Genomic DNA, 144,179 nt, shown 5'->3' on the forward strand with positions numbered 1-144,179 from the left:
TTAGTAAGAGCTGACTCCACTTCTTTAATTGTTAATGAATCACTAAATATTTTTACTGATTCAATATTGGAGCCATCATATTCATCATCTTCTAAGGTAACAGTATGGACTATGTCTTTGGGATTAAATATTTTATTGTAGTGCTCCACCCAGGATTTTTCAGGGATGTGTGTCCTGATTGTGTTGTCTTCCCCTGATTTTAAAAAGGGTCTATTAATTATTTCCCAAAAGAGCCTTTTGATGAGTCACAGAAGGGAGCAAGCCGCAAATCCAGCAATTGGTGGCATTCAAGGTATGATATGCCTTGTGGAGCATCTGCAGGAAGACGTTATCTACATATGTTTTTCTATTCTCACTCTAGCGAGGGGCTAAAGTAACAAACACGTTCAGGGGAAGCAAGCTTTGTACCAATCAAAGAGTGCACAGGATATTTCTCTTCAAGGAACAACATTATTCCAAGTACTCTTATCAAAAAGATCAGGATAATCACTACAAAAACTATTTTTCTCTTCATTGACCAGCTGAACCCTCCAGAGCCAGCCAGTCTAAAACGTGGAGTCGTGAAGGGCAGCTCTCCCTCCTTAATTGGGCGACCAAATGGTTACATTTTTTTACCTCAGAGGAAAAGGCACGTAATGGAGCCAACTATTCAGAAAGCAATTGTTCCCAGCATCCATCAGAGCCCCGCTGGTAGACTCCTATTGTTCATCAAGTACTGGCACTATTGAGCACAAGAGGTGGAGCTTTGGAAAATCCCACGCCACACAGGATGATGAACTCGCTTTCCCAAACGGAGAGCACACTTGAGCAATCCTGTTCAATATCCGAACAGAGCATCAATGTCACCTCTCCCTATTCTACTGTGGCCTAACTTATCGAGTTCCTCCCTGCTAGTCTGACTTTTCCTTTTGTGCACTGTTCCTCCATCGGGGCCGCAAGTTGTACCTAAATTCTCCAGGGACAGAGGGGTCTTCAGAAAGGGGTTCAAACACAGGGGGGCTAGAGAACCGGGGCTCAAGCACAGGCGGGCCAACAGGCCGGGGCGCCTGGATGGCCTTGATTCCTGGTGACACAGCCTCGTTCAACACTGCGTCATTCTCCTCCTCTGGGCGCCCATGTCAACCGGGCATCTGAGAAGGGAACGTATCGAGGCACGTTCTCCGTTTCAGAGTTGCCAACCCCATTGAGTACCCATTGATCGTAGGGTAACTGGAGGGGTACACTCCGGCAGTGGGCGGAGTGGATCCAGTTCTTCCTTCACTTTGAATCTCCTTCACATTGTCTAAAATATCCTCAAACATGGCAGCCTCGGGTACCCACCTGGCAGGACCCACTACAAACATTCTTTTCATTTTCATTTAAGCGGTCTCCTTAGGTGTCTGGTCTGCAATTGCATTTCCTCTTCCAACATCATTACTAATTGCTTTGTGGGCACTGCACTTGATTATCGCCAAATTCTTAGGGAGTGTCAGAGCAGTCAGTAGCCTATGTATTAGAGGGCCGTGTTGTATGCGTGTCCCATGCGATGAAAGAAACCCTCTCTCTCTCTCTCTGCCCAAAGCCGCCCAAAATTATGGGCAACCCTAAAGGTGTACTGGCTGTCAGTATAAATATTGACAGCCAGTCTCTCGCTCAACTCAACAAGCTCTAATAAGGGCCACTAACTGGCTGCCTGTGCGACTCATAAGGAACTCGTAATGTCTCAACTACCATATGCAGTGTAGTGAGGGCATATGCAGCGGTGGTGGTGACATCTGGTAATTTGAAACAGGAGCCATCGACATATAGTTCCCCTTGGGGGTTAGGTAAGGGAACATCAGTCAGGTCTAACCGTCCCTTTGTTTCTTCATCCATCTGAAAAAGACAATCCTATATGTCTATTTCCGTGCTCTCAGAAGGGAGGGGTAGTACCGTGGCAGGGTTCAGAGTGGCACATCTTTTGATTGTGATATGCTGGGCAAAAAGAGTTAGCTCATAACTTGTCAGATGTGCACTGGTAAGGTGCTGCATCTTGGTCCTATTCAAGAGAGTGTCCACAGCATGTGGTACCATGACTGTGAGGTCAGTATCAAGTACAAGCCCAGCTGATTGCCTAATAGAGAAGGCCACAGCCGCGACCACTCCTAGTCAGCTCAGGAGGGCTCTGGGCCTGGGTCAAGGAAAGCAGAAAAATAAGCACACGGCCGTTGCTTACCTCCAAAGGCCTCTGTTAAGACAGAAAGTGCACAACCAGCCATCTTGTGTACATACAACACGAATGGCTTTGCGTACACTGGTGTACCAAGCACAGGAGCAGAGCAAAGCACAACCTTCAATTGCTCAAAAGACTGCTGACATTCATGAGTCCAAGGCAGAGGCTCAAGCACATCATTAGTGGTTAGGGCTACTAGACACTTTATTAGTAATGAATAGTTAGGGATCCAATGTCGACAGTAGGAAGTGATGCCAATGAAGGCGCGTACATCCCTCTGTGTTTCAGGGATGGGCATTTTAACAATAGAGCTAATGCGCTCAGGGGTCATTCTCTTACCCTCCTTCAACAGTAGGTGATCTAAATAGGTGACCTCCTGTCGACAATATTGAAATTTGGAAAGGGACACTTTTTTGTCCATGGTGAGCCAAATGGAGCAACAACTTAACTGTACTGTCCTTGCATCCTTGTTCAGTGTCTGAAGCGATTAGTATGTCATCCACATACTGGAGCAATACATTACCTGAAGAAAGCGTGACGAATCCAATTGAGCTTTCAGAACTTGGCTATATATACTAGGGCTCTCAGTATAGCCCTGAGGAGCGCAACAAAATCTAAAACTTCTGCCAGCCAGCTTAAAACCAAACAAATAACAGCTATCGGGGTGAATTGGTATGCTAAAGAACGCATTTTTCAGATCACTAACAGAGAATAATTTGGCAGAGGAGGGAATCATTGTGAGGAGGGTAGTAATGTAAGAGACCACCAGGAACTGAGGAACCACTATCTTGTTAACTGCACGCAAATCAATCACAATCGTTGCGCTGATATTTCGGGATGATATATGGGATGCACCTCCCTCATCAGAAACTGAGACACTGTCTTCGGACTCTTATCAAGTAGCCAGGCAACCATTGCTGCAACATTACCAAATACCTGGCCAGCGCCATGTCAGTTACATAGACATGATCCTTAATATCATAAATAATCTGTGGCACTGCCTCATTAAAACATTGTCCCCAAAGCCCAATCAAAGTAGCCAACATATGCTTAAGGGCATGCTGTTGGACAAAAGGCTCATAGTCTTTCATTACTTCCCACACATCCTCCACACTGTAAATGGGGTTACAAGCCCACTGAGCTGCCTGATTGACATCCGCCTTTTTCTCCTCTTCCCCCACATCTGATCGTATCAAAATCTGCCCCAGTCGCTCTCTAGCAGCCACCCATTCCTGTCCCACATTCCACGCTGCCGAGGGACTGACCCCCGTCCACACAGTAACACAAAATATGCATTTCCAACACCTCTAAAACCCTGCCCAGATTGGAATTTTCCAGCCTGGGCACTAACGAACAAAGAGAGTACAGAACGGCCAGCTAATATCCTGAGAACAGGTACATGTTATCTTGGTTTCAAGGTTACTTCGCCCGTGCTCGTTTCTCTTGGGTGTGAGAAGGGCTTACTCGAGAGGAAAGGTATGCAAAGACAGAACGATCTATTCATTAAGGCAGTGTAACTCAACCTTGGATAACACTAAAGAGAAACAATCAAAGTAGCTTTTCTGCTGAGGCAAAGATTTATGAGGCAGGACCATATCTTATAGATCATGGCACAAAATGGGGGATGAATACAAAATGGTGCAGCAAATGCTAACTTAACTCACATAATGCTAGAAGGGGTCAGCTAGACGCATTCTCAGTCCAACAGCTGGCAGGATGAGATGGGCAGAGCTATTCCATGCCCCAATATATTTCAAAGGCTGCCTCTAGCTCACTGACAAAGACCTTGACACCAGTGTACTGTACTCCAGACTCTTTGGAGTCTGGACAGAGGGGAAGGAAATTCTAGAACTGTGGGGGGAAAACTCTAGAAATATCTCCACTTCAAAACTGGCACCAGGTATAACAAGCATTTACAATGCAATAGGTCTCGCATTTGTGAGAGTTTAAGATATTGGCATTGTACATGACAATGCCTTTTATTTATGTGTTTTGAAAACCAACTCACATGAAAGGCATTGATTGTCATTTATAATGCCAATAGCTCACACTTTCGGAAATGCAAGACCACTTTAATGGTGGCCGGGCCCCTTTATTTAGACGCTGCTTGTATTCAGGGTACAGCGAGCCACGTCTGAAAAAAGGGGGGCAGCCACCATTAAAGTGGAAGCACGTTATGGGGCACTTTTACAAAAAAAACATTTGTTTGTGAAGTTCACAAACCAAACTTTTTTTTTGTAAAAGTGCCCCATGCGTTTTTTTCATTTTATTGTCGCCCGCGCCCCTTTTTTTAGACGCGGCTCGCTGGGAGCGTCTAAAGAAAGGGGCGTGGCACCATTAACCCCTTCGATGCTCATGACGGAACGGTTCCGTCATGAGCATCAGTTGAGCTATGCTCATGACGGAACCGTTCCGTCATGAGCCCATAGGCTCAATAGAACGTTCAGCACAGCGCAGGAATCTGCGCCGCGCTGAAGCGGTTAAAGAGAAAGCACCGTATGGGCCGCTTTCACCCAAAATAATTTTTCAAAACTAAGGTTCCGTAGCACGGCCGCTAAAGTTAAAGTGGACCGCGTTGACTAACAAAATAAATAAAGAAGCACCACCGCTATAGTTAGAGCAGACTGCCATTACTAACAAAAATATAAAATCGGGCAGCGTGCTTTGTAGGAAAGCACATAGTGGGTGGAACAGGGGAAAATCATTAAAGAAAATAGTGCTCACAGACTAGATTAAGCAGACAGTGGAACAACACAAGTAAAAGGTCAAGTCCTTATGGAAGGCTACAAATGCAGACAAGGCGGTACCATGTAGGGTCTACTAAGCTTATTCATGAATCAAATGCAATGATTTAGAAAGGACAGTAACAGGAGCCAATTGAAAAGATGGGCCAGAAATGGGTGGAGCTTCAAGTCCATACCTGAATACAGCATGCCTCGCAGAACTTCCGCTTCCCAGGCTCGACCTAAACATAAGACCCTCAGACGCACTCTTCACTTAACTTGTAAAAGACTACAGAAAGGCTGCCTTATACTCTACAGGACTATCCTGTTGCTTGGGGCCTGCCTTGTTTCTCAGAGGACTGCCCTGCTGCTTGAACTCGTCCTTGTTCTTGAGAGGACTGCCCTGTTGCTTGATGGCTGCCTTGCTGCTTGAAGGGGAGATGACACTGTATTTCAGGAATGGGACTAACTAGAAAAATAATTATATAGCTAACATTAATAGTTATTAAAAATTCTATTCAGTGGTGAAGTTAAAATATTAAGGAAAAGTAACTTTTAGAAAGTTACCTTTTCCATGACTGCAGTCACTGAAGGGTAATAGGCATTTGTTCTCCAACTTCTCGTAGCCAATTATGGGCCTTTGAATAGGTATGAAATTCAACCCAGGAGCTACACAAAAGGCCACTGAGATTGACAGGTTGACCTGAATGGGTAAGGAGGACTCCTTTGAGCTCAGCAGAAGAGTGGGGGTTGTGAGCATCTTTTTCAACATCACAGTGTCAAATCCTGCTTGAGTGTCAAATCCTGCTTGACAAGACTTCTGGGTTCACACATAACACTTGGGGCACACTTGAAAAGAAGGGAACATGATGCCAAGCTAATTCTTGTGTATCCAGTCTTTGGTTGCTGAAGGGTCATGCTTTGTTCGAACAGAATTCTGTCTCTGCGTTTATTGTGGGTGCAGTGACTGCTTCACCCTGGATTTCAATGTTATATGTGGGAGGACACTAGGATTACCAATTTACCATAGTGTGCTCCTCCAACACCCACGCACAAACCTCAGAGCCAAAGTTTAGTGTGGTTGAAGACTTTTGCCACCCTAAAAATGCCCAATGTGGATAGGATTGGCCCTTGGAACTTATACCGTATTGGTTAGGCATTCCCATGAGTCATTCCCACACACTAGCTGGTGCCAGGCATAAATGGGGCACCTCTGGGAGTGAAAGATCAGAAGATCACTGGACCTGCTGCCTGGGACCTGTGAGATGCCCTGAAGGACTGGACCCGCTCCCTCTTGTTAATCTGAAAACACGTTGATGCCAATATGAAAAACGATACACTAATTTATATGAATCAAATTACATCTTGATTTAACATTTTGCCCGTTCTGAACTCCACATCAACCCTGACTCGCAAATACCTAGTCAGGCAAGCACTGTGGCCTAGGCCCAAGGTTATTGATTGATAGGTCAAGGGTGGGGCAGCACGTAGCCGGCAGACTAATGCATGGACAGGAAACCTTAGATTAATCCCACAGATAGGCGCAGTGACAGTACGACTATCAAGGGAGACTGGCCCCAATAAAGCACACATGGCCGGAAGCGGGACGCGCGCTCCTAAAACACCATAATGTCAGATGCCACATAATTTAGGAATGTATAGCCAATCAGAGCACAGTAATCACGCCCTCCCCATGCTGGCCACCTGCACCAGTAGTCCATCATGAAGTTTAATGCAAGCCCTCGAGTAGAGGTGGAAGGATATAACTAAACAGCCAATATACTTAGGTGAGGATGCATGCTCCATTGAGCTGAGCTAAGACATGAAATAAGTTTCAGGCAAATGGCTGAAAGAGGCTTGTGGAATAAAGTTAGTAGTTGAAATGACCAGACCCAACCCCTACTCTATTTATATTGTTAGCTTTGGTCTGTTTGACAACTGTGAAAACTCCAGATCTAATTAAGATTGGGGTGGGGGTTATAGCACCTTTAAAAGCCTTCTTCTTCTACCCAAAGATAAATCCACCATTGTGGCACCCCATCCAGGAGAAGCTGTCAATTAGTCTCATGTATAGGACATGAAGCAGATGCAGTGCATGGTGGAAAGCAGTAGGCCATCTTCACCCCAGCTAGGGTCGCACTGGGACAGAAAATAGGCCTGGCACAAAAATTAAAGTGGCCTCAAACTATGAAATCAGGTAGCTAAAAGTGTACCACATTTGCAAATCAAGGCAGTTTTGAACTTGTAGAAACACACTGTAGAAAGGTTTGGCAAGTTATTGCGACTGCATGCATTTGTGCTTGCTACAGGCAATGCTTGTGATAATATAAGTAAAATCAGTAGCTAAAAGCGGCCTACCAGACCATACAACAGGCCCACAGACAAAAACCCGACCTACACACTGAGCTGTTAATCCAGCCCTTCTTGCACTGTCAGATTGCCTTTCAGGTCAGCCCGACCCTGTTGCCAGCGGACTCCGTTGTCAGTTCCAGCAGTGCGTAACGAGAGGTAAGCACATGCTTTGCCAGTCGTACCTTGGGATAGGTTCAATTGGTACAGCAGGTGCGAAGGCACGGGGCCTAGAGGGCCACTGAACCATGATTGTTGCTGTATTTCCCGTTCAAACAGCTGCCAGTGGGGGGAGGGGGGACTTCTTTCCTTACACTAAGGGCGGCCCATGGTACACACCTGCGTCACTGCCAAGTACTTATTTTTTTGCACATTAAGCACAGTTTTCATTTAGAAGTTTGAATCATCGCTTTACCCTTGGCTTTAAGTGGGATTAAAAAAAGAAGGGGTCGCACAAAGGAGCGGGTAATTAAGGGCAAGGCTTTAAAACAAGTAAGCTAAAAATCTGTGCTTAGCACAGTGTGCCATCACTCTGGTATTTTGCTGCTTCTGTGTAATACAAGTGACATTACACCAACATAAAGCCAGGCTTATTGGCTTTGTCAATAGTTGTTAGTTGCATAAGATAAGCAACAACTATAGATTTGATCTATATAATATGAAAAATGCTTCCGTTCTTAAATTATGAGACTGTGAAAGAACTATAACGAGTCTCTTTAAAGTTGCCTCACAGGCAGTGAGCAGTAGTACTGCTGGAGAGTTGAGATGTTTTTTTTCTTCCTGAGGGTGAGGGCAAAAATGGGGAGCCGCAATTGGGACCCGTCCCAGGACCTGCTCTTTAGAACTGCCGGTGCTGAGAGTTAGGAAATGCCTCCAATAATCATAAGGGGGACCACACATCAACTCCATTGCCAAGAGCACACGTTATCAGCTGCGCCTTCTATGGGGGATTCGTCAGTTCTTCCCGGAGAAAGACCTAAAAACCTTGGTCCAATCGCTAGTTCTCTCTAGACTGGATTATTGTAATTCTCTTCTGACTGGCCTTCCCAAATCTCACCTCTCCCCACTCAAATCCGCCCTCAATTCAGCAGCTAGCTTCATTTCAGGGTCCCAACGAAGTGACCACATCACTCCAATCCTGTGTTCTCTCCGATAGCTTCCCATCGAGGCTAGAGCTATTTACAAAACGACATGCATCACCCACAAAGCTTTGCACTCTTCCTCCCCTCGCTATCTGGCAAATACACTGAAATTGTCTGGAGGCTCAAGACCTTCTCGGAATGACGAAAAGTTCCTGCTTGAGCCCCCCTCCTTCAAAAGGGAAAAATTGATGGCTCAATCGTTCTCAGGTAATGCGGTGAGAATCTGGAACCCGCTTCCTCCTTTGCTATGTGCCATTACCTCCATCCAGATCTTCAAAGCGGGCCTCAAATCTCTTCTATTCCAAAGACACTTTCAGAACTAATTCCTTCCTTCTCAGACCCCGCCAGGAAGTTCTTTAGTCATTGTAAATTTGTATACAACAACACTTTGGACAGTGGACCTGTCAAGAAAGAGAAAGGCACCGATCCTAAATTCACCACACAAGGAAGCTGAGACGGCGGCTTTTTGAAACTGCAGAACGCCGCATGTTGATGCATCGAGATCAACATCCCAGGTGACTACCGGTTTGATATTCATTGACTTTGGACTATGAGACATAGAAAATATATACATCACATTGTATAGGACGGACCTGTGTTCCAAAGACTTTTGCCATTATATAAAAAATTACTTTGGAAAAAATTACTTTAAAACTAACTGACTACTAGTATTACTATGCACCAGCAAAATGAGTAATATCCGAGTGGGGCAAATACACTACTTCTAATTTGGAGCTCTGTTGGGGAATTCAAAATACAAGGAATACATAAAGAGCATAAGGATACAGAGGATTTCTCCTCCCCCCCCCACCTCCTTACGACTGGAAATTAATGGGCATTGGAACAATCATTTTGCCCTGAAGAATTTCTATTTTTAGAACGAAACGCGTTGGCTGCTTTCTTTCCTAAAACGGATCATTAAATGAGCATTGAAAATGTATATCAAGACTCAGCGTCTGTGTGGGAAGACACTAAGAGAGTTGTCTAGTTTCTTCGATTTGGATGGGATTAACTTACAAAGCGGTGCTTTTCCATATTGTACCAATCATTGTAAATTTGCTCTATTTATTTATATTTTTGTCTGTACATTCTTTGCTTGCTGTGTTTGATATTGTGTTCCTTTTGCCTGCTGCGTTTTGATTCTGTGGCCTGCTATTTTTATACGTTTCATTTTTGTAACATTTCTCTCATGTACCATAACTGGTTCTATTGTACAGTGCTCTGACACCTTCGGGTAAAGTCCGCGCTTTAAAAAAAATGCATTAAATAAATAAATAAATAAAATAAATATCATTGCAAAGTTCAAGCCAGGCCAGCTCTGTGTCAAAGCTAGCTACCTATCCTCTTAGAACTGCTTCGAGCAGAAATCGCCCATGCCTACATTGGAAAGGGTCGGGCTGGCCACATTTCTTTCGGAGGCTGGTTATAACTTGCTTATGGGAATGAAGTGGACAGGGAGAGTCTTTCGGGAACTCATAACAAATGGCCATATTCAGGCGCAGCGCTGCGCGGAGGGGCCAGGTCGGGAAGCAGGTGCGGTCACTGCAGAGGGGCGGCTGAGGGGGAGGCGCCGGGGAGGGAAGGGGAGGCGCTGGGGAGGGAGAGGGCGGGTGGGAGGCGGCTCTTCTCTTCAGAAACACACACGCTGTCTGTGTATAGCGAACAGAGCGAGGTTTGCCGAGTTCCAGCCGAGAGTGGTGCAGGCGCCGTGGACCCGCCGAGAGGGGTGTGCGGATGGTGTACCGAGCTGTGCCCCTGACACACCGCCCGGGGCTCCTCCGGACTCACTGCCGCAGGGGTAGGGTGGCTCCCGGCACTGCTGTGTGCGAGGCACTGGTCCCCAGCAGGGAGGAAGGGTCTGAGAGCATCAGAGCCGCCGCAGCACCGGGAGGAGGCGTGCGGGCTCCTGGGACGGCGGAGCCAGGATCACACACCCAGGTGAGTGAGCGCCGAGCACTGCTTCGCCTCACAGAGCAGCAACACGATAAATGTCGTGGTCCAGGGAACCCCGTGCTTGTCATCCTTACTTACCACCTGCTGCGCATCTGCTCACCCTCAACCTCTTTGTGACGGGTGCTCGTTGTGGTAAGATATGGCACCAGTATATATGTAGTGGGTTACATAGTGCTTAAGACCTTTGACGAGGCGCTGAAGCGCTTTGCAGACGGCTGGTGGTTTCACTCAGGAGTCCCGGTTACCATAACGGGTGAATCATGGGTGCAGCGCATCCTTCGCAAGCGTACCTGGCTATTGGACTGTCAGTAAAAGAGTAACCCAAGTAGGTGCAGTGATTGTCTTGATTATAAGCAAGCGACTGTCGCGTGTGAAACGCGATAAATAGATGCAAATACATTTTATTGTGTTTAAAAGCTGGATGTTTGTTAGATAGTACACAGATCTTGGCCACACAATGTGAAAGGTCGATGTAGAAACAAATTATGGTATTCATTGTCTTATTAATGCAGTTTGCATGCATAATATATTTACACTGTGTAACATATCTTGTTTTAAAAATGTACATTGTATAATTACAAAGTATGCATTAAAAAGACTTTACAGGTAACACGCATGCCTGCCTTAGTAGGTGATGTGCTGCTGAGAGTATCAGCAGTCGCTTGCTGCCTGTTGTGTCGTTCTAGCGCGCTTACAGCTTAGCTGCAAGTTCATTGTGTAGTAGAGTACTGAATAACTCACTGAGCCACACGGCTGGCTATAAGCAGTTGTAAAGCATCCGAGGGAAGGGGTGCTGGAAACGGGCTTCTTGAGCGCAAAGGTCAGTGCTGCAGGCGGTGGTAGAATTGTGTGCTGTTTCCATTGCTAAGCAGAGGGTCGCACAGGTATTACCAGTTGTAGGGTGACGCTGACAGACTGCGAGCAGGATATGTGGGAGAAGGGAATTCCATCAGGTCCGAGACTTTTTACTCCTGTTTTAGTGCCTAATATAGCAGCGTGCACTGTGTGTGTGTTTAGTTTCAAGCCACTACAAAACAACTGTCCGTGGAGCTAATGTCTGCCTCCTAACAAGCGGCAGGAGCATTTCAGTGCACGCGTCCGTGCACATAATGCGCCACACTGACCCACGCCAGAATCTGGCCAACCACTGTCCAGACTCCAGCCCACGCTCTCCTCACCGACCACCACCCACGGTGACTCATCTCTAAACAGCCTGAGACGTAAACAAACACATATCAGCAGACCCCTTCGGCTCAGTCACCCACTAGCCAGGGACGGTAGGGGTCGTGGCGCCTAGATTCCGAAAGCGCCAGGGAACTTCACAAGCTTTAGTAGGCGCTATTCACATAACAAAGGAATGGGGGGTGGGGGGTCTGACAAGGTAAAGCCAGACAGGAAGTGAAAAGTGGAATATGTTGTGAGGTGTAAAGCAATGCGTCAATTTAGTCCATGTCGGGCTGTATATGGAGACATTGGGGCACACCAGTAGGTGAGGGGGGGGGGGGGGGAAGCACGGACACAGACACCAGAAGTGTGTGAAAAAGGCCGCTTTTATTGGAATCAGGTGCACATATAAAAACATCCCCCTTGGCCTGTGCCGCACAAAACTACTGCTCACTAAATAACAACTGCCTAACAGCCCCCCACCCCCACCCCTAAATGCAAACCCGAACATTGCAACAGTAATACAACAACATACGCTCATCAACCTGCCCCTCTACTAGATGCCCCTAATGACCTCCATGACCCCAAACCCCCGCTACCATGCAGTCCCAGGCCTCCAGCCAACCACCCTATTTCCTTAGGACAGCGCCCCACAACGCACCTGTTCCAGCGACAAAAAACACAACCTCAAACCTAAATAGTGCACCCTCAACCAAAAAAGCCCCTCGGGACAAATCCTCGACCACCCCCCCCCCCCCCACCCCGCAAGGGGAAAACAGCGTGGGCCTAACACCAAAAAACCCGAAGAAACCCTGCAAAAAAGGGAGGGAGGGTGGGACAAAATGTTTCTCCGACCTGGCTGCTGTGTCACCGCACCACAAACGTGCGCGGTGACACAAAATGGCCACCTATATACCCCCCCGTCCCCAGGCAGCCCAAAAGGAGCCCAAACCGCCCAACCAGCCCAAAAAGCGCCGCTACGGCGCACCCATAGGGCCAACTTCCCCCTCCCCCCCCCCCCTCCTCTGGTGCCCCAAACTTCCCCGGGGGGGCGAGCCTCCCGTTGGTCGGCCACCCCCCCAAATCCCCATTGGGGCACACCAGTAGGTGAGGGGGGGGGGGGGGGAAGCACGGACACAGACACCAGAAGTGTGTGAAAAAGGCCGCTTTTATTGGAATCAGGTGCACATATAAAAACATCCCCCTTGGCCTGTGCCGCACAAAACTACTGCTCACTAAATAACAACTGCCTAACAGCCCCCCACCCCCACCCCTAAATGCAAACCCGAACATTGCAACAGTAATACAACAACATACGCTCATCAACCTGCCCCTCTACTAGATGCCCCTAATGACCTCCATGACCCCAAACCCCCGCTACCATGCAGTCCCAGGCCTCCAGCCAACCACCCTATTTCCTTAGGACAGCGCCACTCGAAAGTCGCTTACGACTTTCGACCCCCCCACTAGGACTCCTGTCTCCTGGGGTACCGAACCACCCCCAGGGCCCCATCTATAGCCTCCTTTAACTGCACTATGTACAGCTCCATGCCGTACCTGGACAGGTGGACCCCATCCTCCAGGAAGAAATAGTTAGCACCATAGCACAACTCCGGGTGCTCCATCCTCCCCACCCCTTCCTTGGCGCAGAAAACGCGCATCTCCCGATTGATCTTCCTTCGAGCCCTGTCTATGGCCCCTGGGCGCTCAGCTCCCCTCCACACCCGCCTGGGAATAAATTCTGACCATATGACATGGCAGCCCGCCCATCGCCTCCCGATTTCCTGCAGGTCCTGTCTCATCTGCTTGAGCAGCGCCAAACCCTTGCACTGCACCAAGTCGTTCTCGCCCAGGTGAATTACCACCACATCCGGGCACACCCCCCCTTTTACCAACGTGTTTAACAATGGCAATAACTCATGCCAACGCCTACCCCCTTTTCCCCTCCAATGACATCTATACAACCCCGGATCCAATCCCAAATTGAGCGCCTGATGTCTGTCCCACTCCGCTCGTTCAGCCCGCCTGACGAACGAATGTCCCACAATATACAAATTCAGGACAGCCACATCCGGCCCCGCCACAGCACCTGCAAAGACACATAGATTAACATCGGGAATCAGTGCGACAAAGCACCATCCGCCTCCCTCAACCTCACATACGTCCTGTAAGCGTCCGATTTCCACCTACCCAGCCTCTGAATCTCTTCCTTACCCCAACCCCTCCGTGCCGCCTCCGTCGCTGCCCCAATCCTAAAAGAATGCGTCCCGAACGCCAGGGGATCCTCCCCCAGGACCCGCAGCGCCCGCCGCAAGACCCACAACGCTTGCGACGCCGTCACCCTTCCCCCCCCACCCCGCCCAAAAACCTCCCCCTCCGACACGCCACTTTCAGCCATCAACCTCCTGCCCCAAACCGCCGGGCACACCCCCTCCGTGTCGCCCGGCCCCAGCACCACCCAGGTACCAACCCCCCGCTGGTCAGTCTTCGAGCGTCTCAAACACACCGCCACTTCCCGGTCCCGCACCTCCACCTCTCCCCACAGCACCCCCCGCCGCCCCCTTGCACCCAGCAGCTCCGACACTCGAAACGCCCCAAAGAAAAGCCATGACATCAACGTAGAGAAACGCACCGACTCGCCCACATCCCTGCACACCTCCGGCAGCGCGCCAATCACTCCTGCCAGCAAAACCGCCGAAATGGGACGGCGCCGCCGCACTGTCGCCCCACGCTCCCTCGCCCACCCCTCCAGCAGCCTGGTTCCCAACTCCCCCGCCGACGGAGGGTAACCCCACCACATCTTCCCCATGAAGGCCACCGCCGACAACTTTCCCGCAATTGACACCCGCGACAAACCCCTGTCCATAAGCGCCAACATGAATCTTACCACCTGTTCCTCGCGCTGCCACCTGTCCCCACACCGAACCGCACCTGACTGCAGAAATTCCTCCCACGCTAGCTCGTAAGCCTTCCATGTCGACACAGCCACAGACGTCCTCACCAACTGAAAGACCCGGCCTCGCCTACCGACCACAGTTCTTCCGGCACCGGCGTCCTGACTTCCTCCGCCGCCGTGGCTAGCCCATGGAACCTCTCCCACTGTGAACGAGACAAGGCATCCGCAATGTCATTGTCCACACCGGGAACGTGGCGCGCCTGAAACAGTATGTCATTGTCCAAGCACCGCAAGACAAACACCCGCATCAATTTCAGCACCTGAGGATCCCGAGCCGACTGCCTGTTCACCACCTGCACGACGGCCATGTTGTCCACTCGAAAAAGCACCCTCTTGTGCGCCAACGCCCCTGCCCACACCGTGACAGCCACCACCAAGGGGAACAACTCCAGGAACGCAATGCTCCTCCCCCCCGCCTGCCAATGGTCCGGCCACTGCTCCGCACACCATTTTCCCTCCCAGTACAGGCCGAAACCACCGACGCCCGCCGCATCCGAGTACATGGTGACCTCCCACTCCCAGTCCTCCGCCGGCGCCATCGGCACCCCATTGAAACGCTCCAAGAAAGCCCGCCACATGCGCAGGTCCTCTTTCACCCCCGCCGAGAGGCGCACATGGTGATGCGGCAATGGCAAACCCGACAACGCCAGCCCCAAACGCCGGCAAAACGTCCGTCCGGCCCGCACCACGCGGCACGCAAAATTCAAATGACCCAACAACACCTGTACGTCCCGCACCGTCACCTTCCGCCTCGCCAACATGTCATCCACCAGACCCAACATCGCCACCCGTTTGTCTTCTGGCAGGCGTGCTTCCATGGCGACCGAGTCGAGCTCGATACCGAGAAAGGACAACACCGTACTGGGACCGCACGTCTTCTCTGGCGCCAGGGGAACCCCAAATTCCCCCATCAACCCGGCCAAACCATCCAGCAGCCGCTGACAATCCGCCGCACCGGGCCGCCCCACCAGGAAGAAATCATCCAGATAGTGCGTCACTGACTCCGAGCCTGTGCGCCTGGAAAAAACCCACTGAATGAAGGAGCTGAACCGTTCAAATAGTGCGCACGAAATGGAACACCCCATCGGCAGCGCCTTATCCACAAAGTAGTGACCTTGAAACTGGATCCCTAGCAGCTGGTAATCCGCCGGGTGCACCGGAAGGAGTCGGAATGCCGACTTGATGTCGCATTTTGCCAACAGCGCACCCCGCCCCGCCGTCGCAACCAGACGTCGCGCCACGTCCACCGACGAATACGTCACCGACGCCAAATCCGCCGAAATGTACGCATTGACCGACTCCCCCTCCGGCCAAGACAAGTGCTGTATCAGTCGGAACTGCCCTTCCTCCTTCTTAGGCACCACCCCGATGGGGGAAACGATCAAACCTGGCAGCGGCGGCGCCGCGAAGGGGCCCGCCATCCGCCCTTCCCTGACCTCCTTGAACAGTTTCTCTCGCACTATGCCCTTGTGCGCGTTCACCGATTTTAGGTTTTCCGCCCAGCGAGCAATCCGGGGACCTTCGTACCCCAACCGAAAACCCTCCCGAAAACCCCTGCGCAGCACCGCAGCATCCTCCGCCCGCGGATACGCCGCCAACCAGGGCTCCATCCGCTCGATCCTAACCGGCGTACGAGCCCTTTCCCAGAGCCCCTGCTCCCCCCCCTCTACCCCCACCCCTCCCCCCGCCTGAACCCCCTCTGGCAAATCCACCCCCCTGCGGGGGCAGCTGGCCTGGGGGGCCCCCGGAACCCCAACACCGCAGCGCCGGGTGGTTCCGTCCGCACGAAGAGCACTCATGCCGGAAACGGCACGCCGCCCGCCCGCAGGCACCCCTATTGAAATCCCAGCAGGCCCCGATTGTGGCCTGGCTGCCGGAGGCGCCCTGACCCACCCCCCCACGGGTGGGGCGCGCCGAAAAGGGGGGGGACGCCAGCGGCAAACCGCTGGCCGTGTAGATGGTGCGGCCAAACTTGGCCCCTCCCATCGTCTGCTGGTACAAATCAGAATCCAGCTCCCCCCACTGGGCCTCGGGGTCCCCCGCCAAGCGAGCCCGAAACTCCTCGTCGTAGTGCGACCAAGCATACCCGCCGTACGTCACCTGCGCCCGTCGGACCACATCCATGTATTTAAAGAGCGCGACGCACCTGTCCGGGAATTTCTCGCAATACACGCTCGCGTAAATTAGGAACGCCGCCGACCAATTGTCCAGCGTCAGGGGCACCCTTGGGCGCCTAGCCAACTCCTGCTCCTCCTCTTTTGACCCCTCCTTCGATGTCAACTCCCTATGCAGCAGCTTCAAAATATCGATGTATTCCCCCTTCCAAATCTTCTCCTTCGTAGCCGCGGAAAGGTGCGCCCCCAGCGGCTTGGTCAGCCCCATGTACGGAAGCCTCCGCACCGGGATTACACAACTCTCCTTACTTCCCCCCGCCGCCTCCTTTCCGCCCGGCGCCGCGTCGCCCGCCGCCGCAACCCCGCTTCCTCCGCCCGGCGCAGCCCCGCCCGACCCCACGCCTTCGGTACCGACTCCCGCACATACCGACCCCGCACCAGCCGCCACCCATCCTCCCCATCGCCCCCAGACCCCACGGACACCTGCACACAACGCCTCTTAGCGCTCCCCGCGCCGTCACCTGTCTTACCTGGCGTCAAGGTCGGCGTCCTTGCTGGGTCCCGCCGCCTAACCAGTTGAGCCGAGGGGGCCGTCACTCTGGGAGCTTCCTGCCGTGCTGGCACCTGAAATACACTTCCAACACCATTACCAGCCCCCCCATCTTCCCGAATCTCTCCCTCCTCCTCAGACTCACCATCCGCCGGCACCACACCACTTTGGCCCCCCAACTGGAGTTCCACCCGGCTCAAACCCGCCCGCTCACGACACACCCGCATTAAATCCATCAAGTCCACACTCCCCCTCCTAGGCACCACACTCGCAGGCAATCCAGAAATATTCGTGTCCATCCTTACTCCCCCAACCCCGGCGGCCGTAGAGACCCATCGGGGAGGGGCCGGCGGAGACGCGTCTCGCCTCCATTCGCCCAGTCCCTGAGCCAGGTCCCTCGTCGGAGCTCGGCCGTCCGCACCAAACAGAGCCGGCCCATCCACTCGGTGGGTGGGAGCCGCATGCTGCTCCCCCGAGCGCCTTACCAACAGCTCCTGCCAAGGAAAAAAGGTGGAGTCCAGCATGCCAGGGTAAAAACCACCCCCCTCGCCCCCCCACGCGCTGCCCCCACCGCCAAAACCCCACCCCATCGCCGCACCCCTCCCCCATCCCGATGAATGGCCACCGCGCCGCGCCGGGACACTCCCTCCCCCCAACTCCCAAGCCCCTTCCCCCGCCCAACCCCCCGGCCCACCCCACCCCCCGAAACCCCAACTCGGCCCCACCCCCCTTCCACGCCCCACCCCCCCAGCCTCCCCCCAGGCCACGCCACTGCCCCCCGTACCCCACCCAAAACTCGCCACCCGCCCGCCTGTGCCCCCATCCCGGCCCCCAGCCCCCCCCTCAAAACCGCCCCTCCCAAACGCCCCCCCCGACCCACCCCCCTCGCCGGTCAAGCCGCCGCCTCCCCTCCCGCCACCCAGCGCCTCCGACCCACCCCGCCCTCTCACCCCCGCCCGGCCCCTCTCCCCCCCCCGGGCCCCCTGCCCCAGCGCCAACCGCCCCCTCGCCCCCCCTCCCCCCTCCTCCTCCGATGACTCACCCCAGTCCAGCTCCGTGTCCTCCCCCCCCCCCCCACCCCCCACCCCCTCCTCCTCCACATCTGTCTCCTCTATGAGCAGCGGCGAAGCAGCCCCCCCCAGCCCCACCCCCACCAACTCCCCGCGCTCCCCACCGCCACTAGCGCCCTCCCCCCCCGCAGGCCCCTCCGCACTGTCACCCCCCCGCCCCCCCCCACCATCGCTCGCGCCCTCCCCATCCACAACCATCCGATCCCCACCCCCCTCCCCCACACCTCCCATGCCCTCCGGCCGCGCATCCACCGCTGCACTCCCCTCCTCCCGCCCACCCCCCACCCCCCCTTCCCCACCGGTCACGAAAACGAGCGGCCTCTTCCGCCCCGCCTCCCGGGCCTTCCGCGCCCCCCCCTTTGATTTGGCCGCGGCCTTCGCAGGAGCCTTGGCCACCGCCCGGCCTCCCCCTTCCGCCCCCCCGCCCCCCCTCCCCCCCCGCCGAGCAACCCGCGACCTCGGAGGGTCGCACGCCGCCACAGCTGCCGCGGCGCCGATGGCAGCGCGCCGCGGCGGCCTCACCTGCACGTCGGGCCGCATTAAGTCCATGCGGCCCGCCTCTGCCAACAGCCTCAGTGCCTCCACAACACGCGGGTCCGTCGCCGCCATCCCCGTCCTCACGCCCCCTACCGCCGACCCGGATCACCGCACCACAAACCGCCGGAGCGTCGCACACTCCTCAGCCCGCTCCCACGGTTCGGACAAGCCGCGCACCGCCGCCACACAACCGCCGGGCCCGAAATCACTATCGGACAAAATGTTTCTCCGACCTGGCTGCTGTGTCACCGCACCACAAACGTGCGCGGTGACACAAAATGGCCACCTATATACCCCCCCGTCCCCAGGCAGCCCAAAAGGAGCCCAAACCGCCCAACCAGCCCAAAAAGCGCCGCTACGGCGCACCCATAGGGCCAACTTCCCCCTCCCCCCCCCCCCTCCTCTGGTGCCCCAAACTTCCCCGGGGGGGCGAGCCTCCCGTTGGTCGGCCACCCCCCCAAATCCCCAAAATGCTGCTTAAGAGGCCTCATTCTGTATTGCAGGGTGTTGTCGTGTTTGAATCCCAGAAACCTCTGGCGACCAGCGGCAACATGTGATTTTCGACGTTTATTTGTTTAATTCTAAATTTAGCCCCGGGTGACTATAGGGCAGATGCAGCGCTGAGCCCAGCTCCAGAGATGCCTGCGCTGCTGACCACTGGGGACCTGGGAAGAGAGGGGGAGGGGCCGAGGGGGAGGGAGGGCCGTCTGGACCATGCAGCCAGAGTGGGTGAATCACGCCCGCTGCACAGTGTAAAGCAGGGGCTAGGGTGTCTGCTTTTCATGCTGAATCATAACAACAAAACTTCGCGGCGCTAGCGAGCGTGCGTGTGGGCTCACCTACATTCTGATCTGTTTTAAAAATCTGAAATACAGCCTGCTAGCTTGTTTATTATTGGCGGGCGTGTTTTGGATCATTATTGGTCAAGTAGCGGCGTCATGCGTTGCATTTTTTTTGTTAAGGCAGACAGACATATGTGGGTTGGTGGCGTAAATGGAAGAGATGGCAAATCAAGTAAAGTTACCTGTCTCAGTACATAGATGAGGAAATAAGAATAGTAACTCTTTACTTTTCTGTGTATACCTATCTTCATGCTATTGTGGTAGTCAATGTGCTAGTTACATTTTTATATCCCATATTTAAAATATGATCCTTCTGTAGAATACCCTCCTAGGTGACAAATACGAGAAACGCAGGGCAAATGATGACTTTGATGAAAGGGAGGGATGGGATGAGGGCGTCTGGACATATTTTACTCTGCAGAGTAGCATTAGATTTCTTATATAGGGCAGAATGGACACTTTAAAAGATTCTGAAGGCAATGTGCTGCTCCACTGGAAGCCAATGAGGTTCACGCAGGACCGAGTGCTTAATTTTTTTTTTTTTTAAGTGCCATGGCCCTATCCAGGAACCATTGCAGTTTGCTCTACGCATTGCCCAGTCAGTACTGCCAATGACAGTACCTAGACAACTACTAACCATCACACTGCTACAAGTGTGACAATTCGGGCCTCCAAAGCTATAAGAATGGCTTGACCGGCAGATATTAGTTGATTTTAATGTATGTCAAATTAATAAAAAACGTAATTCGGCTCATCTCTAAATCACACAAGCAGTGCCCACGTGGCATCGGTCATAAGTGCTGGTGTTGACAATTTAAGTGCTGGTGCCAAGCACCGGAAACCACCTGCTCAAGTTAAGCACTGAGGTACAAAAGGGGGTGGTGATGGACGGAGCATCTGAACCAATCAAACACTCACACCCAGTCAACAGATCTGGGTTTAATCCATCACCGTTCTTTAGCCCACTCTGCCTCCCCAGATCAGACATGGCCATATGCAAATCAGTCTGCCCCTGTGCCTCATGGGAACAGTCCAGCCCGAACTGCCAAGCCATGCCTTCTCTGGACCGGAAACAAGCTTCCGAGGACCGGTTTCTGGCATTTCAGCCGTCTTCAGCCCGGCTTGCTTGAATCCAGTGGCAAAGTGAGCAAGGGACTCATGTCTGAGCATACCCTGCCAACTTATGGCGAACAAAGTGGTACAAAAGGGGGTGGTGGTTAAGCACTGACACAAGTGAACCTGAGTCGCGTATATTTGATGAGGGAAAAATAATCTCGAGTCCAGTCCTGAAGCACAGGTTAAGAAATGACAAACCTGGAAGGGTAGTATTTCAAATGGAATGGAGCACCAGGAAAATATTTTGCTTTCAAATGATGTTCAAGACAGTGTATCGTAAAGTAGCAAACTTAATCTTTTTTTATTCTTCTTTATCATAGATATGCATATACACAAATCGTCCAGCCAACGCATTTTTTTTCAAAAAATATTTCTTTAACTTCCTCAGGGATCGTTAGTATTAAACTTGAAATCAGTGGCGAGCTTCAGGCTCAAGTAGCATTCCAAAATTGTTTGTAATCCTCATATACTCATATATCTAAGTTCCTTCTAGTTTTACATATCCATTTGTGCCCAATTTCCCATGTACAAAACAATGGGAAATGTGCTCCCATCCAATTGGCTTCAACTAACGTCTCCCACAGCTGCCATCTTGAGGAAGTCACGGAGGAAGGACTGGAAGGGTAGAACTGCCCATCTGAGGTGGCCAGAAGACCAGAGTTTGTTGCTTCTGCCCTCCACCATAATCTCCACCTGTGACTCACATCCACTGAGGAATGGCCAATGGATATGTTTTGGAATAATTTGGTGGCTCACCCACATCATCCAGCACTTTAAAGAGGATTGGGTTATGGGTGCATGTGTCAAAATGAAGGCTGGTTGACAGAATGTGAGCAGCCAAAGGCTGAATGAAGACACTAAGAAAATTAGTGACAGGGAGAAGCCCCGGGAAACACCATTCGAGGTGGACTTTGCATCAGAAGAGCTACAGGAAATGGGTAAGATTTGCAAATTACCAGTGGGATATGATCTAATCCATGGAAGAGCTGTACTCGAAATTCCACTCTCATTCAGTGATCGCATCGAAATGGCCTACAGCGCCTTAGATTGTCCATCTAAGATATATCCAAAGAATAACACATGACTGGCTCCACCCCGGGTGAACGGAAACCGATGTGAACCTTGTTTAGTCAGTTGGAGTACTTTATCAAAAGATGGACTTTCTGCCTCACAATCCTTTGTATTGACCTTGGACAGAGAAGGACAATAGCCAAATGGGGCAAAGTCTCCCCAGATCACTTGGTTTGAGTGTCTGGTTTCTCAAAGGACTTTTTTTATGTGTTCTTGTTATGCACACATATCAAGCCAATTGCACTGTCCTGCAGTGGAACACACCTCTCACGGAGCAAAAAAATTCCTGTACCATACAAATTAATAAAACATTGATGTTCTTAAATGCCAGTACATATTAAGGAACTGGTAAATCCTTTGCCCAATCAAAAGCCCTGAAAAAGTCCTGTGTGGACGAAACACGTTGGCTACTGGATTTTATCTCTCATTTCATTGATGTATTTTTATACAAGAAGAAAATTAATAAAGGACTAATGAAAGAAAATTATGACACCTACAGTGCCTATCTGTTGCATACCTGGGCACTGTGATCATTGTGTTTGTCAATAAAAAAATGTATCTGCAGAATTGCACATGTAATTTACATACTACATTAATAATCTTGAGTGCTTATCTATTTTTTGCCAATTGCATTATGACAGTTATAGAAGAGAGCAGAACTTGCTGCACAAAATGAACCACACAAGCATCATTAGGAAATCCAGACATGATTATTATGAAGAGTATCAGAAACTTGGCGGTGAACAGTTCAAAGTCTGCTCATTAAAGAACCAAAGATGATGCTGATGTTAACGGGCAGAGGAAATTATATTATGTATAATATTCTGAACCTATTAATGGAGGATATTAGGAAGTCAGATGCATAACTGTTGGAGGAGAATAATCACATTTTCATTAGCATTTAAGGAATATAGTTCATCCACAGTCTTATGTACGTTTCCTGCTTGTTCGAGTTTACAATTTTCTAGAGAAACAGGGTTCTTTGCACTTCACCAAAAGTTTCTTATGACCCTTTCAAGCAAGTTTGAATATTGCTCCCATCATAACTCCATAAGCATGGTTCTGCATTCATCGTTTCTTCTGCTGTCTTCAGTTTAGCTTATTCAGCATTAAATGAGGGTGGTAGTTGGCGGTTCAAAGTCATTTTTGTTTTGAGAGAGGAAATGCAGATTATTTATAAAGTTAGGAGTGGTAGAATAAAGCACATACAGGTTGGTGTTCAACAATGGGGTGCGTTCCACATCTAGCTGAAAGGCAAAAGCGGCAGAGACCATTTTGACAAACATCACTTTCAACTGCAAAGGGCACCATGAACCATGAGTGAAACAAATGGGAAAAAATAAGATGCAGAAAAGAATGCGTCTCCTCTGTCATGAAGCATCTGCTCTAGGCCCAGAAGATGTAAATATGAGGCTGTCAAATAAGCTGTCCAGGGTGAACCTGAAAGACTGCCCATGCAGAGGTTAGAATCTTCTGACACAAGGTGAGGGTGGGTTCAAAAGGAATTTTCGCAGCCATTTCTGCAGACTTCCTTGTAAAGGAAGCTTTGCAACCCTGCCAGGGTACACCAAGTGAAATGAAGCTTAATTATTTTAGGAGATTGGTGCTTTGTGTCATTGAGTGTGGGATTTACCTCTAAAACAAATAACGCCAAATTTCTTCACAGTGATGGGAAAATTATTTCCCATTCTATGGCCATCTCAATTTTTCTACAACTGTCTATATCCCGGGTTTGCTCCAGGCCTTGAAGGCTCCTTACATCAACCTTAAGTTGTATCTAATGCTGAGAGATGTCCATCAAGTTTGCACATTTGTCAGCATTTAGGGTAGGTGGGAAACGTTCGCATAGGTTTGGAGATGACATTATTAAATCTGGTTTGAAGACTTCTGGTCACTCCTCATGTAGAGGGAGTTGTTTGGTCATTCCTCGAAGATAGATAATTGGCTAGTGATGTCAGTCTAAAGATCAGTCTGCTCAGACCAGACTCTCCCCACCGGGCCCAACCCCACCCCATCCCCCCCCCATGGAAGAAAATATTCGACCCAAGTCCTCCATACACGTAGCCAGGGCCACTGGGATTACACGGCAGAGGATGGCCAAATTATGTGACGGGGTTGACTAAATTATGCTGCAAGAAAAGGCCAGTTTTGCGGAATAATGCTGCAGCTCCAAATTTTGTGATAGTATTACTTCATTATTTTATTTTGTCATTTTTACCCATTGACTCTGTCTGGGCAAAGGTTTTACCTCGGTATTACCAGTTTCACACACGAATACGACAATAAACAACTGAAAGGTGACCATTTAACCTTTCTGACGGGCCTTCCACTGCGCAGTAACATATGTAGCCTCTATTTAAGTAACTTTTGATCCATTTGAGTTAGAAACAATTTTTTAAGATCTGCAAATTATGTTGAAAATACTGTGGCCACAGACTCGCATAACTCTAGTGTCCCTTGCACATAATGCATTACAACGTTATCTGACAAGATCGGACACCTTGCAGTCTTCACGTTAACCAGTGCTAACAATTATTAAACACGTCCTCGCTAAGCAAACACAGCTGGCTGAGGAAAACCTCGGAAGCCCATGGAAAGGCAGCCCAGACCCTGAAAGGACTTGTGTGGCAAGCACAATTGTACACGTGCGGTTCGCAAATGCTGATAACAATGTCGTCTGAAGCCAGCGACACTGTATTGGGAGACAAGTGGCACGGTGGCCAAGAAAAGGTAACCAGCTGTCTGGCGTTTCAACCCAGTCTTATACTCATAGTTGTGTGATCCTGAGCAAAGAGCTTCCAATCTTTTATCTGCTAAAAGCAAGGCCAATTGGAAATAGTAGTAGACACCATAAAGCATCCTTGTGCTCGTACACACCTAAAAGAGACTTGCCCCCTCCCCCCCCCCCCCCCCTCCTCCCTCAACCTCAGTCTCTACTGAGTCCCTAGACGCGGACAGGCTTTTGAAGTGCGTGCCTGTGTCGTCCCACTGAATTTTGCATTCAGACAGGTGTCATATTTATATGAATAATTTGTTATTAGTTCTATGGTTCAAATGTGTGCCTGTCAATTCCCCTGAGGCAGCCTGGCTATTTCACTCCCTGAAATGCTGTATTTTGAAGTGCTGCGTTTGCACCATCCATTGTCCCTAGGCACACGCATATTAGAATATGCACAATCTAAGTGAATTTGGCGATGGCTGCTCAGTGCTAAATGGAACTTCCAGGTCTCATATTCAGATTGTACCTGCTGTTCTCGTTATCTTCGCAGGGAAGACTAAATAAACATGTGTGGGTTGTGGTAACGAAGCGCCTGCTGTTTACAGCGCCTTAAAACTGCAGGCCGCTATGATAGCTCTTTGGTCTTGGCATCCACCCAGAGTCTGGCCTTTGAATTTATGCCGGGTGGACACAGTCTTACATCCATAGCTCGACAGAATGACTACCCTTGAGTTATGCCGCGATAAGACAATGGTTGAGGGCTAGAACCATTCAACCTGTGCGCTGTGCTGCTATGTAAATAGCCTGTGTTATTCAGACAAGTGTTAGAGTATTTGGATATTGAAAATGGATGTAGTCTGACTGATTTCACCTGTTATTCGCTCTTAGAAATTTCTCCAAGCTCACCACCTGTCGTCTGAGGTACTCCTGCGGGGTCTGTCTATATTTTGATTTCTCTGGCAGGGGTTCGAGTGTGCAGTGCTAGCCTCGGATGAAGTTGTTTATTTCTCAGGCAGTGCTGTGCCGTTGTCGACGTGGAGCTAGGATTGCATTGGCTGATCGAATACTTGGCTGGGAGCGGTAAGCGGTTTAGTATCCTCTAAGGCGGGGAGCATTCTTTCAAAGATTGAGAAGTGTGGATAACCGTACCGTAGGTACTGGCAGCCTGCAGTGGGCACCAGTGCATGCAAGGAAATGTGCCCTCCTCTCTCGTTCATTGATTTGTGAGTAAAACACATCTGCTAACTGGTTTAGCAGGCTCCTCTCTCCTTCTACTCCCTGTGCCGCTGCACTGTAAACAGCTCCGCCGCTAGTTGGCAGTGGAACTAAGGGCCTTATTATGAAGAACGGTGTTAAAATGATCGCCGCTTTGGCGGCAGGAAACTGCAGCTAAAGCGGCGATAATGGGCTTGATAATATGCCCTTGAGAATTCCAATAGAAGGCCGTGTTAACACCCGAACATGGGCTTCTATGGGAATTCTCCAGGGCATATTATCAAGTCCATTATCGCTGCTTTAGGCAGTTTCCTGCCGCTAAAGCGTGATAATTTTAACGCTGTTCTTGATAATGTGCCCCTAAGTGCGCTGGTTGCACGATGCCGCCTTAGACATAGGTAGTGTGCCTGGGCCCTAATGCAAGTGAGGAAATTGCCCCCTTGGTCCCCTGCTAGGCAGTAAAAGATAAGGAGTGTTACAAGCCCCTGCGGGGAGGTGTGTGTGTGTGTGTGTGTGTGTGTGTGTGTGTGGGTGGGGGGGGGCTGCGAGAGAGAGAGAGAGAGAGACAGACACAGAGACACACAGAGAGACACAGAGACAGTGTCAGTCATCATTGCTTTAGTTTACGCCTCTGCTTTGTGTGGGGTGTGACCCTCCCCCGTTGGCTCTCGGCGACGCACCTGCTGCACTATTGACAGCTCTCCCCTGCCACAGATGTTGACTGGTTTAGTTGATACATCTGACCTGCAGGCGATGCCCACCCCCTGCCGTGAAGTAGCAGTTCCGACATCTTTGCCCTTATCGATTTGGAACATATGTTAGGGGAACCGTCTCCCGTAGGGAATTCCATCGGCCTGGGAGTTTGGGAATGCAAAGATGTGTTCTGAATGAAAACATAATGCAGTGATGTCAGAGTGGCTTCATCTGTGGGGTGTGTCTCGGCGGCTTTAATGACGTGTTGGGTGATGCTGGCTTGCTGAAGGCATCAGGGACGCTTTGAGAGTTTCCAGTGGCCTCCCAACAGATGCTTTTGGCTACACTGAGGTCTGAGCGGCTTCCTGTGTTTACTACAGCCTGCCTTCCAGAAACACTTCTACTTTCAGAGTGGTGTTTAAGACCTGATGTCCATCTTCTATGCACACTGAGCTTTTCAATGTCAACCCAAAATGCTTTGTTTTATGTTTACTCATAGCACTATCCCCTTTATAAAGCGTTTGCAGCTTCGAAGCGCTATAATAACTTATTTCCTTGAGTTTATTTTGTCAATCAAGGAGGTTTTGAAAAGCGTAATCGGCTTTTCCTACCTTTATCCCACTGAGCTGTTTGCTGAGAATATGGTGTGCACCCATTTAAGATGGATCATCTTACCCAGAGCGTCTTTTTCACACCCACACTGTTGGAAAATACTTGAGAAGAAAATCCGAGCCCTCGCTTTAATGCATGTGACGTTTAGCCTGGGTGGGAATTTTCTTTGGATTTTGGAACATAAAGTTCTTGGTTTATAATAAGTTTAACAGGATTACGAATGCCAGCAAAGCCTGCATTACACAAGGGAGTTTGGTAACTTGAGAGATCTGAAAACAGCCCACATGCCTTGTTTGTCACCGCTGGAGAAGGAGGGTCCAGAGAAATTAGGTCTGGACATGGAAAGGTTTAAACATATTCCGCTCCCAGCTCCACTGCCTATGTTTTGATTAGCCCCAGATATACTCTCCATGGACAAGAGTCACAGCTTCTTCCGCGTTTGCTTTTGTAGAGCAGTGCATGAACAAAAAAGTTGCCTGTTGTTATTTCCTTGTTGTATTAATGATTGATTTGGGAGCGGGGAAGTGTGCAAACACTAGGCTTGGAAGATAAGCACGGGTAAATGATCAGCCTTCTTTTTCTGTATTTAGCAAAGGAATAAGCCTTAAATGCACTTTTTTTTGTACCATGGTTGAGGCTAGGAACGGGCCCTGTTTCGTATTAAGTAAATCCTGTTTCTTATTTGTAAAGTTTGGAACATTTTCCTTTCTTTCGGTCTTTAGAACGAGAGGTCCACAAGGTTTGCAGTGTGCAGAGCTAACCTGGGAGTTGTGTATTTTTTGTTGAACGTGGCCAGGCCAGTTTAGTGACGCTCCAGTGTACAGTTGTCCACAACTGTGTTACCCTATGTAGCACTGTGTGGGTGGTGTGGCAGCACGATCCCTCCATTTCTGATCATGCTGAAGGCTTACTAATGATGAGTTTAGTGAATATCATGCACAAAAAAACTGTCATGGGAATGCTTGCAACATTGCCATGTGAGGCAAAATGTAAATGTAAATTGATACTTGTATAGCGCACTACTCACCCGTAAGGGTCTCAAGGCGCTTGTACGAATACTGCTGTGGAACCCATCCTGGCTTTCCCTGTGAGGTGTCCACTCCTGGGCACCCCCAAGGTGGAGGCCAGGCATCCTTAGCGTTGTGGGGGCCGTTGTGGAGATTAAGCAAGCTATTGCCCAGAGTTGCAGAGTGGGACTCCATGATTGGAATAGGCACCGAGGTGAGAATTATCAGGTCCGTGGAATTTTGAGACCAAGACCCGCCGAGGTGGGGAATTGAACCCTGGTCCCGGGCTAGACCTCTGCATCAGGGTCTGCCGCTCTAACCATTGAGCCACACTTCTCCACTCTGCCGCTCTAACCATTGAGCCAAACTTCTCCACAGGTACAGGACATGTATCCGGCAAGTGGCGTTGCTTCACTTTTTTTTTCAGCTGTGCTGTTGGTAGAGAGGGTCAACCTTCTGCTGTTCATTCTGACTCTTTACAAAAGAAGTCGTTTTTTCCAATTAGTACACGTCTTATCTGCGATGGGAATGAGTCCAGACATATTTCTACTGGCCAGGCTTATTCACTGACTTACATGTTTCGCCTCATTTGCTTGTAAGTCCTAGGCCTGTGGCTGGATACCCACACCATTTAGTGTTCCTACGCTTATGAGGCCCAAAGAGGCTAAGGCATGCCTGCTGGTATGTTTGTTCCACATTGTGTGGAAAGTGACTGGGCCAGTCAGCCAGAATTACACTTTTTTTTGGGGCGGATCTGATGGATATGCATATGGTTTGTCTTTCTGTAATGGTACAAGGGAGAGCAAAACAGTTTTAGGCATGCAGTATAGAGTTTATTTCTGTAGCAGCATGTAACATAACGTTGCAAGCATTCCCGTCAAATATTTTTAGGTCTAGCTTTAGATGTATCACCAGCCACCTGTTTTCCTTAATCTTTCCTAAAGAACATATATGCATAAATGCATACTTACAGGGACTTTCAGTCAGCCCTCGTTATTTATTAGTCTGTCCAATTGTCATTAACCTTTTGCTTGTGCCCAACACAGCTTACGTCATGGGCACTGGGTCTGCCCACTTTACCCATTGACTGCCCTGCGGGTGACCGCATTTTGTCTCATCACATGTGCACAGCTGCTTGAAAAGGGTAGCCCTTAAGTGCCAATGCTGATATGCCTGGACTGCTGGGCCAATTCCTCTATCTTTATATTTTTTAATTATGTTGCTGAATTTTTTTGCGTATTCCTTATTTTTGCAAAAATACAGGGCTTGCTTGCCAAGGCCATCTCTGTTGCTTTTGCAAAGATAGTTTGTTACACAAGATGCGTGGGGAAGCCGATCTTGACGGATATTGTACAAGGCAAAGTTTTCTGGATTGTGGATAAACATATTTCTGATTAAGAAGCAACAAAGCTACTGTTAAGAGTTTGTAATTTCTGGGATTGAACTTTCAGGCTGGTTTGTGATTGTAAACCAACACCTAAGGCAAAATGATAGCCTTTCAAAAAATGACAATGTCTAAAATTTCACTTAGACTGGCCACCTCACGGAGATAGAAATGCCTTGGGCTGAACGGAGCTACTGACTGGCCCTTGATAAAAGTTTGAAAAGGGAAAATTTATATGTATCCGTTAGGAATATAGGGTTGCCTTGTGTCGTACATTTCACATACAGACTCACTAATGTGCAAAATTGAGATGTCAGCTGACGTTTACTTTTAATTTTTGAGCTGTTTCTAAACAGCCACAGGCTGGGTGGCTCGGCTTCCAAGTAATACTGTGATCCCTTCTTCCTAATTGAAGAATCTGGACACGTTGCACTTCCAGTGGTCGGTTTAGCGGCGACAACGCAGGCTTTCATGACGGCCATGTGCCTCAAATACTTTTACAGTTATTTTTTAAATGAACAAGCCTTGCTTTCATTTTTTAGCATGATCACAAGTGCATTCATAACGCCTCGACATATCAGCTGGGGCTGTTTTCTATTTCTCGATGCATAGTTGAGAAATTCTGAGCTGCTGCCGAGTGTGGAGTTGGTGCTTTGATGAAGGTAGATTTTCTATTCACTTTATAGTACATATATGAAAAAAGCCAGGTTTATGCCTCTATTTGCTTAGTCATTGGCGTGCATGTTTCGTCACTAGGTGCAGTGGGCAGAAGGGCCTGCATCTGGATACCCACATCACCTACTCATCACTACCCAGGCACAAAGAGGCTAAGGACTATGTTATTTGCTTTGCATAGCAAGGGATGTGGCATAGCAGTTCGGCCAGGACTGCTCCTTCTTTGAGTTGCTCTGATGGGTATGCCTGTTGGTGCCCCTTTCCTGTAAAGGAATATGGAAGAACAAAACGGATGTGATGGAATACAGCAGAGGGGAAATAAAAACAGCGACTTTTTAACAGAAAAGTTGACAGCATCACAATTGCAGCATATGGTAAGAGGTCAACGGCCTCTGAGACAGGCACCTCTAACAATTTTTTACAGCTCTTTCCCTTCTGATTCCTCTGCTGGTAATCATGAGGAGCTATAAATGGGCTACACAATCAGTCTTCCTGTGTCTTCAGAGAGTGTTCACGAAAGTGCTGGATACTCTTTGGGTGAATTTTGTCAGTGTGGGTGAGGGAGATGGGAGGAGGGGGTTCAGAGGACTGTGGCATCTTATGTATCAGCTGAACTCTTATGTTCTTCATCTAGTCAAGAGTTGGTCTATCTATTGTGAGGCTGCCGTCCGCGCCTCCTGTTTCCCATTGGTGCCAGCCACCTGTTCTTAGGGTTCTGCATCTCCAGCCTTCTGAACCTCTTGAGGCACTCTTCGTGAGGTTTGTGTTCTTTAAGGTTCTGCGTCAGTTGGCCACTACTTTATTACAGTTGTTGGGGGAGAGAGGTTCCCCGAATGGTGCTCTCCCCTTATCTCTATGGTGATTAACAAGTGGGGCAGTCAGCTCCCTGCAGAGGTCCCCTTCAAGAGGAATTTGGACAAGAAAACCACCCTGCCTTCTTTCTACCTAATCCAGTATTTAGGAGGAACAAACTCTTCTTACTCTTGACGTGCACGGGGTGATTGCAGTTGGCCTGTGCAGGTGGATGATTTTGCTTTTGTGATTTCCCCTGTGTCAACTTTGGATCTGCTTAGAAGGGCCTTAAACCTTCACTGCCTTTTCTCAGCAGGTGAGTCCAATCTGTGATTTCTAGGTCTCATACGGCTCTTAGTACTGAATTTCCTTCTGGCGTTCAGCAGAAAACCCCGGGAGTCTTTTGAACTGATGGACAGCAAGTCTTCTTCTTTGATATCCGAAGGGCCCGCCCCTGGACTTGCCTTAGATGTTCTCCATTCCTTATAGGTGGGTTGGACAGGAGAGTTGCATTTAGGTCTAATGCGTTGGCTTTGGTCGCATTGGGCCGATAGTGTGCTACTTTTGTTTCATACAATATTTTTGGCTTGTGGTGTTTCTTGAGCTGTTGGCATGTTCACTCAGAAGTGTTGACTTAGTACATCCTCTTGATGTGGAAGGGGACGAGGAAGTGGCTCCAGGAGGTAATGGAGGAATTCCTAGCTGGAAATTTTCACTGCTCCTGGGCCATCTTCCTCATCAGCCGTCCCTCATTCCCAGTTTCTTCCTTCATTCTGACTGACTGGTTGGTTGGCTTGTTTGTTACAGGGCATAGTGCATGTGGAGGACATTTGTAGCCCCTTCCTGAATGACTGGGGAGAATTTACAACTTCATGTGTCTTTTTACTATTTTTTATGTATTCATGACGAATGATGCCTGTCTGGGAGGTAGTTCACCTCATAATTGAAGGAATGGAATGAAGGAGGTGGCCTCTGGGGTAATGAAGATTACTGCTAAGTAATTGGGCGATTTACACATGTTGGAAGGATGAGCAGGGAAGCTGATCTGAAAGGTATTTTATAAGGTAAAGCTTTGACACGTGTATAAATATGTTTCTAATCGCATCGGGCAAGTGAGGAAGCTAATTTTGAGAACTTTGTCATTTCTGAGGGCGAGCTTTTATGTTTCTACATGGTGAGGGTCAGTGATGAACGGCAGAGTGATGGACCCTCTGAACAAATGGTGCAGTACTTCCAAAATGTTACTTCTGCCGCCAATTTTCCATAGCCCTTGAGCTGAGCTGGGCCAGGTAGGAAGGACCGTGACAAATATTTGCGGAAGAGTTGAGCATCTAAGAGCCCCAGATTGTACTGGACTGAACGTTTCATAGCATGACGTCCGTAAAATATCAACCTGAGTTATCATCCATTTACTATTCGTATTAACCAGCTGCTTCAGCGCCACAGGGCGAGCGGCCCTGCTTTCTCCTGGCACGGCGCCACCTTCAAAATTCAAAGTATCCCGACAAAGTGCAGAGCCAGTGGTCGGTTTGTGAGGCGTTCATGGCGGCCACGTGCCTCGAATATATTTCAGGTTATTTATATTTAAATGAACAGGCCGCGCTTTCATTTTTCAGCGTGGTCACAAGTGAATTCAGAACATGACCCGGGACATCAGCTGGGCTGAATTCTGTCTCTAAGCAATGTGGAGACACCGGGGGTGGGGGACGAGGGGGCGCCGAACGCTGTGTCATGAAGCAACCGCAGCCCCCCCCCCCCCCCCCCCCCCGAGGGTATGACCTGGCACAAAAATTAACATTCTGTCTTCTCATGATGACACAAGGAAAAGAAAAGGAAGCATTTTAAAATATCTTGCACATAAATATTTAAATAAAAGTAAGAGGGGCAGTGTTTTTTCTTTTTTTGGGTTGTTTTTTTGATCCGGGATTTGACTGCTGGACTACAGAAAGTTTATGGGCAGCCATTTCCTTCTTCGGGACGATCAGGGTAGGAAAAATATGTTTGGGAAGGGCTTGCTGATGCTGCGCGAGACCCTTGGGAAGGGCCCGTTTGTCACTGAAAGATAATGCAAGAATATATCTTATAGGAGGACCCCGACTCTGCTGTCTCGATTAAAAGTTTATCTCTAGGTGTCCCTAAGATCAGCTGTGCTGCACATGTCCCAGCTGATGCTCGACGTTTGTTTATATAGCGCTTGCACTGGCTGGTGGAAAAAGTGAAAAGTGGTCGTGCTGGTTTTACTGGTTGCCTATTCGAGGTCCTTTGAAATGGGGGGAACTGCATCCCTATTTCCTGGGGCATTTTTGGCCTCGTTTGAGTAAAACAAACTTTGGTCGTCTCTTGGTGGCCCAAAAAAGTTGAAGTGGTCCCCTGTACTGAGCTATTAAGATGCACGGGACAATAGCCTGTGACAGTGCATGTGGAAAGTTTTCCTGGGGTGAATTAATGGGCAGAAGGAGACCACCCCTTTGTAATTTTATAAATTACAGTTCTAAAGCGAGTACCATGAGCTCTTCTCGTGGAGGCGGTAGGGCATTAAGTGGGCCGGGCCCCGCCGGTGCTCACCACCGGCAGTTCTAAAAAGTAGGTGCTGAGACGGATGTCTATCGGGCTCGCTATTTTTGCACTCACCATCAGGGTGGAAACAATCGTAACTCTGCTAAAGTACCATCCTTCAATGTAACTTCAAAGAGATTCCTTATAGCTCTTTCACAGTCTCATTATTTCAGAACTGAAGCATTTTCAATATTATAAACAATAAAGCCATAGTTATTTCTTATTTATCATATGTATGTAACAACCATTTGTAAAAAGCCAATAGTCTTGGCTTGTGGTAGGTGTAATGTTTCTTGTTGTATCATATATCTGGATGCAATGAAGCAGCAAACTACCACTCGGGTGGCACACTATACTAAGCACAGATTTTAAGTAGAGTTGGCACGCTTGTGTCCTTAAATCTGCTGCCTTTGACATCATTGATCATTCGACTATAGTGTGAAAACCTTCTGACACTGACATAACAGGCAAAGCTCCAGACTGACTAACCTTGGGCGGCTGGCTGGATCTCCAAGGCTAGATCCAAGGCCCTATGTAATGCCATGTTTGAGAATGACACGGCCTAGAACATGCGCTTCTACACCCCGCCGGGAATCTCGGGAAATGTCCACTCGGCCTTAGATGCTGTGAGAGGGAGTTCCAGAGGATTGTGCCTTGCACATAAAAAGACCTTCCACCAAAGCTCTGGCACTTAAGCAGATATAGAGTAGGCCTGGGCGGTAAATTCCGTTCCGCTCACGGAATTTGGCTAATTTCGCGTTCCGTGGAGAACGCAAAATTGCCCAAAATTCTGCATTCCGCGGCTTCGCGAAATTTTTTGCCTGTTCGCGTTCTCAAAATGCGTGTGCGTGAGATATTTCCCCCGAGCACGCAAACAGCGATCACGAACAGGAAAAAAGCATCGCAAACAAGCAATTCTGCGTGTTTGCGGAATTTCTGCGTGTTTGCGGAGATTTTTTTACCGTTTCGCGGAGATTTGCGTAATGCAATTCCGCCCACCCTAATATAGAGGTGGTTTATGGAGGCAAGATGCCGAATGCCCTACAGCACTGTTTGTTGTCTGGGAGGAGAGGCCAAGCTGCATCACACTTAAAAGCTAATGTTACTTTTTGTCTTTATGTTGCTGAAGAAGAAGGTTTTGCATAGCTGATGTAAGAGGCTGTTTACACTTGGCACTACCATGCAATTTTCACTTGGCTGCCAAATAGCTCTGGGTTGCTTTCATTGTATTTGCAATTCTTTTTTTTTTACAGTACCTAAGTAGCCAGTGTTTATTTGTCAGCAATTATTCTGTGTTTATTTTGTGAAATACCGCACCTAGGAGGGTACAGGTTTTCACAGAATTGTTTACTCAAGCATAAAAGGAAATGGCCTCCTATCCTTTCGTACGAAGAGCCGCCTCTTTACCACTTACTGTCAGAAGGGTGGAAGCACACATGGGCCTGCTAGGGGTGAATGAATCCCTCTTCCGCCGGTTTCCAGCCAGACAGAAAGCACCATGTACCATAATAAACTTGGAAACCCCCATTGCCTGTGTGCCACATGATGTGGAAATCTTATTTTTTATTTTAACTTGGCAGCTCTCTCCACACGTAGGCGTGACTGTCTTCTTCCCAACGCCTTCGTCGCCACTCCTAGTGAGTAACTCACCAGAGATGTGACTTACACCATTCACCAGTTTCAGGAGCACGTGTTCCATTCCAGTGTTGCTTGAAGTTTCCCATTTTTGGTTTACAAGAACTTCCTGAAAATCCAGCCTAATTTAGAACGGTGAGTTCCTCTTTCAGCCACAGCCAGAAACTCAGTTTTGTAGCCTAGAAATATGTTAATGTAGCCAGTGGAGCAGTGTCTTTTTAGACTTGGTGCGATGGAAGTACAACCTCGACAGTGTCTCCGTAAGCATTAAGCCGATCTTAGTCTTCTGTGGGTTATCCACTGTGTTTAAGCCTAGAAGTGCCTATAGCAATTTTAATAGGCTTCTGAATGTACATATCCATCCAGCCAAACCTATAATATGCCATATTGTTTATATGATTTGAAGGAAAGTACTATCCCTTTGTGACTATTTTGTCCGCAAGCCTTCAGACGTTTGCCGCATATATTTAGTTGTGGAAGTTGTATCTCAGAAACAAAGTTGAACTGGTCAACACATGCATTTTAGGTCGTAGCAGGCAATTACTAACCGATAACAGTGCAAACGGGGACATCTTACATTTTTGGACTTCCTTTCTCGCTGTTTTGATTGCTGTTACAGATGTAATGTGACGTGCTATGAATATCTTATTGTTAAAGGTTTCTAGACCGGAATTGGTTCAGGCATCGAAGTCGTTCGTGCCTGTCCGTAGCACCAGTAAAGTGGGTTTTTTAAGGTTTTAGCACTGTTCATATTACTTGGTGTTCAAGAATCTCTTCCATGATTAATTTGATGTAAGGTTGGATCACTGTGACTCCATACCGTTGACCAGGCCTACAACAGAAATGATCTTTCCTTTCAAATAAATGGCAGATAACAATATACCAACAAATAAAGTCTATCTCCACTCATTATTTTCTCAGATTTTCCTTGAGTTGAAGGTGATAAATTGCTTTTTTGAAACAGAGCTGCTTCCCTTTAAAGGGGTGTGGTGCGACCACGAGATGGGAGCACGGAGGGCAGATTTTTTATGGTCACCATCAAAGTTTTGGATGGTGTCATAAGGTTTGTTAGCTGTAGTGCAGCCATGACTAGCTCTTGCTATGGCCTGTACCTAACAGACTGCCTGCAAGTTCTTCAGAGGGCAAGCACCTAGCACACAGCTGGCTACCATGCTGCCCGCAAGAGCACTCCTGCCACCGGCGGAGTCAACAAGCTTCAACGCTGCCGTCCCGGGGCCACGGCTCTCCGCTAGATCTGCCGCTACCAGTCCGTGGGGAAAACAGAGGCAGAAATGGTAAGATCACCTATGCCATTCATATCATTCTATGTTTGGGTGATTTTTCTATATAGACCTAAAAGCATCAGAAGACTTCCCCTAAGTAGGGCATGCCTTCCGACATAAGCCACCCAGCCATGCACCGGTTGGGCCGTTGGCAAAGTGTTTCTGGGGTGGTGTCAGTGACGCGCCACTACCCTGCCTGTATATGAGGGTGGGAAACCAAGAGCAGGGTGAATGGGACAACTGCTATTTTTTACCCAGCACCACACTTTAAACTACTAACCCCTCCCCCCCCTTCTCATTTAATGGCCAGTTCAAACCACTTTTTACCCTTGATTTTGTTTGCATTTTGCATTGGTCATTACATTTCTTTTGATGTAATCCTTATTTGGAGCTAAGCCACATTCATGCAATGCCATTGTTGTTGCCTGAATTAATTCGGTTACCTAATTTCACCTTTGGACAAACGCTTCCTCCTGAGTCCACAAGAATGTGTAGTGTGTTTAAAACAAACAAAAAAACACAATTTCCTGCATATAAAAGTATGTATGGACGAGCTTCTTGCTCTTGACCTAATATGATGCCAGCATCCTTAATAATAACTCTAAGCAAATACGTTATGTTTGACATGGTATTTGTTTAATTTCCCCTTGGACAGGTAAGTTTGTCAGTTTTAACAGCTAAATGTCACACCCGACAGCTTTTAGAAGTGGTTCATCCCATGCCTGTAATGTTCTTCCTTTACATGCACCAGGGGAAGTAATTCCCAAGCATCTAAATTATTTTCTCAGTATTTTAAAATTCTTATTTGACCATTGGATCTCCTAGAAACCCTTTGCAATACAGTTTCCACCAGGGTCGCGATGGATCAGTGGTTAACTTTGCAACTAGTATAAGCAAATCATCTTTAGAGGTGTGTTCCAAGAGCTCTGCTTCGCTTGTAGGTTTCCGTTCCCCTTCCATTGGTCATGGGCCTGTCTTAGAATCTGTGTTGCTGATATGTTACCTTGCAACCGGTTTGTTATCTAGCTTACACTGTTGTGTTAAATTTTCCACTGCTGCCAGCCTCACCCCGGCATTTCCAGCATGCCTCCAATACTGCGCGATAGGGCGGGACCCTGAAAGACTTTCCCTATTGGTGTTTGAAAAGTAATGAAAAGGCTAGGGTCTAGCCGCATATTTATTTTATCCTACATCCATGCTTAATTTGAGCTAGGAGTTTCAGGTTGGGCCCACCAGCACTCATTTTGGGGATTGGCACTTATTTTTCCTCATCCGGTTTTGACCCAGAGCAAGAAAATGAAAAAAACACAAAAGGGTGGGGGAAAAAAGAGCAAGAGAAAGAGAGGAAAAAGATAATGGGACAAACGGAGAAGGCAGGAATCTGAAAGAGTGCGATAAATGGGCAGGGAGTGTCATGTGGGAGATTACGGAAGCATGAGGTGGAATCAAGACTAAGCGGCCTTGGTATTTGGCACGCCAACATACAGTAGCCCAAGCTGCAAGCTTCTGGTGAAACTTTGTGCCTCATCACTTGTTCCTTTGCAAATTAAGAACTCCCCTGCATGCACCTTGTGATGCAGGATGATCCCATTGTTTACTATAACCTTGGATGTCCTATTGCAATGGAGTCCAACACTGGTCCAGGTTTTCCAGAGCCATGACAAATGCCTTGTGGTTAAATTGACATAAAATGCATCTCCAACAGGAGCGTCCCATGAAGGTAAGAGCGGTGGGGGCTGGGTGGGGGGTGGTATTCGACAGACAGCGCAGAGGGAAAATTAAATACATCATTAATTTTTTCTCATCTGTCTAATCTCGCTCCACCGCTCTTACCTGCACGGGCCGCGCCTGATCTCCACTGGAATGATTTACCTTGGGGAAGTCCAACGTAAGTCCAGGGGACCTCATCCATGCCAGATTGACAAGATAACGACAGTCCACATAAAGGAGTTCCGTTCTAATTGGATGCAAGTTTTGACTTCTGTTAATAAAATGAAATCTAGCACAGGTCCTGCCCTCTGGAACTTACTTTGACACCCATAAAATCCAGGAAGTGTTGCATGGTTCATGCCCTCGTGGGCCACCTCTGGACAGGCATTTCCTATTTTCTGTATGTTCCAGAGCCCGTGAAACGACTCTGGGCATGTTTGTCCTGTACGAAACCCCTAAATAGGCGAACCCTCCTGCAAACAGAACCAATGACCACCTGCAAAGAAAAAAAAACTGCCCCCTGAATCAGCTGGTTTAAAAAGCTAGAATTGTGGTGCTGTGGGTCTCCCACTGGCCCTGGTGCCACTGCACTATTGATTCCTTCGCCTCTTAACATGACACGTAAGTGGTTGTGTCTCACTCACATGCGAACAATGCTTTCAATGCTAGTTACACACTGGTACATAGTACCTGCACTTCTGTCAATTTAAAGGGACAGTACTTGCACTTGTCAGCAAAGACTCAATACTTTAATTAGTAGAGGCCCGCCACCTCTCAGTAGCACACAGCTACTCTGGGGCAATGAGTACATACACTTGTTTAATTCCATTTCAGCCTCTGGTTATAAGTGCTTAAAAGTTAATACATTTAACTCTGTGTAGATGCCTTCTTCGCGAGTGCCTCGGCGCTGCCCAAAGCTCGTAAGATGAAACGCTATATCGAATCCCACACCCCCAGGCTATCCTTTGCCGACCAGTTTTGTGCTTTGAGCCGGTCGAGCCCTCACCAGACTCGGGCGTGGCGCAGACAAACTTTCTTTTTGAACCGAAGGAACTAGCCGCTCGAGACGCATCAAGGGACCTGCCTTCCCGCCAGTTACTGCTTTTCACTATAATTACATGTCTTCAGGTTGTGTTTACCAGAGCCCCATAGCTAGTTTCTGTTTGAAGCCCGTCTTTATTGCCTCCATCTTGCTGGCTCGTCATTGTGCGGACGGGGATCAAACAGGCGAGGTGGTGATTGTCAGGTGTGGTAATGGCTCAGACCTTGCCTCCACCGGTGCTTCTAAAGTAGATCCCTGCAGACAAATTAGGCCGCTCCTGGTATTTTAATGATGTCTGTCGATGCTAATCTCGCCCTGTCTGGAGTTCATGCCCGGAAGCTGGTGCCTGGTAATGGCAAACTAGAACCGCCATTTCTGACTGCAGACCCTACATGCTGTCTGATGCAGTCTTTATTGCATTGGACGTATTTGCGCTTTAGGTGGGCCCCAGATCTCTTTGAATCCTGTCTCTGGTTCATTCGGTCAACTGTGCAACCAACCTTTACGTTAAAAGCATCCTTATGTGTTGCATTTGACGCTTCTATTGATTACCCATGCTCTCGTTCCTCTCACACATCTTATGCGTTCCCTTTATATAGAAAATACCATTGGTTTGCCAAGTGTCATGGGCCCTAATGCAAGTTTAGAAAATGAATTTCCTTCCTTCCTGAAGACAGTTGTAATAGGGGTACTTTGGGCCACTCACCCTGGGTTCCAGTGCATGTGCCTCACTAATGATAACTACAGTGCAGCTTCTAGAGCACTATTTCCCTTCCACAAATGTATTTGGTAGCTACAACCTCCTTTGCAGATAGTGTCCTACCTTTACTTCTGAAGTCAGCTGGATTTACCGTTGGGCCAAGGCTCAGTGAGTACAGGACCATTTCCACCCTACACCTGTAAGTAAAGTATTCATAATGGATTGAAACCTCATAGTTACAACCAGGACACAAGTCCTAAAAAAGAAGTGGGGGGACGCTGACGTCACAACAGGAAGTGACGTCACGAAAGGTGGCTTGCACCATCAGACTCATTGCCTCCTCTTGCTCACCCCTTAGATGCGATTGCATCAGAGATGCCAGGGCATGAGCAGCGTTCTGAATTTGCTCCTATCCCGCCCCAGAGAGGCCAAAGAGTGAATGTGTGGCTCAATTTTCTCCAGTTATCGAGCTCCTGGTAAAATAAGTGGGGGGACGCCGTCCACCCGCGTGGTACCCCAACTCGAGCCCTGGTACAACCCAGCTTTGAGGACAGCGTCTTTTTAAATATAAACCAACTGCGATTCATGTTTCCATACGGCAGTCAGTCCCTCACTCCTCCCCTCCCTCATATTTGAGAGGAAGTGTTGCACATGACGGAGGCCATCCTGCGTTCACCCCAAGGATAAAATCCTCTTTTGAGTCGCATTACTGGCAAGTAGCATTTGGGGGCTTTTTTGCTAACATAAGTTCAAGTCTGTGCCCTTGCACTTCCTTACAACAGTTGGGTCTTGTGTTGCTCCCTTTGCTAGTTTAATTCATCAACACTACGTTTTTGATGCCAAATGCACAAAGATCACATTCAGAGGATTGGCTGGCAGGCATGCCAACAGTACATCCACCATCACACCGTGCTTCTGCATGCATAGACGAATAATGCTAGCATTGCCTGGCTGCAAGATGGAAGCTATGTTCGAAGGACTATAAATCTGTGCACACATTTAAGGGTTAGACTTGTACACCAGTTTCGGTAGGACCCAAGATCTGTATTTTATACACTCTAAGTTGCTTTTTTATAAATGTAGATCACTCAGTGGGTCTAGAAAACATAAATGATCTTAAAATACCTTTGCTTTTCTCAGACAAATGCACCACAAGCCAGAATGTGCCAGAATACGGTTGCTTCGACATTTACATATTATATAGATTGCTCTGGTACAATGCACGTTTGTTCTGACATTTTGCACAAAAACTGGTGAATAATGTTTTTTTGTATTGATTATATGGTGCAAAAGTCAGTGCAAAATTGCATTGCATCAGTGCAGTCTCTATAATCAGGCATTTTGCTAGAGCGCTATTACTATCTTCGCTATGTTACTGCACGGCGGGGGATGAGGGCTGTGCATCCCCACAAAAAATACTTGAAATGTGTGAAAATTACTGAAGAACCAGGTCACTGGGCTTGTGCTTGGCTGAAAAATTAGAGCTCAAATAGCTAAGTCCCCAGAGACGGCTGCTTTGGATGCCTATTATAGAACGCATTGATTTTTAAATGATGCCCATTATGCAGGGGTGATTCTGGGGCGGTGATGAAGCGAGTGCGGTCACTTGTTCAGAGTAACTGCCTCCTGAGGCCTGGCCTGGCCTGCCGCATGTTCACAAAAAGATTCTCCTCACAAACCAATTTGGCCTCGCAGATCAAGAGATCTGTTAAATTAAAAATATGTAAGTATTCTTTGGCTTTCACAAAGGCGTTTTTACTCCGTCTTTCCAGTCGTTTCCTTATTGCTCTGCATATTCTAACATTCTGTGGTAAGTACCCTTAAACCGCCTTTTCGTGATTGGTCACTGCTGAGACACGTTTCTTGTCATTTTAGAGCCATATTTCTAAACTTTTTTGGCTACACCATTCTTTTGCACTATGGCATTCTAGGAGGACTTACCACATAGCCAGTCCATAGTGTAACATTTTTATCATATACTAAGCTCGAGGACTACGTTTCTAACCGCCAAACTCGTTAAATGTCTGTATAAGATTTTCTTTTTGTCCCTCATACAGTCAAGCCTGGAAACCCGACTCATCTGCTCTAACTCTGGAATATGTGCAAGTCACTTATGGCCACATTTATCTATCGCTCTTTCCTTGAATTCTTCAAGGACCCCACTCCTGAGAAGCACCTTGCGTCCCAAAGTTTGGACCATCCTTGTATCTAATCTATAAGTTCCCATAAAAGTATGCGAGAAGCATTTCTCTCTTTTAGGGAGTATTGTCCATTTTTTACCACCCTGACTTGGACGTTTTGACCCGAGATTCCTGAGCACTTCCAGGTGACAACTTTCTTTCACCTCCCTCGTGAAGGGTGCCACAGTGATGGGCTGGAAGTCTCTTAGAGGGGCAGAACTCTTTTCTGGACTCTGTGTGAGCTTTTGGAATGTCATGCCTCTTTGTTAAAAGGGAGTTCTCCAGTCCCCCAAGCTCCAAGTCCCCATGCAAAAGCTGCTGTTTGTCTTTTTCATCTCTCCACAGCCAACAAGACTCCTTCGACTCTCTTCTAGCACTACAAGGTTATGGTACGCTTTCATGCATCAACAAAAGTATCAAAGACAACGATCCAAATTCCAGCTCAGTTTTGTGACTGTGATGTGGTGCTGCACAACTCTCCTAATTCTCATTGACTCTTCTTCCTTCAATTTTCTCCTCAACCCCTGTTTGCCAGTCAGTGGTCTGAGCAATCATTGGGTTAATAAAAAATAACATTGGGCATTCAGTTTCTGCGGCAGGTCAGACAGCATGGTTGGTGTCGCGTGCACTTGTATTGACACCCCTATTGTGCCAGTGAAGATATTACCATGCAGAGCTATCACAGCGAGCTGGTTTCACTCCCGCCAGCTGGCCATCTTCCTACAAAGAAGCGAGTAGACTTAGTGCCTAAAAATGTATGGATTATTAAGAACTTGGATGCAGTTCTTGGGGCAGGTGTTTGTGATTAGGATCATGATTGTGAAATGTTGGGGGTGAATGGAAGGCGGCCCAGGCTGGGAATGGATTAATGGATGCGGGGAGATAATTGGTAATCAGGGATGGAGAGGCCCCTATAAATGGACTAAGAGAACTGAAGAGCGGCACAACAATGGTGTAAATGGTACTATTGAAAATTGTTTTGAGAGCTTGGCGTTGGGTTGGAAACCGACTAACATCTAGTTTACAATATGTCTGATCCCATTTTAAGGGCTTATCCACCCTATTCATTGAGCATTTTTTATTTAATGCAATGCACAATACTAATAGATCGTGTTTGTCACTGGCTGATAAAACAAGGTAGAATGGATGCTTGGTTAGCAAGAGACTCAATACATTTTAAGGAACAAGGCAGACCTTTCAAAACTTGTACGGTTGTCGAACCAGTGTTACGGCTTTGGTGACACTACAAATGCCTGTAGTCGTGTTGTAGGAAGATAGGCTTTCACTGAAATACAGTACTACAATGACAATGTGTTCGCATCCCTCATTATTTTACAAGTGCTGCATAGTTTTGCGGTTTCTTGTTTGTGCAATAGCTTTTCATAAGGATGCCTGGTGGTGCAACAGGTTGACAAGAATTCTGCAGCATCCACAAAATTATCTGAAAGCTTTCTTTTCAGGTCGTTATTAGCTTTCACTTTCTGTATGGATAATTCAAGTTCTAATGAATTCGGATGTCAGAGTAATTTAGTCATATTTAGCTTAATTTGACAATATATTCCATGAAAAGTATTACATGCTCGGCTTGTGGAGTGCATGTTGCCCCCTTTTGAAAGGTTTTCTATGACACACCATAATTCCACGTTTTCACAGAGCTCTTAAATGTTGCAGTTCTCGCTTTATTCCAGCCTCCCCTGCCCGGCTGCAGCAGCCTCTTGTGCTGGACACGTGTGTTTTATGCTCGCCCGCTTCGCTGCACTGAAAGCAATTAAAGCTGTGCTTGAACAGATGCCCGCAGCGGCTCGAATGTGACTTTTTAAACACGGGCGCTTCGCCATTTTGATGCAAATGCCCTGCGGCCTTATCAATGACGACGGCGCGGAGCTTTATTTTCGTCTCTTTGTCGTCCTTCTGTGTTGGCGTTCGGCCCTCTCCCATTGTTTGTTTGCGAGTCCCCTGGCACGCAGCGCGGCCGTGAATGCCTCCATTGTGCGGCGTGCTGCCAGGGGTCTGGGCCGTCCCCAGGAATCCGGCTAATGGCTTAATGGCCGCCGCCGGGGCCCACTGGAGGCGCGCTTTGTGCGGGCGGCCCAGGGCGCAGATGGAAGCGCTCCTCCGTCGCCTTACTGGCGTACGTTTGCGCGTCCCAGTGCTTTTATTAAACAGGGGTCACATGACCCTTACGTTATGGACGTGCCGATGGCGTCACACGGCACGACGTCACAGCCAGCTCTTTTTAGAGCCAGTTTACTTCAAGGGGGGGGTACAAAGCGAGGGGGGAAAGGCAGCCGCAGCTGCGCTGGCACACAATGTCCTGAGTGCACACAAAGCCTCTGGCATGCAGGCGCACTGGCAGTAAAAACTGTTGAGTCAAAGTGTGGGGTACTTTTAATAGTGTGGAATCTGGCTCCATTGAGCCAGAGAGCTTTGTCATATCATGGAACACTCTCAACCCTAAAGTGTAATGAGCAGTGGTGCCCCTGGCGCAGCAGGTGCAGTTGCACCCAGGCCCCGAGTCCGGGTTGTATGGGGGGGGGGTTGTTATGTTATGTTATGTTAAAAAAAATTATAGCGCAACTAACACCTGAAGGTTTCTTGGCGCTTGTGCTGAGGAAACAGAGAAAAGAAAGAAAAAGGTGAGGGTCAGGACTAATTGTAAGCTTCAGTAAACAGAAAAGTTTTAAGGAGAGATCTAAACCTAGTGTAGGGGAGGGACAACCTTAGAGAGAGGGGAAGGGCGTTCCAGAAGGAAGGGGCTAAGAAGGAGAACCTAAGACCACCGTGTTTCTTCCTCTTGAATCTAGGGACTGATAGCAGAGGTATTGAACCCTGACATCTTCTGTATTTTAGTAACTTGACAGCAGTCAAATGGGCCGTTTTCATTGCTTGCACCAGGACTCTCGACATCCTTGCTACGCTACTGGTAATGAGGGGTGTCTTGTATTGTAATATTGTAATGTAAGTCAGACCATGAGCATGCCATTGATATGCTTTCTGCCAGCGGGATTGGTGGTTTTAGCAGGATATTTGTGATTTTTGGCACAAATTATAGTGTTCCATGAGAGAGATTTGTTTAGTGCTGTATTGATAAAGGGCAGCAATGGTGATTGATTGGCTTGGGCCCTAGTGCTGTTCAGGATCCTGCCTACTCCCACCACTTAAGCGTAGTTAAACAGCTGTAACTGGTGTGCAGTTGCACCCCCTCACATCTGTTGGAACTCAGTGCCCTCGACTTGCTTTGCTAGTGATGGCTACGCCCCAGTGCCTAATTTAAAAAAAAAATAAAGTGCCAGGGCTCTCTCCAGGAGGCAACTGCAGGTTGCCCCACACATTGCCCCTGCCATGCTGCCAGTGATAGCAACAAGACAACTATTAACCATCACACTCCTACAAGCGGGACATTTTGGCCTATTCCAGGCCCCCAAAGCTATGAGAATGGCTTTTGCGTCAGGTAATAGTAATTTTGTATGTATACTAAATTAATAATTAACTGTTGTGGTAGCAAGACATATCCACCTTGTGAGAGACTGTCACAAGTAATGGTGTAGACAAACAAGTGCCGGTGCCGAGCACCGGAAACCACAGGCTCAAATTAACCACTGCTACACCCAGAGTTCAGTATTTTCACACATTGGTCTGAAGCATTCCATCACATACTTGAGTCTGTTTTCTGATTGAGTTGGATCTTCAGTTGTGTGGCACTTGCATGTATGTTTGTTTGCATTGGTGTTCTGATGGTTGGTGGCATTCGGTTTATGCATACAGCGATCTTCACTAACTTGGTACGAGCCATATGGGAAGATAGGTATCGATGTGGCCTGATATGAAGTTTGCATCTGAGGTACTTGAGCGTATGGTGTCATGTTAGCCAGTTCACTTGTGGGGTTTTGGGCGAGTGTTGGTTTAGTGTGTTATTTGGTAATCATGTAGTCATATAGTGTTCTATGAAGTGTTATGCTATTGTGAGCATGGTGAGGTCCAACCTTAGAGAATTTTTGATCTGTGTTGTGTGGGTCTCTGTTGTTCTGGCTAATGTGTTCTTCTGGCAGTTGTGACTGTTTATTTATAGATATATGGTTTTTGAGCGTAATGATTCCAAATATATGGAATATCCAAGCAGTTTAGATGGGTTCTCAGTGTTGTCATATGTTCAGTTGGATGTGTTTGGTTCTTTACTAGTGGGTACTGTTGGGTGCACTGTGAAATCCTTGTACCTTTCTTATCTGTACAGTTTTGCACTCATATGCAGCCTCTATGAATGTGTTCGGGTTTTATTTTTTGGGCTGAATTTTGATTATTGTTTTGCATGATGACGGCTCACTGACACTGAACTACATGACATGCTTGGTCTGCGTTAGATTGGTGGGCAGGCAGTGCTTTAAATGGGAAGGTACTCAGTACCAGTACTTCTTTAATTCTGAATTGACAGTACCAGCACTTCTCAGCACTGCTGCAGTGCCTTTTAATGGCAGAGTTGTAGTTGTTCTCAGCAGATAACCGGCACTCTGGTACAAGGAATGCCCGCACTTCTATATTTCCATTTCAAGCATTGTTGGGCAAGCAAAGTCCTGTTTAATTTGTTGTATTGTGTGTTTGTGCTTTGTTGCTAGAAGGGAAATTCAGATTTCAGGCCTTCACCCAACTTCTCTCCTTACCCAGGACAGAGTCGGGCTGTCTGGGCTTGCAGCAGTCCCGAAGTGGGGGTGAAGGTTAAACCCTGTACCCGAGCGCAGCCTTCGCTAGCCGAGACCTAAAAAGGGGCCCCTTGGTCTCCATTATCCCATGGATATTCATTGCTCTTGGTTGAATGGGGCACCCCCTTCCCCGACCTACAGGCGCTTGCTTTACGTCCACAGTATGGGCAGGTCCTAAACACGTTTGTACCTACACTTCCTGTCAGCCATGCTTTTATTTGAATCCTCTCTTAGGAACAGGAGAACAGCTGCATTTGATGTAACTCTAGCTTAACTTTAAAATGTTCCTTCATTCGTAGAATGGCCTTCTCACCCCTTCTCTTATCAAAGAAACCAACATCATCCTTGAAAACTAGCACTTGTGATGGCTCTCTGCACAATTTTGACTGTAAGAGAAAGGACTATATAGAATGGTACTCTTTTTGCTTAACTCTCTCAAAATCCATAGAGTTTTGGGCCTTAATACGGCTTCAGTGTTTAGTGACCCTTTTCAATCAAAATTGGTGCAATTGGAATGTTGTTATATTAATAAGTTGTTCTTTTGGTAGCCTTTTATACCACCTTTCTGGCATTTCTATGCACTATGGAAAAAAAAACAAAGTGCTGTCATCGTCCCTTTCTAATGGCAGTCTGTTCACTGGCCTCGGAAGGATGGAAGGCAGAGTTGGCCTTATTGAGTAATGAGCATCTAGCTCACTGAGCCACTTTGCAGTTGTTGTGTCACATCAGGGCATTGATATGTTGTTTTATCACAATTGTTATAGCCGCAGAGTTGTAATTTTACTGCACTATTAATAACAATATAATGATGGGTGGGAACGCTTGAGCTAATAGGTATAAAGTGTGCTACAGCAGTGTAGGCACATCCCTGTGTGGAGCACACTGGTGTGGTCTCAGGCACCCTGTGCCGTAGAGTTCCAATTGAGTGTTCAACAAGAAAAATGATTTTTCAAACGTAGTTTATTCCATAAAGTTCATATTTTTTCATATGGTCTGAAGGAATGACGTTAATGTCATGGTATTATGCAGTGCTCCGATGCATTTCGGACGTTCTGTCTGACAGAACGTCCGAAATGCATCGGAGCACTGCATAATACTATGACATTAACGTCATTCCTTCAGACCATATGAAAAAATATGAACTTTATGGAATAAACTACGTTTGAAAAATCATTTTTCTTGTTGAACACTCAATTGGAACTCTACGGCACAGGGTGCCTGAGACCACACCAGTGTGCTCCACACAGGGATGTGCCTACACTGCTGTAGCACACTTTATACCTAGTCATTCGAAGTCGCACTGAACGGATGCGACACCTGCGGAGCACCTGAAAAATACCTCTACCTGTGAAAAATATTCACCTTCGTCATAACTTTACTGTGCGCCAAGCCCCATTTCACATTGTCTCAACGCTTGAGCTAATGCCAGCCAATGGTATTTACTCCACGTCACAATAGTCCATCATTGATTGCTCAGTGTGCCACTGCCGATGCAGACCAACAATATGTATTTTATTGTATTGTATTGTATTATAATTACATTTATATAGCGCTTACTACCCCTGATGAGGTGTCTAATCACTTTTTTGGCGAGTAGCACGCTACTCCGGAACCCATAAAGGATTAGTGTTGAATTAGTATAGTGAAAATATGAAAGTAATTTGAGTGATGGGTATGTTAGTTAGTTATTTGGATTGAGAAGGATAGTGGAGGGATAGAAGCGGGAAACAGGTTTGCATTTATATAGCACTTGCTACCTGTAGTGGGGTGTTAAAGGACTTTTTCGTCGAGTAGCATGCTACTTTGGAACACAGAAAGGATTAGTGGTGAATTAGTATAGTGAAAATATGATAGTAATTTGAGTGGTGGATATGTTAGCCAGTTATTTGGATTGGGAAGGATAGTGCAGGGAGAGAAGCGTGAAAAACGTTTGCATTTATATAGCGCTTGCTACCCTTGATGGGGTGTTGAAGCGCTTTTTCGGCAAGTAGCACCCTACTCCAGAACCTATAAAGGATTATTTTTGGTCCTGCTCCAATAGGAACAATTCATCCTGACTAACCAGGCCACATTGCCTCTGGAGGGGAGCTCAAGTAGCTTGTATTGTTATACATTTTTATTAACTCAACAAATGTTGCACTATCTTCGTGCTTCTGGTATTGTATTCATATTTCATATATCATTGGAAATGTAACGAAGATTGTGATTTCAAATCATGATAGAAAATAATGCGACCACTCATTCAGCTGTGTTTGAATGATGCAGGTACTGTCCCTGTCCTTCAAACAGTAATGAGCAGGAGTAATGGATCTCCATGTTTATGTAATATTGTGCATACTAAAACAGGAAGTAGAACATTAGAATGTTGGGAGCTCCATTGAAAACAATATAGTGCTCTGGGCTTCTAATTGCGCTCCAACATTCCAATGTTTGCTGACAGCTGTTGCTGGGAACAAAGGCCTCAGGGAGCTCGGGGGATCTCAATCACTCGGGGACTGTGAGGCCTTTGTTTTACAAATTAGAACATTCTGCCCTCTAGGGGCGGAATATTCTAATAACCTCCGTAGCTGGCTCTACCGGCATTCAAAAGGCCCATTTCCTTGTTAAAGACCTTTGCCTTTAGCTTGGGCCTTTAATGGCCGGTAGAGCCCACTACAGTGGGCTCTAAGCCTATATTAGAACCTTTATGTTGGGAGCTCCATTGAAGACAACGGAGTAGCTCCGGGCTTATAATGGATAGTATAAGCCCGGAGCTCCAACATTCCAATGTTTGTCTTAATGTTTTTCCCTTTTTAATTCAGAACATTCTATTTTGAGTGGATGGAATGTTCTAATAGCCATTCTGCCTCGGGCTATACCGGTTGTAAAGGCCTCTCCTACGTTATAAGCCCTGGCCTAAGGCTCGGGCCTGTAACTGGTTTAGGGCCTTAAACAACTGGTTTGGCCCTCGGCAGCAGGCTATAAGGGTACAGTCTTATAGTAAGGTGTTACCCCTCCCATCGATAAGCCAAGCAGACCATAATTTGTATTAAATGGTACATGGTCAAGACCTTGATCCACGGAAAAACTTTCTTGTTTTCGATGGAAGGTTCTTTTTGATTTCAAGGCAGTGGCTTGTGGGTTATCGAGGAAAACTTTCTAAATGACGGAACCGTGTAGTAGAAAAACTTGACACTACCATGGGTGTCTTCCTGGCTATTCCTTTTGTCCTCAGGACAATCCTTGACCTATTAAAGATTTTCAAGCAGTGAGTAGTAGAAAATAAAATTCGGCTGCCATTCACAGTGCCGTATTTTTACCTCTGTGTAATTTTGGGTTCTCTGTGGCACAGTGCCATGGATAAGTCTGTTGATGCTCTGTGAAACCACCACAGCAAACTAGAGTGTATTGCTGAGGGTTCCTGGGAGTCCAGAGTGGGAAAGAATGCACCAGTTTGAGAAGAGCCTGGCTTACTATTCTCTAGTTGTTCTGCTTCTTTGTTAAATTGATTTCTTCTCTCTGGCCCCTCTTTTTTCTTATATTCTTATGATCTTTCATGTCACTTTTATTCAATTTTTCTCTGTTTTCTTCCAGAATTCAATCCTCCCTCTTATGTTCCTTCTTTTGCACTCACTCCTTAGCCCTGTCTCTAATTTCTGCTGCCCTAGCTATCCTTCTGGCTTTATTTCGTTCTTTCTCTTTTGTACCACTCCTCCCATTTGACTATTTTGATTCATTTCATTCTTCATGGCTTTCCTTATCCTTGATGCCGCTCTCACGCTCTCCTAATCCATCCTCCTGTACTGCGATAACAGTTTTCTAGCCCCCTTACAATTTTTTAGGTCTTGCTCATATTACTCGCCAGACCCTAGAACAGAGAATGGTGTTGTAGGTAGGCATGACCTGCTTTTTGCACATGTTTATTCACGCCTTTTATTTGTCCGAGTACTATAGGCGTGCCTAGTTCTATATATAGCACAACCACAAAGGGTTTGGCACCGGGCTTCAGAGCATGGAGAAAAGCGCAAACCCTGAAGATCTGCTTCATAAACATTTTTGCACACCTAAGTTGATCTTACATGCTCAAACAGCGAGTTCAGAATATAAATTCCAGATTGATGGAATTTTACGTTTGAAATGTTTACGAAAGAATGCAGAAATTCCCACTGTTTGGCGCAATTGCCACATTCACAGGCTTATGGTTGATAGCAGGATTGTGGGTCTTCTTGGGTGTAGTACCGTCCAAAAGTCATTAACACCTCTCAACTTGTAAGTGATGTGTTTTCCGAACCTGTTGTAAATTTGAGTGATTGCTTTCCTAATTAATCTCCAAGGAACAGCCCCACATTTAGTAGGAATTGATTTCTCCCAAGCAAAAATCACTCCCCCAGGCAGAAAAATAAAAAATAAAAGTTACAGCTGCCAGTGAGCATCTGTTTCATGTATGTATGCATGCAGAATTGTCCACCTTTTGGAAACGCCATATGCATAATTTGCATGCATTTGAGCCCCGCAGGACAGGTACAACAATTGACTAACCCTTCAGTTCTTAAGTCACATGATCATATTCCTCCTGACAAATGTGTAGGCTGGCTATCCCCAACCATAATTATATAGTGTCTTCTAAAGCGTGACCTCGGAATTGGGTGCCCATCTGATCCCCCAACTAACTCACAATATCCCTGTAGATCAGGAATGTTTAGATGTGTAACACAGTGCCCTAGATTTCACACGAATATAGTGCCCAAGTCACGGAATACTTTATTGGTTAAAGTGTCTGGTGGAGGTTTGGGAACAAGAGGGTAAATGAAGTGTTTGATCCTGAAGTCCTTGGGATGTGGCACATTGTATATAAGAGCCAGAGTGCAGTGTCTGCATAGAACAAACTATAGAAAGAAATTGAGCAGAACCCTAAAATATCCCAAAACATAACCATCCAGTGTCAGTGACAAAGTAGCTCTTGACCAAGTCTAGTGTAGTGATCTAAGTTTGAAACGGCTTCAATTTGTATATGTTGCAGTGGGGCAAAAATATAACCGCTAATAGAGAGACATAAATTTGCTTCCTGTCTTATCGCTTATAAAAGTTGACACAATTCATTTATTTCATTTCCTGTGTTCCACAGTGACATTGTAACCCTATTTGACTTTTTCTTTAGTAAATTTGCTCTACTTACCTTTATGGGTTTTTTTCCTCGTCTTCAGGAAAGGATGCCTCAGACTCCTACATTTCCAACGATGTTTGACAGCAGTGGGAACAACCGGAATCTCTTTCAGTCAAAGGACAGCAGCTGTGGGGCTCTTTATTACCATGACAACACCCTTTTGTCTGGCTCTTTGGATGCGCTTATTCAGCATTTGGTACCCAATATTGATTACTATCCAGACGTAAGTGTCCATGCTTTCGGGATATCTTTTGTGCCACTGATGGCACAGGAGTTACTAGTGTGGTGGTTTATTGTGATATATTGGATACTAATGACCGCAATAGTAGCATTCAGGCTTTGTCGATGCACTGTTGAGTTTGTCCAAGGAATCCATTAATGGAATTACCACACCATGATTGTTTTTCTGCTCCTTGGTGGAGTGGTTCAACATTAGACTTGCGGCCACCATCCACAATAGTTTATAGCAAAACACTCCTACAGTCCAACATAAGAGGAGGGGATGAGAATAGAATCCGTGATCCCAAGTGCACTCTAAAGGTATCACTCCGGATTCGCTGGGTAACATCAATGAAACATAGAGAGCTACTGAACCGAGCACCCAGTGCTGTATCAAGAGAGAACACTCAGAAACTCAACTCCTCCCAAATCATCAGCAAGAATGCTGCAAGGGAACTGGGGCACACTGTAACTACCCCCTTGACAAAGATAACACAACATGCTCCCAACTCCACACAGACACATGTTGGCAGCTGCCTATAAACTCAGCACCCAATATGTCACACCATCAGAAGCTAGCAGTAAGGGGCACAGGGATGCGGAACGAGAGCGCAAGGACAGAACTACCCACAAAACCAAGCATAACTTGAGCAAGAAACTCATACCAGCCAAAATCTGGACCAAGCAGCACAAACGGAACCAGAGGTGCGGATACCACAGTTTTTAAGCTGAAAGTCATGGTGCACTCTCCGTTGTAGCCATCTTGTCACTATGATGATAAAAGTTCAAACAGCCAACAGACCTTCAAAAAATGGTACACGTTGCACTAGAACAACCCCATAAAGTGACAATTAAGCATTATGTAATTCGCCTCAATGTACTCTTGAAAGTCTCGTAGAGTGGCTTATTATTTCCTCTTGAAAGCAACATATTGTGATTAGAGACACTCCCTAAGGCATTAATTGCAGGCCAGTTCCCAAGTGACATTGAAAAGGTTTGATTCCTTTTGCTGCTCTGTCACATACAAGGTTCAGAGGCAGCTAGCTTCTGTGAGGTGGGTGCTAATAGACTACCTGTTTAGCAAATGGGTCGGGTGAGCGGGCATGGGGTGCGTAAACCCTGATTTGATTCCAGAGACAAGTCGGTTGGATTGCTTTTAATGGGCCTGATTCTAAAACATTTTGCCCACATAAGATGCGGAAAACATTACAATTCCCATAGCAAATCCCTTGCCGTGATTAGCTGGATTAGTGGAGCTCTGCGATCTAAAATTGCATGCAAGACCGTATGTGTGGAGTCTAATTGAGTTTTTAAATACAGCTTCATACATCCCATGGCTATGTGTGCCTGAGTGAGTTTCATTTTAGATGTGGCCTTCAAATAATACTTCTTAATTACTTTTATCAACAGAGAACATACGTGTTCACCTTTCTTCTCAGTTCCCGGCTCTTTATTCACCCATATGAGCTAATGGCGAAAGTTTGTCATGTGTGTGTTGAACACCGGCGGCTGCACGACCCTGGAGCAGACAAGGTAAGACGATCAATGAAACCTACTTTTTTATAGTAAGTTTTTTGAAAATCTGAAGCCACTGGTGTATGTTTTCTACTTGTTAAACATGATACAAGCATACGTTTCATTGCTGCTATACAAACGTCACCGAGGTGTTGCCACATATTGATCTACCACTCTTGACCGCGGCAAGGTATTACAGAAATAGTTAAAATATTTAGGAAGGTGTTTTTCCCTAGTTTGAAATGACTTCAAAATCATACGAATTTAACCTGTGTGACAGACCGGGAATGCTGCTTTGTTATTCTAGAAGAAATTAAGATTTAAATTGTAAAAACATAAAATATAAATATGTTTAAATGCTTGCTTTTTTTTTTTTTAGACAAAACAGGGGAATACATTCGCTAAGCTATTATGTTGCCATGGGTGTTCTGCACTAGTTGTGATCAGTACAAATAACTTTCAGATAGAAATTGAGGAACCTGTCCCACGCCTCTGCTGGTTGTACTATCCGTCCCATGATTAGAACATTTAATTTAGTAAAATACCTATATTTTCAATAACGGCTGCAAGGGCAGGAATAATGACCACAAAAAGAATGTTTAGGTTTTGTGGTGGCAATCTGATATGTTTGCGAAAGTACCTCCTGTTCAACTGGTTGCCATAGAGATTGCCAATTAGGAGTAGATAATGGGCTCTATTATGAATTGGAAATGCAATTAACTTAAATCATTTGATTTCATACGTTGATGTATTGTTAACTAATGTTAATTTGCTTCCTCATGTGTTAGTCCTTTTTTATCGGTATATTTATATAGTTGTAAACAAACAAAAATAAACTTTTTAGTTTAACAAAAAGTATTTCTGCCTATTAAACCACATAAATCATCACTCGGAATTTGAAGACAAGAAACTCATCGGCATTGTACTCACAACATCAATGAAGGCCACTTTCTTGGGAACAATTTTTTTTGTTTGAACAACAATGCAGTGATATGACCTTTTTTAGTATCACATTTACATTTTTTGTATTTTACTAGGGAATATAGCACACATTCAGCAGTAAACTCTAATTCTTTATCAGAGTTAGGTCACTGTTACCTTAACCCCAGATCTAGCCTGTATGTTGTTAGTTGTACACTAATATGCTCAAATATCAAATTATAAGCGATCCCAACTTGTCAAACCTCTGAACTATCCATGAGTCATATCTATCGGCTCATTACAATTTTCATTTTGGGGGTTGAATAATGCACGACGTATTCTGTCAGCCGCATAGAAGTGACCAGAATGTTGTTTTTCCTATTTTTGGCTAGTGGAAAGGTTTATTGTTGATGCATTGTAACACTCAGATGATTTGTTTGTCAGAGCCGACTGCGGAAAACGGCTCCTCGGATCCTACAGCTATTGACGGAGTGGACAGAGACCTTTCCATATGACTTCAGGGACGAGCGAATGATGCGGAACATGAGAGACCTGACGCAGCGCATGGGGAGTGGCGATGAGGTCAGTTTGCTGCTGAATAAAGTGCGTGAAATGGTTGAATGCTCTGTCAACCGGGTCATTGTGATTAGTGTCTCCTACAAACGATGTCTGATGGCCTTCTTTAGATATATTGTATTGTAATTGCATTTATATAGCGCTTACTACCGCTAATGAGACGTCAAAATGCTTTTTCGGCGAGTAACTCATAAAGGATTAGTGGTGAGTTAGAATTGTGAAATATGAAAGTAATTTTGGTGGTGGATATGTTAGCCAGTTATATGGATTGAGAAGGATAGCGGAGGGCTAGAAGAGGGAAAAAGGTGAACTAACATGTCCACCACTCAAATAATTTGATATTTCTCTCTACTAATTCCCCACTACTAATCCTTCTTGGGATCTTTAGTAGCGTGCTACTCGCCGTAAAAGCACTTCAACACCTCATCAGGGGTAGCAAGCGCTATATACATGCAAACCTTTTTCCCTCGTCTACCCCTCCGCCATCCTTCTCAATCCAGACAACTGACTACCATATCCAGCACTCAAATTAATTTCATATTTCACTGTACTAATTCACCACTAATCCTTTATTGGTTCCGGAGTAGCGTGCGACTCGCCAAAAAAGCGCTTCAACACCCCATATAATGAAAACCTCCAAGTTTCTAATGGATAGAATTTGCTAGCTATCCTCAGTACTGTTTCTAGGGATGCCCTTCCTGCACCCTCACAGAATTTTATTAACACTTTGTTGGTGGAGACAAATTGTTTGGTAGGTATCCAAGGTCTTTCCTGATAGGAGACTTCTGGGCAATTCCGATATGAAGATTGTGATATCCCCTTGACGCAACGCACCTGCAGGCCCAATTGCATATGAATTTATTTTCCAGTTGTACGTCTTGTCACATTGCCTTGTGTTGCCCATGCTCTGCCACTCCTGTTTCGATTTCTTATCCATGCGGAGGGTGACATTGCAACAAAATGCACTCAAAAGGCTGATGGAAGTGGGCTTCCTGTATGTGGTGAATTGCTAGAAATGGAGAAAGGACACCTGAATTGAAATGCTGCTGTCAAGGAGCCACCTTCTATCTTTTGAGAGAAATTGTTTTAAATCCAGCTTAATACAATACACTAGGCTATCCTCGGTGGAAGAAGGGACAGTTGGTGTGTTTAGGTGAAAGCATTTCAACTCTTTTACCATCGCCTTCATTCCTGCCACAAGGACCCCTCTTCATCTGCTCGCCATGACTCGCTCAGCTCTGTCTACGGGGAGCAGGAGGTATTTACATTTCGCTTCGAGCAGGAAGAGCTTTGCTTTAGCATGCAGTTCTCCATTTAAGAAAGATTAGCTAACTTAGCAAGATCAAGCAAGCCCACTGTCAGAACAAAGTAATTGCCCAGTTCAAAACCACCTTACCAATAAAAGATGATCCAGTAATTCTCTCTTTCTAGCCACAGTAGCTCTAAACTCATAGGTATGAACGCAGTCTATATTCATAGTTTTTTTTCATTCATACATTTTTTGGGCCCTCCTTTTTAGATTGGGCTCCACAGCACACCAGTCTGTGCAACACATTGTTAACAATTCTTTGAAGAAATGCAGAGTGTGCTTTGGCTCCACCCAGAGGAGAATTACTCAGTCAATGGTGTATCATTCCGCCTGCCAGAAAGTGCTCTCCTTGCAATGTACAAGGATCCATGCGGCTGCAGTCATGCGTTGATTTCCTGCAACCAGATGTGCAGGCTTTCCTGACGCCATTGTAGGGAATGATCTGGCGCTATTGCGGTGCACCAGACAGACCTGAGGAAGGAGCGCAAACCTCTTAGGTGAAGTCAGGAAACTTGGCCCGCCTTGGCAAAGTCGGCAATTTTCTGACTTTGCACGCAAGTTGAGATGTCACCGCTCCCTAAAGCTAGAGCTCACGCCATTACTTGTTTTGTCCAGCAAAGTTACATTTACATTTAGGAAAAAATGCGTACAGCATTAATTTAACCACCTGTTAAGGCTTGGGGGTGATGTAAGTAGCTCTTAGAGCTCTGCGTTGTTTAATCAATGAGGCGATTGCTTTTGTGTCTCACATCATCCTTTACCCCGGCTTCTTGCCGCTAATTGACCTGTCCATGTGTTCAACGGCGACTGCGTTATAGCATTTATCAGGTGGACAGTCCAGACACCTCTACTGTGGAAATTGGGTTATTTACCGATCTCCAGGCCGTGCAGCATAGATTTATAGCAGTTTGGACTTTCACCCTTTCACATTTCGACAGTGAAACATTGAACATTACAAAACAACATTCAAAGCAACCACAGTCTCCAGTTCACATTGCCAGCTCACGGAATCCACACCTAATAGCCGTGCCTTTTTTTCCTTCCTTGTTTACTTGCTCTTGTGATGCAGCTTTGTGTTGTTACAGTTTTCACTAGTAGGTCATCTTTGAGCTTGTGAGTGGTCAGATGTGCATTGCTGCACTATTCTGTCAGGAATGTGCTCTATCATATGTTTTCAGCTATCTGAGTGGACGTTGTAGCAGGGCCTGTTTTAGGGCAGTGCGGCGCACATGGCGCTGACCTATGGAGGGGGGCACTGACCTTGGGGGAGGGGCTGTGTTTACCAATATCTTATGATTGGAGAGATGAGGGGCACCTTTGCCGGGTGGTAGTGGGAGAATGTGAGAAGGCGGTCATGGGGCGTGGTGGCACCAATAGTGATTTTCACACCGGGCGCCACCAGTGGTAAAGATGGCCTTGGGTTGTAGCTTGGCCTTGGGTGGCGTGCTAGCCGCATGTGCGCGTGTACAGGTAGGTGAAAGTTCTGAACTTGCATCCCAGCAGGTGGTCAGGTATTGGTGAGGGTGGAAGGTCAGAGAAGGGGGTTGGCCCTAGAGGGTGAAGTGTCTAGGCCCTCCCTGAGAAAGGCTTGTAATTCCCGAAGGGGCCAGTAACCCTATTATCGGAACCCTCATGTTCTATGTTCTCCTTGGAGGCTTCGGTTGAAACTGCTGCAAGCAGCCATAATCTCAAGAGGGAACTGCAGCGAAGAACAAGGAATCATTGGACAAATTAAAACCAGAACAATTAACGTTTGTTGTTCCCAGAAGCTTTACAGGCTGTATTCATGTAAGAGACCATGAGCTGTTAGATTGGGCTAGGGATCGTGCGGGGGAGTGGGGGGGGGCGAGAATTACCAGGGAAAATTATTCATGCACTGGAATGTAATTAGGCCTTGTTAAAAAGAACATCCCTGCACATCAATAGGTCGCTCACGTGTGGAGAAGGTTGAAGGTAAAAAGTGTCCTTGCAAAGCTACCTTCTGCAGCTTGAGTAGAAGCAGCAAAGCAGAATATCCATCACAATACATATTCAGAGCTAAAAAATTATGAATTATCATCACTCACTTGAGCGTAGATTCTCTATTATTAACTAAAATATGATGCTACTTTGTAAATGCCATTTAGAACGACGCATTTTTTTCAGAAGATGTTAGGCCCAACTATCTTAGCCCTTCAGTGAGTGGTCGTCGGATATTATTTAGGTCTGACTGATTGAGAGGTGTCTTATTCAAATACTCGAATGATAAGGCAATAAAAATAGAGTGTCAGAATATGCACTAGGCTTCATGAGAGGAAGTCCAAAAAGGCAACAGTTTACTAACAGTATGCTTTCAGATGGACATTGCTTTACTGTCCATTTGTGGGTCTGCCGTCACTAAGAACATATTTGAAATATTCAGTGTTTACAGTTTACCAAGGCGTGTAGCAGCAGTAAGTACAACATAAATTCTTGAAATTGAGAAAGCAAATAGCAGCTTGGCACACTGGCTTTTCCAAACAGTGACTCAGGCTGGATTTCCCAAGCGTATGCACAAACAATGCCATGGGCTTGGCGGTGTAAGTGGCTATTGAATGTACATTCAATCAATCAATCGGGTTTATAAAGCACGCTACTCACCCTTGAGGGTCTCAAGGCGCTGTGCACTACATGTGGCATAGCTTTCGAAGGTAAAAATCTTTTCTGAGTAATTTATATAATTTGATTTGCTTTGTTTCAGTGCTTAATTTAAGCCAGTGGTTTCCAGTGTTTGGCATATGCACTTGATTGTCAATTGTGGAAAGTTTAGAGACTGACAAGGAAATGCTGAAGTTGAGATGGCTAATTACCTTCTTCATGAAGGCGTTATCCTTTAAATAGTCATTCATGTCGTTCTATTATAAAAAAAAAATCCCCAGACTGATTAGCGTGCAGAGCAGAGGCTGCCACTTGGAAGTTCCATGCTGGCTACATGTAGCAGCTTAAACTTGAGAACTGTCCGAGGCTACAACCCTAGTTATAGTTCACATACAAATTATTAACTTTGGAATGAGCCAAGCACCTTCCACCTCTGCATCTATACTGAGGGTTTAAGCTGAGGCTTCATGGACTGGACCTACATTGCGGTGTTCGGCTTAGCAATTATCTATCCTCCCCCGATAATAGATGGCATCACAAACTGGACTGAAGGACTGTAAAACAGAATCCGGGGTTTTGACTTTTAGGACCATCTTTGCAGATATATGCAAATGAGTCTCACGCATCCAATTTTTGATTTGAATGAAATCGAAAAAGAGTGTCATCTCATGCAAAGGTTATGATCACTTGCTGGTCACTTGGTTTTGAGCCAATATCTTACAAGTTGCTGTCAAAGCTGTTCAGTGATGTTTACTTTTTGGGATTTGCTGTGTTGAGAATTTGCAGAATGTTTGCAAGACTTGACCATTCAATGTAGTATCTTCAATCACAGTTTGTAACGCTTGCTGTGATATTAAGCGTGATGTGTCCCCCTTGCAGATCTACCGGAGGAGCGTGCAGCAGATCATCCAGAAAGTGATTCGGAGGCTTGCTGCTCTCAGCCAATACGAAGAACTGATCGCAAAAATCAATGCACAGGCCACTGACCGTCTCACGGTGCTGAAGACCAAGCCCCAGGCAATCCAGAGAGACATCATCACAATCTGCAGTGACCCCTTCACTCTAGCACAGCAGCTTACGCACATAGAACTCGTAAGTGGTTTTAGCTGTTTGCAGTGCTTGCTTTTTTAAACCGCAATCTGTTATTGTGCATTTCTGTTCCTCATAAGTCCGAGCGTCACTTCACAAAATTAAAATGGAGCTTCCTCTTTTTATTTATGCATTTATTTATTTATTTATTTATTTATTTATTTGTGCAATAGGAGAGGCTCGCGTACATCGGGCCTGAAGAATTTGTGCAGGCTCTTGTACGGAAGGACCCATTGGACAATGACCAGGTACGTTTAGCTGTTGTGCTTCAAACTGAATGCTCCATATCCATCTCCTTTCCATTCCCAGCTCATGGGATGTATGTACCAGAATATAGAGAAACTGACAAATGCTCTTGGGATTTGAAAGGAATGAGATCTGGGAAAGCAAACAGATCTCTCCTACCCCTTATGCCACTGGTACCCTCCCGCAAGTCCTGTATGTTCCGCTGCAGAGGTCAAGAGAAGCATCAGTGCCTTATAAAGGTGACATATTTGTTATTTTTAGGTCTGGCTTGACAGTGCTGCAGTTTGCAAGGCGTATAGTTACCAGTTTTTAAAAAATATTCAGAGAGTGGACTTTGGCTCAGCCCTGAGGAGTATACCTCTCTGACCTCATGGCTTTAACTACTTGATGCAGCATTCCACCTTCCCGGAAGTGCTTCCATTGGAATGCATGAGGAACCATTTTACATCACAAACTACACTAGGTCATGGCACTATTTGTCACATTCAATTCTTTAGCTCCTGTATGATTCTATACAGAAAACAATCCTTTTTTGTTAATTTTGTCTCTTCGCTGGCAAAGCCAATAGGGTAAGCTGTTAAACAACTTTTGTGTATACAACCCATGTGCATTTGTGAATGCCTTTTTTCATGTGTTTGCATATTAAAGCTTGACCCTTTTGCAATGATTGTTTTACTTTGTCACTGTTCAGAATATGTTCAGTGCAGTCAGTGGGAAGTCCTACACTGCTTCTTTTATTTTCATTTTGTGACCAACCAGGGCTTTTGAAATTTTCTAAAGCCGCCATCTTTTACTAGCATTAACCAGTTTTGGATTGAGTTCTCCATGCTGCCCAGTAAATGGCTTCAAAACACTTGAGACTCATGCAGAGATCACTTTCAAATTCTGTTGTTTTTTGGAAGGGAAACAGAAGATTTCATAGTGGGACTGGGGATTTCATGATAGATGGATCTGAGAGGCAGGTACTACTGGATACGACTCTATCATCTGCTCATCTGTGTGAAACACAATGCTGTCTGTCCAGCGCGAACTGTCAAAGCACAGTTACATTTGTAAAGTTCATCCACTGTTTACTTAACTTCTTTTAGTGAGGAGCCAACATGTTTTATTTTTTGCCATTGGTTTTTGGTTGTGGTTGTGTACATCAGTGACAGGAACTTGGGTATTTGGTTGGCACAACTTGTTATACATAAAGTGGCAACATTGCATTTTCCCTCCCATTACAAACAAAGTTTGAACTAGTTCATGAGGAGACTTTAATCCAACTCATACCTGCCTTTTTGATGATCGCACCCCAGGGCAAGAGATAGCTGACGTTCACACCCACAAGCAGACGCATGGAACTGACTATATACACACAGGCAGAGATCTTAAACATTCTTATGTTTCCAGCTGCACTACTTGACCTTCCGAAAATATACACACTGCATGCATCCTCCTCCTCCTCCTCGCTGGATTCCTGAGATATATTTCCTGAATATGTTTCATGTACACATGAAAGTACATGAACCTGCAATGAATTTACAGAGTCTGACCATTTTGGCCTTTCCCAGTCACTCCATTCCTACATTCCCTGCGCACCACACACTATTATTGTTTTTTCTGGTGCTGTCCAGTGCCAACTAAGTATTTTTAGGTCGAGTCTAGACACCACTTGCACTATTTGTTCGAGACATGCTGTATTCACTCTGTGGGCTTACAGACCACCCACTGCTTTTCATTTGTTAGTTTCATTCTCCTTTAAAAACCCTTGCTTCTAAGTAGTTATTTTTTCTATTTATCCCTCCTTTTCTTTGTTTGTTTCCTCCCATGGAGTAGGTCTTAATTTCTTGTAGGTTTCCACTTGTCCCATTTTAGTTTCTGGCTCTGGATCTTTTTTGTTTGCATCTGAAAGAGCATTTCTCCTGAGTGGTCATGTTTTGACTTGGCTGCGAGCTTTTTTGTAAACAGGGCTGTAAATTGTGGTCTCATGTCGGACTTCAAAGTGAGAGGATTTCCCATGCCCCTGGACCCGCTCCCGCCTCCATGCTTCAGCCGACCTGACTCCCTTTCTGTGTGCATTGAGTGAGGCAGCAAGATGCCGGGCACCCGCTCAGCCACAATCACTTTCCCTTGCCATTCACAGCTCTACTCTTGTTTTTTTTTTGGTTAAACATTGACATCTATTAACTACAAAAGACAGCGTTTTCATTGGCTTCCATAAGATTCTTAAAATTAAGAGACCTTGCTTTTCTAAGACATGTTTATTTTATTGTGGGGATTCTAAATATGTGGGGAATACACACTTAGATTCAATGAGTCCAATTTAACTAAATTGCATGTAACCTCTACTTTTACAACTACCTTTTTTACGATACGGCAGCACAATTCCGGTATGCAGCAGTTTGACTCTGTACACAGTGATGAAACAGGAAGGTCAGCCATGCCATAGAAGGCCCAAAGCTTCACGTTGGTCGATCAACTGGTCGATCAACTGGTCTGTCAACTAAGTGCCAGGGTCATTGGCTGTACAGTGGACCTGGCTTATCCTTCCATGATCACCTTATTTTCGGTTTACAGTCAGTAAAGACGCCACGCCCCTTCCCCACTCGTCAGCAGAAGTCACCTTCTCATAGCCCCCCCTGCTAACAGTATTGGGCAAGTGATTAGTTTAGTTAGGTTGCCAATAAAATGACTATTTACTTCCTGTTGGATGCAAGTGGTGTTGCTCTAGTAGTATTCTTTCATTGTTTGATTATGCAACTTCTTTTTTTTAACACAAAGTTCCTATATAGGTGATCTAAAATACAAAGCATTTTTCTATGGTACACTGTCTATGAAATGTTAAATATCATATACGGTCGTAGGAGGAAGGATCTTAGCCACTTTTGTTTTTCTTTTCTGTTTTATAAAGCGCAATCTCGACCCGAAGCTACTGGAGCGCTTTACAAGAGCTCTAGTTACATTACACAAGGACCCATTCATTTTTGGTAGGAGAACGAGCCTGGTTTTCCAGTTCCCAAGTCGACAGCTCTGGCTGTTACGCCACATCCTCCTCCCACTTGATCGAAGTTTGTAGTCTCTTCCGACACACTGTAGGGGTAGGAAAAGGCACTTACGGCCAGATTCATCAACGTAAAATCGGCTCGCAAAGGGCCAGATTCTGAGAATCTGGCCCTTTGCGAGCGCAATTTTTGCATTTGGGATTCATCATCCCAAATGCAAAAATCGCTATTATAGAATTCGCAATTTTGCGAGGAATTGCCCTTAAGGAATCTCTATTTGAGATTCCTTAAATGCAATTCATGAAACATTTAAAAATTGCGAATTTGCAATTTTGGGCCGCTATTTACCGCGAAGTCAAACCTCGTGGTAAAAAGCGGAAACGTAAGTGCATTTTTTTAAGTGCAGTTTTCTAAGTTGTATGTTACACACACACATGTCCTTGGGACTTGTGTGTGCGTAACACCAGCGTCCAATATCATTTCAGGGGTGCAACAGGGTGTCCTTTGGACACACCTGCACCCTTGAAATCGCAAACTCAAAATGCGAATCGCTAATAGTGATTCGCACATTGATATGTCTTCCCATTCATTCCTATGGGCCTTTATTCCTTATTTGCGATTAGCAATTAGCTAATCGCAAATAAGGAAGCTGTAGGAATCGCAAAATAAATTGCAATTTGTACATGAATCCCGTTTTGCGAGTCTCTAATAGTGATTCCTTAATAATCGCTATTACAGACTCGCAAAACGGGACTTTGATGAATCTAGGGGATGGTCTGCACTCATGGGTGAAACGAGAACCACTCTGTAGGCTGGGGATGGGCTCAATGGACTTTTCCCTAAAGCACAGTGGCATTTTAATTCTTGGTAATCTATGAGTTACACAGGTGTGTAGTACATTATCAGAAGAATTAGCATCAAGTCTAAGTTCTCTGGGAACTTCTTCAGCTAGTCCAGAATAGCATAGCCCCGCTACCCCCATGCCATTCTTTTATTGACCAATTGACTTTTTCTGAATTTTTAACGCTTTCCAAAGAAGCTCGTAATATGTTTGACCGTTACATTTAAATACTCATCACTGACACCTGCAGCGTTCTGCAAGTCACGAGTTTCAAACCTGGTGACTCAACCTCAGTTTTCTATCCTCCCGAGGTTGACCTCTCGAATACTAATGGGTAATAGTAACACTTAGCCACAGCTCTTGGAAATGGCAGAAATGTGACATGAAACCTGCATGAAAGGTAGATATAATAATTGTGATTGTGTAGTCGTAGATCTGCAAGGTGTGGTATATGGCACATTGCCCCTTGTTTCAACAATAGTACAATCAAGCGGTGAAAGGCTAAAGTAGCATATGGTGTCGCAAACTACAGAAATAAACAACACCAAGGCTGCATTTAGCTCCCTGTAGGAGTGAACGAGTCAGTTCAGTCTAAGCGCCAAGAAACGCCTCCCTGTGTTGCGCGCTGAATAAATGCTCATTATTAGTATAATTACCCTTCCCAGGTATCCTACTTATGCGTTTCAGGGTGAAGGTTATTTGTCAACATGGCGCTGAGGGGAGTGGGGGGCTATTCTTGAAAGAAACACAAGATACAACCTCAGAGACGAACAGCAAAGGTGTTTTAAGAACTGAGTGGGTGTAAAAAACCAAGAGGGTCCTGTGTACAACCCCTCAGTAAGTGGGGGATTAGATCAACAAACCATGTGCAAGATGCATCATTTTCGGGACAAACCGATATATTTTAACGATGCTATGATGCGCCCAAGCCGCATTTTCAGGGAGGCATAGTCACCGTTGGCAAACTCTCCCAAGAGATGCTGATTGTCTACAAACTAAAGCAAGCTCTGGCAAATGTCAAGCCATGGCAAGTTGCTATAATGGTTACATTTATTTTTATTTTTAAGTATATGGCACAAAAAGATTCGGGAAAAACCACCCTCCCACCTAATTGAGGAATTGTAAATCTAAAACTAAATTAACAATTGCAAATCTTTTTAATAGAACCATAGGGCTTCTTTTGGGGAGGTAGATATGCACACTTTAGCTCGAAGCCTACCAAATAGCAGAGTTGTCTGGTTGCGAAAAGACTTCTTGTGTGCATTCTGAATGCTTCCTGAGAATTCATTCAACCCATTGCGTACCATTGGCTTAGCGGTTTGTAACTCATATTCTCTGGCTTTTCTGTTTACTGGCTTCACTTGTTTTAGGCTGTCCTGCATGGCTTAGTCACTCCCGTGGAGCAAACCTTGTTCACAATCCCTCCTGGTATTCTTCCACGCAGGCCTTTAAATGTTGTTCTCATCTTGTCATATTTGCTGTAATTCCAAGACAGAGGTCAAATGTAAGGCTCTGTCTTGTTTCTTTGTCTGACTTCAAAGTGAGAGGATTTATGTGACAACCTTGTAAGGTACTGGGAAATACATTTTTATTTTAGCACACAACAAAATGTAAATCTTTGCAATATTTTTCAGAATATATCGGAATTATGAAAGCACACATGAAGCACATATTGTTTGTGATTCAGAAGTGTGATGGAAACAAATATTTTAATATGATGAAAACAAATCAGCATTCTAGGTGATGCCATTTCCATACACTGTTTGTGCACTATAGTTTTATCAGTAAAACTGTATGTGCATATGTAATTGTCATTTCAAAGGAAATATGTTGGCTGTAATGGCAGTGCGCGAACACAACATGCACACTTCACACTACACCACTACACTCTATACCACTCTACTCCACTCTTTGCCCCTCCACTCTAAGCCACTCCACAACACTCTACTCTATGCCACTCTGTGCTAATTCACACTGGGCCGCTCTGTTCCACTCTGACACTACCCTATGTGATACTCCATGCCACTTTACTACACTCCTCTCTATGCCACTTTACTCCACTCTGCGCTATGCCACTCTACTATATATACACTCCATTCTGTGCCACTACCCACTACGACAATTTACTCCACTCTATGCCCCTCCACTATATTCTCTTCCTCTCTATGGCGCTCTACTTTTCTCCACTCTACACCACCTTATGTCACACTGCTCTATGACACTCTACTTTACTCAACTCCACTCCACCCTAGCCACCCCACTCTACGCCACTCGGATCTTAGACACTGTACTCCACTCTACTACACTTCACCCAACACCACTCCCCTCTACAACACTATGCCGTTTTATGTCACTCCATTCTACACCCCTTCACTCTAGGCCACGCACCTCCAGTTTATGCCATTCCACTTCGCGGCACTAACTTTTAATCATGCTGATCAGCAGCCACGCTGGTGTACAACATGGCTAAAACTCATTGGCAAAGTCAATAGCTCTTGCATAGGCGAGACCTATTAGCTTTGCCATTGCTTGTTGACAGTGTTTCTACACTGGCTGTAGACCCCTTAAGAATCTTCTGCCATTGAAGAGTTTCCCAAGGAGGTGGAGAACTTGGTTGTCTTTTTCAAACCAATGAACATAGATTAGTGACAGTCTAGAGTAGAGCTACCGATATGGTGTAAGGTACTCATCGAACTTATGCACAGCAGACTGTAGCACACCGTCTGACTGCAGTATGATGTACTGTTTAAACACTAACAACATTACATAATATTGAAAACCTACATGTAGTCCATTTTCATGTCTTTCTTGTCCCTTCTAATTGCCTTAGAGCTGTTATGGAGATAGAAAGAAGAGCCGAAACTTAGGAGCCTATGTGGAATGGTTCAACCGACTGAGCTATTTAGTGGCAACAGAAATCTGCATGGTGAGTATGTTTGTTTGTCATTGCAATGTCTGCATGTTAAAGAACTAATGTATAACATGTTAATTAAGGAAGCAAAGGTAACTACGAAGTTTTGGTGAGCAGTGTGGTATGGAATATACATAGACTCCATGGTTGGGTGCACAGAAAGAAGCCTATTGGCCTCCCAGCCTTAAGACCCCTGAAAATTGCAGGAAATCTGATTGACAGACTGATGGGTAATCAAATAGCCCTAAACTATGAGGCTAATTAGCTGAAACTTCAGAATCTTTCAGGCAAAAAGACTGTCAGCCCTATAACCAATCCGAATGGAGTTCAGCTGTAAGGCAATCTGATTGGTCATTAGGCCTCAGTTGGATTGGCTGAACTTCCAGCTGTCTTCCTGGACAACCTGTATGCCTTTAAGTGAATAGGGTCGGTGGAATTGGTTGGATTCTATTCCAAGTGGGGCACAAAAGAACAGTTATGGGGAAAGAGACACTATGTTTAACTCCCAGATATACAGTCGTTTCACTGTTTTGTGATGGGCAATGCAGCTCTGAATCTGACGTTAGATAGAGTTGAGAAAATATGAGGTAATAATGTTCTTCTTTCTTTGCTGCAGCCGGTGAAAAAGAAGCACAGGGCACGAATGATCGAATATTTCATTGATGTCGCTCGGGAATGTTTCAACATCGGCAATTTTAATTCCCTAATGGCAATCATCTGTAAGTACTTTCAGCCTGGGGATTTGCATTCAGAGCTCCAGTACCTAAATCACTTCTGACGCTAGGAAACTATGTAATCACAAAATGTGCTGAGGGACTTTCAGAAAGAAAAGACCTTGTGCGCTTGCCGCGCCAAAGCGAAATCCGCTTACCAGAAACACGTCAGAAAGAGGATTCTGGGGATTTTATTGTAATAATATTATTTACTTGTGTTTGTATGTTTCACATGCTGCCACAATTCTGTCATATTTTAGCATGGTAACTAACATATCCACAACTGAATAATATTCTATTTGCCTCAAAAAGAACGCAAGCAGAGCCATTTTATTAACTGTTCATTCTCGCGATTTGCAGGTTGCGGATAGACTGTGATATCAAGTGCTTTACGAGGGGATGCAGTTAGTTCCATGTCAACAGGGATACCTTGTTTCGAGCTTTAGGCTTTCATTTCACAACCTAACAGGGATGGCTCCTCAAAGGATCGCCCCCCCCTTCTCTCAGAGCAGGAAAAATAAAATGATAATACCATCGTTGTTATCATTTTATTTTTCCTAGGTGCGGGGGATGGCTTGGGTGGGCGGGGCTGGTGCACAAGGGGAGGAGTGGTTTGCACACCAAGTGCGCATGACTTTTTGGCTGGCCTTCTTGGGCCGTCCAAACAGTCATGCTCCCTTTGCATGTCCCCCACTTGGCTGTAATGCACAGCCTGGTGGGGAACATGCACAGGCTCCCTGTCCCGATCTGAGTGCCAAACCATGGCACTCTGACCAATCACCACACTGCACTGCAGTGTGGTGAGTGGTTAAGGGGAGCCTGTGTGCTTCCTGCTTCCGGGACTCGCCGTTGAAGGAGAGATGACAGAGGAGAGATGGTTCATGGCGGCTGTAGGAGGTCTGTGGTTTTGGTTTTTTTGCCCCGCCCTACCAACCCCGTTCCCTGCCAGCTGCTTCTGCAACCTAATATATTCTGAGAAATAGTTTCCGACCACTTACCCAACTGGACCAACGTAACTGATAACAATAACATTATGTAAAGTAAATAAAGTTTGTATTAACAATCTGTAACTATGATACCTTGTGTCAAATAAAAGCATTGTAGCCGTGCAAGTTGGAGAGAAGTGATAACAAACTGAGCTATCTTACTGGCTGTCACCTCTGGGACCTGTTTCAACCATCTAGAAATCAACTTTCAATGCAGCTCCTGCATTTATTCTAGAGGCAGTGAGTAGTTCTGTTCATGCAGACATTGGGTTCATCAGCTTGGTACTTTTCATTTATTTCTTGAGATTCATGTCAAGGTTTAGGAGCTTTTAAACAAGATTACTATGAGCCAAAGTACTGATGCATCATTTTGGGGAGTTGTTCAGGGTAGAATGGTGTTTGATTGCTCTATCCTGTGGGAGGCTGTGAAACCTAGAGGGAAGCTATGGCCATCTGTGATTGGGGAACACGAACTACGTTTTCCCATTAAAGTGATGCTGCTCAGCCCTGCCTCAATTCATTATTTATTAACTCCTGGGGGGTGTTGTATGAGCTTCAGAGTCCAGTGCATTGCTGCTGAGAATTTCTGAGACATGATCTGCTGCAGAATTGAATCCTAGGACACAAAATGTCTATTCTGATACGGAGTACTGAGAAGATTCGATGTTTCTAGTCTGAGACCTTTCCAGTGCATACAGGGAAACAATAACCAGGGCCTTTTGTAGGAACTGTGATTCTGGGATATTTAATCTCTGGACTCTGCATTGGGAAGCATGTATTGCCTTTTCCAAATCCGGAATTTGTCACAGAATGTCTCTTTGAGGGCGCGAAGGATGAGACTGGAATTCAGTTTGCTTGCTGCCGCCAAGAGGTCTCTTAGCATGGGTTTGGGAGCAGGATGGACCTCATGGATTTATGATCATTAGAACTTATGACTATTAACAGGATTGCAGCTTTGGAAATGTACCTCTGCTTTTCACCATATTGGTTATGTTAGCTGCAACATGACTTTATCTCATTGCCAATCACGCCTTTGCACATAATGCACCAAGCTGTGAATCCAGCTGAAAAAACGTGTTTTTCCTTGAACTGCTGTTTTAGATTTTGATTGGAATTCCCCTTTAGATCACCGCCTGACAGTATATTTCTACTGGCAAATGAACACATGCAAACCCAGCTTGGGAGCAGGGCAGGATGGAAGATGTGACCATAAAGTCATGTGTGGCATGGCATTTAAGCACAGATGGCCTAGGAAAAAGAAATGGAAAATATTTGTGTTTCGCTTGTGTTAGTTATGAATGTGCGAGGCGTAGACTGCAGTAGTAATGGTCCAGCTCCTGTAAACATGAACCAGCCCTCACCATAATTGGCATTAAATGAACGATGTAGCAATTGAGCATCCTGAATTTGATGATGGTTTGTGTTAGAATGGAAGTCTGGGGCTGTGTGGTGAGGATGAGGCTGTGGGAATAGGAAGGAGTCCAACTTGTGACATCTGTCCTCGTTGTTTTGGTTACTGATTTATAGTAAATTGCTCCTTCTTTAGAACATAGTTTTGATAGGCAGAACTTTCACAGTTCAGTACTTCACTTGATGTGTCAGCAGCTAGAGTGCAGCGAAGAAAGGCACAGTGTTGTCTCCACTTTGACTCTTCAACATATAGAACAATATGTTTTGTTGATGTAAGGGCTTGTCACTGAATGGAAAAGATCCATTACAAGAATTTCAGATAATGTCAGTTTAAAGGTGCACTTAGATGCCGCCATACAATATTTACTCCCATCGCCTTTAAGCAAACTGAAGCTAACTTGGCTTTAAGGTTTCAGTTTATCCTAACCAATGTGACTGTAAGGATACAACTGCACTCCTCCCTACTAAAGCCTTCTAGCCCGCTACTGAGAGCTGTACTGGTTGTTAAAGGCCCTGCACCTGTGTTTGAGGGAGAGGGCATTTAGCAACCAGTATAGCCCAAGGCAGAAGGGTTATAAGGATATCAGAAATTCCACCCTCTGAAGGCTGAATGTTCTAAATTAAAAAAAGAAGAAACAGAAAGACAAACATTGGAATTTTGGAACAGAAGGCTTACATCATCCATTATTAGCCCACATCCAGGGCCTTTAATTGAGAAGCCAACATTCTAATTTTCTTATATTGGCTTCTAGCCCACTACCAAGGGCTATACTGGTTGTTTAAGGGCCTGTACTAGAGTTTGAAGGAGAGTGTATTTAGCAACCATTACAGCCCAAGGTAGAAGGGCTATAAGGCTATTAGAACATTCCACCCACTAATGGTATAATACTCTCAATTAAAAAGGAAGAAACATAAAGACAAACATTGACATTTTGAAGCAGGAGGCTCGCACCAGCCATTAAAAGCCTGGACCTACTCCACTGTCTTCAATGGACCTCCCAACATTCCAGTGTTCTAATTTGCATTTCTTGTATCACTTAGCATAACATATGCTATTACAGTTGGTAAAGTTAGGCAACACTTGTTTTAAGATTACACATTTAAAACATGTAAACATAGCATCTTTCTTCCAATGCACTTCAAAAAGCCTAAACAAATGGTATTCAACCACGCTGTACCCAGAGCCCTTATTGTATTTCCTGATGTGCAAGAAAGCATTAATCTAGTATATAATTGTTGCACTTCAGAGGTAGAGTCATTAATAGTTACTGTAAGTGCCTTTAGATCTTTTGGAAAGTTTGCTATATATTTTTTTCCCATTATTACTAAGATGTAAAAAAAGGCTTAAGCAATCGACTAGCTTAACTAGATATTTTCTTTTCTAATTCTCATTAAAATGTAATTACCTGAGCTCATCAATAATTTGGACCGAATTAGGGGGGAATCTAAAACCTATATTGCTTCCGGTTAAGTTTAGTCTCACATTGATTTAGAATCATGCATTTTGAGCCCTGGTTTTTCCAAATAAAGGAAGATATTTACAAAATGGTGAGCTTTAGTGAGCCTCTCCTCCATAATGTCATATTAAAAGACTGGTCAACCCAAGTAAAAATGAGCGTTCAGACGTGAATGACATGGACGCAGCACAGCAGCCTTTGCATTATAACTGATTTCCCAGGGTGCCAGCTTTCAGGTTCATTGCCTGAACAGGGATGTTTTGTTGAACCTGGCATCATCTTCACAGACTTTCTCTAACTACTATCTCGCCTGTGCTCGAAAACTGCTAACATTCTAAGCTATGCAGTAACATTTGTTCGGTTTATCCTTAATAGGCTGTCTTCAAGGGGTTAATATGTTTGCACCAATGACCTGAAAAAACCTGGTGTAAACTTTTTTCATTAGCTATAACTTTTACTTTTGTGTTACAGATCTTAGGGTCTGAGGCTGAGTGTTTTTTTTTAAAGACATTCACAAATGTTTATACATTTTTTTAGACGTTGTAGTTTGTTGGCATACACTCGCTAGATATCACGAATCTCCAACATTCCCCTTAGAAATAGCCACAACGTTGGTCATTTTCGCTGTTATTTTTAAATAATTTACCCCACCTTATGTTTCTGATTTTGTGTGGAACACTACAGCGGTATGGCTGTTCTGATCCTAAGTAGTAATGTTACTCGTATAATCAATTACATCTTTAAAGAAAGGTTGTATTCTGCCATTTTGGCACAGTTTTTTTGCCTAGAATTAGAGATGTCATTACATTGCAGCCCAGTAGACCTCACTGATGTCATCGCGTTTGGCATTGCCTGCTTTTTGATTGCAAATATCGATGCCTGCTCCCAGGGAAATGTAAATGTGAAATGTGACCGCCTTCTGATGCATTGATTTGTGCAGCTCCAGCCACTCCTCATATTCCACTGAGGACCAGATCCCAGGGGCTCGCTCCTCTTGGTCTGCCTTTTCATTTGCCTCAGTCACTCACCTGCAAAAACGTGGGCTCATCCACCAGACTGTAGAGTGTGCTGCTTCACTTGTTAAGTTTCAGAAACATAACAGTGACACGTCTTCCAGGCGCATTCTTGTTCTCCTGTGCTTCCTAGCTTACAAAAGTGGTTGTGTGGTATTTGCTGCCTGTGTGTCACGCAATGGCAGCTACAGGGATGCTGGACTATAGTCACACAAATCGATGAGGAATGTCATTAATGTCGTGCAGCATATTGATGTGTAATAATGTCCGCAGAAGAATGTGTGTGAACCTTGTGCGTTTGATTACCTTGGGTCCGGAAGACTAAAAGCCACTTGCATTGGTTTTTTTTAAAAATATGTATGTACAATAATTAAGGGAGGATATTTGGTATACCCCAAAGGTTGTGCTTAGTTTTGTTTTATCTGTGTAAGATATGTATATTTATTGACGTTTTAAAAAAATTTCCTTTTTCATTATATACAAAAATGTTTTAATTAATGTAATGATTTGTGCTTGACTCTTTCATGGCATTTATGCCGAAATAAAGAAATTTATATGTATGTACATATGTATGATCTGTACATACACAAGAGGACTCGTTTAGAGCATTTTCATTGTTTCCATTTTTTTTGCCTGCTTGGTTTGCAGCTGGAATGAACATGAGCCCAGTCTCCCGTCTGAAGAAAACATGGGCCAAAGTCAAAACGGCCAAGTTTGACATTCTAGAGGTATGCCTTGCTATCGCTGCGAAGTATTTGTTGGGCCAGGCTAAGATTTCCCATTTACCATAATTGTTAGAGAATGCTATATCGCTTAAGAGGACCTGACCCATTAATTGTATGTAGGGAGAGCTGAGGATGGCTTTGCATGAAGAAGTTTTAAGTCTCCGGTTATCTGTATAAATTACTGACTCAGCGGCTGCTCAACTGAGATTTCTTTATTTCTAGTTGCAAGCGTCCTTTGTTGCAAAGCACAGTGTATTAGTTCAGGGGTCTCCAACCTTTTCTGTAACAAGAGCTAATTATGTTAAGTGAAAATCATCCTGAGCTACTAATATTAGTGTTGTAATAGTGACAACATCAGACAAGATTACATTGATGGCCAGCCTATGCAAGATTACCGGCAGTGATCACCCCAGTGCAGCAGGCAGAGTTGCCAGCAGCAATGTTAAAAAAAAAAAAAAACTTTGAGTTTTGCATGCCTCTGCACTTAAAATGCATGACAGTTATAACTGTAATGCCTCTGGCACCACTGTTATGACATTAGTAATAAGTCTGCCAGAAGCCACATGATTTATCACTCCAATATCAGCTTTCAATATATTTTGAAAATTGAGCCATTTTTCTCCAAACATCAGCTTATGAGTTCGGAACACACACATATTTTGAACTTCAATATACACTCCAAATGTTGCTATCCATTTATTAATTCAGCCAAGCAACAGCTTCTAACTTAGAAGGCTGGTCTGCACACAGAAGAGCTACTTACAGTTAGCTGGAGAGCTACCAGTAGTTCATGAGCTACTTGCTGGAGAAACCTGCATTAGTTTAATGTGACCTGAACTTAAAGGAAAGAATTGTGCTTTTCAGTTAAACTAGTAGTCAGCACATGCTCTGGCACTTCCCCATCACAATAATTAACGCAAGGAAGTACATAGCCACAGTGCTTTGCACAGTCCCGAGACCCTAACTAGCATATATTCTGTGCTACTCCTGATAGACTTTCCCCTTTAGCTCACCTTCATGTCACAAGAAAGAGCCCATTTTGTCAGGGAACCAGTCATACAGTATACTGTGGGGTATCAATTGCATGCTATGCAATCCATGTATATTTGCTCAGTGGGCCTTCTCACGCATTCCTGGCCATCCCCGGGGCCAGTCCTCAGTATTGCTTGGTTACCTTTTGTTTTCTGTGTCAAAGGATGTGGTGACTGTAGCTAATCATTTGTGGTATTTCTAGATGAAGCTGATTATATACATTTTTTTTAAGTAATGCTTGCTATAGTTCGGAAATGCTCCAATCGTATCAATTCTTTCATCGCCAAATATGTTGGAAAGTGACTCGGAATTTAGCAACTAGCCTAGGGATCAGTGTATAACAAAGCTGTACATATTAAACCGTGCCCTGCCACTGCGGGGGAAAGTAAAAACTCACTGCACAGATTATTCTTAGTAGGCTGAACAAATCACCCATTTCCAGAGGCCACAATTGCATAGATTTCAGAGCCAGCAGAATGTGAGAATCATCTGTGTTCTCAGGAAGACATCTATTCTACCTGAGAAAATTAACTTGAAGATGAACCTTGCAGCCATGGCCTTTTTAATTTAAATTATGGGTGTTTCACTTTAATGCCACATTTGTTGTTGAATTACCACAAAGAAGGTCCTCTCCATATCCAAAGAAGAAACCTCCCAATGGTTAGCCTGTTACAGTTCTGGTTTTTATCATTGTACTGCACTTGTTTGTCTGTAGCCTTCTTCACTGTTGCTGGTTTTCTCTTCCTGTAGCATCAGATGGATCCCTCCAGTAACTTCTATAACTACAGGACGGCCCTGCGTGGGGCGGCCCAAAGATCCCTGACTGCGCACAGCAATCAAGAGAAGGTATGTTCCATCTCTAACTTATTAAATGTGCCTCATGGAAAAATAGTGCAGCATCCTGATGCATTTCCTGTCTGCACATTTATTTCCACATTTTTATTAAACTCTTAAGTGTAATGGAATCAAATGACCATATTTGTATGTGGATGGCAAGCATCGTGCTCTTTGTAAAATTATCAGGACAAATGACTGGTCAACTCTGTTCTCCATTTGTCCGCCTGTCGAGGAATTCAGGGTATATTCAGAGCAGGCTTTATTTAAGCAATGATACAATGCTTGTGCATTTATTTGGTAAAAACCCTTGATTTTTTGCTTGAGTTGTTTAAAGTCCTTGTTTTAAGAAGGATCATTTTTTCAGGTGCATTCTGTGGATATAGCCATATATTAAATTAAGTGAACCCTGGGTGTGCGCAGAAATGCGCAGCTTCCACATATAAACAATTGTTTGCAGTATTCAAGCGATGCCTGAAACAAGGGTGCTGATATCGACAGGATATTTTTGCGAGGAACTAAGATGAACAGTCACATGCTGGAAGAAGAAGCGCGTAAACCACTATCCAACTTACAGACGCATGCACAAATGTCGACACTGCGGTGAGACAGAAAGGGGTAGTGAAACCTGCATAAAAGGCACATTTGAAGATGGTTATCCTCAAATATTCAGAAACATTTTATAATATCCTCATTTGATCTCTAGCACCAGAACACTCTTGAGTAGCCGTGCGCTATACAAAACAACGTTATTCATTCATTCCATGTATCTTATTCTGGGATCTACTTTTCATTGAGCAGATTTTCAAACTCTATACAAGATTCACATTGTTGCTTCCTCTTTCCTTTGAAAAAATATTTTTTGTATTAATGTATGCAGTTCTCCATTCTCTGGATGGTTGCTACAACAACCACTTATTTGACTGTTTCCAGTGTAATGTACACATTGTGAAGTTTGTGATGGGGCTAGAGATGATGCAAATGTGAATCCACTCTTAAGAATGCTTTGGCTTCCATGCTGATTATTAAACTGTACTGTTCATTTTTGTAGATGGCACAGTAGTCAGTTTAATGTAATCCAGTGTTTTTATGCTAACCAGCCTGGTGTTTCTGGCTATCTGTTCAGTATGTTGTACATGCCACAATTTGGAAAGAGGGACAGTGTGAAAAAAAGAATAGGTGGGATTTATTTTCCCCACTGATATGAATTGAAGTGGGGGCAATTTTAGGCAGAAGAAAGCTAAATTACAGCCTTTTGTGGCTTTAAAAATCCGTAGTCTTGCGTCTGAATCTTTTTTGATGGCTTGTATGACGCACATATGTGTAAGTGATGCATTACAAAGCTGTCAATTATGTATAGCAAAGTACTGTAATCTGTTGCTCAATATATAGAAATTAGGAAATAGGGAGTGGTTTACTGTTCGCAAGTCATGGACTTCTGTTAGAAAAATATTCTTTCCACCAGCTTGGTTGATGAGCTCTTTCATCTGTGTCCCAGTGGGCACGGTATCTAAAGGTGAGATCTTAAACCTCATCTTGTGCATGCTTGGGTATTTACATCTGATTTATTTATATGAACATTAACTGAGGTCAACACACATAATACAAAATTATTATTATTGTCGCTATTAATAGAAGTTAAAATATTTTATTTAAAGATACATTATAGACATGCCAATTAGGTAGATGCAGCACAAATGTTCGAGCATCATTCAGTGACTATCCCATGCTTTAGGATTAGTGGACGTAAAACCATCCATTCGGTACCTTTAGCGAAAACAATGAAACTGTGCACCTGATGGCGGCCAGAGCAGGTTTGACAATGTCTTTGAGCTTGTACCTACAGATGACTAATGGAATTTATATCTCTGGGGTCCCATTGACCACTGGTTTTGTACACTTCGATTCACTATGAACGCATGCATTCTGAGAAGGTCGGACCACGTATTTGTCTTTTTTCACGTTTCTTTCTTCGTCTTGAGATTTTTTCCGCAGCGTGCCCTGAAATCATGCTGTGAATTCAGTAACTGGCCGCCTATTTCTACATGAATTATTCAGAATTAAGATACAAAGTTTGACTTTCAGTAAAGGGCAAGTGCATTCATTAGTGCAATTCTGTATGCAGGGGAAAGAGCCCAACTCTTAAATAATGTATTATTCAAACACGCTGTAATGAAGCGTGTGCGCTTTGTAAGCCGCAGCTTCAACTGTTTGGAAGATGACAACAAGAATCACCGTCTTGACTGTGCTGCACAATAAGATGTTTGCTTTGGGTCCCTTCTAGAAATTGTCGCTCATCAAGTTTCGCCCTAATCATATTGATAAATATTCATTCACGTAGACATTAAGAATTTTAGACCTTACAGGCTACCACGGGTCTGCTCTTGACAATAATAAATATAGATATAATTTTTGTAGAGTCCCTTAGTGCTGTTGGTGCACAATCTTGGGTACATCGTTGCTGTTCTACAGAACTGACAACTTCCGCTCCATGAGCATTTTAAATCCATTCCTTGTCTTATGTTTGCAAGCACCAGTGAACATTCATTGACTTAAATGACAATCACCTAGGTTGACATCCTTCTTTCATGCACCTACCACTTAGTGAAAAATATCCTTCCGCGTATTTCCCTTTTAGAAATTAAAGCTTTAAGTGCTTCATATGATTCATTGAGAAATAGTTTGTGTCTTCAACGACCCATTATTTAACTTATGGTATGACGTTCTTCAATAACACCAAAAGACAGGCGTACTCAGGTCCGTGTACACTACACTCAGTAGAAGAGCGCTTGAGGGACTGGCGTGGTGTTTCCAAAGCAGTCTGTAGCTATTATTTAAGGACCTCTGGGCTCTCACAACGCACCTGAATTGGGGTGGAGGTGCCACACTGAAGCGAGGTGTGGAGGAGCAAGAGACGGCGCAGGCATGTTCACATACTAGTAGCATTATAGAGCTCGCAGTCATTCAATGAGACTAGATAGTGTCCTTTTCTCCTCTTCAAGCATTTTAACCTTTTGATTCAGGCTTATAATTGAGGCATGTAAGCAGGTAAGTGACCATATCTGTATAGTCAATAACTGTATGTTGTTATAACTTTCTGAATACACCATTCATTGACTATTGTTGCAGAAAATCAAAGACCAGACCATTTCACCTCCTTGTTCCACACACCTCACTTCCCTCCAACAGATGCAGTGATTCACTTCACTGGTGCTTGACCTCATTCAGGAATAGGGACAATTATCTGCAATTGCAAAAAGTCAGTAGCCACAAAGATCATGTTAGTTATTTCATGAAAAGCTTCTTGATTAAGGTAAAGTACCACCAAGGTCATCAGAGGAAATATGATCAGGAACTTGTGACACCTGTTCTGCACAGCATCCTTCATGATTTATAATCTCCTTTATAGCTCAGGTTTGCGATCACTGTGATACCAGTCCACCCATTTTGCCCTCTAAGATGACTTTTCAGTGTTTCAAATGATACCAACAATCTTCTACACTTTGACAGTTTTATGAACACCATGTCTCATATCTTGCAGGGGAACGATTGCCTTGCCCTGAGTTACTTGTAGGTTAGTCTGAAACACCGTCTTATTTTCTTATTGCTAAACTCTGACCACTGTTCTAAATATAAAAGGCAGGCAATTCAGTCGGTGGCCTGTGTTTCTTAGAAAGTACATTGGAGCTTAAGGTACAAACTTGTGTTTATCCTTAGTTGATACACAACATTTGACAAAGAATCAGCAAAATAACAATCTGTAATGGATAGGCGACTGCATAGCGACACTCCTGCCATTGTGCTGGCACACACATTCTATATATGAGATTGTTACACTATCAACTCTTTTGGTTAACCTCATGCGCGCAGTGGTTTTTCCCGCCGTGCGCTGAGTTTTTTTTAAAAAACGCGTTACATGACGAGCTCAGCTCGTCATGAGCATACGACAGGCGTACCTCATGACAAGCTGAGCTCGACATGAGCGTCGAAGGGGTTAACCACACTTTCACTCTTCATTATAAAAATATTTCTTCTGTCAATGTAGGAGAGAAGAGAGCATTAACTTCCATGATGTTTCAGACCCCCCTACAATATACTGGGAGCAAACAATTCCTACAGCCAGAATGTCTTTTACAATGAATTCTTTAAGTACATGCATACTTTAGAATTGCCCCACCTACATTGTTTCTTTGATGCCCACAATGTGGCCTAAGACAGATCCACAACAGTGGTTGGTAACCTTTCTTGCCCTGACCACAAAAGTACATCTCTTTTTTTCTCAGAAATAAGGTGAAAATTAGATGCAAGGGTTTATAAATCAGTGGTGACTTGCAAAAATGATCCATTGAACCAGACAGTTGAATCCCCTAGATCCCACCGACCTTGTGCAGGTTTTCTTGTGAAATTACAGGAAATTGACCGACAACCACTGTAAAGGATATATTGCTTTTATAGAACATGCATATTATGATAAAGTGTTATTATGTGTGTCTTAAATATGGTCTGTGAAACACTTCTAAAAAGAAACTAATTTATTACATTAAATTCGATGTATTCTTTATACACTTACGTTTTAATTAAAAGCTGGTACTACATGTAACATTTCATTGTAGTCTTTGTGTATAATGTATATTCAGATGTCATCATATGCTTCCTCCTTAGATTGTCATTCCCTTCTGCAGCCTCCTGATCAAAGATATTTACTTCCTTAATGAGGGCTGTGCCAATCTCCTTCCGAATGGCCACGTAAACTTTCAAGTAAGTAGCCGCGTTTGGTGCTCTGAACAAGTCATAGAAGAATTAGATGAGTTATGTTTGGAGTCTATAAGTGTGACGAACTGTATCTGTCACCACTGGATGGTCAGAAATATTGTAGAACGTAGCTTGCACCGCGTTAATATAAGTCTTGTATATATTTTAAATCCTGTAACCTAGGAGGGAGGCCATGGAACATCCATTTTTTCATTGAGACTATAGTAGATGGTCTTTAGAAAGAAAAAACAAAAATATTATGGAAAAAAATGGGTAAGAGCCCGGAATTTCTGAGGGAACAAATCAACTAATAAATATCCTATACATGCAAAAGTACTAAAGATGGAATATATTCATCCAAATTATCATGTTTTTTAATAAAATCTTCTCCCATAGCCATAGGCCTATTCAATTAATCATTTTACAGCCCATTAAGGTGGTACTTTTTGGATGTTTTAATTTGTGAGTTACAGATTTGTAGTGTGCCTATGTTGTGCACTGTGCTTTTTTCATGCCTGTCACTACATTGGGCCAGTCTGGTACTGATAAGCAATGTATTCCATTTATATCCTACTGAGTCATTGCGTATTTTGGAGGGTTCAACCCTTTTTCCTGGAAATGTACCAAGTTATGTATTTTCTTTTGCTTTTTTCATCTTCATAGAAATTCTGGGAGCTGGCAAAACAGGTCCGTGAATTTATGGCTTGGCGAGAGGTGGAGTGCCCGTTTGAAAGAGACCGAAAAATGTTGCACTATCTGCTCACTGCCCCAATCTTCAGTGAAGACGGTGTGTTAAATAGCGCTGCCTGCATGCTTTGTGGGCTTTGTTCTTTGCATGTGTTAAACGTTGTAGGATTTTTCATTGGCAGTGGTCTAGGATGTGTTAACGCTTCTCCGAATATGACACCATGTGTACCATAGATGTCCCATATTATAGTCTTGCATAAGCACACACAAATATTTAATCTTTCTGAAGCACAAGAATTTATTATGTAATTTCTAAAGTGTTGCTTTAGCCGCAGCTCTATTCAACATGTTGCTTCTGTTAGCAGGGAGGGGTGGATCCCGCAGAGAGGCTATGGTAGACTCTCTACTTCTGACCACAGAGCAATGTTGAGGACCACTCTCATATTTGAGGTGGTGGTAAATAGTTTTTGCTAAGGAGGTATTAGCCGTGCCTCCTCCACACCCCCAAAATACAATGAGCCCCAAATACAAAATGTCCTCCTGCTTCGTACAGAAGAGAAAAAAGAAGAATTGGAGCTATTAAGAGCATATTATTACCAGTTCAATATTCTACACGTATGCGGAAGGCCATTAATTGTGATGGGAAAATAATTCTTAAAAGAATTTGAACTTTTAAGGGTTTGAAATATATAAAATGGACACGTCTGTTCTTATGTTAATCTGGCAAGATAATGGCAGTGCCAACACAAGGAGATGATGGACGGTGTGCTGAAACTTTTCAGACACACACCCCCAGTCACAGATATGGGTTGAATTGTTCATCATTCTGTAGTCTCTTCGCCACCAGTTCAGACCCAGCTATATGCAAATCAGTTGTGACCCTGTGCCTCATGGGAACAGTCCAGCCCGAACTGCCAAGCCAGGTCTTTTCTGAACCGGAAGCAAGCATCCTGGGACAATGGCTCCCTAATGACCAACGATCCAGCTTCCGTATAGCCTGCCTCACACACAAAGCCCTGCATACAGGCAAACCAGAATATCTGGCCAACAAGCTCAAAAGGGCCGTTCAGTCTAGGAACCTCAGAAGCTCCAACACGCTCCTACTCATTCCTCTGAAATCCCAGAAACACAAAACTTCTAGCAAATCCTTTGCGGGTAATGCTCCCAAGATTTGGAACGCCATCCCCCCACATATCAGAATGACCGCCTCCTTCCCGAAATTCAAGATGTTACTCAAAGCCCTCTTCCTTGAGCGTTCTGGATCGTATTAAGAACTCCACATTTGTTTGAAGGACCATTATCTCGGCGATCTCAGAGCAGGTTGACTCGCTTATGACTCTCCGCCCTGTTTTGCCCTCTTGCTGCTATTATACAGACTTTACTTCGCCCATGTGCTCCCTGCCCTGTTTTCCGTCCTCACTGTCTTTCTGATGCCTTTGTACTTGTTGTGAAGCGCTCTGATACCCACGGGTCCAGCTAGCGCTATACAAAACTTTAATAAATAGTTTCTGGGTAACACCCTTCATCAGCCAGGCTAGGTTGAATCCAGTGGCAAAGTGAGCTGTAAGATAATGCAGTCCAATTGTCCAAGTTCCTCATTGGTCTAGCTGGGTTGTTTGGCCTCAAGTATCCCACATAAAACAGAACAAAGTATCATAGCTGCAAATGCTTTTTAATGTAAGTGTCTGTTAGGAGTGTGGGCTCTGTGGAGAAAGAAAAATATCTATTAATTTAAGTATTCCAGCTGGCAAGCTTGATCAGTGCGTTACTCCTCCAGCCACAGATTTGTGTGCTCCGCCTGAACATAATTTGAATCCTCTTTATGCACCACGGAGCCTTCCATCCTTCGCAGGTTGGCAAAATAAGAACACACATTTGCTTTCACTGTAATTGAATAAGCCTCCCAAAAAAATGCCATAAGGATTATTATTGTAGGTTTATGGCATTGCTAGGCAATAGCACCAATATTTCTCGATAGTCATGCAATTTTTCGGCGTAGGAAAGGCGACAATGACGTTAGAACACACCTCGTATAAGTAAATGTCAAAGGCTGTATGTAAAAACGTATACATTTTTAAATCCATTTGTTACTAAGATGCCCACTTCCCAGTGCTTAAATTGAGCCAGTGATTTCCAGTGCTTGACACTGGCACATAATTGTCAACACCGGCACTTATGACAGTCTGCCACATGATGGCGCTGTTTGTCTAATATAGAGACTAGCACAACAACAGTTGGTTATTAATTCAATATACTTTAAAATGGCTGTTAACTGCTTTCCAACCCATTCCTACAGCTTTTGGGGCCTTGAATAGTCTGAATCGTCCCGCATGTAGGGTTTCATGGCTAGTAGTTTTGTTGGTTCTGTCAGGAGCAATGGGCTGATGCAAGATGCAGTGGTCTCCTGACTTTCACAAATTAAGCTATGCTGCTTCCTGCCTTCTCTCTCCACCTGAAAGTGCGCACATTGCGTGTGGGTTGTAGGGCCTTCTGTTAGCTGCTGGCATGCAGTGGTCGAAGTGGGGGGGAAAGTAGGGGAACTTTGGGCGGAGACTCCGAGGGCGTGTATAACAAGAGGATTGGATCAGTGGGTGGAGTCAGAGGTGTGGCCAGAATGTGCCAAACATCCTAATTTTTTGTATTTGTTTGGCATTTTACCGACCAGTTACAGCTTATTGTGTTATTTAATTCAACCAATGGATACACTTGATTATTTAAGGTTTAATAGGAGTTATTGGCATTTAAATACATTCACAAAAAGTGGGATATATTTTCAATCGCACAATGTCCCAAATACGCTTAAAAGTGGAATCGCAAGCCATTTGTCTCCAAGCCATGCAGTTTTTCTCATTAGCACTTCTCCTCCCTTCTTCCACAAGAGCACTTCAAACATGAATGGCAAAATATCCTACTTTTCCCCCATTTCCCGCAAGAGTGTTTTTCTTTTTTGGTATCCATTTCACAGGGAAGCAACTAAATGAAAGAAGGAAAGAGAGGTTGTGAACCGTTTCTTCAAGTCACGATTTTCAGTAAGTGAGAAGCAAGACAGAAAGAGAAGGAATAATAGGAAGAGAGGGGGGGGCAGCTGCCAGCACAGAAAATAAGTGGACATTGTCCGTGTCTGCTCTGGGCAGTAAGGAAGAGATAGTCCTTTTCCTTCTCTGCCCATCCCCGAACGTCCACGAAAGCAAGCCGAGCCTTATCTGAATGCCTTTGCTAGTTCTGCCGTCCTGGGACACAGTTTTGAAAAGAAAAAGTAGGGGAACTGAATCTTTTTAATAAAAGAAGTAGGGGCACGCCGTGCCCTTCCGATCCCGCCCACTTCGACCACTGCTGGCATGTGACATTTGCCTTCTGCCCATGATGCTCGCTCACTGGCTGTGAGAAATAAAAATAGGTAATTGGGAGATGCGTGGGTAGAAGCATCAGTGTGCCGTAAGGAAGAACGGGGTGGAGCTGTCACTTGCTCGCCATTTTAGGATTCTGGGGTACGGAGGTGTCGCGTAACCGTGGGTGCTTGCTAATGGCCGTCCAAAACCACAGCTTTTCAGTAAAATCCAGGAGCATGGAAAAGAGGCCCTCTCAGACCTGATCTATAAACCGTTATTTCATGAATATTAATATTGGAAATTCTGCAGCGTCCGCTGCTGTGTGTGACTGTAGAACTCCTCTGTGATTAGTAGCATCAAGAAAACGTACAGTGACAGGAACATTATCATATGTATAAATTATGCAACATCCATTTGCATGGTCTCCGAGACATTTGTTTAAATAAGCGTCTATATAATGCGCCCTCTTTTGTTTCTTCCCGGCGCTAAAGCTATAAACTCTGTTTATTGTTGACTCCCCGCTTACTTATGCACCCTTTACATTATCTTCATATACTATGAATCTCCCTATTCCTGGGGCCATGGTTCGATCCCCTGCGCTCTGCAGTTCGCACGTGGCACGGCCCAGCTGCCACGTCCTGATATAATTGTGCGTAACCTAAATTAGGGCAGCGCGAGAGCGTCTTGGTAACGCGTGTCCCTTGCCTCCTCCCTGCAGCCCTGTACTTGGCGTCCTACGAGAGCGAAGGCCCTGAGAACCACATCGAAAAGGACAGATGGAAGAGTCTGAGGTGCGTGTCAAAGGTCATTGCCTGTCATTAATCAGCTGCGCACAAGGGGAGCTGCCGCTTCCTGTGGTGAGAACAGAAACCGAATGTTGCACCATTCAGCACCTGTGCCTTGGGAGGACACGACTGTCGGGCTGGCATTAAATGAAAACAATGTTGCCAGACATTTCCAGGTCTCCTGGGGATGTATTGGTGCCTAATTTTAGTTTTGTCGACTCTTCTTAGGATCACTGCATGCATAAAACATGGCTTTCTGAAGTGAACACGTCTCAACAGCAGGATATTTGGCTCTTTGTTTTTAGGCTAGTATATTGTTATATTTTATTGCCTAAAATATGTTACTATATCGATTGTGAATGAGCGTATTCCAACGCGATGAACTAAAACATTTAGCTTCTTCGGTATGGAACAGCACCGGGTTATCGAATGAGGTGGATTTTAAGGTTATTTCTGAAGAAGAGGTAGAGTTGCCTTGGTGCAGGAAAGTGCACAGTCAGTATGTGCCATTTTGGGCTGTGACTAGGCCCACTTTTATTTATTTATTTATTCGTTCATTTATGTATTTCAGCTGTGGTTTGTTCTGTCGATGGTGAATGTGAATCCACTTTACATCACTAGTTCTAGCAGTTTGATTGTAATTATGAGATGTTAAAATAGTTTGCTGGCTTGCACTTTCGACTTCCAGTTTAATGTATAAAATGACAGTTAATGGACTCCTGCAAGTGCTGTGCTGTGATCACCTGCGCCTTGTATCAAAGCCCTTATTGAGAGGAGCTATTGCGCAGAGCCAGACTTAAAGCACCATCTGTGTCTTGAGTTTGTCTTAAGACAAGCAGTTGCTATAGTGCCATGGATCCTAATGGAAGAAAGGAAAATGGCTGCCTGTATCCCTGGTTCAGTGATGTAAAACAGCCATAATTGGCGTACAGCCGTCTCCTCACAAGTGGACTTGGTTGTCACTGCACCTTTTGCACTAATATTCGGTCTTCACGTGCCTTCTTTTAGCTGACTGTTCCCTAATGTTCCCTATCTCATCCCTCTCGTAGAAGCACTCCTGGCACGTTAAGCCACCAAGGCCACCTGACGATCACCATCCATTGCCAAAGCTCCGGGCTTTAAGTGGGCCGGGTCTCACCGGTGCTGAGCACCAGCAGTTTTTTAAAGGGGGCCTCGAAACGGGTCTCCTTCGAGCTCTGTTTTGTGCCCTGGTACAGGCGGCCCATTTTTTTCCAGCTGCAGTGACCGCAAGCACATCGATGTGTGCATGCTCACACTGCTCACTTCTCATTAGTGGAGAACTTACGGCATGCGGTCATGCCAGGTGAGCGTTGTAGGGGAAGGGAAATCCTTTAAAGAGCCATTTTCTCTCTGGATTTCCCTTCTCTTTTTGAAACTGAGGAGCAACAACATTGTCCTGGTCTCACCAAGGTTTTAAGAGGAAGCTTTTTCAATATCATTTACAAGCCATAGTTGCTGCTTATTTATCTTGTGCAACTAACAACCATTGACCAAGCCAATAGTCCGGACTTGTTTTATGTATGATGTTACTTGTTCTATCATATATCTGGATGCAATGACAGAAACAGCAAAATACAAGTCAGGCAGCACACTATGCTAAGCACAGATTTTTACTTTGTGTGTTTTTAAGCCACACCCTTAATTACATTGGCTACGCCCCTTTTAGAGGACCCCCCCGTTTTTTCATCCCACTCAAAGCCCTGCTAAAGCTTACTAGCTGAACAACAATCATTCAAGGCATAGCGCATAAACATTACTCTCCACTAGAACATAGGTTACCCCCCCCCCTTCCCCAACATGGGCACTGCAACCACCTCCCTGAAAAACATCACCAGCTCAGCGCGCAGGGGAGCCTGGGGGCAGTTGCTTACAAGAGGGTGGGTGCCCGATGACGGGCATAGTCGACCTCCGCCCCCACCACAGCAACTAAATATGCATTCTGATCTTTGGTGAATATCCAGTACCATCAATATCTCACTGGCAGCCAATGACAAAATCTGCAACAGGTAGGTGCACTCACGCAGAGCAAATCCACCCTCTATTTATGCTCATGGAACATTGGTGGCCTGGCAAGTAAAGTTATCGATCCAGAGTTCCTGCTCTACATTAAATCTATTGACATAATTTTGCTTCAGGAAATCTGGCTGGCTTTTCCACACCGGCAGTGAAGTGGTCTCAATATGGCCACCTATCAGGCGGGCTGGCAACTTGCGTATCATCAACCTGCACAATTGCGGCAGAGCAAGTCCACTCCACCTCAGCGACCATCAACACAGTTTAAATCAGCCTCATTTTCGATGCAAAGAGGAGGTAATAATTTTCAACGTCTACAACCACCTGAAATGCAAAGAACAAGATTTGGAACACCTCATGGACCAGGTTCTGACACATATAAGTACACTGGATGGACACTACCAACCTTATTCTTTCTGGGGATCTCAATCTATACTTCCTAGGCTCCTTTGCGGACGACAAAGTGATTGGTCAGTCCTCACAATGGAACATTCACCAACAAAGCCGAAATCTCCATGGCAGAGCAAGCAAAACAGCTAGGCGCCTACTGGATGATTTGGAGCATATAAACTTTAGTGCACTTAACATTAGATTTCGTGAGGACTCCTATCCTGCGGCTTCCTATTGCTCTGTGTCCAACTGCTCAACTCTAGACTACACGCTAGTCTCCCTTTCACTGTCCCTCCACATTTTGTCTAGAGGACAGAGGGGACAACGATCATCAGCCGCAGGAGATGCTTCTTCTAGCAGCTGCAGCTGCGGCTGCATTGGAATGTTCAACAGAAGTACCAAACTCTAGCTATACGATTGACTTTAATAGAATCAAAACTGCTCTAGCAGTCACAGGGTTGGTGCTTTAAACGGCAAAGGATTTACTACAAATACAAAAAAACATCCACAGGCAGCCTCACTAATAGATGGGAAAGCTTCACTGGAACCTAGCAAACTTTTTTATGACAGCAAAAAACAAGATTACACCGAACTACTAGGGAAACAGGATGGATTCTCATCGCCCTGCGGACACAAATGAAGCAACTCAAAAGGGCCATAAACAGCATACTGAGATCGCTGAGACCCAATCTGGGGCATTCCTACCTTCATCTACTACTCCATCAACAGAGAAGCACCCTCAACGCATTAAAATAGAACATCAACAGAACACAAGAAGACTAGTTCTGGGCACATTCATTCCCTGATATGAAAGCTAAAAACAGTACCCACTTCTGGGGCATGGTGAACACAATAATGCGTCCATCCCATGGGGTTGCGGCTTCCCACATCTCTGAAGAGACTTGGAAAGACTTGGAGTCAGCCCGCAAGCATGGAGACAGAAGGTACCTCGATCATAGCCCTTCAGTGCAGCTTTACCCCCATAACAACTGGCAATTATCAGCTTGAGCCCAGGCCATCCCACACAATTATCACCAAAAGCAGGAGAGAAGGGGCCCCAGGACCCAAAGCTATCCCGCCGACCTTTTCCAAGCAAGATGCAGATTAGTGGGAGGAGACCCTGGACCCTCTCTTCCGTGAAATCAGATCACTGGGGAAACTCCCAGCCTCCTGGAAAGCTCATTGATCTTTCCACTACACAAAAGCGGAGACAAATCCTTACCAAAAATCTACCACCTGGTTGTTATAATTGACAACCAGGCAAAATACTTTGCACGCACTCTGCTAGATGAACTACAAGTCTGGGCATCTGCGAGCGCAATTATTTCATTCAACCAAACTGAATTCTTAGAGTCCACAGGAACAACAACCAACATTTTGGCCATGGCAAAGCTTATAGACATGGCGAGGTCCTCTAAGCAGCCTCTCAATCTTTGCTTCATAGATATCAGGGCAGTATTTGACAACATAGACCGGGCTAGACTTTGGAGGAACCTGCCCTACTGGAACATCTTGCGGACTCTGCTGGACATGCTAATCCTACTCCACACAGACACCTGGGTGCAGGTGAAGTTGGACGAGGGCACACACCCATCTAGGTGAATTCCAACTACTTAGAGGGCTTAAACAGGGGTGTGTGCTAACCCCCACACCATTCAACCTTTACATGGCGAACCTGACACAGATATTCAATTCCTGCAATTCGCACGCCCCCAGGTTGGGGGGATCACAGCGCTATCCAGCATTCTGTATGCCGATGATGTAGTGGCCCTGGTCAGCCACACACAGGTGGGCCTGCAACAACCCTCAACGCAATGCAGCATATGCAGCGGAGAACTTCCTGGAAGTAAATCTCGGAAGACAAAAACAATGACCATCAAATGGGGCAGGAAAGCAACTCCAGTATGGCATCTGGGGAATATTCAAATTCCAAGGCATAATTATTGGTAACTGAGGCCAGTTCGCCAAACAGCTAGAAGTGATCAAGAGGAAAGGGATGGCTTTTGCAGTGATGCTGCGGAATCCAAAATTTAAACTGACAGGCCAGACACTGCTATCAATCCTCTAGGTAGCTCAATCGAAAATATTACCAACAATAACTTTTGGAAGTGAGGCCATGAGAAGCTGACATTCTAAAACATTGGACAGTAGCCCAATGCCTACAGAATCCTATTTAGCATTCCAAAGTACTCCTCAGTAGCACAGATCCGGCTAGAGTTCAGCCTATCTAAACAGTCCATGGCTAAGTAAGGAGCATTCATAGTTGGCTGGCAAGAGATCAGGAACACCGTTCCACACACTCTGAACCACCTGCTCTGTCAAGAGCTGCAGCACAGAAATACATTGCCTGCTAAAAGCTTCCTTCAGGAATCCCTTGCAAGCACTGGGCTGTTCCAGCTTTGGGACATCCCAACCAGTTATGCAACTTTCAAAAAAGTGGGCCTGAAATCAATCAAAAGCGTCCCATTGGTAGAAGACAAGGCCACATTCTCAAGCGTAAGTCAATTCTGGATGGCAATCAATGGCTACCACACACTTGCCCTACAAAAATATTTTAGCCTAGGTTACTCTAGGAACACAAAGTAAAAAGTCTTGAAACCTCCTCTGGGCATACTCCTGTCTGTTCCACATCTTACACCTTGGCAGAGGAAGCCTTCCCCAACCTGCTCCTGCTTGTGTGGTAAAGGAATGGAGGATTTGCCACACTTACTCTGCATATGCAATGCTCTGAAGTAAGAAAGGACTCGACGGCTCAAAACTCAGTTCAACTTAATAGGGATCCATGCGCGGAGACAGGCAGTTCTGGCCGGTTTCTAGAGAGAGGACCCTCTGCTCAACTGGAGGCTGGTAAAGTTTCTTGCACTGGTAGAATTGAAAATACCAAAAGCCAGCCTACATACTGCACCATCTACATCAGCCACAGAAGCGAGCAGGCTTCAACCCACAATCTTCGCACTTGGCTCATAAACACCGCACTTTATTCCCCAAAATATGGTTCATAAAACACTACTCCCCCGTGGATACATTGACAGGAAATCCCCTTTCTTTGATGGACATGCCGCACTTTGCACTTTCCCAGATTTGTCACACAAGGAAGACTCGCAACACTGGTAAATCGGTACCCCTGGCTTATAAGAGTATACCGCAAGATTCAACTCATATACAGGATCATTCACTGACTGACCAATTTGAACTGTTAGTGCTACCGCAAAATTCGGCACTATGTAATTTTAAATGCTATGCAAATGTTTTAGATCTATTTTTTAACTGCAAGTTTTATATTGTATCTTATTTCTCTTTTTAAGCTTTGACTGTATTGGACTGGTTTTAATTAACTATGCAAATAATAAAATGACTTATCTCATCCCTCTGCCATCTATCCTCCTTCCACCCTCTCTTCTCCATGTCCATTCCTCTGTCTGTCTTCCTCTCCTGCCCCTCAGTCATCCTTATCTCCTTCCTCCTTTCCTTTTTTTCTCACCTTTATCCCCTTTAATGAATGCTTTTTTCTCTTCCTCTCTTCCCAAGTAGTCTCTATCCTCTCTTTTTAAGTATCCCTAACCCCCAACACCCCCCCTTAATCTACTTGTTCGATCTCCTCCCTTACACTCACATCTATAGCATGTCCTCACTTCTCAGTCTGTCTTCATCTCCTCCCTTCAGTTCTTTCCCTGTCAGTCTTATTTCTGACGTATTTCTCTTCCCTATAAACGTTTGCTTGTCCTTATTCCCTTCTCCCTTTCTGTCCCCATTTCTCTCCTTTCTATACTTTACCCTTTTCTTTCATTCATTTTTGGAATTTTTTTCTAGTTCTCCTTTATCCACAACACTCTCCTCCTTAATCCCTCTACCTGCCTCCCTATCCCTCAAAAGTATACACAGTGCACATGCCCAGGCAGCCCCTGTATAAGTCTTTCTTTCAGAACAGGCCACCTGCAATCTAACTGCAGCCGGTACAAGGCAGGCTGGATCCAAAATAAATATATTTCTGGGCCCCGGTGACAAAGCACTGACTGCATGACTTACAGGTATGCCCCTGAAGACAAATTAAGGAACGGTGGAATGATTAAGAATGCTCCAGACAAAACGAATCTCTCTCTTTATACTAAAAAAAGGAAATCCTGAGGCCCATATGCAGTATTTTGAGGTTGCCACTAGTTTGCACCCTACAGCTGCCACTATACTTCCTCCACTTAGAGACCTGTCGCCCTTGGCCAAACAGTCACAATTTCAAAAATTGGTTAATACGCCGGATGGTGGAGCCTTTAGCTTACTGTCCATTTTTTCCGGAAGCCCTCCAACCTCTACCTACTGCTGCCATGTTGTCTTGTCATTTCGCGAATTATGTCATATGCAGCTTAAATGGCCCACCTGCGAGAACCCCTGTTAAAGGGACTGAACTATTCAGTTGAGTTGACTAAACATTTCTTTTTTTATCTTTACATAAGTGATTGATTGTTAAACTAAAACCATTATCATCCTGTGATTCTTAAATTTACTTGACGATTAATTGGTAATTCACAGAGAGCTGTATGTTAAACCCAAACTGGCCAGCAAAACATGAAATAATACAGTTCCAGAGCTATGGGATGATTGTCTCCCATCCCACATCTTTCATATGAGCCAGGTTGCAGCAGGGGAAGCAGAATGACACATGCAGTATATCTTCTCTAATGGAGAAATCAATAACAGGATGGCAAAGAAATTCTCAATTAATTACCGGTTATCTCATTACTCTGATTACATTTGCTCATCCCAGTTCTTACTGTATGATAATTTGCTACCTCCCAAGATCAGCATGAAGCTCCAGCTTAAAAAACTCTTTCCATGCCTTATGAAATTAGCTCTGCCCTGGCCTCTGCCGGGGAAGACCACCAATTCCGAAATATTAAAGTGGGTCCTAGCTCTGGGAGGGAGGGTTAGCAGTAAATCTAAAGATCAGGAAAATTAATCCGAGTATTGAGAATATCAGTAAGTGATAAGCTACTACTTTATCGTCCTTTACTTCACCCATCTTTACTATATGAGAGATTGCCCGAATACTTTATACCAGCTCCAGTCACACTTCTCTTACACATATAAGAAACACAAGTGCTGCTAAACCCTTTGGTTATTTATAATCAGCAGCCTAAAAAGTGCAGCCAGAATCCTGGTAACACCTTTAACTTTTATTGGGAGACAAAAATAGCTGAGGAGGATGAAGTAGCCGTTCTACAGGTGTGTCCGGCAGGGTAGCGGCCTGACCATCTGCTCGGGCAGCAAACATGCCTTTCGTTTAATTACCTTTTTGCATGCTATGGAGCATTACAGGAAGACTTGTTCCCATTTAGCAATGGCGCAAGATAAACAGCTATATATGCACCACTGTACCTGCTGATTTGAAGTTAACAACAAAGTTATATATAGAGAAAATTGCATTCTCTCCAGAATCACGACCTCTGCTCTGGTCCAATCTCTCTTCTCTGTGAAGCCTTGATGCCACCTTAGCGATAAACTCTGGTCCAAAACAGAGGAGCTGTTAGACTGGGTCTTTTCTAAGATAAGGATGCCTAGTTAGTGTGTAGCATAACTATCTCAACTGTCTGACATAATTGCAACTAAGAAAAAGGATGTGATGAAGAGATAGTATGTGGAAGATTGTCAAAGGCTTAAAGGGAGCACTTTTGTAGCTAATCTAGAACTAATGGTATGTCAGAGAGAGAACTGCTGGACACACTAGCATAAATCTGCTGAAGAGTCTGTCAGCAAAGCTTTCCCAAGCTCCCAGTACTGTACATCTGCCCCATGGTTTAATGATAGCTGTGTTTGCCAAAAACTGAACTCACCCGGTAGAAATTGCTATGCCCTTACTGAGAACATTCTGCCAATACGGCAGTAGCGCCAAGTGGTACTTGCAGTTCCCTGGTGGCACGCCTTCCTCTTGGACTAGGGCTGTAAAGGAGGTCAGTGGTTATTTCAGGCTTCCTGGGTGGAATGTCAGTGAGAGGCTTGTAAGCCGTTGTCAGCCGTTTAAACATGATAAAATTGGCATATGCATGATTGGCAAATTTCATTTACATATAAGTGCCTAGCATATATTTCTACCTGTACCAAGGGCTTGTAAAGTAAATGATACTAGTGGACTACATCACTCATTGTGCCACCCACAAAAGTAGCTCCCTTAAGATGTCTTAGGCCGGCAATTGCAGCATGTAGGACAGTTTCAAACTGCTACATTGACCAGGCAAAATAAACTTCAATGAGCACATAGATTGAATAGCAAGCACGGTTGCTGCATTCACTATTACCTGTTCACTATATTTTTGTTTAACCCGTTACCTTGCGCGGGCAGGGCCGCGACGTCCGTTGGGCGTGCGCAGCACTACTGAAGTAGTGCGCGCGACGTCTGTTGGACGTCGCCAGCAGCAATGGGGTTACAGGGAGAACACATACGTTCGAGGCATGTGGGCTGCTAAATTCATATCTATAGCATAGATCGCCGCCTAGTGTTGGGTCCGGATGATTGCACGTTGTTGTCCTGGAAGAGTCTTCGAAGTATCACGAGATAGGTGGCTCCTCCCCTGGACTACAGTGCGCATGGGCATCGACTCCATCCCCAGATGGTTTTTTTCCGCCATTGGGTTCAGATGTGATTTCGACATCTCCTGTTCGGAATCGATATATAACTCCTTTTTCAAGGCCAAAAGGCCTTCGTTTACCCCGTCGGTATTGTTCGCGTTCGGTCTCGTGTATACTCCAACTCGTCGAGTCGGATTTCCGAGGAGTCGGGTGACTCTAAGGTGCTCGAGGCCCAGTCGACGCAGCAAGACTTTCCACGGCATGGAACGGAGTCCGTTCAAGAACTGTCCCGTGTGTGGTTCTAAGTACCCACACATCGACGTACACTCGGTGTGCAACAAGTGCCTGTCGCCGGACCACGACGAGGCCAACTGTATGGCCTGTTCGAGATTTAGATCAAAGAAGACGATCAAGCTTCGGCGCGTGGCGCGCCTCGAGGCCCAGCGGTCGGCACCGGTGGACATCTTCGTAGACCCCGAAGCAGACGAGCAAGAGCTTCAACTGCAGATTTCACCTACATCGGCAGAGGTCGAGCACGACTACGGAGCGGACGTCGAAGGCCTAGACCTAGAAGAAAACGTCGATGAGGTAGGGGACGACGACGAAGCATATGGGGCCATGGAAGATAGCTCGGAGGAAGAGCTATGCCCCGTTCGTACTCTTACAATGGCTCAGGTCACAGGATCGCCACGCGGCCTTACCCAAGACCTTACACCTCGATCCACGGCCCCGCCTTCCGGCCCGGCTACGGACGCCTCAACGGAGCCGCCATTAACAAAATCAAAACCGAAACTGAAACCATCGGTGTCGACGAAAACAAAGATGGACGACGCGCCATCGAAACCGAAGACGTCTGCTCCCCCATCGACGCCGTCGTCTTCGGAGGCCTCAAAGTCTAAAAAGGCTGTCGAGCAGGCAATGGTGCCGAAAGTGGTCAAGGAGCCAAGCTCGAAGAAGGTCGTCGAACAGGTGTCGAGCAAAGTGGTCGAGTCGAAGTCAAAGAAGACTGTCGAGCCTACAGCGGGCAAGGCTACCGAGCCAAAAGGCAAGAGGGCCATCGAGACGAAGTCGGCAAAGGGCACCGAGCCGAAGTCTGGAGTGCCGTCGCAAAAGGCAAAGGCTGCCGATCCGAAGCCGTCGGCGTCGACGCCTGCGGCCGTGGAAGGTGATCAAAGCGCAGTTGTCGAAGAAACGCCTGCGCCTCAGGCGGACAAACAGAAGTCGTCGACACTCGGGTCTTCCCCTAAGGGTGGACTGAGGTCATCGGTCGGGTCGACGAAACCATCCGCTTCCTTTACGAAGCAGGTCTCGGACTCCCTCAAGCGGATACGGGACAAGGCGTCGGCGTTGGAGCCGAATGCGACTTCGGCACCAAAGCCGATGGCCCCGCCAAAGAAGACTTCGATGCCAATCCTCTACACTCTACCGCCTAAGGTGGCGCCGAAGGCCTTTGCACCACGGTTGGTGCCCAAGGACTCTGAAGTGTCGAGGCAAACTCACCCAAGTGGAAGTTTAGGTCATCGACAACCTGTACTAGAGGAGCAGTCGGCGCATTTCATCGACGCCGACACAGGAAAACTCACGCTCTACAAGCAGAAAATTACCTCACAGCCTCTGGAGTCGTTTGTAATTCCTCTGAAGCGGAAAAAAACAGCACCAGAGACACCAGTACTGGTTGAACACATTCTTCCACCACCTAGGAGGAGTGCAACACCTTCACCCACTTGCTCAGATGGAGATGAGGGTGAGCAAGATGAGGAGTATAATTTTCCTGCACACACAGATCCTGATGAGCAACAGGACTCGTGGATGGACACTGGTGATCAAGGGGACCAGCAGGCTGTCCATGACCCTCAGGTTTATAGTGTGAAAACGTCTCCCACTGAGGAATCTGCGGCATTTAATGCCTTGATTGAAAGGGCAGCTACAAACCATAAAGTGGAAATGCATGCTGACCCTGTGGACGTTGATTTTCTATTTGTCACTTTCTCTGCTGCAGAAAAAACTGTGAAAACTCTTCCTATGCTGAAAGGGGTCCTTAAGCATGCTGCAGACATTTTCAAAGAACCCACGAGAGCAAGGGTTGTCAACCCCAGAATAGAGAAGAAATACAGACCCGCACCTGGCGACCCAACTTACATACGGGGCCAGTTGCCTTTGGACTCTTTGGTAGTCTCTAATGCCCGCAAAAGGGCGAACTCCCAAACAACGGGTGAAGCTCCTCCCCCAGACAAAGAGTCAAAAGTGCTGGAGGCATCGGGGAAGAGGGTGGCAGCTCAGGCATCCAACATCTGGCGCATCTCAAACACGCAGGCTCTGTTGGCCAGATACGATAGGGCACACTATGACACCCTAGAACAACTGTTGCAACACCTTCCAGACCAGTTTAAAGAGGGAGCTGAGATGCTTATACAAGAAGGCAAGCTCATCTCCAACGCTGCAATAAAATGTGCGCTCGACGTTGCGGACACGGCAGCGAGAGCAATCAACACTAGCGTGATGTTGAGGCGTCAAGCATGGCTCCGCATCTCAGGGTTCAAGCCAGAGATACACACTACTATCCTGAACCAGCCCGTTAATCCGGACAGGTTATTCGGCCCGGAGGTTGACACCACCCTCAAAAAAATCAAAAAAGATACTGAGACGGCCAAATCCATGGGTGCTCTCCAGTCTCAGCAATTCAGAGGGAACACTTTTTGTCGCTCAGGCAATCGAGGTGTTGCCAGAGGACACTTGGCACAGCAAACGCCATTCAATAAAGGTGGGGCGCAATCCTCGTACCCCAAGCAGGGTAGAGGAGGTTACCGGGGAAACAGCGCCAAGGGCAGAGGCAACAACAGCTCCCGTTCCTCCGCCACCAACAAACAGTGACTTCCTGTCACTGCCCCCCGACCATCCAACTCCTGTCGGGGGGAGACTCCAACAGTTCCTGCCGGTCTGGAAGTCCATCACCACAGACAGGTGGGTAAGGAAACTTATCCAGTACGGGTATTGTTTGGAGTTAACGTCCACTCCACCCAACATACCACCAAAGCACCGTCCTATGTCAGCAGAGCATTTGCACTTATTGCAGCAGGAGGTACTCGTCATGCTGCAAAAAGGCGCAATAGAGCTCGTGCCAGTGGAGGAAGAAGGCACAGGGGTGTATTCCCTGTACTTCTTAATCCCAAAGAAGGACGGCTCACTCAGACCCATTCTGGACCTCAGGCCTCTGAACCAGTACATTCTTTCAGAACACTTCCACATGTTGACACTGCAGCAGGTTCTTCCATTGCTAAACCAGGGGGACTTACTAGCAACCTTGGACCTCAAGGATGCTTACTTTCACATACCACTCCATCCATCCCACAGGAAATATCTCAGGTTCACCATCCAAAACAGGCATTACCAATTCAAGGTCCTACCCTTCGGAGTGACCACTGCCCCCAGAGTGTTCACAAAATGTCTGGCGACAGTGGCGGCGCACCTCAGGAGACAGAACATACATGTCTACCCTTACCTGGATGACTGGCTCGTTCAAGCCAAGTCTGCACAACAGTGCGCCGCAGACATGTCCCACACCATTCACCTCCTTCACAGTTTGGGATTTTCTCTAAACTATCCAAAGTCGCACCTTCAGCCAGCCCATGTGCGGCAGTACTTGGGCGCAGCGATAAATACGCTGGCTGCCACAGCTCAGCCGAACCCGGCGAGAATCGACCACATCCAGTCGCTCATCCAGAGGTTCAGACCGCAACACTCCCTTCCAGCGAGAGTGTTCATGCAGTTGATAGGCATGATGGCCTCCTGTATCTTCATAGTCCTGCACGCACGGTTGCATATGCGTCCGCTCCAGGAATGCTTGGTACATCAGTGGACTCAGGCTCAAGGACAGTTGAAAGACCTAGTGTTGGTGACCGGTCGGGCATACAACTCTCTGCATTGGTGGAATCCACACAACCTTTGCAAGGGCCGACCGTTCCAAGAGCCTGTGCCACAGATTATCCTGACGACGGACGCATCTCTCCAGGGATGGGGAGCTCATGTGCTCCACTACACAGTACAGGGACTATGGACAACGCAGCAACAGAAGATGCACATCAACTACCTAGAACTGATGGCAATCTTCATGGCACTCAAGTCCTTCAAAGTACATCTGTGCAACAAGGTCGTGTTGATCCGGACAGACAACATGACGGCCATGTATTGCATCCAAAAGCAGGGAGGTACACACTCTCCACAGTTGTCTCATCTGGCTCAGAGCATGTGGAAGTGGACCATTCAGAGGAACATCTTCCTCATGGCGGAACACCTCCCGGGCAAAAACAATCAGATGGCGGATCTGCTCAGCAGGTACAGCCACCAGATGCACGAGTGGGAGTTACATCATCAGTACTCCGCCCGTACTTTCACCAGTGGGGTCATCCAGAGATAGACCTGTTTGCCACAAGGGAAAACGCAAAATGCCAAAGCTTTGCCGCCAGGTTCCCTCACACACAGTCGCAGGGCAATGCGATATGGATGAACTGGTCAGGCAAATTTGCGTACGCTTTTCCCCCAGCACCTCTCATTCCGCTGGTGGCAAGAAAGCTAAAGCAACACTCGATGACGCTCATCCTGGTTGCTCCAACATGGGCACGCCAACCATGGTACACCACGTTTCTAGAACTTTCCGTGGTACCGCATCAAAGGCTGCGCCTCACACCCAGGCTTTTGACGCAGAACCATGGAGACATTCAGCATCCAGATCCGCAACAGCTGAATCTGGCGATCTGGCTCCTGAGGTCTTAGAGTTTGGCTACCTTGATTTGCCTCCCGAATGCATGGACATCATACGGGAGGCAAGAAAGCCCACTACCAGAGCCTGCTATGCAGCAAAATGGAAGCGGTTTGTCATTTACTGTACAGAACACAATATCAACCCGCTAGATGCATCCATTCCAAACATCATCTGCTATTTGTTACATCTTTACAAATGCAATCTAGCATACGCTTCCATTCGGATACACTTATCCGCCATAGCGGCTTACCTTCAAAACAGGCAGCATCTCTCTGTTTTCAGAGTGCCTGTCATTAAAGCCTTCCTGGAAGGGTTGAAACGGGTCATCCCTCCCAGGACCCCGCCAGCTCCTGTATGGAACCTTAATGTGGTCCTCACCAGGTTGATGGGCCCACCTTTTGAGCCTCTACATTGATGTGAGATTCAATTCTTGACATGGAAAGTGGCTTTTCTCGTTGCCATCACGTCTCTTAGACGTGTTAGTGAGCTACAGGCGCTCACAATACAAGAGCCATTTATCCAAATTCATTCAAACAGGGTGGTGCTCCGCACTAACCCCAAGTTTCTTCCTAAGGTGGTGTCGCAGTTTCATGTCAATCAAACCATTGAACTGCCCGCATTCTTTCCAAACCCAGAAACAGTGGCGGAAAGAATGCTCCATACGCTAGACGTCAAAAGGGCGTTAATGTACTACATTGACAGAACTAAAGATTTTAGAAAAACACAACAGCTCTTTGTTGCCTTCTCAGCCCAGCACAAAGGCAACCCCATTTCCAAAGCAGGAATAGCCAGGTGGATCGTTAAGTGTATTCAGATTTGCTATCAGAAAGCTAAGCGCACTTTAACGGTCCCCCCCAGGGCACACTCCACACGCAAGTTGGGGGCCTCCATGGCATTTCTCGGTAACATTCCTTTGGAAGACATTTGTAGAGTAGCCACATGGTCTACACCACATACGTTTACCAAACATTACTGTGTAGATGTGCATTCCAAACAGCAGGCAGCTGTAGGACAGGCTGTTCTTAAAACACTCTTTCAGACTTCTGCAGCTGGCACGGGCGGCCGGCCGTTAATGGAGGGACTGCTATGTATTCTATGCTATAGATATGAATTTAGCAGCCCACATGCCTCGAACTGAATATGCTACTTACCAGTATGCATCTGTTCTTGGCATGTAGGGCTACTAACATTCATATCGCCCGCCCTCCTCCCCGGCGCCCGTAGCGGCTGCAGACTTTTCTTGCATTCAACCATTAGCATGGACATCGCTTACGCTATTACACTCCATCTTTGCCGCAATGGCTAAAAACAATCTGGGGATGGAGTCGATGCCCATGCGCACTGTAGTCCAGGGGAGGAGCCACCTATCTCGTATTACTTCTAAGACTCTTCCAGGACAACAACGTGCAATCATCCGGACCCAACACTAGGCGGCGATCTATGCTATAGATATGAATGTTAGCAGCCCTACATGCCAAGAACAGATGCATACTGGTGAGTAGCATATTCATTTTCTTTCTTCTTTCCCACACACAAAGAGAGAAAGCGGCCGATGATAAGTGGGTAAACTGGCAATCATCAGCCAGCAACCCCCTTGGGTGTCGCTACCGTGAGGTACTCTCTCTCTTCCCTCACAATTTTTGTTGATGAAGGTGGAACTTAGCCTGGTTGATGATGTTTTTTAGAGTACAGAGTAACACACAGTGACAAATCAGAGTAGTGTAAGCTATCACACTCCGGAGAATTGAGAAAATTATTGAAAACTCTTGGATTGTCGTTCCTGTTAGGTGTAGGTGTGATAGAGGTGAGGCCCTTTTTTGTTTATAAAATAAAATTTTGCGCCAGTCCTATTCCTTCATTTTCATTACTTATAAGTCACTCCTAAGGTAGGCACTAACTGCTCATATTGCAGGGAGCATGGTTTGTAAAAAAGTAGGACACGTTTATATAATGTTTTACATGTCCTGGAAGTGAAAAGCCTCCAGGGTCGTTTTCATTGTGGTAAGGCTGGCCTCCCATAGACTAGCACTGGTTTACCTTACTGCATTTAATAAGTGAAAATTTCAGTTTAGGAGCAGCTAAAGAAAAACGTTTTCTACTCATTTTAATTCTTTAATGGTGAAGTCTGATTTTAAATAATCATTTTGGAAATGTTGCTTCCATAAAGCTGGGTTTTCCCTGCCCAGTGTTTCTAGGGCCTTTCTGTGAGTGACCAGCTGTCCCTGGGCTGTTGATGCCCATCCCACTGCCCTCCCTCCAACCATCACTGGGAAATTTGTATTGGAGTCTGAGAGTGGAAAAGGGCCTGGTATAGAGGGAAGTGCGTCTTCCTGACAGGGTGGCTGGGAAGAAGCCCATCCCTGATTACAATTCAAATGGACCTGGCCTGCCCCAGCTTTTTGTTTCACCAGGCTGGCGCTAAACCCAGGGGAGAGGAAAGAACAGACCACAAATAGTTTGGGGGGATTGTCTCTCACACACAGGCTGCAACTGGGAATGGCTACCCCAGAACCTGAAATCTCCTGAACCTGAGAAGATCTAGAAGGACTGTGCTGCCATCTGAGGAAGAAAGACTGGACCTGGTTGCCTTAAACCTAGGACCCCAGAAATGACTCAAAGGATCAGTTGGCTGATCTCCTGTGAAAGCTACAGGGACGCAAGAATCTGCACAAGGCCTTTTCCTACACCTGCCAAGCTGATCAGGACTGGGCCCTGCATCTCCCTGCCACCCTATGAGTCTCAAAGTGGCTCTCCTTAGGTCGTGGGGGTTGTAGAAGTGTGCTCCTGTGGTGGATTAGGACTTTAAGGACTAAAGTCAGAAGGTAAAATCTTTGACCAGTATAAACCTGGTTAGTGAATCTGACCTACTCTCCCTTGCAGTCAACATGGAATGGCATCTAGATTTTGCAGCATGAATCGTTTCTGGATTCACATGCGGAGCATTATTCCACTATCTGGTGGTTGGGTCCGGAACTCCCCTCTTAAGCAGTAGTCTTTCCTCTCTTTTTTTGGTTGTTGTTGTTGAGCGTTGATGAACCTCACCATACGGTGCTTATTCCAGCCTCCCCTGACATCAAACACTCTTCCGGAAGTCTCCTTTCATGGTCGCCATCTTCAGATGCTTTTTTTCCTCCGTTGGGTCTGGAATCATTGCTGAAGCACTCCAATCATCGAACCGAAGAAGAGAGTAAGAAAATGAGAAATTGTTGAGAAAATATCAAAAATCAGGGAAGGTTATAGCTATAATAGGAGTGGAGTCTTTTCCAGAGATTTCCACCAACTTCCACCAAGAAACCCTAAGTAAGTAGTACATATGTTGAGTGAAAGACCGAGAAGGAAGAAGAATGCATAGACAGGTGAGATGGAGAATACACCTTTGTTTCTGCCTAGAGTGACACACAAGTTTACGCAGAGGAACAACCACCAGGTGTGCACACTTTGTCTGCCGAGAGATCACTGCTCCGATACTTAAGAGGCCTGTGCAGAATTCAAACCGAAGATGCTGAGGACACAGGAAAACCAAAGGCCAACACACTATACCGTGCGAGGACAGAAGGAAGCAACATCACTGAGAGACCTCAGACTATCAAGTGAGGAGGAAGATAATGCTGCTAAAGAAGCCGAAGAAGGGATCAGATACTAGGAGAGGGATAGACTTTCAGCGGGAAAGCAGGAGATCGAAGGAGAAGCACACTGAGGTGATGCTGAAAAAGATGGAAGCAGTTGAGCTGAAAGCATTGACTGTCTCAGCACTGAAAGTTTCGCCGACTGAAGGCAGATTGGAGGGAGAGATGTGGCGCAGCAGGTAGATCGTTCAACTCTGGTGCGCGGGGCTCGCGGTTTGATCCCCGGCTCTGCCGGCAGCTCAGCCTAGCATCATGTGACTCTGGGTAATAGCTCACTTAATCTCCCCGACGGACCCCTGCACCTTGAAACCCTTAAGGAGTGATATGTTTGCGCTTTACAGAAACAAATTATTATGATTATTGAGGCAAAAGGAGCCCCTCTGGTCCTAAACAAAACATACCACAGGCAGCAGGGCTTAGGAGAAGATACAGACGGCGATAAACTATTAAAGTTGAGAGAAAAGAAGTTGTCTGAACACCCAACAGCAGCCAAAATGTTGACGCTGAAGAAAAGATTGGTAACTACACTTGATTCCAAAGAATGCGTTCTCAAAATCGAGCGCAAAAGATAATTTGAGGCCGAAATGGCCACATCCAAAACAAGGACTTCAATGCCTCCCTCCAATCATTTCGAATACTATTAAAGCCTTTGACAGAAAGCACACAGGGGGAGAAAGACTCAGGGAACTGGAACCCTTAATGACACCAGAGTCACAAGAAGAGGAAGTAAAAAATGTGTAACTCAGATCCTCTACTTGGATTTTAGTCCTTTTGGTGTCTCTTTCTGTTTATTAAATTATAGTCTATTTTTTAAGGCGTTTTGGGATTCTATTTTTTGTGCATTTTAAACTTTATTACTGTTTTAAAACTGCATGAATATTTTACACATTGCATCTAAGTTGAGCCTGACTGTGTTTTTTACCAAGCTACCATAGGGTTGAGCACAAGTTTATTTAGTGACTTTTGTGGTTCACCCTGACCAGGATTGTGATTATTATTTGAGTTGTATTCTCACCCCCTCAGCTAACACCCCAATTTCTTACAATCTCCCAAAGTCAAACGCAAAACTGGGATGTGAGGAAAGCATCTTCAACTCGACCACCAACAGACAATTCATGCTTCGTAGTTTGATCAGTCAAGGAGATCCTGTCAATAGCCCTTTCTAGAATGCCCTCTACAATGATCCCCAGAGACAAAATTTCTCAAACTCATTGAAACAAGGATTTGGTGTTAGATTGTCTACCCATAACATGCCTTGAACATAGTATATGAATGACTTGAAAACTGAAATTGCTACTTCCGCTTTGAAGAATGTGCTCTTTCAGCCTCTGACCAGAGGCCCTGTACAAAAAGATCCCAAAGGACTGATACCTAGACATAATCCATTTTCTGAACAACTGATCAGGGCACAAAACAGCAAAATGGAACTCTCTGGCTTAAATTGCCTGTGACAATCCACCACTGCGCTCGAGGTGTGATACACAATTAAACAGTGATTGTTGTTCAAACTGGTGAGACTCAGGCTTTGATTAAAGAACCTAACTGAAGCTGCACCCACAGAACCAAAAACAGGCTTGTTGCTTGAAATAAAAAGTGAAATCAATGGTGCATACTAACTGAGCCTGCTCCTGCACCAGGAGCATAGCCCTTGAATTTGGCTTGCTTTATTTCGCCGACCTGAAGCTGTGTTCTTGCAAGGACTGCATGCAGAGGCAGTATGTTAGAGCCTGACAGGATATTGTGCTACAGAATGCACCACACATAGAAAAATGAAAAACGAGGAGAAATAAAAAGAATTTCTCCTTGTGCCTCTCACATATGTTTTTGGCGCTACCTCAGAGTTACAATTTCTCGTAAATCTGGGGCAAGTGTTAAAAAGCCATGGATGTCTCTGGGAACGCCCCCAGGAACACCCATTGCACGCCCCTTTAACACAGAAAAACTGCAAAAAGGGAACGATATTTACGAGGCAGAAGAAAACAAAAAAAAGTGGCTTAGTGCTACCTCGTAAATATGGCGCAGGCTCCTGCGTCACGGAACGTCACAAAAACTGACGCTCTGGCGGCGCAAGGGGCCTCATGAATGAGGCTCAGTGTGTTTATTATGTGGCAACAAGATGGCCTTAGCGTGGCCTCAGTTTTGCGCCTCCTCATGTCCGAATGTGCCTCCCAATCTGCATGGTAGCAGCATTGTGATTATTATTCTTGCTTCCCCTCTTCATTCCATACCTCCAACGACGGTCTTCCGTGTTAGTTTCAGCCAGAAGGCACTGTTCAACTGGCTAAGTGTAAACTTGCTTGAAAACTTTCTTACATTACAAAACGCTTCTCTTGTGGTTTCTCTTCCCGGAATGGCATTACCCCCCGCATTTGTTGCCAGTTTATTCTTGCATGGATTTCAGGTCCGTGTGTGATTGCTTGTGCGCACAATAGCCGTGTTCTCACCTATTTGAATAAATTCATTTGTGCGGTGCTCACCAGGAAGAAATCAAACTACAGGAAAACCTGCCTTGTTTTCACCAGCCTGGGCATGCAAAGTGTCTGCTGAGAGCTGAGATCACGCTGAGTCTCCCGGCAGGATTGTGAAACCATGTCTGACATTCATATCCCACGTTAAGATCCCACTGGTTTTAGAAGGGATTCTATCTCTAATCTGTGAATACTTACTTAGCGGGAGTAAGCTGCTAGCGCTCAGGGCCTGCTATGCCACTGTGGTGGCACTTCTACTTTCATCTCAAGCTCAGATTCTCTCATTTCCTATCATGGTCTTGATTCTCCTAACTCATTCCAACATGTTCTCTTAAAAAGGGATTTCTATAACGCTGTACTGCCGTTAGTATGGCCTCGCGGCGCTGAAAGTTCCAAGTACCTTCTTGTCATGGTATCGAAGATTTAATCACAGACTAAAGTCTGCTTTCTATGTCATGGAATTATATTCATCAGCTTCTCATACATTTATTCTTGAAAGAAAAATGCATTCTTCAGCATGGATGTGGTTTCATCAAAGATAATATTTTGGAGAGGGAGAACTAGGTCTAGTTTCATTTCCTTTTCTTTTTACAACATTTTGCCGTATTTTTTTAACATTATCTCAAAATACCCCATTCTACTGCAAGATCTGGGCAGTAAAAATGCTAGTTTGCGTTTTACCTTCTAAATTTCAACAACGCTCTTAGAACCCAAAAAATGATAGTGTACCTACTCAATATTTTTTCAGTATTTTGCTATTTAACATTTGGTTTCCTATTTTGTATGGTTATTACAGTCTCTGCTCTGACATAAATGCAGAGTTGGGGGGATCGGGACATTCAGTGTGCACCCCTGCCATCACAATTGCATGGGGACACTTTGCTGCTGCCTACAGTATAAAAACATATGCTCAGAATACAGCAGGGCTCTAAGAGAGCGTTTGGAAATGTAAGTATCCCCTTTGTCCTGGGTGTGTTGTGTTGAATGCCACCATCAAATGGAAAAGTCTGCCATTCGGGCTTTTTTGCTTAGATGTCCCTTTACATAATATATCTAATCAGTAGAAGGAAATACAAATAGGATGATTGAATTATTGTGGCTTTCTAGCAAAAAGTCCCTGCAAGCGCAGTACGTTTCTAAAGCTGTTCTGCTGTTGCAATTGGCTTCCAAAAGGTTATGCAGAATGCCTCCACCCTGTTTGTTGCAAGACTTCACATTTAGGTCAGGAGCCCCCTTGAGCACGAACTCTTGTTCCTCCAAGCATGCACCGTTCTCCGCCACATGTCTACAAACTGAAAGTATTCGCTAGTGCTACAAACAGGTCAGTGTGCATTAGACAAAAACTTGGCCCTGATAAAGATCACTGCAGCTGTGAATATAAAGGAGGACATGGCCAGTAACTTCCAGAAGAAATGAAGACTGACTATGTTGCTGCACTCACCAGAGTGAGGCCTGCAGAGCTACTGAGAACCTTCTATGGATGAGTTCAGTATGATCACAGTGGACTGGGGGTTGTGGGTGGTGGAAGAATGCTTACGATTATGTTGAATGAGGACACTAGTTGGCAACCAAACTAACATACCTGTAAAAATATACTTTTTTTTTGTCCCATGCTTTGTTTTTGTCCCATGCTTTTCGAGGAAGTACAATTACTCATTGTAGGATCTATTGAATGAAATTGGTAAATAAAAGCCCATTCGTTAATTAGCAGATGTATATTTTGAACCTCAGGAGCGCTGCTACCTTTGATGCAGTGGGTGCAGTGTCACCGGGGTCAGGGCGTATGAGGAGTCCATTTAACCCCGATTATGGCTGCCGCTATTACCCAACCAGGTGGGCAGGTGGCAGTTTGCTTTGCTTGCGTTAGTGGGCAATGACCCCCGCTCTACCAATGTTGGTCCTGACCTTAATATATGCATGACCAAATGTGTTTTATACGTGCCTTCATTCTAATATACTCCTTTTTTCTCTCTCTCTCTGTCCAGGTCAACCCTGTTAGGCAGAGTCTGATGCGTAGAGACCTCCATTGCCATCAGCAATAGAAAGTTCTGGCACTGTGTGGCGTTTGGAAGGTGGAGACATTGTACCTGACGGAGACCTGCCATCACCAGGGACGAAGCATGCTAACTTGACTTATCAGGCCGCTTCTCACCAACGGTAGATCAAAGGATTCCTCGATGGCTCACGCAGGGTCTTGGCTTCTAACCGATGATGACTGGACCCCTTCCCGCCATCCGATGGGTCACAATGGATCATTCCACAGACACCCGCACGAGTATTTTTGAACTTGCTATCCAAGTGACTGTTTGGTACTAGTCTCCAGACCTGTTGACGATGCAAAAACCTCACACTTTCCATGCATTATATTTGTAAATATATGAACATTTTTCTTACACGAGCCAGGTAAAAGTGAAGGGTTCTAAATATATACTATGAACTGTGAATTTCAGGCGTTGGACGAGATCCCCAGGGATGCAGGATATGTAGGAAGAGAAGACACCACGCCGGCTGTTGGGGGTTTTAACTCCGGTTTATCCAGTTGATCCCATTTTTAGAGTTTGCTGCAGGCTAGCAGACTTTTATCCCCACCCCCAGAATGAATGAGATAGTGAACAAGGACTTTGAGTAATATAATAACAGGACACCTAATATATTGGAGGTTAACACTGAAACCTTGAAGCTGAACATTTGATCTTTTTCTGTTCCAAGTTGTCTACAGGACGAGGCCATTTTGCAATGCAGCTGTCCTAACATTTCTCTTGGGGTCCTTCATCGTCATGCTTTCTCCGTATACTCAGTCCTTTGTGTTTTCCTGCTTTTTCTTGCATTACACAGTCAATGCTTACAAGGATACGGTCACAGAAAAGGACTGCTGCTGGAGTGCCCACTGGAAGTCGCAAGAAAGAGCGGTATTGTGCCATTGTTTGTCCCACCAGCCACCATTTGTGCAGCTGCAACAGGCTTGCTTCTTTGTAAGGGGATTTGCTGCTGCTGTGACACAACTCCTTTCTTTATGTCCTGTTTGTGTAATATCCTGTTTGTTTTGCTGTGCATTATATTGCCTCTTTGCGCATCCTTAGGTGCGGGACAGGTTTGAGAACCGAGCATCTGAACAACATTTGTTGGGCCTTTCTTCATGCACTGCGTATGTTTAACTTCACAGTCCACAAAGTAGGAGGAGAGCACTGGACTGCATGTCTGCAGTGTTTCTAGGAAGAAGTAGGGTTTTTAACTCGTGTTTGTGTTTGAGCTGCTGGAACGGGTGCCATTTTGAAAAGATTGCACCTCAGATTTTGCTAATGGGGACCTGGCCTCACAAGTGCTATGCTAGAGGCCTAGTATTGACTATTTGCTTGAATTGAGAAGTCTTGCTCTTTCTTTCATGAAGACTGGGGCGCAGACCTCTTCTAGCAGTAGAAATAGGGGACTTTGTCTCTTCCTGCGCCCCCTTAACTATGTCTGCTGCTTTACGCGTAAATGGCTGAAAAAGGAGTGATTTCCCGAGACAGAACATTCCCTTGAGGAAATCAGCCACATCGTTGGTTAGCATCCTTTATTGTTGAAAACACATTCATCTGAGACCAATTTCAGACAGTACTAGGATCTGCAAACGTTTATGTCTTCTGTTTTAATCCTGCCGAACCTCCTCAAGCGAGTTGTAGTGAATTTGTTCTTGAGCGAAGGCTGCATCTTGTGGCTTCTCTCCAGAGGAGCTATTGTCAGCAGTGAAGTTAAGGGATGGAAATAACATTTATGCCGGGTGACTAGCACTATTTTTGATTTGAAATTTTACAGTGTTTGGCCAGAGGCGAGGCTGAAGTGCTTGGCAGCCCTGGATTTTCAGTTTTATTTTTGATCAGAGAACACGAATCGGACCAGCAGCTTTTCAGAGTAGTGAGACACACACTTTATGAAACTTGCAGTTTGAGTAGAAGCGGATGCCTATCGATCACTTCAGAGTAGGGAGGATTCTGGAGAATTGGGCATGGATGGTCCATGCGCTTCAGGCTTGGAATTAAACCTCTTTCTTTTGAAACGTGGTTTGAGATGAATCTATGGGGTGTGGGAAGCTTACAATTTTTGTATGGACATTTGAAAGCTGACAAGAGATGTGTTAAAGACATTTTAAATCCTCGGCTGCCGCAGAGCTATACTGGTCACGGATGCTCTTTTCTGCATTTAGGGCCAATGAGCTTTCCTTTACAGCACGCATGATCAGTGATGGACACACTGTCGCCCTGAACTGTGGAGGCGTTACCACTCTTCAGACTCCACTAAGTCCATCCTTGATTGTTTTATATGTTATTTAATATTGAGTGTTGGGTGCCAGCATTGCAGGGTACTCGAAAATGAAGGCACCGTCTCCTAACATTGTAGCATTTCCATTGTTTTTCTCTTTCAAAATGAAGCGGGTTGGGGGCAGATTGGGTGATGTTGGAAAAGATGACACTGTTCTCACTCACAACATGCACAGTGCCATGTATTTTGAATTTATAACAAACATTTTTCTAATTCATGGTGATTGAGTGAAGGTGGTGTAGGCACCAGCAGATTGCAGTAAGACGTCCGTCAAAAGTGAACCTTTCCCGCCTCATTTTATTGTTGCCCTTCACCTTCCGTTGAAGGTTGGAGATGTAATGCATACTAAGATGAAGTGTTATAACCTTTTATCAGGATTTCTATGCTTGAAGCGTGATGCTGTAGGAGGGCATCAATCCTTAGTCGTGGTATTCAGATGCTCAAACCTGAGGTATAGAAAAAGAAGAGCCATGTTTTTTGTAACCGTTAATGCTATCTGGTCCCATATCATGAACAACGGAAGCGTGATATGTCGGAACATTTTGTTCCTAAGTCTGATTACCAATTTAAGCAGGTTTATTCAAGTGTTGTGATCACACCCCAGTCTGCTTTTCCCCTCTGATATCCCTTTCTCACCCATCCCCCTTTTCTAGATATTTTCTGTCACTTTTTCACTTTTTTGTCTCCTGCATCAATTGTTTTTTTCATTTTGCTGATTGTGGATCTGGTTGAAACTTTGCAGATTAGCATCACCATCTCTGTATTGATGAGATGTTTAATAAAAATTATTTAAAACAAATGTTGTATTCTTGGTCCAGAAAGCTGATTGATTGGTACCAGAACGTACTGGAGCAGTATTGGGCAGAATCATTGGTGCTTCCCCTTTACCTCAAGTGTACACCTGGCACTATAACTTGACTGTTCTCTCTTTTATCCATCTCTTTAAAGACCTTATCCTGTAAATTACAGTTTCCCTCTTTTTTAACACCACTTATCCAACCATGGCACTATCACCATCTTGTTCTTTTATTGTTGTTCTAGCTCAATGCATATGTTTTTTATTGTTTACACTGCAGTGCTTTAAGTGGGGTGGAAAAAGAGGTGTGATCTCTAAAAGGGGAAATGACCTTTACAACACGGCTTTAAGCACGCATGCCATTTCCCCTCAAGCTGAACAACGCTTGTAAGGCAGTCAGCGCTCTAGCTAAGCGGGCGGGTTAGGAACCAGAAGGGAAGACCTGCAGGAAAGACCAGGACGAAATTGTGAGGTAAGTTGGAATGGGGCTTGGGGCAAGGCGGGGTAGGTTTTAAGTGAGGGGGGCGGTTTTAGGGCTCAGGGTGCAAAGCTGGGTTAGGGGTTGGATTTAGGTAAGGGGCAGACTTTTAGGGCTCAGGCAGGAGGAAGGGGCAGTTTTCAGGGCATGGGGCAGTTTTTAGGGCTCAGGGCAGGGGGTCGGGTAGGTTTTAAGGTAGGGGGCCGAGTTTTAGTACAGGGGGTCGGGTAGGTTTTATGGTAGGGGGCCGAGTTTTAGGGCACAGGAGAGGGAAGGGGCAGTTTTCAGAGCAAGCGGGGAGTATTTAGGGCTCAGGACGGGAGGAGGGGTCAGGGTAGGTTAAGGTTTTAGGGGTGTGGGTAGTTTTGTAGAGCCAATGAGGGGTGTTGAGTTAATTATAGGGCTGGGGCCAGGGTTTTAGCACTCCGGGCCGAGGGGCTGGGGTGAGAACTTTACCACACATCCCTTTAACGAAATTGTGTGGTAAAGGCATACGTGGTAAAGGCATGCGTGGAAAAGGCATGCATTGTAGAGATGCATTTGTTGTGGTTCGGGCTGCGTGGAAGTGGCAAACTTGGTTTAGCAATTCGTGCTTCTTTTATACAACCCTCTAAAAGGCGCACAGCCTGTGTAATTAAGGGCATAAGTTAAAACATGAACTACAATATTGTGCTTCACAAATAGAGTTTTATGTTTGTGCCTTCAGACCGACCACACAACAACAGATGCCTAAAATAAGCCTGAACTATTTACTTTGCCAATGCTTGTTAGCAGTTTTATCAAAATTAGTAACAGCAATGATTTTGTTAAATTATAACATTTGGTAAATTACAAATGGCACATAGGAGATTATCGCTCTGTAGAGCGGTCAAAGATTGGATGAGCATCTATTCTGAATACTATTGTAACCCACTGACAGGCACTATGAGAAATCTGCATTGCTTTCAGCCTCCGCTCTAGAGCTGTCACTCCTGCCAGTCTTGTCCAACAATCCCCCCACCACAACCTGAACTCACTCAGACACCTTCTGAGAACTAATTTCACATAATCCACTGTAAAAGAGCACTATGTTGCACATCATAAATACAATAACACAACATGGCCGATTCATAGAACTAAGATCTGAGACAAAATCCTTAACAAACTACTTTCGGTATTCACAGAAGGCACTCATGATTTTTGGTGTTCACAGAATGCACATACGACTCCTAACGTTACGTTCGCACTCAGGCTGGAATTTCTGCACCCGGACCCGGACTGTACTCTCCGGCTCGAGCCGTAATCTCCGGCTGGGGCCAGATAAAGTGTGATCAATCGGATTGCAATTTTTACAAAATGGAACATTAGGAATGTGTGATAAATGGTAGAGGAGTTCATGAAAAACAGTTTGGGCAGGGAAAAGGGTATGGCAAGACACTACATCATAACCCAGAAAAGTTTTAGCATTTGCATCATGATACAGGCAGTGCACAGTTTGCGCTCCCCTCAGTGTTGACTGCGCAACTAAATCTACCAGGGGTACACTATCTATAAAGTATGTTACTGTATTTCCTCTCCCATTTGTGTGTGTGGGGGGGGAGGTAGCCAACCTAGTGGGCCGGGGGAATCCAGAGGGGGGTGAGGGAAGGGCCCTAGGGAAGCGGTGGCGCAGGAAGGGGGGGGGGGAACCACCCAGGGCATTCCCGTGTTATAGTGTGTGCCTAGATCTAGTCCTCACTACTTGGCTTCTCTGTCACATGATTACTGGACAGTGGCTAAGCCTGCTCAGACTATCATTTGCTTCTTGCGCCGCCTCTGATTCAGAACTGTCTGCGAATCCAGATCAGTTTGTTACGTGTGAACCCCAAAATTGACCCTTTCACCCCAAAACCGAAACCCACCCTAAAAGTAACCCTTGCACTCCAAATCCCTCACATACCCTGAACCCTAACATTAACCCTGGCATCCCCAAACCCATCCTGACCGTAAAATTGCCCCCGACACCCCAAAACCCATACCCACCTTGAACCCCAAAAATCAACCTTGCACCCAAAACCCAAACCCACCCTCAACCCTAAAACTGCCACCCCAAAACCCAAACCCACCCTCAACCCTAAAATTAAGTCTTGCACCCCAAATCCACCCTGAACCCTAAAATTACCCCTGACGCCCCTAACCCCATACGCACCCTGTACCCCAAAGTTAACCCTTGCACCCAAAAACCCGAACACTTCCAGAACCCTAAAATTACCCCTGGCACCCCAAAACCCAAGCACACCCTGAACCCTAAAATTACTCCGGACACCCCAAAACCCATACTCGCCCTGAACCCTAAAATTAACCGCCACCCAAAAACCAAAACCCACCCTGAACCCTAGAATTACCCCCTTGCACTCCAAAACCCAAACCCACCCTCAACCCTAAAATGAACCGTGGCACCTCAAAACCCATACCGACCCTGAACCCCAAAATTAACCCTTTCACCCCAAAACCGAAACCCACCCTGAACCCTAAAAGTAACCTTTGCACTCCAAACCCCTCACATACCCTGAACCCTAACATTAACCCTGGCATCCCCAAACCCATCCTGACCATAAAATTGCACCTGACACCCCAAAACCCATACCCACCTTGAACCCCAAAAATCAACCTTGCACCCAAAACCCAAACCCACCCTCAACACTAAAACTGCCACCCCAAAACCCAAACCCACCCTGAACCCTAAAATTAAATCTTGCACCCCAAACCCACCCTGAACCCTAAAATTACCCCTGACACCCCTAACACCCACCCTGTACCCCAAAGTTAACCCTTGCACCCAAAAACCCGAACACTTCCAGAACCCTAAAATTACCCCTGGCACCCCAAAACCGAAGCACACCCTGAACCCTAAAATTACTCCTGACACCCCAAAACCCACACTCGCCCTGAACCCTAAAATTAACCGCCACCCAAAAACCCAAACCCACCCTGAACCCTAGAATTACCCCCTTGCACTCCAAAACCCAAACCCACCCTGAACCCTAAAATGAACCGTGGCACCTCAAAACCCATACCGACCCTGAAACCCAAAATTAACCCTTGCACCCCAAAACCCAAACACATCCTTTCTCGCCAAGTGCACAATGCCGGCATGGGATCCAACAGCCCCCAAGTAGGGCCGACAGACCCCTGACCCCACGGCCGGTCGCCCAGATTCCTAGTCATCCATCCGCCCGGCCACTTCCTCTCCCTCGTGGTGTACATTCAGTGGAGGTGCCCGTCACCCGGCCTCCTTCCGATGGACTCGAGAGCTTGCTCTCTGCCCCTCACACGACTGTGACCCCGGGCTCGGTCACAATTACAACTGTGCACTTGTGCATCTCCTGGCCAGCCCTGCCCCCCGAAGGGGCCCCCTCGGCGCCACACAGCCCACAAGCCTAGACCTGCAGCATACAGCTCAGTGCCCCTAGAGCCATGTTCCTTGTGCACAGTCTACCCCTCCTGTCTCTCTACATTACCTCCCCCCCAGTGCCCCATTCCGACAGGTCTCCTGGTGCTCCTTGTTAGCCCATACTCAGCACTCATTGGTGTCTACTGGTAGTCGCTTTACTTACGTGCCCAGACCCTCCACCCGTTTGTCCCCTGCTCCCACCTCTTGCCTTTTCCGTTCCACCCCCTCATTTAATTACCTTCTCTCTTTTCCTTTCCTCCTTTCCTCCCCTCTCCCCCCACTTGCCCCATGCTGACCCTGTCTAGCCCCATACTCCGCCTCAGCCTCCTCCCACCTGTTTCCCCTTCTGCACCCCTATCCCAGACCCCCCTGCCTGCTCACATCACACTCCTGTCTATACAGTTTCTGCACACCCCCACCTCACCCCTTCGCATAGCCTGGTTCCCCCTCCCTACTCCTCTCCTGCGAGCAGCCTGATGCCCCCACAGACCCCCCGGCCCGCACATGGCCGTGCACATCCTTCACACCCCCTATCCCCTATGCTGTGGAATGTTAATGGCCTCACGCATTATATTAAGCGGAAGAAGGTACTCTCTTACCTCAAAGCAAAGAAAGTGGTCCTTCTACAGGAGACACATCTGGACGCCCTAGATTCAGAATATCTATGCCGCGACTGGGTGGGCAGAGTGATCCATAGCAGCGTCTCGGTTCCAGCCACGGCTGAGGGAGGCCTACCGCATAAATGCGGGGTGGCGATAACTCTCCTTAAATCGCTGCCCATCACAGCCGTGAAAACGTGGTCCGACCAGGATGGCAGATACACATTTGCTGAACTGAGATTAGGAGACCAATTCCTATGTGTGGGGTCAGTGTATGCCCCAACAGGGGTCAAATGCTCCTTCTTCCTTCACCTGAACCGCCTGCTCGTTGAGATTGGAGCATCTCGGTACATCATCAGAGGAGACTGGAATCTCAGCCGAGATGCGCTGCTAGATAGGACAGGACCCTTGGACAGGGGGACCGACTGGGACAGAGCCCTGCTGGGAAATATTTCCTCAGACCACGGCCTCATGGATCACTGGCGCCTTTGCCACCCGACAGACAGGGAATATACTTTCCTGTCCACAGTACCCAATTCAGACTGGATTACTTCCTCATTTCTTACTTAGCTGTGCCACTTGTTGGGGACTCCCATATCTTGGAGGCTGCTCTCCAACCACTCACCGGTCCTATTGCCCCTCAACATGGGTTTGGGCTCCCGGGTTGCGCTCCGTGGCGCCTGAATGTGTAGAGATATCGTTCACCCCAGGGCAAGAGCCAACCACAGGACTACCTATCCACTTACCTAGCGGATATAAAACGTCTTTAGACTCCCGCAGGACACTATGGGCAGCCGTGAATGAACCCATTTGTGGACAGCTGATCAGAGACGAGACGTGGGCAACAAACCGACGTCACTTCGCTGGATTGAGCTAGAGGGTAAAATTGCCTCCTTCAAACACCTTTACACCTCCCACCCCTCTGTACCAAACCGTCGTCGTCTAGAGCAAGCCTGTATGGCCCTTAACGGCCTCTTCACCTCCAAAGCTGAATACGCCCTCCAGCATCTGAAAAGGAGGCACTATGAGCAGGGGGAAAAAGCAGGCCGACTGCTAGCGGCACAACTGAGACAGCAGGATGCTGCAATGGCCATCCCCGCTATTCAGTCTGTGGATGGGGAGATCCTCACTGGACCACAGGACATCATTAATGAATTTGCGTCTTTTTCCGAACAGCTTTACACCCCGAAGGCGCCGGCCAGCACGGAACAGGTATCCAAGTTCCCCGAGGAAGTTGACCTCCCACGCTTGATGGATAAGGGCAGGGAGCTCTTTATGGGGGATATCAGTATGGGGAAATTGCAGTGGCCATCTCCAAACTGCCCTACCATAAGGCCCTGAGCGAGGATGGATTCCCAGAGGAATTCGATAAATGGTCCAGGGAGGAGGCAATCGATACCCTACATGTCGCTTTACAAGAGGAAGAACAGGCGGCCTCCTTAGGACCTCTCTCTAACAGAGCGGTGATCACAGGACTGCCCAAACCGGGAGAGACTGGTTACTAAGCGGTAGCTGCCGCCCATTTCCCTCCTAAATGGAGATATTTCAATCCTTGCCAGCATCTTGGCAGCACACCTGAGCATGGTAATACCCTCCCTCATTCACCACACACTGGTCGGCTTTGTCCCAGGCCGCTCTTACAGGAACCACTGCCGCACCCTGGCTCAAACTCTATGGGCTGCTAAGGACCTATCGGAGGGTGCGGTAGCCCTCTCCCTGGGTGCAGAAAAGGTGTTCAACTGCATCGAAACACCTCTTTGCCGCTATGAACCTAGGTGGGATTATTCTTTTTAATCCTTCCATAAATGCTTTAATTGCAGGTACTCTAAAGAGAGATAGATGCGGTCTATTTTGTAAATAGGCTGCAATTGCTGCTAGATGCAGGCGTATGGAAGAATAAGCCAAATTGGACCTTTGTAGGTGTAGAAGATAGCAGATGATATTTTGGATGGAAACATCCAGTGGATCAATGTTATTTTTGTTACAGTATATTGCAAATCTTTTCCACTTCGCTGCATAACATGCTCTGGTAGTGGATCTTCTAGCTTCTTTAATTATGTTCATACAGTCTTGTGGTAGGTTTAAGTAACCGAACTCTAAGATCTCAGGAGCCAGATCGCCAAATTCAGTTGGTTTGGGTCTGGGTGTCTTATTTCTCCATGGTTCTGTGTTAACAGGGATGGCGTGAGCCATAATTTTTGATGTGGTACCAGTGAGAGATCGAGCAGTGTGGTGAACCACGGCTGCCGTGCCCATGTGGGGGCCACTAGTATCATTTTGATAGACTGTTGTCTGAGCTTGCGTACTACTAGTGGAATGAGTGGGAGAGGTGGAAAAGCGTACGCAAATCTGCCTGACCAGTTCATCCATATCGCATTTCCTTCCGATTGTGGGTGTGGAAATCTGGTGGCGAAGCTTGGGCATTTCGCATTTTCGTTGGTGGCAAACCGATCTATCTGTGGATGCCCCCTCCTTTGGAAGAATGGTTGGAGAACTTGTGGGTGCAGCTCCCATTCCTGAATCTGTTGTGACTGACGACTCAACAGATCTGCTATCTGATTGTGAATTCCTGGAAGGTTTTCCACTGTCAGGTGTATGTTTTGAGGGATGGCCCATCTCCAAATGGTCTGTGCAAGTTGGAACAGTTGCAGAGAGTGCGTCCCCCCCCTGTTTTTGTACATAATACATGGCTGTCATATTGGCTGTCCGGATTAGAACAGCCTTGTTTTGTACTTGTACTTGAAAGGTTTTGAGTGCTAAGAAAATTGCTAGAAGCTCTAAATGGTTGATGTGTAACTGTTTCTGTTGATTGTTCCATTGGCCTTGTGTGGTATAATGCAAGAGATGGGCTCCCCATCCTGTGAGGGATGCCTCTGTCGTGAGCACTATTTGTGGATAGGGTCTAGGAACGGCCGTCCCTTTGTCAAGTTTTTGGTGTTCCACCATTGCAGAGAGGGATATGTACGACTGTCTACCAACACCAGGTCTGTGAGCTGAACTTGAGCCTGACTCCACTGTTGTGCTAGACATTCTTGTAGTGGGCGCATTTGCAATCTTGCGTGAGGGACTATGAAGATGCAAGACGCCATCATGCCTATTAGTTTCATGAACACTCTGGCTTGAAGAGAGTGTTGGCATTGAAAAAGGGAAACTAAATTCTGAATGCTTTGAATCCTGGCTTGACTGGGATACGCTAGAGCTACTGATGTGTTTATGGTAGCTCCTAGATATTGGTGAACGTGCGAAGGCTCTAGGTGTGACTCGGTGTAGTTTATTGTAAACCCTAAGTCGTGAAATGTTTGAATCGTTTGTTTTGTGTGTTGTACACACTGGTTGAACGATCTCGCCTTTATGAGCCAGTCGTCTAGTTAAGGGAAGACATGTATTTGTTGTCTTCTGAGATGTGCTGCTACTGCGGCTAAGCACTTTGTAAACACTCTTGGTGCTGTTGTGACCCCGAATGGAAGGACTTTGAACTGATAGTGTTGTCCTTGTATGACAAATCTTAGATACTTCCTGTTTGCAGGATGTATAGGCACATGAAAGTAGGCGTCCTTTAGGTCTAGTGTTGACAGAAAATCTCCCTGTTCTAGCAATGGGAGTACATGTTGTAACGTGATCATGTGAAAATGATCTGATTGTATATAATGGTTGAGGGGCCTGAGGTCGAGAATTGGTCTCAGTGTCCCGTCCTTTTTGGGGATTAAGAAGTACAGTGAGTAGACTCATGTTCCTTGTTCTTGTAGAGGCACTACTTGAATAGCATCTTTTTCTAGGAGTGCTAGAACTTCCTGTTGAAGCAGAGTTAGGTGTTCTGTGGACATTGGACGCTGCCTGGCTGGTATGTTTCGGGGGGTTGCTATGAGTTCTAGGCAGTAGCCATGTTGGATAATTTGTCTTACCCACTTGTCTGTTGTGTTGGAATTCCAGACAGGTAGGAACTGTGATAGTCTGCCCCCCACAGGAGTGGAATGCTGTAGGGGAGGCAGTGGGAAGTCACTGTTTGGGAGTGGAAGAGGAGCGGTTGTTGTTATTACCTCTACCTCTTCCCTTGTTGTTATTGCCTCTGTATCCTCCTCTAAAGTAGCCTTTATTGGAGGAGATTTCTGTGTGTGTTTTAAAAGATGATGTGGTATCTGCGCCTGTTTTCTTGGAGCCTCCACTATAAGAGGAGCGGCAAAAAGAACCTCTACTTTGGGTGGATTGTAATGCACCCATAGACTTAGCAGTGTCTGTGTCCTTTTTCATCTTTTCCAGTGTCTTATCTACTTCCGGCCCGAACAGTTGGTACTGATTGAAGAGCTGGTTTAGGATGGTAGTTTGTACTTCTGGTTTGAAACCTGAAATGCGTAACCATGCATGACGTCTTAGAATAACACTAGTGTTAACTGCTCTAGATGCTGTGTCAGCTACATCTAGTGCGCATTTAATTGAGGCATTAGATATTAATTTGCCTTCTTGTAGGAGCTCTGCTGCCTGATCCTTGTATTGATCTGGTAGGTGTTCCATTAACTTTTCTAGTTGGTCGTAATGAGCCCTGTTGTATCGTGAGAGTAAGGCTTGTGTGTTTGCTATCCGCCATATGTTTGTTGCTTGTGCAGCAATTCTTTTCCCTGACGCATCAATAATCTTGGATTCTTTGTCTGGCAGAGGTGTGTCACCAGAAGTTTGATAATTGGCTCTCTTACGTGCATTTGACACTACCAAAGAGTCTAATGGCAGATGTCCCTTAATGTATACTGGATCAGCTGGTGCTGGCCTGTACTTTTTCTCTATTCTGAGATTTAACACTCTACACCTTACTGGATCTTTAAAAATGCCTGGAGCATGTTTAATGACTCCTTTGATCATGGGTAATATTTGAGTAGACCTTTGTGACTGTTCAAAAGTGTCTAATAAGAAGTCCTCCTCAATGGCATCAGAGTGCATAGAAACCCCATGGTAAATTGCCGCTCTGTTTAGTAAATGATTGAACCCAATACTATCCTCTGGAGGGGAGGGTTTTGTTGGGTAGTACTGAGGATCAGGGATGTCTGGTGCATTGTTTGGTGCAAAATTATATGCATCGTCTTCCTTGGGATATTCTGGGTTGATATCCTCATCTAAAGGGTATGTATGTGACTCTGGTTCATCATCCCCCCCACCCAAATCATACTCCTCGTCAGTGTGGTGTGATGATGCGGGATATTGGATAGGAGAAGTTATAGGTTCAGTATATGGATTAATAGAAGAGGATGAAGGTGAAGGAGAGGAAGGGTGCATTGGAGAAGTTGCACAATCCTTTTTGGCAGGAACCACAGGTGTAAGTGGTGTGTCTGCTGGCCTCTTTTTGTAAGGAATTGCTTCCACATGTCCAGTTTTTGGGTTAATATGGACTCTTTTCTGTGTAGGATCTGGTCTAAACAGATCTTCCTCTTGTATAATCTTCTTCGGCGTCGATTTTTTTCGGTGCCGATCGAGGTTGCTTAGTGTTCTTAGTCTTAGGAGGAGTGATGGAGTCCTGTGGCAATTTTTTCGGTTCCGAAGGTTGCTTAGGTTAACTGGAGTCTTTGGTACCGATATTGGAGGTTTCGGCGTGTAGACAGGTTTTGCTGGGCCTGCGGCGCCGGAATCTGGCTTCCCTTCTTTGTTTTTGGAACCGGAAGGTTTTGGAGTGGAAACTTTCGGGTCCGGTACTGTCTTTGGCTTCAGCACCGATGTGTCTTTGGGTGCCGAAGGGCGTTTTGGCTTCGGTGTCGATGAGTCCTTCGGTGTCGAAGGGTTCTTTGGTGCCAATGGAGGAGGTGGAATTGGCACATGTGGTTTTTTCGGTGCCGAGGCACTCGAAGGCATAGTCTGTTTCCTCGGAGCCGAGCCCGAAGGCGGGGCATCAGAGGGTAAATTTCGGTCTCGACTGGGCCCCATGGGCGGAGTGCTGACCGTTGCCTTTGTTTTGGGTAGTGTGTATCGTGCAGGGGCAGAGGTACTCACGGGTTGTTGAGATGGAATCGAATCGTCTGAGTCCTCTGCCCCCGATATGATCTAGAGATCAGGCGAGTCTTCCTCGGCGACGAGTGGAGCCTAGTCCTCGGAGATATCTTCGATCGGATCTTCATCCGCGTAGACGTCTTCTTCGACGATCTCCTCCTCAAAGATGGCCTCCGGTGCTGGTGCTGATCTCCTCATCTCGTGTCGACGGGCCCTCCGATCCCGAATGGTCTTTTTCGATCGGAAGGAGGCACAGGCTGTGCAGGTCGACTCGTCGTGTTCCGGCGATAGACAGAGGTTGCAAACCTCGTGATGGTCGCTATGAGGGAATTTTGCTCGACATACCGGGCATCTCTTGAATGGAGTTCTGTCCATGAGGCGTAGGCCGTACGGCGCCGATAGGCCCAACGGCCCGTGTCGATGCACCGGGATGTTGCTGGTGATGTCGAAAGTCTGTTCGATGTCGAAGAAGTTTGTTTAAAGTTTCACGCTTCGAAAATGCAGAAAAAATGTTTTCTAGCCGGAGCGGAAAACTTTCATCCGAATCCAGTGGCGGAAAAAAACAATCTGAGGATGGAGTTGATGACCATGCGCAGTATTGTACAAGGGAGGAGTCACCTATCTCGTGACTACAAGGACTTCTTCCAAGAAGACAACAACAACCTGCAATCATCCGAGCCCAACACCAGGTGGCGATCTATTGCTAAATGTACAACTCTGTAGCTCTACATGCCAAGAACAGATGCATACTGGTAAGTAGCATATTCCTTCCAAGGTGTGCTTACTTTACGGCTGCAGCGGGCCCAGGTCGCCTGTGGGGGCTTCCTCTCGGATACCTTTTAGATCCGGAGAATAGCGGCGGCCGGCACTGGTATGCACGGTGTGGTGGGGCGGGGCCCGGGGGGTTGGGAAGTCGACAGACGACAGAATAGGTATTTATTTATTTAATTATACCTACTCCATCATCTGTTACCTTTTCCCCTCCCACCCTGCACTGCCCCACCACACCGCACTTACCTGTGCTGGCCGCTGCTGCCGGAGAGGCACCCGTTATGGTTGCACGCTCTCCCCCCTCTAGTTTCCTCTGGCCATGGAGCCCCTGGCCTCTGTCATTCGCCACTCACCGTCTATAGCGGGAATACCCTACGCGGGCAGCCTTTCCAAAGTGTACCTATATGCCAGCGATATTCTGCTTACCCTTAAGGATCTTCCACACTCCTTACATGCATTCCTAGAAGTCATAGATGACTATACAGCACACCACAATAACGACGATCAATGGCTACCGTTTCCAATGGAAATCTTCATGGCTCAAGTACCTGGGGGTCCTGGGTAACAGAGCCTGGACGGAATGCTCAAGGATAACCTGACACCCCTGATCGCGAAGATGAAATTGGACTTTGACAAATGGTCCCTTCTGGGATTTTCCCTGTTGGACACAGTGCCGATAATAAAAATTGTCATGCTGCGGCGATTCACCTAAATATTGGGAATGCTACCTGTCACAGTGCCTCTAACTACTCTACGCCTCATTGACACAAGGATACAGGCCTTTGTCTGGGGCTCCAGCCACCCCCGCTAAGCCGTGTCCAAACTTATGGCTTGCTGCTTCTTTGGCAGTCTGGGCCTCCTGTCTGTAGAGCACTACTCTCTAGCCCTTCTTCTCTCCCAGCTCGCATACTTACTCTCCGCACTGGGTTACAACGGAAAGCGCGCTCCTCGCCTGCGCTGACAGTCTTGGCTCCCTATACGGGGACCGCACCCCTCCAACTACCTCTCCCACATACTGTGATACAGGCCATGCATAAAGCATGGCTATGTGCGCACTACCTATTAGGCGTAGACCACCGGCTAACATCAAGGCACCGATATGGTGCAATGACAGCATCCGTATAAACAGTCTGACACTTCGTTGGCCCCGATGGAAAGAAGTGGGCATGCGGACCCTGGCCCAGTTGTTACTGGAGGGCGATTTGAAATTATTCATCCACCTAAGGGAGGAATTTGGATTACACCCACAGATGGCCTGGCAGTACCTGCAGTTGCAGCACTGCCTGAGGAAAAGTCCTGGTCCTCTCCCCTGGGCCCTGCAGTCTTCGCTGATAGTGGAATATCTGTCCATGTGGGGCTGGCACGAGGGAGTGGTGTCGGGACTCTATGGCACACTCACAAACCACCTCTTCTCCCAAACCCTCCTGCACATCCTCTGCGATAAGTGACCTGCCCGCCTACAGTTTACTGTCGAAGAGGAGGACTGGGCGGAGGTTATGGAGGCCCTGAATAGGGGAACACCGGGAAGCCCGCCGGAAAGTTTGCCTTTTAAAGACACTCCATGAGTGGTACTGGGCCCCAGCAAAGCTGCTGAGGGCCGGTCTCCTGACTCATTCGAGGTGCTGGAGATGTCCGGACACACGCTGCAACAACCCCCACATTCTTTGCGACTGCCCCTCTATTCAGCCTTTCTGGTCATATATTGGGGTCCAAAGTAACAGTCGAGGAAGAGGAGAGGTGGTGGTGATAGAATCACCCTCCTAAATAGTTTACATAAACAATCGGATTCTATCAATGTGTAAAAAGTGAATACTTTAAGATTTTGTTGTGATTTTTTAGCTAGGGTTGGTGAGAGTGACTCTCTTTTCCTGATGGCAAAAGAGGAGCGCTATGTGCTTTTAAAATGCCCCTCACACACTAAGAATCCCTTAGTGTCATGCTTCATCATGGGGGTCTTCCCGTACTCTACGGGGCGGGGCGTGCTTCGACCTACGAACTACACAGGAGCACTTGGTAGAGTGACGATAGGCTACGTGTGGTGTAAAAGCAGTGAAAGTGATTTAGAAAGGTGTAGGGACCTAAATATGTGAGAGCAACTTAAAAATTCCCTGGCTAGTAGAAAAAAATATTTATTACCTTCTCTGGCTGGGAACAATAAAAAGGGGTTTAAGTAGAGCGGATTACGCTAACTACTTGGTCGCTCTACTTAAACCCCTTTTTATTGTTCCCAGCCAGAGAAGGTAATAAATATTTTTTTCTACTAGCCAGGGAATTTTTAAGTTGCTCTCACATATTTACGTCCCTACACCTTTCGAAATCACTTTCACTGCTTTTACACCACACGTAGCCTATCGTCACTCTACCAAGTGCTCCTGTGTAGTTCGTAGGTCGAAGCACGCCCCGCCCCGTAGAGTACGGGAAGACCCCCATGATGAAGCATGACACTAAGGGATTCTTAGTGTGTGAGGGGCATTTTAAAAGCACATAGCGCTCCTCTTTTGCCATCAGGAAAAGAGAGTCACTCTCACCAACCCTAGCTAAAAAATCACAACAAAATCTTAAAGTATTCACTTTTTACACATTGATAGAATCCGATTGTTTACATATATTGGGGTCACCATGGGAGTGTCCATGCCTCTACACCTCCCCTCACCCACCTGTCATCCTTCTGCACAACACCAGAAATTCCCCAGACCTCTCTGGCCCACAATTTCGCCTCCTACACACAGTGATATCCACAGCCAAACTATGCATCCTCCAGAAATGGTGGTCGCAATGTCACCTGACAATCCCCCATACTGACCCACAGACCACCCCTCCAACCACAGCACACCCTGCCTCCTCCCTCTATGCATATTGCTGATGCTTGATACTCGTAATGCCCCTCCCAGACTGACCCGACTGGTGGGAGGGGAAGTAACCGAGCTATTACATGAATGGTAAGCACAACAGTCTACTCAGTAAAATCAGGAGTGAGTGAATGAACGAATAAGAAACAAAAGGTATATGATTTTGGTTGTCTATGCCATTTTTTCCATTTAAATGCACAACATACTTTTAGAGCACTGTCTGTCAAAGTTGATGATATGCTTCTAGACCAGAGGTCTTCAAACTGTTTTGCCATGAGCCCCCCCTAAGCACAATGTTTTGAAGTTGGGCCCCCCTCCAAAATTATATGGCAAGGATTTGAGGAGGGATGATCAATGGGGGCAGGGATCATGTTATCACTTCTGGATTGCTTTTCTGTAGCTCGTAATCCACACTGAATGTGGGACTTATAAAAATGCAACAGCATCAAACAAGAATACAATTGATCCAAAACACTACTGCCCATAATTGGGGTGCTGTGGGCCTCAATGCACTCCATCTGCTGCATTAATGATGACTGTAGCCCTTAGAAGCGGTCTATCTCCTCTTCTTTCAGTCCTTCCCCACAATGTCTGACCATCACTACAATCTCGCAACAAGCCCAGTCTCTTTCTGAAAGAAAATGAGCTACTGCATGCTGCCCACCTTTTTTGTGCCAAGGGCACCATCTGTCCTAATGCTAGCAAGGAAAATTAGCCCCCATGCACCCTTTTTGTTGTAAAACATTCAAACTTGTGATGTAGTGGACCCCTGGGCAAACATATCACTGCACCTATTTCACTAATGATAGGTACAGACGTTTGTTAACAACATAGCCTCATCTCACACCACCCCTCTCAATCCCGTCTATCATCATCTCTCTCCCTCTCATCTCCCTGCATCCCTCATCTCTCTGATGTCCAAATCAAGGCGTCTCCTCACCACTAACTTTTCCTCTCCCTTAGGTCATTGCGCCAAGGTTTCAAAGAAGCACTGGCACAGCTGCAACTGCTGCACCAATAATACCTACAGCTTCAGACTGTCCACTCTTCCCACTCAACTGGGCCATTACTTTAATTTATTTTATTTTATTTTACTTCCAGGCCAGATGCCCAAACAGGCTTTCTGCCACTTTGTGTAAAAAATAGCAACAAAAAAGCACACTTACCCCTCCCTCCTCCCCTGTTGCTTAGGTCCTGTTCTGTGTACAACAATAGTGACTTGAGCCCTGATGCTAGTAAGCAAAATGCACCCTGTGTTCTGAGACCGAGAGCCAGAGCCTTCAGTACAAGAGCACAAGCAGCCCTAAACCTGTTTTGGCCCACTTGCCCTGGTCAGTCGGGTGAGTGAGGCCTATGATGGAGTGAGCACAGGGCCCAGGTCTAGGCTCTTAAAGCATGGAGCTGAAGAAAGCACAAAAGGAATGGGTGAAAAACTTGAATTTCTCTCTACTACTGGTAACTGCTTGAGGCTGCATTCCAGTCCATATTTTTTTTGCTCACCATGCCATCTCTGACAGGCACCAGCCATGCTCCAATGTTTGCATCTCTGTGAATAACATGCTCTAATTTTAACTCCATGATATCCCCTTTATCAGCCTGTGAAAGGTTGGACAACCCTGCTTGAATCCCTAATCTCTTCAGGTTGCTCGTAGATATCTGTAGATAGCACAAACATGGCATATATACCTACCTACATACTCCCAGCTGCATATAATGAGCAGTAAGCAGGTTAATATATGGAAGGTTCATTTTGTTATTTGATGTCAAAACATAATCTTTCGTTTGTGCATTTTACTTCTAATAGTGCTGCCCGATATCACTGGCTTAACAGCGCCAATAAATAAATAAAACTCTATTCAGATGTATGTTATAATTCAATACACTGGTCTACATGTTTGAACTTTTCTGTACAAAGCTAAATTCTTTTGGCATAGCACAGCCTTTTAACCACCATATGATGGGTATTTATTGTGGCTTACATGTTGAAGTGGAAGTGTTGCTGGATACTCCTGCTATCTACTTGTTGATGAGTGCGGGGTGTCATAATGACATTTTTGACCCCTGCCGATTTCCACCAATCCACATTGAATATTTATTTATTTTTATAGTTTTTTATAGCGCGAACATAACCCTTGCGTGTATCAGAGCGCTTTACAAATTTACATAATGCGTTACAATAATAACAATAGTATCATATTTGAAGAAGAAAAATACAGGATAAAGGCCGCACCCAAAAAAGGGAGGGTAACGACCTAAAATAATCTTTTATGACAATTTAATTCAACAGAAAGATCGAGTTCGATCAGCCTTTTAAAGTCTGGGGGCCTGTATAATATTTGAAAAGGTCGAGTCTGCCACAGCACTGTATTGCCATCACCACGTTCACTCTCACAGAGAAAGCTTTAACACGAGCTTTAACACAATTAAGTGCCTTAGGGTCAGTACACTCTTTCTGTCTGCCCTGGGAGAGCATTTTTCTGTTTGTTTGAGGAGGGCTGGAATCACGAAGTGACTTAAACGCATACAAAAATGTTTAAATTCAAACTAAACTTTTCCAAATTAGCACAACAAAATGGGATTGTGGGGCCGGGTAAGAGTCTGGGGTGAAAGTGTGGTGCTCCTCTTCAGCTCTTTGTAGCAGCCGAGTCGATATATGTGTGCTAATTTACAAAAGGAGGTCGCAGGGGGCCGATGCAGCCCACTCAACACAATGGTAGGTGCGCTCCTGTCTTGGACCCCAAATTCACACTCACTGACCCTGCTCATGTCACTCGGAATTACAGTCCAGACGCGTTTTTATGGGCTTTAACTGCTGCATTTAAATGACGACAACCTAGAAACGCTCCTTTTGCGCTTCCAAGCTGTCTTCATTTACATGTAATTGAAGACCCATTGGCGCCCCACTGGGAACGCTTCCACGCCCCCGCCCAGGGGGGCGCACCTCACAGTTTGAAGACCTCTGTTCTAGACATATATGACTACTGTGAGAAGTGGGCCTTGTATAGGACGTCCATTAATAAAAGTGGGCAAATTGCACCAGCCCAAACGATCCTTATGATTTATGAGGTCAAAGATAACCTTTAGAAAGCTATCCCAGTGGTAGTTGTGGAGAGCAGCCTTCAGGCTTAATCTTGAAGGAATGTAAAGCAGCTTGTTTTACCGGAATTTCACCTCCTGAATTAATCAAATGAAAGGAGAACCACACAGTAGTTATATAAAAATGTGTTTATTAATATAACACTCTCTCCTATCCTCTACACAAAGATAGAACACAAAACACACAATAAGAGATCAATAGAACAGTTGTAAGTAGTACAATACACAGTGGGCTGCAGGGGGAGACAAAACCATATACTAAAATAGTGGTATAACAACCATGACTGGAGTAAAGACAAGGTCTGGAGCTGTAGAATCACTGGGGCCCCAAGGAACTACCCAAGGTGAGTAGATAGGGACTCCATGGAGGATGGGTGCAGTGTGCTAACACGACCGAGGGCACCGTATAATTCTATGGCGAAGTCGCGGTCGCAATTTTACAGTTTATGGAGCCTTCTAGGAGGACTTCGAGCAAACCCTTTGGAGCTTAACCCCTTCGCTGCTAGGCCTTTTCCCCTCCCGTGCTAAGCCTTTTTTTGGCGATTTGGGGTAGTGCGCGCTTAGGCCCCTGTAACGTTTTGACCACATAAGGTATCCACGTCAAATTTGTGTCCTTTTCTTCCAACATCATGTGGATTCGAAAGGTGCCCAGGGTTTGTGGATTTCCTTGGAGGGGTCCCAGAAATTAACCAAAATACAGTATAATTTTTGTTTTTTTTCAGAAAAATGGGAAAAACGGGCTGCAAATGAAAGCCTCTGGGTTTTTCCCTGCAAATGTTATCAAAAAAGGGTTTGTGGGGCTGAAATCTCCATTTTCTCAGCTTTTAGGGAATGACAGTCTTTTGTCAGAGAACCAACATTTTTCACACAGTTTTGGCATTTTTCTGGGACATAGCCTATTTTTGCTATTTTTAGAGCTTTCAACCTCTTTCCAGTTAATGGTAGAACTGAGTTTGAAAGCAATAATGGATCCTGGAAAGCTATACATTTTCGAAATGTAGACAAAATTCTGAATTAAGAAAGGGGCATTTGTCTAAATCCGTGAAGGTTTCTTTATAGAAACTAACAGTTAAATATTGGAATAATTGAAAATTTGTTGAAAAAAACAGCCTTTTGTCTCAACGTATTCACCTATAACTTCTTGTAATTTTGACAGCTCTTGGAAAGCAATATACCGTTATATCCGTTAGACCTTCCTGGTTGTGGGGATATATAGGACTTGTAGTTTCACCAAGAACCCGACGAACCCAGATCCAAAAACTGAGCAGCAACTTGCAATGGTATTTTATTATTTAATGGGTATAGAGCACTTATTCTTGGAAAATGTATACATGGAAAAATCTGTATGAAAGACCCCTATGTATTTCTGAATTGGGTACAAACTATAGAGTTTAGAACCAGTTTATATTTGCACATTTTCAAAATTGGGAATACTCATACTAGCATGAGAATTATTGGTCATTTTTTAAAAAGATTTTTTTTTACACAATGTCTTTCATTGGGAAGGGAGAATTGCATGAAAACTCAATTGGAAATAACAGTTGATTTACAAATCTGAATTACCCTAAGTCTCCCGATAAAAACGGTACCTCACTTGTGTGGGTCCCCCTTGTGCCTGTGACAGGAAACTGCGCAAAATGCAACGTGGTCACACCTCAATTTTGCAGTTAAAAATTGACCCTTTTATGGCAAAGTGCCTAGCTGTAGTTTTTGCACCCTAGCTCTGCCGGCACCTAGGGAAACCTAGCAAACCTATACATTTTTGAAGAGTAGACACCCTGGGTAATTCAGGATGGGGTGACTCGACTGCCTACCACCAGGTTCTGTTACCCAGAATCCCTTGCAAAGCTAAGAAATTGACAAAAAAAACGCATTTTCCTCACATATATGTGGTGGAAAGTTCTGGAATCTGCGTGTATCAACAAATTTCCAACCACTCAGTGTTCCCCCAGGTCTCCCGAAGAAAAATGGTACCTCACTTGCCTGGGTCTGCCTAGTGCCTGCGACAGAAAACTGCGCAAAACGCAACATGGTCGCACCGCAATTTTGCAGTGAAATCGTGCCCTTTTTTGGCAAAGAGCCTACCTTTTGTTTTTGAACCCTAGCTCTGCCGGCACCTAGGGAAACCTAGCAACCTATACATTTTTTAAAAGTAGACACCCAGGGGAATTCAGGATGGGGTGACTCGACTGCCTACCACCAGGTTCTGTTACCCAGAATCCCTTGCAAAGCTAAGAAATTGTAAAAAAAAACGCATTTTCCTGACATTTCTGTGGTGGAAAGTTCTGGAATCTGCGTGGATCAACAAATTTCCACCCACCCCGCGTTCCCCCAGGTCTCCCGAAAAAAATGGTACCTCACTTGCCTGGGTCTGCCTAGTGCCTGCGACAGGAAACAGCACAAAACGTAACATGTTTGCACCTCAATTTCGCAGTGAAATCGTGTCCTTTTTTTGGCAAAGAGCCTACCTTTTGTTTTTGAACCCTAGCTCTGCCGGCACCTAGGGAAACCTAGCAAACCTATATATTTTTGAAAACTAGACACCCAGGGGAATTCAGGATGGGGTGACTCGACTGTCTACCACCTGCTTCTGTTACCCAGAATCCCTTGCAAATCTAAGAAATTGACAAAAAAAATGCATTTTCCTCACATTTCTGTGGTGGAAAGTTCTGGAATCTGCGTAGATCAACAAATTTCCACCCACCCAGCGTTTCCACAGGTCTCCCAAAAAAAAAGGTACCTCACTTGCCTGGGTAGGCATAGTGGCTGCAAAACCACCAGCTTTTGCAAGAGGGGTTACCTGGGTTTTTGGCCCCGTGCTAGATGGCCATCTAGGGAAACCTACCAAACCCACACATTTCTGAAAAGTAGACACCCGGGGGCTTCCAAAGAGGTATGGCTTGCGTGGATCCTCCAACATTCCTTTACCCAGAATCCCTTGCAAATCTCGATTGTAGCTGAAAAAAATCAGATTTTCCACACATTTTTGTGTGGGAAAGCGTGGCATCACTGGGCTCACACAAATTTCCTCCCACCCAGCGTTCCCCCCAGGTCTCCCGATAAAAATGGTACCTCACTTGCGTGGCTAGGCATAGTGGCTGCAACAGGAAAAGGTCCAAATCGTACGGTGGAGAATTTAAAATAACCTATATCAAAACTACCTTGATTTTTGGGGGGTGCACCTGAGTTCTTGGCCCGGGGCTCGGCGGCCATCTTTGGAAAATACAAAACCCAAACAGTTCTGAAAACTAGACACCCGGGGGAGTCCAGGGAGGTATGGCATGCGTGAGTCCCCCAATGTCTTCCTACCCAGAATTCCTTGCAAACCTTAAAATTAGGTTGAAAAATCACTTTTCCAAACTTTTTTGCGTGGGATCTCCGTGCCGGCAAAAATGTCCTACCACCCAGCGTTCCCCTTGTTTTCCCGAGTAAAACGATACCTCCCTTGTGTGGGTGCCCCAAAGCAGAACAGGCTAAAAATGAATTTTTACAAATTGTAGTATTTAGGATTGACAAATTAAGCACCTCACCTTAGTCACAGGCCTTTGGCCCACCCACACAAGTGAGGTATCATTTTACTCGGGAGATCAAGGGAAACGCTGGGTGGTAGGACATTTGTGCCGGCACGGAGATCCCACGCAAAAATATATGGAAAAGTGTTTTTTTTAACCTAAATGTAAGGTTTGCAGGGATTTTTGGGTAGGAAAACATTGGGGGGGCCCACACATGCCATACCTCCCTGGACTCCCCCGGGTGTCTAGTTTTCAGAACTGTTTGGGTTTGGTAGTTTCCAAAGATGCCTGCCGAGCCCCGGGCCAAAAACTCATGGGAACCCCCTTGCAAAACCAAATTGTTTTGAATGAATTAAGGGGCAGATTAGGATACCGGTTTTTCCGTATCTTCTGGGACGGCGGAAGCCTCCGCCGGCCCGGAGGATACGGAAAAACCGCAGCGGACCCACAAAAGACCCACCGCCACATTAGGATGGCTGGTGGGTCCAGGTTTACGTCCGCATCTTTTCCGCCGCGGTTGGCTTACAACCGCAGCGAAAAAGCCCTAATGTGGTGGCGGTGTCTCTCAGACACCACCAGCCATATTAGGATGCCCGCCGTGGAAAAGCATACGGAGTTTCACTGCGGGGGTCCGTTGCGGGCCCCCTGGGTGAAGGGGGTGGGGGGTGCACATGGGGGGTACCTGTGGTACCCCCCTGCATTTGTATGCAGTAATCGGCAGGCACCGCTCGGTGCCTGCCGCTTTCTGCATACAAATGCAATGTATGCCTTTTTAACATTGCGGCGGGTGCACCTTGAAGCTGCACCCGCCGCAATGTTAAAAATAGAGGTCGTGACCGCGAGGGTGGCGGTCACATCCTAATTGGAGAGGAGGGAACTCCACGGGCCATGCGGAGGTTCCCTCCTCCTCGATGGTCGCGGACGGACTCAAGTCCGTCCGCGATCATAATGAGCCCCTAAGTTTTCAATTTGAGAGTGTGCGATTCTTGGGACAATATTGCATGGAAATTGTGACAGACAATTTCAAGTTTACAGGAGATTGTGGATAAAAAAAAACATTAGAATTCACCAGAAAGACATGACCATATACTCCCATGGTTTAACAATAATATCTAAATTTAGTAAGTTATTTATAGCTATAATGTACACCTTAACAGAGTTACTCAAAAGTCATACATTCAAGCACGGCTATCTATTCCTCAAAGACACACACATACAGGTTGGATTTGGCACGAGGGCGAGTGATGGTTCAGTACATAAAATTTTATTAACAAGATATTTCAACAAAATGAAATGCCCTGTCAATAAATAAATGCATAAAAACCGAACCAGTCACTCGCAACTCGTGAGCTGTAAAGCCACGACAAGGCACCAGTTTACAGGCCATTCACGCACCTTTCATACCTGATACACACCAGACCATTGACACCATCCGGAAGGAAAAGCAACACATTACAACATTCACAATAAGGGACAAGGTACACCCTACTTCAGAAAGAGAAAAAAGACAAATATTACTGCACAGCCATCTAATCCGCAAGCACACACACACACATACAGGTTGGATTTGGCACGAGGGTGAGTGATGATTCAGTACATACAATTGTATTCACAAGTAATTTCACAAAAATGAAATACACTGCGTATAATTGAAAGTATGATAAACTGAACCACTGACTCACAGCTCGTGAGCTGTAAAGCCACGTCAAGGCACCAACCTCTTTACAGGCCATTCATACACCTTTCGTACGTATGACACATACAAAACATTCACACCGCCAGCCGCGGACCCATCACATTACAACACTCACACCAGCAGACCGCGCCATTCAAGGGCCCATCACTTTCACACGCCCACATTTCTGACACTGCAACTACACAAAATGATGGACTGCGTGGAGTGTCACTCAACTAGCAGTGTGTGTAGTGACCAACAGAAAGTACCTACTCACACACCGCCAGCCGAGCGCCAGTCCGCCCACACCACCATCCAAGCACCAGACCATGCACACCGCCAAACAAACACCACTCAGCGTGCACCGACAGCCAAGTACCACTCCACACACACCACCAGCCAAGCACCACTCCACGCACACCGCAAGCCAAGCGCCACTCCACACACACCGCCAGCCAAGCACAACTCCGTGCACAGACAGCCAAGTACCACTCCACGCACACCACCAGCCAAGTGCCACTCCACACACACCACCAGCCAAGCGCCACTCCACACACACCACCAGCCAAGCACCACTCCGTGCACAGACAGCCAAGTACCACTCCACGCACACCATCCAGCCAAGCGCCACTCCACACACACCGCCAGCCAAGCACCACTCCGTGCACAGACAGCCAAGTACCACTCCACGCACACCGCCAGCCAAGCGCCACTCCACACACACCGCCAGCCAAGCACCACTCCATGCACAGACAGCCAAGTACCACTCCACGCACACCATCCAGCCAAGCGCCACTCCACACACACCGCCAGCCAAGCACCACTCCGTGCACAGACAGCCAAGTACCACTCCACGCACACCACCAGCCAAGCGCCACTCCACACACACCACCAGCCATGCGCCACTCCACACACACCACCAGCCAAGCACCACTCCGTGCACAGACAGCCAAGTACCACTCCACGCACACCATCCAGCCAAGCGCCACTCCACACACACCGCCAGCCAAGCACCACTCCGTGCACAGACAGCCAAGTACCACTCCACGCACACCATCAAGCCAAGCACCACTCCACACACACCGCCAGCCAAGCACCACTCCGTGCACAGACAGCCAAGTACCACTCCATGCACACCACCAGCCAAGCGCCACTCCACACACACCACCAGCCAAGTGCCACTCTACACACACCACCAGCCAAGCACCACTCCGTGCACAGACAGCCAAGTACCACTCCACGCACACCATCCAGCCAAGCGCCACTCCACACACACCACCAGCCAAGCACCACTCCGTGCACAGACAGCCAAGTACCACTCCACGCACACCATCCAGCCAAGCACCACTCCACACACACCGCCAGCCAAGCACCACTCCACGCACACCATCCAGCCAAGTGCCACTCCACACACACCGCCAGCCAAGCACCACTCCGTGCACAGACAGCCAAGTATCACTCCACGCACACCACCAGCCAAGCGCCACTCCACACACACCACCAGCCAAGCGCCACTCCACACACACCACCAGCCAAGGACAAATCCCAACACAACACAAGGCAAGCGCAAGAGCACGCACACCGCCAAACAAACACCAGACCACGCACACCACCAGCCAAGCACCAGTCCACAGACACCGCCAGACAAGCACCAGTCCACAGACACCAGCAGCCAAGCGCCAAACCATGCACACCGTCAGACAATGGACACTACACGCAAACCAACATCATACTTTAGGTTTTTTTTTAAATAAAAGAAAAAACGAAAACAAATTGCAAATTGATACAAATCTACTAACACAACAACTAAATCTAAAAAGACTACACAAATGCCAACTTTGAAACTGAACAATAAGTTTTAAAGAATAAAGACCAACCAGTTCACTTTACCACTCATGGATGCTCCCAAAAATTCTTTTGCGTGTAGTACAATCTAAAACAAGCAGGTACACACAGCCCGGGGTTTGAAGGGCAGTCGGGGCAGTATATACGAACCTCCTTCCGCAAACCTCTTTGCCAACAGACTCTACATCTCCGACTGGGAAAGTCTTTTGAGGTTGTAGGAGGAATTTGATCAGGAAAGTGGCGATCTTTCAATCTGGCAACATCCTCCACCACTCCAACTCTAGGAACACTTGCCTGTTCCACTAAAACAAGGCTGCCTATTACAGACTCCTGAAACTTTACAAAAGTCATCTTTGACTGGGGACAAGATTTCTGGAACACAACAAAAGCATTAAAGGTTGCCAAGTGGAAAAGATGGATAGCCAACTTCTTGTACCAAATGTAAGCCTTACGAAGAGCAGCATACGGTTCCAACCTCTGATCTACTCTGTCAACACCACCCATGTGCCTATTATAGTCTAAAATGCACACAGGTTTGCGCACTTCTGCAACCTGACCCCAAACAGTCACCGGTTCAGTGCTTTCATCATGTATGGAAGCAAACATGTAGACATCTCTCCTGTCTGAAAACTTCACAGCTAGAAGCTCCTCACAACGCAATGCACTGCACTGTCCCCAAGCAAGCTTTCGACAAACAAGTTCTTTTGGAAACCTTTACGGTTTGAGCGGATTGTGCCACAAGCAACAGTGTCCACTTTAGCCAATTCCCTGAACAACCGCACACCAGTGTAGAAGTTATCGACATACAAATGATGGCCTTTGTTAAAAAATCCACGACCAAGTTCCCACACAATTTTCTCAGTCACTCCAAAAGTCGACGGACAACAAGGGGGGTTAATCCTGGATTCCTTACCAGTGTACACCCTGAAATTAGAGAAATATCCAGTCTCACTGTCACACAGCATATAAAGCTTAATTCCATAGTGTGCCCTCTTACTAGGAATGTATTGCCGAAAAACCAAGCGGCCCTTGAACAACAGCAAAGACTCATCCACTGAAATTTCTTTCCCAGGATAAAAGATCTCAAGCCCATCAAAAAAGTTAAACCCAAAAACTTTTTCATCTCCTCCAAATTTGTGGGAGTCTACCGGGTAGCTCTAGCGTGGGGCTTAAGGCTGGCACTGTTTACCCTCAAAAAAATTTCAGCATACAAATTAGTCTGCTCTACAATCCCTGCCAAAAATACATCATCCATAAACAACTTGAAAAAATTAATAGGCAAAAAGTTTTCAGTGTTCACCCTACACCCTGGAACACCAGTAAATTCAGGCAATGCCGGCTGCACCATGCCTGGTGCAACCCAGAGGTCAGAACTTTCAACGTCAAGTCTTGCAGCCGCAGGCTGCCTCTTGTCTCACTACACCAACTGGAAGTCTAGCAGCCCCAGGCTGCAGCCCAGATGTCTCTTGCCGCACTATTGGCACAGCAATGTCCTCCGCAACCACAGGCACCTCATCCACACCAAAAGTAGCTTCATCAGCACTCAGAGTGTCTTCATCATCAGATGAAGCCATGTGTAGAGAAAACTCACTACCTGAATCTTCACCTCCCACCTCTGGCTCAGAATCAGAGTCAGTCTCTGGACCATGGTCAGAGGAAGAATCAAAAAGCATTCCAACAACTTGCTGAGCAGTAATCCGGCGGCTAGCCATTATCCTTACAAATAAAGGAGTCTGCACAAACAACTCAACAACCCCAACACTGTGCAAAGTAAGTTAAAAAATGTAAGCCTTTATCACAAATATCTATATTAAAAAAATATACAATTCACTTGCAAGAGACAACTACACTCACCAGCACCTACTCTGCAAAGACACAGCAAATAGGCAACGATATCCCACTAGAAAGAAGAAAAAAAAACTTACATATACAGAAGTACACATCAAAAACAAATGCAAAACATGTTTTACAATCACAAAAAAACAGAAACCAAACATACTCGTATTACTACACACTTTGCAAAATAAACAATTACATTACAATTGAACAAAAAAAGGTCTCTTACCAAACACATGCAACTACAGAAACAGCAGAACAACAGAACCGCACACTGCAACAATCTAAAGAGAAAATAAAACCATACACATTAGAAGAAACAAAAACAACACACATTACAACAGGCTATGTCACAGGGTATGTCACAAATGGGGTGTCTGTCCCCATGGGGGGCAGAATATAAATCATTATAAACGTGGGGCCCCTGGAAGCAACCCTACGGAGGGCAGAGATGCCAAATAAAGACACGACAGAACATACTTTTTAAAACAAATGGGCCCAAGGAAGCAACCCTTGACCAAGGGGTCGCTCCCTATAAAAAAAAACAATCCCTGGAGTCTAGTGGGCTTTTCTATCCCCCCCCTGGGTCCAGAAACGGTAAAATAAACAGCGGGGCAGAACAGTCTACAATATTTATATTGCCCCCTTGGAAGCGACCCTTGCCCAAGGGGTCGCTTCCTTTATAATTATAATCAAATCCCTGGTGTCTAGTGGGCTTTTCTGCCCCCCCCCCCCGGGTGCAGATCGGCCAAAAAAACAACCGATCTGCCCCAGGGTGGGCAGAAAAGTCTGAAAAATAATTTGTCCCCCTAAGGAAGCGACCCTTGCCCAAGGGGTCGCTTCCTTTATAAATATAATCAAATCCCTGGTGTGTAGTGGGCTTTTCTGCCCCCCCCTGGGTGCAGATCGGCCAAAAAAATGGCCGATCTGCCCCAGGGGGGGGCAGAAAAGTCTGAAAAATAATTTGTCCCCCTAAGGAAGCGACCCTTGCCCAAGGGGTCGCTTCCTTTATAAATATAATTAAATCCCTGGTGTCTAGTGGGCTTTTCTGCCCCCCCCTGGGTCCAGATGCGGCCCAAAAAACGGCCGATCTGCCCCCGGGGGGTGGGGGGGCAGAAAAGTCTAAAAAAAATATGGGCCACTAGGAAGCGACCCTTCCCCAAGGGGTTACTTTCTTTATAATTACAATCAAATCCCTGGTGTCTAGTGGGCTTTTCTGCCCCCCCTGGGTGCAGATCGGCCAAAAATACGGCCGATCTGCCCCAGGGGGGGCAGAAAAATCTGTAATTAAATATGCCCCCTAAGGAAGCGACCCTTGCCCAAGGGGTCGCTTCCTGCACACAACATAAAAACAAACAAACAATCCCTGGTGTCTAGTAGGGGCATTTCTGGTGCAGGATCGCGACGCTGTGCGCGATCCTGAACCAGAAATGCCCTGCATTGGGACATCAGGGGAGAGGAAACACAGTTTCCTCCCCCCCGATGCCTCAAGGCACCGAAAAACGGCCCCCCCGCCCCACCGGAGACCAAACACGAACCTGTCTCCTGGATGCGCTGGAATGAAATGGATTCCAGCGCGTCCAGCGCTTCCTGATGACGTCGGCGCACGCTGTGCGTGCTGACATCACCAGGAAGCGTGGGGGGGCCAGGGGGTGGCAACGGAAAGTCTTCCGCTGCCACCCCTGCTACAAAGACCACGATCAAAGCCCCAGGGTGGGAGCGCCAGCGCTCCCCCCCAGGGCTGTACTGATGACGGAGCGGTTCCGTCATCAGCACAGCGCAACCGACGCTGATGACGGAACCGCTCCGTCATCAGCGTCGAAGGGGTTAAGAAGTTGGAGAGCCACACCACCTGTGGATACTGTAGTACCCGAGTTACCTATCACAGAGGAGCCGGGTGCATAGGTCTGGAGTGGTGTCCCACAAAGGATGTCGAGTGCTGAGGGGTAAGTGTCCACCCAGAGCACCAACAAGCCTTGGCAAAAGCAACCCACACAGGAAGGTGAAGCAGGTTATGGTGCGGACCAGCAAGGTCAAGGGGACTCACCAAGCAACGGGGAGTCAGGGCACATCTGGAGCAACCAGGAAAGCCCAACATAACTCAAGATGTCCCTCAGGAGGACCCACAGGCCGAATGATCAGGAGTCGCAAGGGGACCTCGAGCAAGATTGCAAAGTACCAGCACACGGAGCACTTGGTGTGAGGAGGTCGGAGTCATTTGGTGCAAATACGGCTCAGGGTCAGGACTACATGGAATCCACTGCACAAGCTCGGGAATCACCAACAAGCATAAGCAACTGCAAAAGGGTGCGGTGCACAGGGGTTCGGGTTATGCAGTCCCCACAAGGGATACTGCCTTCAAACTTGCTGAGAGGGCAGATCAACCTCAGAGACCTGCGTAACCCACCTCCTGTGTTGCTGAAATGTTTGGAGTCCTCAGGAGCAGCAGACCGGTCAGTTGCGTTGAGGGTCCTGGAAAGGCAAGGGAGTGACTCCTTCACCCCAAGGGAGATGCTTCAGTTGTCCTTCGTGCACCGCAGGTCCTGCACGAAGCCTGTATGGAGCAAGGGCACAGACAAAGCTTCAGACAGAAGGGGGGACGAAGTTGGGCCCAGTCAAAATCCAGCAAAGACCAGAGTGTCCAGACGGTCGAAGGTCAGTGGTTTCTTCTTGCAGAATCTTGTCCACGTAAAATCTAAAGTCTTACAGCCAGGTAAGCTCTTTTGTACCAACGGGAGAGGGTTGGACAGATTAAGGGGACACTCTTAGGGAAGGGGCAAGACAGAGGAGAGGTTATTCCCATGTCCTTTGTCCAGTTTTGCGCAAGTGGCTCCCAGAATTTTGAACTGGACTAGGGACATGGACACCAAATGTGCCCCAGGTGCAGACTTTCCGGCACTCTCAGAGTGCACTCAACCAGCCCCAATACACAAAATCCTGTCTGGGAGGTGGTCACACCTCCTTGTGACAGGATGCCATTGTGCTGCATTCCTCTGCTCGATCTTGGCTCGGCAGCAGGAAGGCAGAAATGTGTCTGGTCGGCAGCATCCATTTTGTTCTGTCCGTATCGAGAGGCTGGCACTGGATAGACCAGTGACCCCATGAAGCTCGCTTCAGAAGGGTGAAATCAAACCTCCCATACCGGTTCCCAGTGTAGAGACATGATTCCAAGGTGTTTGATACTAAACATGATATGTTTCTTTGCAGCAGCTTTTGAGAAAGCATTTACCGCAAGGTTATAATGCACCTCTATCTATATATCCGGCTGAGTCACAGACAACCCGGGCGATTGGTCTCCGAAGGCTGCAGAGAGACTGCTAATGCAGGGGCACCATCTCACCTAAAACTCAGCACCCTGCCTTCAGAATTGAGAAGGCCTGCTATAGGGGCGACATATACGTTTTAAGTGTTGTGGCCAATAGATGTAGTGAACCTATATCTAAAGTAAGTGGTGCAAGCACCAGCTTACACAGGTTGCAGTAGCAGACCTGTAGTTCTATTTTGTATGACCTCATGGGTGGCATAATACATGCTTCCGCCCATAGGAGGCCTCTGGGGTACCTATGCCATGGGTACCATATACTAGGGACTTATAAGGGTACCCCAGTATCCAATCTGGAGTGTACCAAAGTACATGCATTATAATTATAGGGAGAACGCTGATAGACTGGGGTCCTGATTAGCAGGATCCCAGTAAGACTAGTCAAAAACCAGCAAAACACCAGGCAAAAAGTGGGGGTAACCATGCAGTCAGATCCTATCTTCCTGCAACTACTTTGAAACAGCATTGGCATAGCCAATAGGTCTCGCGTTTGGGATCTTATAAGTGTTTAGCCATGCAACATTTCATGTTGTTGCACCAAGGATATTGTGCTGCATAACTAAATACTTATAAGGTCCCAAAAGCGAGACCTATTGGCTATGCCAATGCTATGGATGTTGTTTCATGTTTTATACCTCACGAATAAGGCAGGCATGTTTAAACTGCATGTGATACTACACCATCCAGCCAAGTGCCACTCCACACACACCGCCAGCCAAGCACCACTCCGTGCACAGACAGCCAAGTATCACTCCACACACACCACCAGCCAAGCACCACTCCGTGCACAGACAGCCAAGTACCACTCCACGCACACCATCCAGCCAAGCGCCACTCCACACACACCGCCAGCCAAGCACCACTCCGTGCACAGACAGCCAAGTACCACTCCACGCACACCATCAAGCCAAGCACCACTCCACACACACCGCCAGCCAAGCACCACTCCGTGCACAGACAGCCAAGTACCACTCCATGCACACCACCAGCCAAGCGCCACTCCACACACACCACCAGCCAAGTGCCACTCTACACACACCACCAGCCAAGCACCACTCCGTGCACAGACAGCCAAGTACCACTCCACGCACACCATCCAGCCAAGCGCCACTCCACACACACCACCAGCCAAGCACCACTCCGTGCACAGACAGCCAAGTACCACTCCACGCACACCATCCAGCCAAGCACCACTCCACACACACCGCCAGCCAAGCACCACTCCACGCACACCATCCAGCCAAGTGCCACTCCACACACACCGCCAGCCAAGCACCACTCCGTGCACAGACAGCCAAGTATCACTCCACGCACACCACCAGCCAAGCGCCACTCCACACACACCACCAGCCAAGCGCCACTCCACACACACCACCAGCCAAGGACAAATCCCAACACAACACAAGGCAAGCGCAAGAGCACGCACACCGCCAAACAAACACCAGACCACGCACACCACCAGCCAAGCACCAGTCCACAGACACCGCCAGACAAGCACCAGTCCACAGACACCAGCAGCCAAGCGCCAAACCATGCACACCGTCAGACAATGGACACTACACGCAAACCAACATCATACTTTAGGTTTTTTTTTAAATAAAAGAAAAAACGAAAACAAATTGCAAATTGATACAAATCTACTAACACAACAACTAAATCTAAAAAGACTACACAAATGCCAACTTTGAAACTGAACAATAAGTTTTAAAGAATAAAGACCAACCAGTTCACTTTACCACTCATGGATGCTCCCAAAAATTCTTTTGCGTGTAGTACAATCTAAAACAAGCAGGTACACACAGCCCGGGGTTTGAAGGGCAGTCGGGGCAGTATATACGAACCTCCTTCCGCAAACCTCTTTGCCAACAGACTCTACATCTCCGACTGGGAAAGTCTTTTGAGGTTGTAGGAGGAATTTGATCAGGAAAGTGGCGATCTTTCAATCTGGCAACATCCTCCACCACTCCAACTCTAGGAACACTTGCCTGTTCCACTAAAACAAGGCTGCCTATTACAGACTCCTGAAACTTTACAAAAGTCATCTTTGACTGGGGACAAGATTTCTGGAACACAACAAAAGCATTAAAGGTTGCCAAGTGGAAAAGATGGATAGCCAACTTCTTGTACCAAATGTAAGCCTTACGAAGAGCAGCATACGGTTCCAACCTCTGATCTACTCTGTCAACACCACCCATGTGCCTATTATAGTCTAAAATGCACACAGGTTTGCGCACTTCTGCAACCTGACCCCAAACAGTCACCGGTTCAGTGCTTTCATCATGTATGGAAGCAAACATGTAGACATCTCTCCTGTCTGAAAACTTCACAGCTAGAAGCTCCTCACAACGCAATGCACTGCACTGTCCCCAAGCAAGCTTTCGACAAACAAGTTCTTTTGGAAACCTTTACGGTTTGAGCGGATTGTGCCACAAGCAACAGTGTCCACTTTAGCCAATTCCCTGAACAACCGCACACCAGTGTAGAAGTTATCGACATACAAATGATGGCCTTTGTTAAAAAATCCACGACCAAGTTCCCACACAATTTTCTCAGTCACTCCAAAAGTCGACGGACAACAAGGGGGGTTAATCCTGGATTCCTTACCAGTGTACACCCTGAAATTAGAGAAATATCCAGTCTCACTGTCACACAGCATATAAAGCTTAATTCCATAGTGTGCCCTCTTACTAGGAATGTATTGCCGAAAAACCAAGCGGCCCTTGAACAACAGCAAAGACTCATCCACTGAAATTTCTTTCCCAGGATAAAAGATCTCAAGCCCATCAAAAAAGTTAAACCCAAAAACTTTTTCATCTCCTCCAAATTTGTGGGAGTCTACCGGGTAGCTCTAGCGTGGGGCTTAAGGCTGGCACTGTTTACCCTCAAAAAAATTTCAGCATACAAATTAGTCTGCTCTACAATCCCTGCCAAAAATACATCATCCATAAACAACTTGAAAAAATTAATAGGCAAAAAGTTTTCAGTGTTCACCCTACACCCTGGAACACCAGTAAATTCAGGCAATGCCGGCTGCACCATGCCTGGTGCAACCCAGAGGTCAGAACTTTCAACGTCAAGTCTTGCAGCCGCAGGCTGCCTCTTGTCTCACTACACCAACTGGAAGTCTAGCAGCCCCAGGCTGCAGCCCAGATGTCTCTTGCCGCACTATTGGCACAGCAATGTCCTCCGCAACCACAGGCACCTCATCCACACCAAAAGTAGCTTCATCAGCACTCAGAGTGTCTTCATCATCAGATGAAGCCATGTGTAGAGAAAACTCACTACCTGAATCTTCACCTCCCACCTCTGGCTCAGAATCAGAGTCAGTCTCTGGACCATGGTCAGAGGAAGAATCAAAAAGCATTCCAACAACTTGCTGAGCAGTAATCCGGCGGCTAGCCATTATCCTTACAAATAAAGGAGTCTGCACAAACAACTCAACAACCCCAACACTGTGCAAAGTAAGTTAAAAAATGTAAGCCTTTATCACAAATATCTATATTAAAAAAATATACAATTCACTTGCAAGAGACAACTACACTCACCAGCACCTACTCTGCAAAGACACAGCAAATAGGCAACGATATCCCACTAGAAAGAAGAAAAAAAAACTTACATATACAGAAGTACACATCAAAAACAAATGCAAAACATGTTTTACAATCACAAAAAAACAGAAACCAAACATACTCGTATTACTACACACTTTGCAAAATAAACAATTACATTACAATTGAACAAAAAAAGGTCTCTTACCAAACACATGCAACTACAGAAACAGCAGAACAACAGAACCGCACACTGCAACAATCTAAAGAGAAAATAAAACCATACACATTAGAAGAAACAAAAACAACACACATTACAACAGGCTATGTCACAGGGTATGTCACAAATGGGGTGTCTGTCCCCATGGGGGGCAGAATATAAATCATTATAAACGTGGGGCCCCTGGAAGCAACCCTACGGAGGGCAGAGATGCCAAATAAAGACACGACAGAACATACTTTTTAAAACAAATGGGCCCAAGGAAGCAACCCTTGACCAAGGGGTCGCTCCCTATAAAAAAAAAACAATCCCTGGAGTCTAGTGGGCTTTTCTATCCCCCCCCTGGGTCCAGAAACGGTAAAATAAACAGCGGGGCAGAACAGTCTACAATATTTATATTGCCCCCCTGGAAGCGACCCTTGCCCAAGGGGTCGCTTCCTTTATAATTATAATCAAATCCCTGGTGTCTAGTGGGCTTTTCTGCCCCCCCCCCCCGGGTGCAGATCGGCCAAAAAAACAACCGATCTGCCCCAGGGTGGGCAGAAAAGTCTGAAAAATAATTTGTCCCCCTAAGGAAGCGACCCTTGCCCAAGGGGTCGCTTCCTTTATAAATATAATCAAATCCCTGGTGTGTAGTGGGCTTTTCTGCCCCCCCCTGGGTGCAGATCGGCCAAAAAAATGGCCGATCTGCCCCAGGGGGGGGCAGAAAAGTCTGAAAAATAATTTGTCCCCCTAAGGAAGCGACCCTTGCCCAAGGGGTCGCTTCCTTTATAAATATAATTAAATCCCTGGTGTCTAGTGGGCTTTTCTGCCCCCCCCTGGGTCCAGATGCGGCCCAAAAAACGGCCGATCTGCCCCCGGGGGGTGGGGGGGCAGAAAAGTCTAAAAAAAATATGGGCCACTAGGAAGCGACCCTTCCCCAAGGGGTTACTTTCTTTATAATTACAATCAAATCCCTGGTGTCTAGTGGGCTTTTCTGCCCCCCCTGGGTGCAGATCGGCCAAAAATACGGCCGATCTGCCCCAGGGGGGGCAGAAAAATCTGTAATTAAATATGCCCCCTAAGGAAGCGACCCTTGCCCAAGGGGTCGCTTCCTGCACACAACATAAAAACAAACAAACAATCCCTGGTGTCTAGTAGGGGCATTTCTGGTGCAGGATTGCGACGCTGTGCGCGATCCTGAACCAGAAATGCCCTGCATTGGGACATCAGGGGAGAGGAAACACAGTTTCCTCCCCCCCGATGCCTCAAGGCACCGAAAAACGGCCCCCCCGCCCCACCGGAGACCAAACACGAACCTGTCTCCTGGATGCGCTGGAATGAAATGGATTCCAGCGCGTCCAGCGCTTCC

General features: G+C 46.2%; 1 protein-coding gene across 1 annotated transcript; it reads left to right on the forward strand.

Moving 5' to 3' along the window:
* The first annotated feature begins 10,045 nt into the window (after positions 1-10,045).
* On the forward strand, positions 10,046-109,701 carry LOC144818837 (ras-GEF domain-containing family member 1B). The gene is made up of 14 exons (XM_078676625.1): positions 10,046-10,343; positions 51,859-52,041; positions 53,448-53,570; positions 54,918-55,055; positions 59,854-60,066; positions 60,237-60,311; positions 66,965-67,060; positions 67,662-67,764; positions 73,273-73,352; positions 75,132-75,227; positions 79,878-79,973; positions 80,631-80,754; positions 84,702-84,774; positions 106,589-109,701. Exons 1-14 carry the CDS (start codon positions 10,140-10,142, stop codon positions 106,611-106,613), a joined length of 1,629 nt encoding a protein of 542 aa, XP_078532751.1. The 5' UTR covers positions 10,046-10,139; the 3' UTR covers positions 106,614-109,701.
* Positions 109,702-144,179: the final 34,478 nt, after the last annotated feature.

The sequence above is a fragment of the Lissotriton helveticus genome, chromosome 2_1 (assembly GCF_964261635.1).
Source record: "Lissotriton helveticus chromosome 2_1, aLisHel1.1, whole genome shotgun sequence".
NCBI lineage: Eukaryota > Metazoa > Chordata > Amphibia > Caudata > Salamandridae > Lissotriton > Lissotriton helveticus.

Excerpts from the sequence above, each read along its gene's own strand:
- LOC144818837 (XM_078676625.1), top strand. The coding sequence starts at position 10,140 with ATGGTGTACCGAGCTGTGCCCCTGACACACCGCCCGGGGCTCCTCCGG. Across the intron at positions 67,765-73,272 it reads TTCCCTAATGGCAATCATCT|CTGGAATGAACATGAGCCCA; the intron begins GTAAGTACTTTC and ends CTTGGTTTGCAG. Across the intron at positions 84,775-106,588 it reads GACAGATGGAAGAGTCTGAG|GTCAACCCTGTTAGGCAGAG; the intron begins GTGCGTGTCAAA and ends CTCTCTGTCCAG.